The following is a 143,704-nucleotide window of genomic DNA, read 5'->3' on the forward strand; positions in this document are numbered from 1 at the left end:
GGGCGGCCCCGCTCCCCACCATCAGCAGCAGCCGGCAGCACCAGCGCCACGGGGACGTGATAGGACAGGACAGCCCCACCCCAGCAGGTCTGGCAGAGGGGCAGGTGGGCAGCGCTGGCCCCGGCCCGGCCCGGGGCACCACAGGGACACCTTCGGGGCCAGGGCTGGGGCGGCCTTCACCTCACGCGGAGGCGGCGGGGGGGCAGCCACAGCCCCCCGGTCAGTGCAGAGGGAACCTGCGCGTCCCGCTTTTCTGCTCGCCCAGCGCCCAAATCACTGTTGACCCGCCCCCTTTGAGTCCCCGTCACCAGCCCTGCTTCCCCCGGCCGGGCCGCAGGGCCGGGCCGCCGCAGCGCCGCCCCGGGCTCGGGGGAGGGCGGGCGGCAGGGGCGGGGCGCTGGGCTGGTGCGGGTCCCGCCACCCGCCGCCGAGGAGACGGAGCCTGTGCGAGCGCCGCCGCCGTCGCGCGTCGGGGGGGCGGCGAGCGCGGCCCTGGGCCCTGGGCCCTGGCCGGGAGCACCATGCAGCGGCTGGCGGCGGCGGCGGCGGCGGCCCCGCGAGCTGCGGCCGGCCTGGGCGCCGGGGCCGGGCGGGGCGGCTCCTCGCCTCGCCGCCCCCCGCGCCAGGGCCCGGGCCCGGCGGGAACCGCGCGCTGGAGCAGCGCCAAGGCCTCGGCCGCGCAGCGCCCCGCGCCCGCCGCCGCGCCCGCGCGGCGGGAGCGGATCCTGACGCTGGAGTCCATGAACCCGCAGGTGAAGGCGGTGGAGTACGCCGTGCGCGGCCCCATCGTGCTCAAGGCCGGCGAGATCGAGATGCAGCTGCGCCAGGTGAGCGGCCCCGCGGCGCTCCCCCGCTGCGGCCGCAGCTGATTGGGGCCGGCGCGCACTCCCCCGCCGCGCCCCCGCCCCGCCCCGCCCCGCCGGCACCGCGCCCTGCAGCGTGCAAGCGAGGGGCGGGCGAGCGCGGGGCACCCGCCACAGCCCTTCGCTCTGGGGCCGTGCGGTACCAGCCTGGGCCCGCGCCGGGCGGCGCGCTGGAGGGGCATGACAGCTGCCACCGGCCGGGCCAGGCCTGGGTCCGCCTTGCCCAGCGGCCTGTCTGCCGGGGCCAGAGGGAACGGTCATTAGGTGATTGCCGTTCGAGGTAATGGCCTGCTAAAGGATTGTCCCGGCCTCTTTTGAAGTGAGTCAGTCATCCCCACCCGTGTCTGTTCCTAGCCCCGCTGCTCCAGCCACCTTGGCACTCCCTCCAGAGCTCGGATAATCCGCCTCCTGCTGGCGCAGTCAGACAGACGATCGCTTTTGGGTTGTACTGATTTCTTCTCATGGAAGGGGAGATGCTACTGACATGAATGCCACATGCCCCCGGAGGCTGCAGCGGCACGGCAAGCTCCCGCAGGCAGCCACAGCACTGGTGGTGGCAGTGGGGTGGGAGTAAGCGCTGACGGGTGGTCAGCGGCGATCGCAGACTGCCTGCAGATGCTGCCAGCAGTGTTGGCAGCAGGCAGTGGGGAGCAGCAAGCAGTGACTACCCGCAAGCACTGGCAGCAGTGTTGATGGCGCCTTTTCGCAGGGGGTGCACCACCACGCTCAGGGTGCACGGGCACCCACATATACCCCCTATGCATCACCAGTGCTGGCAGGGAAAACACCATGTATCTGGGTCCATGAAGGCAGTTTTGCTTAAGTGTTCCTGGGGTCACTGTGCTGGCATGGTTTAGTACCTGCCAAGGTGTTGGGGCTTAAAGCCCACTTTATGGAAATGAGAGGTTCCTCCCTAGCTTGTTCCTGTGGCCATATGGCTGAGGGCAGGCGAAACCTGGGGGCATCTGAACCCCAAGTCTCTGGGCTTGGGCCTGCACATAGGATGCCCACCAAAAGACTTTGGAAATATCTGAAACCTCTAGTAGGGATGGAGGATGTTTGCCAGTTGTAGGGCCACTTATGGTTCTGGACTGACTCATGGATTTGGACTTGATTTGGCTGATTTGGCTTGGAACACACAAAATTTCTTTTAAAAAAACGATTTCTTTTCATCACACTGTTCTGGTTACTGGGGCTTGCTGGGCAGGGCCCTGGACTTATATACCAGGAGAGCACCTAGGTGCAGGTTGCCATGATCCAGACACAGTTTGGCACTAGGCCCAGAGGAAACAACAATAGTAATCTTTTTTCCCCCTTTATTTATTGTTTTAAACTTAGTGATAGATTTTGCCCTTTAAAATCCAAACCCAAGAGACCTTTACATGCAAGTTCTCTACCACCAAGTGTCCTGTGTCCTTGGACCAACACAACTGCAACCTCTACCCCTGTACTACTGATAGTTTTAATACAACTAGTTCCCTGTCAGCCAGGCAAGCCCATCTCCCCCTGCCATAGTTGCTCTCCTGTCACAGATTACTGAGTCAGCTTCAGCATAAGCTGCCTAAAGTAGTGTTTGGATTTTTCTGCTGTTATCTGCTGGTTGTGTTATGCAGTGGGGTGACTGATCAGTTTTCCTTTTGCTGTGAGTATATTTAAAATATTTGCTGGTGGCTGTTTGAAATGTAGGAATGATCCCTGGACTCAAAGGAACTTGCATGCTTACTCATTTTATCTGTCATAGTTTTTAAGACTTTGGTCATGTCCAAACTAATTCTTCTCTCTAAAGAAGTTCAGACCGATGTCTTCTAAAGAAGCTGCTGATACTTTATGTATTGACTTTTCTTGGTCTTGGTTTTCAAACTAAGTACCTACACATGAGAATGATTAGCACTTCTGAAAGCTAGGTCCAAAGGCCCAGATAGCCATGCCTTTGAAGGTCTGAGACAAACTGTGTCAAGTGAGACACTAAATTGTCACCACTTCTGAAAATAATGCCTCAGATTCCCTACCCACACAATCAACATGAATATTTAAAAACAAATTCTAGCAGTTCAGATGTGGTTATTCCTAGCAGTTCCTATGAGACAGCAAACCTTACATCTATGGACAGAACTTGTTATATTTTTCATTTTATTAATGAAGTATAACATGGTGGTTGATGTGCATTTGAAAAAATGCACAACCCTGTTTTTTGCAAGTACAACTTTGGTTTTGCTGAGGGGAGGATCAAAGACTGATATTATAATTAAAGAATTTTATACACAAGTGCTAAATGCATTAAATGATCCCATCCTTTTCTTTGGTACATCATTTGGTTTTCTTTTATAATGATGAATGGTTTGAAGTCAAAGAGTTTTACACAGACTTTTCTGTGTAATACAGACTTCAACACTTTAAAACATAAATGCTTGCTGATGCATCTCTCAAACTATTTATGTATATATATTTCTGTGAAACTCGCTTCTAAAGTTGTTGCCACCATTTTTTTCATACAACCTAATTCTCCTAGGAACAAAGGATAAATGTTAGCTTTTTTCCAGTTATATACGCTAAGCAAGGAGACAACACTGCTAGGCAAAAAAAAGATTTTCATTCCCCCTCCGCCCCAAAACCCTCACCTTCTGATTGCAAACACATGTGCCCTTGGTAGATAGGTTGTTTCGCTGGCTAGGGAAGAGTTTTATTAAAGATATTGGAGCAACTCACTTATAATGGTTTTTATTAAATGTAACTTTTTCCTTCAATTTTTTTGTTTGTATTCCATTTATGTGGCAGATTTTTGTCCAGTTAAATTAATTTGTTCTTAAAATGGTCCAGTGGAATATTATCAATGGCCATCCACATTTAGGGCCATGTATGACTGAGGACTGGGCATGAGTAGAGCAAATACAGTTTACTAAGCCTGAGTGCCAGTGGATATGAAGGGGGAGGAGGAGTTTATGTGAGAAAGCTGCATAAGCGTATCTGTAGCGAACTCCAGTCAACCAAACTATGAGAAAACATTTTGTCTCTTGCTCATGTTTGTTCCTTATTCCTTGATTGTTTAACAACTTTTTCAGAAGAATTTGCAATTCTGCCTATTATGTCAGGAAAATCCAAGCTAACACTGGGATGCTGTTTTATAAAGTATGCAAACATTGGGTAGAATTTCAGAAACAGAACTGTAAAACTTGAAAGCCATAATTCACAGTTGAAATAACTTATGTCACCCTAGTGCCTAGGTCTATATTCGTCTGCAGTGTCCATGATTTTCAGACAACTCTCTTCTTCATTTACTTTTCACTAAAACTGGACTGTACACCCCTTTTTACCTTTCCTAGGTTCAGAAGAGATGGCTAAGGTCTTAGAACTCTCTAATCCTTATTGTGCTATAACTGGTTTAGAGATGGTAAAAACTGAGTTGGTATCCAGGTTGTAGCTGCATTGGTCTAGAGGCAAAAGGAATCAGGACTCATGGTAGAGGTGATATCTTTTATTAGACCACCTAAATTTTTGCCAAAAAAAAAAAAAAATTCTTTAATTGCAAGCTTTTGGGCACAAACACCTTTCTTCAGGCTAGGAGAAAAGACTGTAAACGTTCTCCTGGGTAGAAATGAAAGTTTATATTTCAAAGGAGAGTTGACGGTGTGGTAAAATACCTTTTTGGAACAGTTCATGTTATATGCAGATTAGGCTCAGAGAAAAATTGGAATCGTCTGTTTACCTCAAAGTTGTTTGGTGGTAAGCAGGATGTAGTCGTCTTTCCTTCTGGTCACGGTGTTTCATATTTCACCGAGGAGTGAAGTATACGTATATAGATATCTTTTAAAAATAGTTCAAGAGATGCAACAGTAAGAGTTTACATTTAAAAGTTTGGAAGTTTCTATTACACAAAAAAGTCTGGTAAAACTTGTCCTTTTTGAATTCAAATCATTCATCATAAAAGAGAACCACATGATGTAACAAAGGAAAGGATGGGACAATTTGGTGCATTTAGCACTTGTGTATAAAGTTCTTTAAATATAATATCAGTCTTTGACCCTTCCCTCAGCAAAACCAAAGCTGTGCTTGCAAAAGACAGTGTTGTGTATTTTTTCAAATATACATCAACCACCCTAAAAGAACTTCCATTTCTACCCAGGAGAACTTTGACAGTCTTTTCTCCTATGCCTGAAGAAGGGTGTTTGTGCCCGAAAGCTGGCAATTAAAGAACTTTTTGCAACAATCTAGTTGCTCTAATAAAAGATATCACCTGTATACCATGAGTCATGATTATTAATTGGGCTTCATTCAATTTAGTTAGGATTCATAGCAGCATGTCAAGGTGTTAAATACAAATACACCAGCCAAGTAATTTGCACACTTTAGGCCTCCACCTTGAATTTGTTTGTTGTTTTTTGTTTTTGCTTGTTTTTCTTTCATAGGTGGCTTTTTGTCAATTAGGAGTATAGTGGCAAAGTGGTTAAAGCATCTCACTGCAGTTTTGTGGGTCCTAGTTCAAGGCTTACCTTGGATGTATGCCAAAGGCTGCCCTGGCAGTTGGCATAGCTGTAAATGGGGACCTGGTCATTTGGACTGGAAAGCTAAAAAAGCCAGACATGATGCTAATTCCTTTGTGTACTGTTGGCTACAGAAACTGTTGTGCCTTAGAGTAATTCAGTGGTTCATTAGATGATCTCTGACTTGACTTTATTGTATTTAGCTATTTCTGATACAGAATAGAAATACACCTGTTATCTTTTGCACTGTCATTCCTTCTTTCTGGGTGACCAATAACTTTTCTATCCAGAAGTGGAGGAAAATTCATTGCTCATTTTAGATAATTAGCATTCCGGCATTCAGGAAAAGAAGTCTATTTTGGTCTCTCTGGTAATGTGATCTAGATCTGTCTCATGAACGACGCATGCCCCTGGGGGGGACGCAGCAGCAGCAGAGGCAGTGCAGCTGTGGTAAGCAGAGGAGCTCCCACAGATGCCACTGGCAGCATCCGTGGCAGCCAGCAAGGATCACAGACCACCCGCAGATACCGCCGGCATTGTCAGCGGTGGGGTGGTGAGCGGCCATCACCCGCAGGTGCCAACACCTTGTAGGGGGTGCACCACCACACTCGGGGTGCACGTGCACTTGCATGCACCCCCTACATGTCACCCTGATCTGTTTAATTGTAAAGACCATTCGAGTCTCTGCTAGGATAGAGAGGCTGTTGTTCAGTAGTGTGGATAGAGTTTATTGAACTAAACTTTCATAAATTTCACCAGCTTCCAGTTTATTTCCTAGTGAAAATCAAGGTTTTGATATATTTAACAAATGTGGTTGGAAGCCAGGTTTTTGGCTTATGTGGGTTTGAGTGGGTTTGAAGGGGGAAAAAAGGACATGATTTCTGCTTCTACTGAAGAAACGAAAGCTCAAAATTTTCAGCTGAAAACAAACAAACCATCCAAAATGATGTGGTTACTGACCCACCATGGTGCACTTGTTCCTGTCCTCTAAGCCTGTGGGCCAGGCTGTCCAGCTGGGCACATCTCCCCAGCAGCTCAAAAAAAGAACTGTGGTGCATTATGAGAGAGAGTTGGCTGGGGAGCATGGACCAGGAGGTACTGCAGTAATATTGGTTTGTTGTTGTTTTTTTGGTGTCCAGAACTTTTCACAGGAGAGAGATCTCACTTTTTAGCTAGCTCCAAATCCAAGCTGTTGGGAGTGTACATAGAGGTCAACCCTGCTGCTTCTACCCTCAATCCCTGTGTGAGGGTTAAGTTCCAGAAAATTAGAGGATTCTGTTTTCAGAGATTTCCACAGTTGTGTCAATTGCCACAATTGGGTCCAATTATCTTTTCTTAAGGATCTGAACATTGCTGACTTGGGAGGAATGATGCAAAACTATTCCTCTTCCTAAGCAATCTGTGATGGCATAGAAATGGTAGGAAGGAAGGGTGAAGGTACTGAATTTTTAAACTTAAAATATAGTCATCCTTACCTAGCCATTTAAGAAGTCTCCAAAACAGCAGGAAAGCATCAACAAGAACAATTAAATAGATATATTAAAGAATCACATAGCTGTAGAAAATCATGCTCATTTCTGCCTCTCCTAGGTTTCAGATGCAGCTTTCAGTATAGTTTTGGGGTCGATTTTTTTTTGGTCCCATTGTTAGAGTTGATTGAATACAAGCCCCTATTGTATTCTGTTGATCTGAAGCTCAAGTATTCAAAATGCCAACATAGTTTTGCCAGCACCCTGGAGTTATTCTCTGCAATAGGAAGATGGTTAAGATTTCATGGAAACATCTGTTGTCGTTTTTTACAATCCAGATTTAAGGCTATGTTTCAGCTGCCTGTGTCTCTTTGGTGATACTGGAGCTGGTTGGTTGTACTTTTCCAGAATATAAACACAGACATAGAGGAGCATTATTTGACATGCAAGAAAACAACATTATGAGATGATAAATTAGGCTGAACAGTGTTCACCATAACCTGAATAAGTGTGAGAGAATGTACAGTAGAAAAGCTTCTCTAAAGAAGGCTTATGACCTCATTAAAATTGTCAGAATTATTGTTCCTCACTTGTCTGCACACGTTAAGTAAAAAGAAGATTCTTTAGTCAGTGCACCCTTGCTTTCTGGAACATAGGTGAAAGCTGCTGCAAATTAAAATGATGAAAAAAAATCAATTTGATAAAATCCGGCAAATATGACTTTTGTTCTATTCTTTCTCCCCAACCGCTTCCTCAGGTAAAGTATTTACACAGGTGTAGAATATTATGTAGCTTGGAATAAATGCCTTCTGTGCAAATTTTAGTTTCTTCTGGATTGATAGTGTAATTAGAAAGTGTCTACAGAATCAAATACAATTAAAAACAAACAAAAAAGAACAAAAATAAAATGTATTTAGAGCGCTAAATGCTGCTCTGAAACACGGACCAGTATGTTCAACCCAGTAACATTTCAGTCTTCTTTTGTGAAATGCAGTAGAAAAATCCATTCCAAATTAGTCCATTATGAATTAGGCCTCCCATTTAAAGAAGCTTCTAATGTGCATTTGCAACCCAATAACCACTATATAATTCTTCATTTAAAATCATGCAATAGGACTATATCTTGTTTTTTTACCTGCATGGGGTGTGCATTCAGAGGACTGGTATACTTAAATGAAAATGATAATTTACAAATGTTATGTATCTGGCATTTGTATTTATAAATGGGGCATTGGGAGACTGGTATAGCACCAACTGCAGGCTCCACCAATTACTCAATCTTTATTAGGGAGCAATGAGACTCAGCTGCCATCTATAGTCAAAACCCAGACTCATTCCTACTCCTCCTGAACCACAGTTCTTGTCAGTTTGAATTCATACATCTATAAAACAAAACTCAGAACAAAACTGTGATAAGCAGGTCAGGATTTTTTTTTCCTACTAAGGTCTCAAAGTTCCTATTATTAAATTAGGTCTTGAAGTCCCTATTAATTAGGTGCAGAAGGGTAGCATTGTTAAGGATTTTATTATAATTGATTTTGGGGTTTTTGGATACTCACTGGAGTATCCAATTCAATTGTACTGAAACTTGTTTTCTCTTGGACTGAAAGACCGCCTGTGGGAATGCCAATTAACTAATTAATCCAGAGGATCATTAATCCCCTGTCACCCACAGGTAGTCAGTTTCGGGGCATTAAAATAAGTTAATTTCCCTGAGCATTGATCTACTGCCCGACCCTACTCAGAAAGAGTAGCTACGCACTACAACACAGGTAGGTTGAGCAATACAAGCTGTATTACACAACAAAACCTGTGCAACAAATACCTGATGCAATATTCCTGTAACACCCAAGGCATAACACAATAAAATACACCCTGCAGAGCAATAATCTGACGCAAATCCCAAACCCAATGTCCTTGGTCACACAACCAATTAACTACACATTGCAATGAGCTTTGATCACTACACAGTCAACTACCATGTAGCTTCACAAACAACCCAGAAACCACAGATGACAGCAAGAACACCCTACACCTAGTGAGTAGGGCTGTGTGAAGCTTTGGTCCCTGATTCGATTTGGCAGAGATTCGGCCCAATTCGGTGGCTGAATCTCTGAATCCAAACTGACTCAGAGGGCCCTTTAAGCTCTCTGAATTGAATCGGAACACTCTGAATCGATTCAGACAGATTTGGTGATTTGGACATAGATACAGCTTTAAATGTTTGTTCTACATACCTCTAGGTAGCAGGGGCTCTGCACACTGCAGTGCTGGGGCAGATGCGGTGTCCCACAGAAGCGTGAAGGGCTCCCTTGGCAGCAGACCCAGAAGTGGACCAGAAGCACTTCCGGGTCCACCAGCGAGCGTGCTGGGGAGGCCCCCCGTCCGCCCCCAGCTCAGTGCCTGGTGCCTCCTGGGTCTGGGGAGTCACCTGGTTTCCCCCTGTGGCCAAGTGCTGGGCTGGGGGGGCACGGGGAGCGGGGCCCAGGCGCTCTCTTGGCAGCAGATCACTTCCGAATTTGCTGACAAGCACGCTGGAAAGGCCCCGCGCTGCTGTGGGACACTCCACACATCCCAGCACCGCAGCAATCATGAGCCATGCTGCTACCTCAAGTATGTAGAAAAAACTTTTAAAGCTGTGCCTGTGTCTGAATCTCTGATTCACCAAATCAGCACTGAATCGTCAGATTCGGATTCGGCTGAATCAAATTGGGGACAGTGATCGGAATCAACGGATCGAATCACCGTCCCTGATTCGGGCTGAATTTGAATCTGAATCAAATAGGGCCCATTTCACATACTTCTACTAGTCAGCAGGAGAAACCCTCTGATAATCCCTGAGGATTTCTAGCTTTTCCCTGCTTAGGTACTCAGCACCTCAAATAGGGAAAGGTTGATACTTTAGCCAACTGCAGCTTCCACAGCCAAAGCCCAAAGGAGAGAGCATAAGACAGGTAAGCCTCAGCGAGCTCAGTCGCAACAACCAGGCCACAGTAAGGAACCTGCATTCAACAAACTCCCACACCCCAAGAGCCCAGAGTCAGGACTGTCCAGCCTGAGTAAGAGCAAGGCCAAGTCCAAGCCTGAGCCCCCAGAACTCCTACTGGCTTCTGTGAACAGGATTTATGGCCTTCTAAACACTCCACCTGTCATTCACCCAATGGTCCAATCATCACTTTTTGCACAATACCCAATCAAATTCAAACCTGGGCAGTACTTAAAAGGACCAATCTATTCAAACTATTTCAACTCAGTACAAGCAGTACCCTTATACACTGCACATGCCCAGACCTTAAAAGTAGGTCATGACTTCATCAAGGTTGAGAGTTCAAACCCTCTAGAAACTTCTCACCTCTAGTCATATGGCGTATGTGTGGACTTTCACTGTTCTACAGGACTAGGCGCAGAAGTTACACACAAACTGGTTTAAGTGATCAGAAACTGGTTTAAACCTGTAACAGAACATACATTCAGCACACATAAACCAGTTTCAAAATGGCCAAAACTGGTTTAAGATAGACCTGGTTGAATGTAGTATCAGATTTAACTGATTTGGGTCAAACTGATTTATGGAACTTCTGTCTTGGATCTCTTCCTGGTTTACATTAAACCAGAGTCCCCCAGCATGCTTTGCAGCCTTGGGCTAGGCTGTCTGCTGCAGACATTAGGGCTGTCCCTGCCGCTCAGCTCTCCAGTCAGAGCAGAGATGGGGTGTGGCCAGACACCTGCCTGGCCCCCTAAGGCTAAGGGGGCAGAGAGGGGGTTTGTTCTCTCATGCCTCCCCTCTACCCCCTTCCGGGAACTGCAGCTGGGGTCTGCCTGTTAGGGTACCCTCCCCCTTGCTGCTACAGTAGCAAGGGCAGGGGCATAGCCAGAGCCAGCTGGCATGGCCCTGCCATCTACCTGCCTTGCCAGTGGCTGGGGCTGCAGGCAGTGCTGAGGGCAGATGTGGAGGGGCCATGGCTTTTCCCAGTGGGCTGTGGCTGAGGCTGGGTCTACAGGAGCTGTGCAGCCATATTGCTCCCAGCTCCCCACGCCCTGGCTGGGTGGGGCTGCCATGGAGCCACAGCTGGCTGGAAAGGGCTCTGTGGGGCTGGTCTGGGCTAGGCCATAGGGGCAGGGCCTTTTTTAGCCAGCTTTGGGTCCATGACACCCCCATCCAGCCTGGGTGTGGGAAGTCGAGAGCAATGCAGCTGCACAGCTCCTGTCACCCCAGCCCAAGCTGTAGCCCACTGGGAAGGGCCCCTCTGCATCCACTGCCAGCAGCACTGCAGGCCAGCCTGGCTTAGCTCTGCAGCCAGGGCCATGCCAGGTAGTTCTGGCCAGGTCCCCCACCACGTGAGTGGCCAACGGGGGGGAAAGCCAGGCAGACCCCGGTGGGTCCTCATGCCCATGCCTAACAAGGGAGACAGGGGAATTTAATCCTCCTTCATTCCCCACTTTGTCTGAGGCAGTGCCTGGCCCTCACTCCTTGAGGACAAGCCTGTCAAGGACTGCTTCCCCTCTCCCCCTCCAGGCACACCTTGGCTGGGGTCCTTGTAGGCCAGGTGGGGGGTTAAACACCTCCCCAATTTTACTTAGCAGCCAGGGTGGGGGGTGCTGGCCAGGCCCCCCAGCTGAGCTTCACTCCAACCTTGTGGCTGTTGCAGAAAGGAAGGGAGTGCCCCCCTGCTTCTAGCCTGAGCCACTGCAGGCATATGCCTGCATTTCTGGAATCAACAGTGAATGTCTGTTCACTTGCAAATTGGTTCAAGCTATGCAGGTTAGACTAACTTGCAAAGATTGAATCAGTTCAGGCTTCGGCTTTTTGAATTTCTGTCCCTAGCCTTGTTGCTTATTACATGGCCTCCTCTTATTAGTATAAGTCACAACAGAGACAGACCACCTTTATACTAAGGCGGAGGTTTTTAACCTGTTTGCATTTGTGGACCCCTAAAACTTTGAATGTAAATGTGAACTCCCAGTTCTATTAACCTACTCCATTCCAAAGGAAATTTGAATACTATCATTCATCTTCCACATTGGTCCTGTGTTCAGCCAGTGTCTGAACACAGGATTTAAATAGCATCATCTGGTATAACAAATCAGCCATATCACGTAGCCATGAGTCTCTTGCACTTCAAAGATCTTTAGGATTTCTGTTCATGGTGACCATGTTATCTGATGATATCCAGTCTCCTGGTTGGCTCTTGTCCAATGAGTTCTTTTACATTCATTTAAAAACAGTTTGTAACCCTGGATAGGAGACCAAAAGCAGATAGGATTACCTCCTGGTTAATATTCTAGTGGGCGAAGCAACACACTTTTTTACATCGAGATAAAATAACTTGCTCTACATACTGGTAAGTTGTGGGGAAAGGTAGCCACCTATTTGAAGGAGATGGGAAGGGGAACGGCCATCACTCTCGAAAATGTTCTCTATGGGTTAACAGAGGGATGGATGGGTCATGGGGAGTGAGGGTCTTCATCACATGTACCAAGGTAGCACTATGGAAAGTGCGTTCCCTGTTGGCACTAAAGGGGTCGTGCTTTTCCACAATGGAGCGTTTGCAGTCAGGAATGCACGAGCTGCAATTCTGTAGAGGTAGAGAAAAGAATGGGACACAAGGAGGGGATACAAAGTTCTGGCAAGGGCTGGACTTCAGGGGGTTGTTTCAGCCCCGTATAGGTATAGGATAAGCTAAGGGACAGCATTTGTTGTCAGGAAGGGTGGGTGAAGGCTTTGGTAAGCACTTTTTGTGTTATGTATCAAATGCATGAACCTGTATTCATATAAGAAGCAAGGGTAAGGTGTTCGCTGGATAAAACTGTAGTTTAAGCAAAGTGAATTTGACGTCAGTTATGTGAGTATTATGTAATTTCTTGAAATTGTATTTGTATTCCCTTTGTGAGGCCTCAGTTGGGGTCATTTTTTAAATCTGTTTGATATTATCTGTTTTCTAATAAAATTAAAAAAAAAAATGCTCTACATACTGGTACATAGGACTTTGAAGAGGCCTTTTGGGACATCCAGAGCAGGAAAGCATGTTCGTATAATCATTTTCATAAAATAACTAAGCTCCATCTTAAAAGCAGCTGGCTCTCTGGCCACTCTTCTCCTGCTGGAAAGCCATTCCAGAATCTCTCTTATATGACTAGAAAACTTCTGATTCACAATCTAAATGAATTCTTGGCCAGTTTCTCTCCATATGGTCTTGTGCCAACATTGTCCTTTTAGTTTAATTAACTCTTCCATCTATATGCCAGTTACCTTTGCCTCTTCTTTTACAGACCAGTCCATTTAAAGCTTTATTTCTGTTCTACAGTATTTTTTTCCTTTTTAAAAGAGAGTTCTGATTACAATTAGCATTCTTCCAGTGCTTTCTCTTTTTTTCTTGGGAGAAATTCAGTTTCTCATAGGAAAAGTATGGCTAGAAAAATAGCCAGCTGTTTAGACTGCAGAGATCAAGAAATATCTTTTGTTTTCTTTATTATGTAACACTTTAATTATAGTAGCACCTAGAGACCCCTATCTGGACCCCGCTGTATGTGGCTCTGTACCAACTCTTAATATGTTAAAGCACAGCTGGTACATGCAGAGGTAGCAATCTAAATAGTTAAGAAAACCAACCAACATCAGACAGCAAATACATTGTCAGAATAACTAATATTTTGTTTTTCAGTTGGTTTTGGTACGTGTGTTGTCTCCTTATTTTGTCTTCCAACTATCTGCTTTGCTGCCTCTCCCAACAACCACCCTTTCCTGCTTCCTGCTCTTTTCATCCTTTCTACTTCACAGATACAGCTTTCAGACACAGTCTGGAGGGGCAGTTAGCCAGAAACATATATAAAGGGCTTGTCATGGAAGGAAGGCCCAGAAGGTAGAGAGGACTAGGAGGCACCTTTTTGCATCAATCCCCTATAGCTTCTGAATATTCTTTCTTTCTATGGGTCCCTGGACAGGATTGTTAACCATTTCAATAGTGATCTCTTCCAGAGAAAGGATGAGAGGCTTTGCATACAGTTTCTAAAATATTTTGGAAGGATGATTATGTGCAGTAATCAAATAAAACTGTTTCTGGTGTAGTGGATAAAAATAGGGCCTACTTCTGGCCCTTCACAATATTCCTATCCAAACAAAGTGATTAGCTGCATTAGAATAAGAGTCTCTAAACTCAGATGCTTGGATGATGCTGGGACTTCCCCCTGAGTTGCAAATGGTGCTTATGAGAACTGCATTTGATAGTCTCAGCCAAGCTGATTCTTGCTGTATGACCTGACTTCACTGCTTCCTCATGCAAAATCTATTGGAGTAACGTGAGGTTGGTTTTGTGGCTGAACTGGCTGTTGCAAAACAAGACCCAAATGGGTGTAAAAGCTGATGTCACCTTTTAAACCTTACTGGAATCCATTTTTTTTACTTAGCTGAGCTACAATAGACTAGAAATCACAGTGCAACTTTGATTGTTTCATAGTGCAGAACAGGGTCTTTTTATTTCTAGGCACTGTTGGCAGCACATCTGTCTAGGGCTTAGGTGAAAGCCTATATAAATAAGGCCTGAAAGCACTCCTGAAACCTTTCTAAGCTCTTTCTACAGCTGGCATGTTACTTCAAATATGTGCTAAAAGATTTTTTTTAAAATTTCTCATGCAAGTTAAGCACATCTTTTCTTAAGTAAACAAATCTATTATTTACTGTGTTTTTAATGAAGAAAATGCAAATTCTTAAGGGGCTTAAACTCTGGTTGCTGCCCCCATCCCCCACTCACCTTTGAATCCATTTACTAGAACAGCATGTACATGCATATCTACCATATACCCACACATTGACAGTCCAGTGAGTCTCTGCATTAAAAATGAGTTGTAATGTCTTCTTCCTTCTTTGTAAAGGGCTCTAAGGTTCTTAAAAAAGAAAAAAGAAACTATTTCTGTATAAGAATCATCTCAGAACACTACAACTATGACTCTTTTAATGATAGACTATTTTAAGCTGGTTTTTTTGTACTACTTAATTATATAAAGAAGATCTCTTTATTTTCTACTTTAAAACAAACCATATGGTATAAATTGTTTGTCTTCAGGGTATCAAAAAGCCTTTTACTGAGGTCATTAAGGCTAACATTGGTGACGCCCATGCAATGGGACAGAGGCCCATCACCTTCCTTCGTCAGGTAAGACCCTTTAAAATGTGAAATAATATTATTTCTAAATCTGTCTCTTCTATATAAAGTATTACAGTTTCAGAGACTCTGATTTGCTAGAGTAATTTGTGGTTATGACACATGCTTCTCCCAGCTTGATCATAATACACGACTCAGTTATTTTAATCATATTATGAGGATTGCTTTGTAATTTATGTGCTAGGGTAAAATACAGAATATTTGCATTTACTTAAAGTTTAAATAGTCATCCTTATGCAAGGACTACAATAAAAAGACACCTGTTTGGCTCAGACATCAAAACTTCATAGCCGGCTTGCTGAGTCTCTGCAGCCATTTTTTTGTGCTTGTCCCTCCATAGTATTTTCTCTCTTTTTCTTTTTTTATACACGTGAAATGTTCTGTTTGCCCTCCCCATGTCTCCTGTTATTTCGCTTGTATCATTGACTAGCTAATAATTAATAAAGGAAAATCAAGATCTCTTGCGAAAAACAGATATTTAGATTTTGGTCTGTTGGTATACCTTTAGGGCTTGACTGTCTTTTAATCTGCTGTTGTCCTTTACTTTCAACGAATCTAGTTTTCTTGGGGATTAGAGAGGAGTCAGTAAAACTGACAGTGATATTAACTTAAAGAAAAAGTAACCTTGAACAACAAATAAAGTTGTGGCCTATTTACATCACTTTTACTATTGCAGGTGGTGGCGCTATGCACATACCCAGATCTGTTGGACAGCCCAAGTTTCCCAGAAGATGCTAAAAACAGGGCCAGACGGATCTTGCAGGGATGTGGAGGAAATAGTTTAGGTAAGCGTTTAGCTTTACGTGTCCTTAGCTGCTTGTCACTGCTGTCATTATTGGTCTTGTTATTCTCTGCTGTAATCCCATCCATTTACGTGGCTTGAAAATGAGCGATAATGAAATTTTTTAAGGGGGTGTGCTTTTGGTATGTCTTAGAATGGGGAAGTGCTCAAAAATGATCTATTAAAGTGATTAACAATGAATATATTTGACAATGACCAAATACTGTTGGCAGGAAAAAATGATATAGACCTCTTGGCAAAATGATTATTACATATCTCAGACGATCCCGTCATCACTGGTATCTGAGCACTCAAAAATCAGTATTCTGTTATTTGTATAGGGTGTGTATAAATGTTATGTGCTGTTATTGTACATGGTTATAAGATATATTCTGACCCTGTCTGCGCATTCTTCCTCGCAACATTCATCAGTCAATTGTTCTCAAAGGCAAAGTAGCCCTGAAAGAACAAGTGTAGATACGAAGGGGATATGTTTGTGTCTAGTATTCCTTCCCAAGGATGTATGTGTGTGTTTTATAAATAAAAAACAGCCATTATCTACTTGTATGTGGGAAATGAATCTCCTCCCTCCAAGTTAGAGGCAGTGAGTAGGGCAGTTGCTGGAGGGCCAGAAATGGTTTTGGAGTTACTATTCTAACAAGTCTAAAGAAAGTGTTCCAGCCATGGGGCACTGCTCAGAATCTGGCAGGTCACATTTCATACCTGAAAGGAAGTAAAGAGACTAAAAGTGACATTTCAAAGTGCATGTTAAAGTAACTGATGTGTGTCTTATTTTTTCTGATTGCACTGCCTAGTTGCTATGGTGTTAAGTGCTGTAAAATAAATCGGATAACTAGTAACTATATTCCAAGTCTTACATCCTTGGAACACTTTTAACAGTTCATCCAGTGTCAGCCTATACTTTGGTGTTACATGATCTTTTGAAGTGCTCTCCTAGGCTGGCAGATTGTTGTTGCTTGTGTGGCTCTCTTAACTTGAGTATTACCTTGTTTATCAGCTCAGAGATTCCAAGAGCATGTACTTGGAGAAAAGTTTGGGTGGATCATGCCGGTTCTTGCTTCCAGCTGCAATGTTGTATTAAAGGATAACAATATTTTTCTCATGAAAGTTTTTAGGATGGTGTTTCTAGGACTCTGTTGCAGTATGAGCCATTCTGAGAAAAATTTGGAGAGCCTGTAGACCAAGCTGACTTTTTTGGACTTAGAGAAGCATGCAGACTTCAAGCTGGGTTAGGAATTCTTCACAAGACAGTGCAGCTGCTCTTGGATAGTACAAAATGATTACTCAACAATATAGTACTGCACATGTTTAAGGAGGGTTGTAAACAGTATTCATTCTTCATGACACTTGATTTCTGCCTTGACCTCCATCTTTTTCTTTTTGTAGAATAACTGCCCAAATTCATGTCAGTGGAAGAGTCAGGATTAGAATTAATTTGCTACTGGGTATCCCACTGAATGTGAGGCTGTTTGTCCATGGTTCTTGAATATTGTCTTTCTGGTGTTTCACAAAGTGTGGATGACTAAACAAATGCTGAATGTGCAGAAATCCTTCTCCAACAAAGAAGAAGCATATTTTAAATAACTCGCAGCAATTCAGTGTAAACAAGGTTCTGAGTGCTTTCAGTAGGCACTCAGGCCTCCTGCGAAATGATCATTATGAACACAAACACGTCAAAAAAGATCAGTGGTGAAACAGACATGCAGTCCAGACTCCAATCACTGAAGAGCAGCAGGGGCCAAACTTTTTGGCAGGTACACCACAAATTAACTCCACATCTTCCCCAAGTGCCATTCTGATTCCCCTCCCCTGTCCAATCTGCTGCTCTGTGTTTAGTTAACAGCGCTGCCTAGCCTCTCCCCAGTCTGCCGTGTGCCAAGCAGCGGCTGCCCATACCACACGTGGTACGCATGCTGCAGGTTGGCCACCCTGTTGAAGAGCAGTTATTCTGTTATGACTTGCACTGAAAAACAAAAATAAATGTTAAATATTCAACTTTTAAAAAAAAAGAACAGATGAAAATGTCTAACTTTAATCTGCATGTTTTCAGCACTGTGTAAGCTGTTATTCTTTACCTCAATTGCTGCTTAAACACTCACTCCTCAGCATGGACATGTGTGTTGAGGTGGAAGCTATGACTTTATTTTTTTTTTTTGACTGGGAGTTTCACCTGCCAGAGTGTTTGATCATTTTAATGTTCCACTTACAGCCACTTACTCTTGAAGTGGCCTTTTTGGCAGGAGAGTAAGCATGGCCCTTGCACCACTGCACCTTCCTCCCTGATGCACACAAACTCCCTTGCATATAAGAATTTGTGTTTTGTATTATAGACCTGATAAACCGGTTTCTAAAAAGGCTTGGCAGTCTAAGATGGAAGGGATGAAAGTTTGCAATTCTGTTGGAAATGCAGCAGCTCTAGATGTTCTTTTTAATCTAAGGTTATATCTTTATTGCACAGTTAACTGGAGTGACTGGTTCCTGGGTCTGAGCGCCAGGGTTAGTCTGAGCTGACTGCAAGGCTAGGGACAGACATTCAAAAAATTGGAACCTGAATTGATTCAACCTTTGCAGGTTAGTCTAACCTGCAGAGAGTGAGCCGGTTTGTAACAACAGACGTGCGGGCACATGCCTGCAGTTGCTCAGGCCAGGAGCCAGGGGAGCTAGAGCCTGGAGCCAGCGTGGGGTCAGGGCTGTGCCTGCTGGTCCCTCCCTGTACCACAGGGCTGGGGCCAGCGGCGGCAGCAAAGGAGCTGCTGTGGTCGGGCTGCTGAGAATGGCAGTCCTGCCACAGATCAAGCCCAGCCCCGCTGCGTTCTCAGGGAGCGGCACCTCAGCCCGGCAGTGCTGAGGGACCTGCCACGAGCCAGACAAAACCCCTCCCTGGCCAGACCGCTGCCCCTGGGGAGCAGAGGGGCTGAGCCATCCTGGCTGGGCTGGAGCAGAGAGCATGCCCCGATGCTGGGGGTGTCTGGTTTAACTTAAACCAGAAGGGGGTCTGGGACAGATGATGCATAAACCGGAGCCAAATCAGTTAAGTCTGATACTACATTCAACCACGTTTATCTTAAACTGGTTTTGGCCATTTTGAAACTGGTTTATGTGCACTGAATGTCTGTTTTGTTACAGGTTTAAACCAATTTCAGATCACTTAAACTGGTTTGTGTGTAATGTGTGCCCCTAGCCCAAGTGTTTCAAAAGCTGAAACCCTACTTGTATAACTATGTCCTCTCGTCCCCACATGCTGTGTCTGGAGGCGGATCCCATAGTTCTTGTGCTGAGATGCTCCAAGACTCTTTTTTAAGGCAGTTGTAACTTGTGAGAAACTTGCCTGCCCTTTTAGTGAGGAATTGAAGGGAAATACGTTGTTGACTAGCAGTTCTCAAGTGATTCCTCTCCTCTCCCGTTGCATGCATCTCTCACCACAGATTCCGTGGGTTCCAGCCCGGCTGTAGGCTGACTCCATGTTTTACTCCATACCTCCAGCTGTGTAAGCAAGCCTGGATTTAATGCCAAACTTGGGTCAGGTTTCTCTTTGTGAATGGTTGGAGAGACATTGAGGTAGAACCCAAGTAAGAGTCTGGATTAATTAACGGTGTAGTGAAAACCTGTCCTGACATTCCCCACTGTTACAGCTAGTGAAACAATTTAGGATTTCTGGTACTACATTAACAGTAATGTTGACTGACCCTACTTAGAACAAATGTTACTAGCATAGAGTTATCTTGCCTACACTAGCAGTTCTAACCTTTATAACATCCTTACCTGATGTGTAAGGGACTAGGTCTGAGGGGCTAGGATTTTCCTCCGTGGAAAGCCAAAGGAGTATAGACGTGCCTCCGGCCGCTGTGCCCTGGGAAGCAAGAAGTAAATTACTTCTTTCTGGAAGTCTTCCCAGGACTGCTTCCTCAGACTGCCTGTGTTTTGGAGCTGACCTCCCTAAAAGTGCATGTAACTGGCCCTTCAGAGTCCAACAGCAATCCTGGGCCTTGGCCCAAAATAATTTTCAGTCTCTGTAAGGCATTCTTTCTTGATGGCAGCAGTTTCAATTGTTTCCTGCATTTCTTTGTAAAGTTACCACGGCACAGCTCTTGGAAATAAAACCCCCTGCCATCAGATCAACTACTAGCATATAACTGAGGAATGAGAGTTAAGTTGGGTATAATCATGCCACTCCATCTGACAATCTACTTAGAGCCAAGAAGATCCTTTTGTTTCATGGCAGTGCTAAATTACATGAATGCTTATCATATCAAGCTCAGTCTGTCCTTGGCTTTCTAACTTGAATTTATTTTTCAGGCTGCTGGAAGTTTTTTGCACATATTCAGCCCTGGAGGACTTGGGAACAAACACTTGTTGTTTCTATCTTTAAGACCATTATAGTTATTATGAATTTAATCTGAATATTTTAATGAGAACTTTACACAGTATTTCTTGTTACCCACTCTGCTTTTGCTATAAATGATAGAAGTTATTTATACTGGAAAAGTGATACAGTTCTACGTTGTCACAGTGATATTAAAGGACTTGAGTTTTGGTATTTATTTTAATTTTAATTCATCTCATGCTCCTTCTGTTTCTTGCTGCTGCTGTCTGAACAGAAGACATTTCTAAAGTAAATTGGTTGATTTCTTTGGTGATTTTTGATAAAAGTGCAAGCGGCTCCTCTAACTTTGAAATTTCACTGACCAACCTGAGAATTTGCCTACATTTGAATGCCTGATCATATTTTCATTTTGTACAGGGTCTTATAGTGCTAGTCAAGGTGTAAATTGCATCCGTGAGGATGTTGCAGCATATATTGAAAGAAGAGATGGAGGAGTTCCTGCAGATCCAGATAATATATATCTTACAACAGGGGCTAGTGATGGAATTGCTGTAAGTGTTGCATTTCTGTCCATACACACATTCTGTGCCTAAACTGTATCGTGCATTAGACTTGCATACAATAGTCATTCTGATCTAATTTTATTGAAGTTGAAGTCTGTTAAGTTAGATATAAGGTGTGAGGACAAAAACAGGTTGACTGTTACTAAAGACATAGGTACACCATCAAAATACTATGTTAGGAAGTACAAATAACCATACCCTGCAGCGTGAGTTTATTGGTATATGTCCAGCATCTCACTAAGGTGGCTACATGACATGTGTTTTGAGTTGTAGTGCTCAGAGCCGAAGTGGCGTATTTCCCTACGGTGCTCCCTAGCATGATTCTTGAACAGTGTTGACATTCCCTAAGGATTTTTAGCAAAAGTTTCCTCTGAGCACTTTAATCTATTTAAGGGATTAAACATGGTTTTAGGAGGAAATAGATGTAAGCTAGAAAATTTGCTGTTTATAACGCATTCGTAGACACTGAAGTTCAGAGAACATTATTCATTGAAGAAACCAAACCTCACAGAATAGGAACTTTTTAGAGAGCCACTGATCTCACTGAATCCTCTAAACCAATGGTTCTCAGCCTTTCTAGACTCAAGGCACCCCCGCCATAACTTTTCTGAGTTTAGTAACACCCCATTTCCAAAATTTAATTGTACTCATTTTTTGACTACAGGTAAATAATAGACCAATTCTTCTGTTTCAGAAAACTCAGAGAGACCATGGTGGGTGAGAATGTTCTGGACACTGTGGATTCCTATTTGAAATCTCTGGGTTTCTCTTATGAATTACATGTAGGTGTTAGCACATATTGCATGACACCCCACATCATCCTTCAAAGGATCTCACAACATCTTGGTTGAGAGTCACTGTTTTGAACACAAACACTTGTACTGTCAGTGGAAATTGGCAGTAGAAATTACCTTCAATAGCAAGCTCCTTTTGTTTTAAGCCACCATTTTAAAGTATCCCCAAAGTTTCCAATACAGTTGTGGTGTGTGGGTTTGGGCTTGAGTTTGGGTTTGGTTTGCTGAAGACAGTCATTCCTTGGCATCCTGTCTGAAATGGGGTTCATGTTCTGTTACTATAGGGGTGTGTATAGAACTGTTCCATGTACATTTTACAGCGCTATAATTTAGAGCACTTTTTATAGCACTATAAAGTTACAGCACTCATGACATGACAGAAGTGCAGTGTTAGGGGGGGAAGGGGGAGCTCTGAGCCTCCCTGCACTCTCCAGGCTAGGATGTAGGGGACACTCTTCTTGGGGCTGTTCCACTGGTCAGAAATTTAACCAGAGTACAAGAAGTTATTTAAAGTACCAGAAGTTACTTAAAGTGCGGTAGGTTGCCTAAGTGCTGTAAAATACAGCACTTCAAATTTAATACTTAATTTAACAAGGATTTATTTAAAGTGCTGTACCTATTTTTAAAGTGCTTTAAAGCCATGTACTTCTGTTAAGTCACAGCAATAAACCACTTTAAATAGCGAAAAAGCAACTTCTGTACATACCCTAAAGCAATTTTTTTTTCAGCAAGCTTTTTCCATTAGTGGGCAAAAATTATTTAAAATAACATCTTGTGGCATAGTTTGATATTACAGTACTCTTTGATTTGCAAGATGTTTGATTAATGCAATGTAATGGATTGATGATCCCTAGCACATATGATCTAAAGGCTGCATTGGCATCTTGACAGGAACGTGAAAATTTTCAGATATCGTGCATCTAAAGGTGGCACATGATTATCCACATATGGTTGTTAGCTGATGATCAACACAATTTGTACAAATTTGCCAATGGTAATAGTGTACAGTTAAAGAATTTCAGCCTCAGCTGTTGTTTGAAGTTGTTTTTGGTGTTAAAAGGACATTCTATGTTGCATTTAGTCTTTGTTACATGTTTTAGAAAATCTTTAGAGAAAATATGTCAGCATTTTAAATATAATGAGTATGAAATATTACTGGTGGGTCATATACATCCATATACATCACTGTTTATATATGGTAAGCTAGCCAGGGGTGAGAGGCATGGAAGTGCAGGCTCTGTTCCTGAAGCTGTAGCAAATTTACAGGATACTGCTACAGAACCCAATTTTATTGAGTTGTCTAAGCTGCTGCTATTCTCTTTATTACTAGTTTCATATCAACATTTCCTTGAGAGTACCTATTTGGTACTGAAGACAGAAAAATTCTCAACTCATAGCATGAAATGGACATTATTTAGATCAGTGGTTCTCAACTTTTTTAGCCTTAAGGCTCTTCTCCATACCTTTTCTGAATTTTGTGGCACCCCAGTTGAGAATCACTGAGCTAGAATGAAATTCAGAAAAGATATGGAGGGCTGCTTTGAGGCTAAAATTGTTGAAAATCCCAGATCAAGCCAGTGCCAGGTCATAGTGACAGGGACAGGGTTTAACTTTCCCACGCCCTGTTCTTTCCCTGAAACTTTGGAATGGATTAAATGCAATCTTCAAAAATTACATGGAAGAAAGAAAAATGTAATTGAGTTGTATGTTATGCCTCACTCACTCAGCCAGTAATTTCACTTGCATGGTGTATGTCCTTCAGATCTAACAGTGTAACTGATAAGCGTTTCTGGCTATTTCAAAGACCTCTGTAATTGAAATTCAGCAGAAAGTAAAGGACAGAGAGTAAAAGAGGATAAATTATAACTTCTGGAACAAATAATTAATTCTGATTTCATTTTCCCCTCTTCTCTTCTTAATTCCCTCATTTTTTCCAGGCTATTCTAAAACTCCTGGTCTCAGGAGGAGGGAAAACCCGAACTGGAGTGATGATCCCCATCCCACAGTATCCTTTGTATTCAGCAGCCATATCTGAACTAGATGCCATCCAAGTGAACTATTACCTGGATGAAGAGAATTGCTGGGCACTAGATGTGAATGAACTTGGTCGTTCCTTGAATGAAGCTAAAACATACTGCAATCCAAAGGTTCTTTGCATCATCAATCCAGGAAATCCTACTGGTCTGTAACTCCTTCGTGCATGTCAAAAACTTTGTTTGCTCTCTCCTCACTGTGTATGTTCAGACTATGCTTGTGATTTACAGAATGCTTGTAGCTGAATTGTAGTGGTAAATGCAAAGGTTCCCTTCATGTGACACATCTTTCAGGTGGAAACTTGCACAGGCATAATCTGGCCAAGCCTGTTTTAGTATACAATTCATAAATGTACTTAAGCTCAGTGGGGGCAGGAGGGGGGAAGCTTCTTGCTTATAGAACTAAGTTTGATCTTGAATGTTTGCCAGGTTACTTGTAGAGAATGTTTTTGACTGAAGATGACAAATTAGTGTGGATGTCAATATAAAAATACAAGTATAAACCTTCTTAAAAATGCTGCATTCCATAGTGTATCAAATGGTTCATAAATATTAAGGCTTCAAATAGACCTCCATAAAACTTGCTTTTGATCCCTGTCTGTAATAAAATTGGCAGTTGGAGGGGAGAAATCCAAATATGCCACAAGTCCCTAAATAAATCACACATCGCTCTTAGGACATTGACCTATTTCCTCTCATTCTGCTTGTTTGAGTAGAAACCAGTTTCTTCAAGTCACTGGCACCCATTGCTTGGGAAAGTTGTACCAAAATCTATTATACTGCTATTTAATTTTCCTTATTTCCTTGTTGTGAGGGTCTTTTAAGGAAAATCCAAATTTTCATTACTTTTGTAAAGAAAAGTAACATCTTATCCAGAAGCTAGCAAGCAGTCTTAATATTCTGGAGCAAAAGACTGTTCATTTTTGTCTACTAATGTTTTTTTCTTTTTTTTTTTTTCTTTTCCTTTACCGTTATAGGTCAGGTGCAAAGCAGACAGTGCATTGAAGATGTTATACATTTTGCTTGGGAGGAGAAACTCTTTCTTTTGGCTGATGAGGTAGTAAAGTAAAAAACTACACATTTCTGTTCTGAGCATTCCTGATTTTAGAATAGGGACACAGGTGCTTGTTGTTTTTACTTGTAGTCAACGTGATTCTTGGTTTGCAAGACAGAAAATGGATGATCACATTTAAGTTTAAAATAAAAAATCCAAGCCTGTCAGCCTTCAAGGAGTAATATGAAAAATGTGTGCACAATACCCATTTTTTCTGAGGTTATTTTATTTTATTTTTTTGATCAAGAATGGATGTTAGTGATATCAACTGTCTGTTCAGAATCTGCCCATGTGGCCACAGGAGTAATGTGGGGTCAGTCTGTGGGCCATATCCTGTGAAAAGTCCTGCTGGGCAGATGAGCAACCTTATTTCAAATAATTTTTTAAAAAGTATTTGTGGAGAAATTTTTTAAAAGATATAAAAGACCAAAGCTCACTCTTCTTACACAGGCTAATCTATTGAGTATAGTGCAAAATATCAAATTTTGATCATTGTGATTTATGTTATAGGAGATATAGTTCTGTCTCCTAAAATGTATTGTTTCAACCTGTAGAACGTTTCAGACTTTCCGAGTGATTTGCACTCTGTGCAATGTGCTAGCTATTTATTCTGTTGGAGAGAGACTATATTGTGTCTTCTTGTGTAGGTTTATCAGGATAACGTGTACTCCGAGGGATGTCAGTTCCATTCCTTCAAAAAGATTCTGTATGAGATGGGACCAGAGTATTACAACAATGTAGAACTAGCCTCCTTCCATTCCACCTCAAAGGGATACATGGGCGAGTATGTCTGTCTTAGATTTCCTTTTCCTTTCCCGTGGCAACTGGTGACTATTGATAGTGAGGAGCCACAATCAGTAGCATAGTGACAGGGGGAGGGAGTAAGAGGGGAACAGGGGAGGCATGCCCCTGGATGCTGGCTGGGGGCTGCGCCGGCTAGGCCTTCTAGGGGTACTTAGTCACTTCTGGTTGCCACTGGTGTTTCTGCCGCCACCCCCCCCCGCAATGTGGCGATCAGCCACAGACGGTAGGATGCTAGTGGAAGTATTGGCCCCCGGGTGCTGGACACCCATGCTACACCACTGGGCACAATTTAAAGGCTCTGGTGGTATGCAGTGGGGTTCAGGGCAGGTACTCTGCCCTGTCTCAGAGACAAAGGAGTTTTTATTTGTATTCTAGAGCTACTTTTAATGCCATGCTTTACAATACTATGTAGTAGCAGATGGAGACGGTTCTAAAAGAGAGCTACACATGAAGAAAACTGTGGCAGAGGGTGTATGGGTCTTTCCAGAGTTTGGCCTCTGTCCCAATGGTGCAGGGCTTGTCTGGACTCACCAGAGCTTGGCCCAATGGCCTGAACTGGCCCTGCACCATCAGGGCTGTGCACTATCCCAGACTGCCCCTGTGCCATTGGGCTCACCAGAGCTCAGCCCCAACCCCAGTGGCGCAGGGATGGCCCCCAAGGCCTGGCCCTCCAACCTGTCCCCCCCCAACCACCCTGGGTCCCATAGACTTACCTGTATTCAGCTGCCGGAGCTGCTCCCATTACCCTGCTCGGCTGTACTGCCAGCCACGTGCATGAATGTGCACACACATGCATGGCACCTGCAGCCCTGGATTTTTTCCCTTTTACCTGCCTGTTCCCTTTCTATAACAAAACTGATGGACATTAAATCTGGGAGGTGGGGGTGGCGAGTGCCTCCCCATGCCCTCCCAAAACATCACCAATGTTTCTTTTAATATATCTCCTTTAATAGTATGGCTAGAAGATGAGGAGGCTGTTTTATACTTCAGGATGGTTTTAGCACAGAAGTGAGCTGAAGGGGATCTTTTGTCTGCTATTACTGCAATGCAGCAACTATTAAGGCAGTTACATGCTTTGTGTCTGTGTGCACATGCAAGGGAGAGAGGGAGTGTTTCATTATTTGCAGGCTAGCCCAGTGATTCTTCAGCTTCTCTTAGTGAACTGTTTTTTAAGAGACAGCACACTTTTACAGACCCCTAGTCCCCCACCAGTCACTCAATGACAGGTTCCCAAAAATATTTAAGTTTGACCTCCCAAGGACAACCCTATGGTCCTCTGCTTCTGCAGAAAGGGCAGGGATGGAAATGACAACATTTTGCTCAAAAGGACTCTACTACTGCTGTATGTTTCTGTCATGAGGTGTGTAATAGCTGAATTATCTCGAGTTACAGATATATATATAGGATTCTACTTAAATTGTGGTTTCACAGATTTCACAGGAACTGTGAGATTTGGGGTTGCCCACAAAATCATCAACCCAAAAATGCTTAAAAACTGGTTCTCCAATGGAAGCCAGTGGTCCTCACTGCTGCTGTGGCCCAGCCTTGCAGCCTGCTCAGGAGGGGAAGGCACCAGCTGGTGGGGCAGCATGAAGGGCAGCAGAAAAGATGGCAGCTGCTCCCTCACCTCTTGTCCCTCCTCCCTACCCCTCTGCCCCCCAGGGCCTCTCCATCAGCTGGTACTGAGGGGCAGGGCCGCACAAAGGGCAACCAGCAGTCAAGATGGCAGCTGCCTCCCCGCACCTCCCCCCATCCGGGGCCTCCCCACCAATCAGTGGCAAGGGGCAGGGCTGCTAGGTCATGCCCATGAAATTGGCTCTTCGTGCCATGACGCCACAAAAACTGCTTCGTCTTATCACAAGTTAAGCAGACCCCAGTTATATATACGAATGTCCAGAAGGTTAATGGAGGTTAAACTTGGGTATTTGATTGCCCTTTTAGAGCCTTGTCCAATATGGAAGATGTTTAAATGTGTATGTTAATTGTATTGGCATAAAGCAGAGTGTTCATGATCTAGTGTTCAGCTGAATACTTGCTCTCCCTCTACTTTGGGGGGTTATTTTCATAGCTTTTTCAAAAATAATACCTTCAAGAGTATTCACTTTTTTTTTTCCATACGTTCACTCTATTCTCAGGTGCGGCTACCGAGGAGGTTATATGGAAGTGATTAACTTGCATCCAGAGATCAAAGGACAGCTTGTTAAGCTTCTCTCCGTTCGTCTCTGTCCTCCAGTATCTGGACAGGCAGCTATGGATATTGTAGTGAATCCTCCAGTACCTGAAGAAGAATCTTACGTACAGTTCATCAAGGTCAGCTATAGTGTATTTGTTCTCGTGCATTTTCTAACCCTCTGCCAACTCACATCCTTCAAAGGATGCCGCCACCTTTCTTTGTACAGTTCTGTAGTAACGCTTGCCCACAGAACTTACAAGTTTAATTTAAACTACTGTTAATGTTAGTACAATTATATATTCTAGATTTTTGTTTGAAGCCCTAGCACCTCTATCACGCTTGCCTACCTTGAGTTCAGCTGCTACATATAATATATAATTTTTCTCCTACAGTTTTGCATAGTAGGTAAGAACACCTACTTAATGAGACTAGGTTCTGCTAAAAAATGCTATAGGAAAAATAAACTACCAAATGATGTTGTAGCTTTTACAAATGAATATACATATGATAAATTAATATACATATGGTGACTCTATGTAGTGAATTACAAAATGCATATTGTAAGAAATCCTAGTTACTTTTTTATTTGTAGAAATACCCTGCCACATACAACTCTGCTGGAACTTTGTTGACTCAGTGGTGTGACAAGGGATAGATGTGGCCCATTATTTATAAAGCAGTGTTCTCGTCTTAAATGCAAAATTGTATCTATTGTAAGAGACGGGAATTGCTCTTCAGAAAGAATTTTTTTTTTCTTTTTTTAAAGATAGCTTCCTATCTCATAACTAGATCTTGATAGGAACACTAGCTCGTTCAAATTCTGGTAATTAGACATGAGAAATTTTGCCTGAAGGTCACCAGCCCAGATTAATGGTGACCAGAGTCACTGTCAGCTAAAGATTGCTGTTCTGTGACTGTTGGTGAAAGAATTGCTTGCAGCCCTGCTCAGCTGGGACAAATGTTCACATTGCAAAAGCCTTGGTTACCATGCTTGCTGTTAGCCCTTATGTCTTTGGCTTCTCTGCTGGGGCTACAGAGGCTGGAGTAGAATTTGTCCTCTCAGATCAGACTGGACATGTATTGAAAATACAGTGCAGAAAGGCTCACCTGCTGCTTGAGCTATATGCACTTTGTGGATAAACAGAGGAACTTCAAGACTGATGGTACACTGAAATCTGCATTTTCTTTAAAATTATACTTTCTCCCTGTAAACTCCTGTTTTCCCTCTTTTGCTCAGTGGGAGCCCCCACTTTGAATTCTAGGCTTTTCAAGGCTATTGTCCTCAAACTCAAAGATGATTGCACTTGCAGAACTCCCTTTTGACCACAGAATCCCAGATACCTTGTTTTATAGACTTGGATCACTTGATCATATAACACGTATCTGCAGAAAAGGCCCTAAAATTACCTTTGTAAAGGTAATTTAATCACTTCTGTGATTAAAAACAAAAGACAGGTCACAAAACTCATTCGTCCCAATATAATTTTAAACCTTTGGGTTTGTTGTGTTTGGTGTGGTTTGGTGTGGCACCCTAGCTGCGAGAACAGTATGGATCTGATATTTAAGAGGACATTTAGGTTGACCAATGTAGGACTGTTCAATATGATTGATGTCACTTAGGAACACACAATGTGAAAGGATGTCCCAGGTATGAATTCCAGTTTTCTGTTATTACAGTTAATCATGTCCAACTCCATCCTAAAACCAGTTTAGGTTTTTTGGTCCTTTGAAGTTTATTATTTTCATTGCTAATTTTGACTATGTTTTGCTTGACTTCCAGTTAGTAGGAAAGAATGGTTTTTGTTTTACCAACTGTAAAATTACTGAACCAGCCTAACAGCCTATTTTTTCATTTATTTTTTAATTTCACTATTTTTTTCCATTTAATGAGCAGTTCAGCTTTTCTCTATCCTTATTCCCTCCTATTCCTTTTTCCAGGAAAAGGAGTCTGTATTAAATGATCTTGCCAAAAAAGCTAAGCTAACAGAAGACTTGTTTAATCAAGTACCAGGAATTCACTGCAATCCTCTTCAGGGAGCTATGTATGCTTTCCCAAGGATCTTTATTCCTTCCAAAGCTATTGAGGCAGCAAAGGTCAGTCATTTGTTCTTCATTCTAATCTAACTTACCCAGATTTGTTGCTGCTTTTCTCATTGATGGATTTTTATATGAAGGAGGAGAAGAGGACTGTGCAGCTATAAAGGCAGTGTATTGCTAATAAACAAGAGAACTGGTCTGTAACTGGGGCCCATTTATCCTCTGTTACACAAATGCAGTTTTTATTACTTTCAGTGAGTTATGTCTGTGTAACTGAGAGAAAAAATGGGATGCTTGGTTTGTTTTTTTTATTGAAGTAATGCCTTTTGACCATGCATATAGCATGGGCATGATGATTTGATTAAAATAGAAGAATTCTTTTGGTGGTTATTCAGGTGACTTTCTAATCAACATATATGATTTAGGAAAATCCAGTTCAAACGTTTGTCTGAGAAGTATTAAAAGGGATGCAGCAATTACTCAAGGACTCTTTATACCTTCTTTAATCTGACAATTTTTAGTGAAACGTGATTTTTGAGTGCCAATAAAAGTCTGTGCCAGAAAATACGAAGTCACAGCTAAGCAAGAAATGTGGGTAGAAATGGGGAGAACTGGGTTTTTTGAAGTGGCTGTTCTGTTCATTCTGTTCCATTGGGCAGGCACAACTGAGAGCTTGCATGCATTTCACCAACAGTGAGAGTTGCTCTCCTTCCATTCGGTACAGAAAATATGAGAGGTCAGAAAATAAGAGAGCTTCAAAAAGAAAGAGAAAAACATAAAATTCCATGTTTTGTGCATTTTGATTTGTCATCTGGAGAAGAAAAACTAACTCCAGTCTATTCCTTAGGGTAATAAAATGGCTCCTGACATGTTCTACTGCATGAAACTTCTGGAAGAAACTGGTATCTGTGTCGTACCAGGTAGTGGGTTTGGCCAAAGAGAAGGAAGTTACCATTTCAGGTGCAGTATCTTTTTTTTTGTAACATATTGTATGTTATAAAGATTTTGTGATTAAAATCATGGATTTCTCTTTCCTAACAAAATAAAACCGTGAGGGCTGTTAAAGGCAAGCCATGGAAACAAATTTAGCCTAATTAACACTGCTCTTAAACCTGCTGTCTTTCCCCTGACCAATTCAGACCTGCTTTCTCTTTCCCCTGGACATTCTGTGTGTAGGTAATTATAGCTGTAGCAGTAGGACTAGTTTGTTACTTGCTATTCAGGTCTGGAAAGTTTTTCTTCAATTCAGTCATATTTACAACATTTACAGAACAGTCATTCTTCTGTTTTGTGCACTTGAGTTCACCTAAGAAACTCATAGATTCACAGATGCTAGGGTCAGAAGGGACCTCCACAGATCATTGAGTCCAACCCCCTGCCTAGGCAGGAAAGAGTGCTGGGGTCAGATGACCCCCAACCAGATGCCTATCCAACTGTTAGGTTGCAAAGAAATCAGAAAATACTGATTGTGTAGAATTGTGGTCTTGTAAAAGAAATTCTATTGAAGCTTTGGTCTACTTTAAAGCAGTGAGTCAGCGTAGCTGCATCCTGAAAAGTGACTATGAAGATTGCACCACCTTTTCCAGAAGATTTGGTGCCTACGTAGATTGAATAATATCCTCTCACTGAACTGAAATGAATTGGGGGTGAGGGAAGAATTGTTCCACCCTTCACATTGAGCACCTAAATCCACATGTAGCCCTGCTGGCCATCTAAATGCATTTGGTTTGAACATCTTGTGCAATTAACCTCTTAACATGAGGGAGCACTGCAAAATCCGGCTCTTTTGTTAGCAATTCAGAGACAATACAACCACTGAGGACAAGCTGGATTATATTTTGGCTCATGCAACTTCAAAACAAACTGTTAACTAAATCTAATTTCATATCTTAATTCTCCTATCAGTTCACCTCTCAGTAGTGCAAGTCTTTTGTAAAGGGAAATCTGTTTTGCCAATAGATTTGGATTTTCAAAAATGTTTTACAAAGTCCGTCACCAAGGGCTGTTAGAAGAAACACAGTTACTGTGGGATTGGAGAGAAGATCCATTTATGACTCGAAAGCTGATTAAAAGATGAGAAATAGGGTAAGGCTAAATGGTGTTCTCAGAATGAAGAAAGAACAATAGTAGGGTCCCTTAGGGATCTATACTGGGACTGGCTTTGATCAACGTTTTCATAGAGGGTGTGAAGATACTAAATCATTCTTTGTAGTCATATTGCAGAAAGATTTATCAAAACTGAGTGGGCAAAAAAGGTGGCAGAAGAACTTCAGTGCTGACAAGTAAAAAGTAATGCCCATATAGGGGGTGGAAATGACCTTAACTATATATATATATATATATATATATATATATATATATACAGTGCTGGACTGAATTAGTTGTTATGACTCAGGAAAGAGATCTTGGCGTCATTGTAGATAGTTCTCTACAATCCTTTGTTCAGTATTTAGCAGCAACCAAACACCCAGTAAAATGTCTTACTAATAGTGAGGATGCATGAGGTAGAAAAAAATTCAGCTTGATTTTCTGGATTGTTGGACTGGATTCCTCTGAAAGCTTTCAGAGTTGGCAGTTAAAAAATATGCATAAAGTTACATGTGAGTTAACACAGCTTGATATAGAACAGTATCCAACAATGCAATTATATATCATCTCTTTTCAGAACATGAGGTCACGGGATATAAGAATTAGAAACAGGTGACTTGCTGAGGATTTGCTACATCATTTCTAAAAACAAAGTCTGGTAGCTAGTACATTAGCCACACAAAAGCAGTAAACTAAATACAGCAACTCTGACTATAATATGCATGCAGAGCGTAAGAAAATGTCTTAAAAACAGGTTGCAAGAAGGTACTATACCCTCCCACTCTCTAAGAAAGGCTCTTTAAGTGAATGTGTAGGCATTTGGCTTGGTTTTTTTTTTTTTGAGTGTTGTGTTGGAGTTTGTTTGTTTGTTTTATATTGTAGAGTGAATGACAGTGTTTCTCCTCTTTTCCAGAATGACTATTCTCCCTCCCGTAGAGAAACTGAAGATTCTATTGGAGAAAGTGAAAGACTTTCATATAAAGTTTCTGGAAGAATATGCATGAAAGACATTCTGATTTCCCCGCCACCACCCCCCAAAAACCAAATACAGAAAATGAACAAAGATGTGCTGAAAATGAGCTATTCATCTAAACTGAGTTCACAATAGCTAGAGCCCATCTATGGGATAAAACTACTACTGTTTCCTGAACAATTAAATGTAATACCTGGTGTGGAACATACTGTCACACTAACACTTAAGTTTCTTGGTGGTAGGCATAGGGAGGGAGGGAATGTAAAAAGGGGAGGAGAAGAGTCTAGTAAGTAATATTGTGCCTTGTTTGGAAGTTGTGTTGATGGAAACTTCTGGCCCATTTGGTTGGGGAAGGAAGTATGAAAACAGCTTCTTCAAAGCTGAAGTGCAGATATAGCAATTATCTGGTCACTGATATCCATTTCAAACTTAATCAAAAAAAAATACTAAAATTTAGTTACAGGTGTGGCTGGAGATTTTTTTTTTTTTGTCATTCATTCAGTATGATGCATTACCCAAATCTGATTGAGCTCACAACTGTTAAGAGTGCTCATTTAAAAAAAAAAAGTTGTGACAGATCTTGTGTGACTAAATTCTACTACATTTGAACTGTACATAATTGAATAAAAACTGCCGTGACAACCTAATTTGAGTAGAACATAGGCAGAGGGAAGACTCCATAGTTCATGAGATATGAAACAAATTATTCTACATACTATTCAGGTTAGAGTAGTGTATCATAGGAGAATGATTGCATCCAGTAATTTTACTCAGAAAATAATTTCCTGTTATATACACAAATGGGGTATGTGGAATACTGTAAGCAAACGACTTCAAAGCAAATCTGAAGATTTTTAGGCCATTTAAGATAATAGGGTCTAGTGCAGAAACCTTACTGTCATAATATGTGTCCCCACATCACCTTTGGAAGAATACCTGCTTGGATCTTGAAGATTAGGGGATGATTTTTGGGGGAGAGAACTTCCTGATGTTGTTCCTGGCTTGAATCCAAACCAGCTCCATGAGAACTGAAAGATAGTGCCATCAGACAAATGTTGGCAACCTAAAAGAAACTAAATTGGAGAGATGTCAAATACTAGTATGTCTTCCTTGGCAGTAAAAGTGAAAGTTGGTTGAATGGGCATGAAGACTTGGACAGTGTCAGCTCACGAGATGGTTCCTTTAGGGCAGACAGTCTGATGGAGAAATATTGCACCTCTGCTGCCATTCTCATTCTTTTTAAGAATAAAACATTCTGCCCTTCAGGGAGAGTTGTAAATTTTTGGCCCCTTAGATTAGCCCACATAAAAAATTCCATAGCTTGATAAAAAGTGTTACTTGAATGCAGCTTGCATCATCAGCCTTGGAAATACTAAATAATTTTGTCAGTTTTGGTCAGGGTATTTTATAAAGAGCCTTCATTAGCAACAGCATCTTTTTTACTTAATTGGAATCATATTCTTAAAGAGTCAGTTGGAATTCTTACGTTTACTGACCTTACTTTGTTAGAGTTTACACCAGGATCAGCATATTATAATATTGAAGTCACCCATGTCCTTGAGCTGACTTAGATTTCTTAGACCAGTGGCTAATGAACATACACATAGGCACATGCTTTATCCTTAAAATACTAAACTGGATAAAGATGAGTACAGGCCACATCTCTCTTGCAGGAGGAATTCATCTATTAGTATAGTATTAGCATACACTGCAGTTGGGGACTATACAAAGATCAGAAGTATGCATGTAGAATTAATTGGCAGCTTCATTAATCACCAGTGGTTGCACCTACACGAGTTGCTACTGCGCAGTAGTTACTACACATTTATTTAGGATTTGTATAAACAAGTACTAACAAGTAAGCTGTGTTACTGTGCGGTGGGGCCGACAAATGCCTTTTTTGTGGTGCTACTGCTTAGTAGCCTAATACTACTGCAGAGTAGTATCAGATTGTGGTTTTTACTATGCAGTGCTACTGCAGAGTAGTATCAGGCTACTGTGTGGTCAGCATCTCGTATAGATGTGGCCACACTCAATTTGGCATCTTCCATTTGCACTACTTTACTCAAAAGAAACTCAAAAGTAAAAATAATTTATTAAGGGGTCAAAATGTGGGAGTTAAATAATTAAAGAAATAGCTCTTGGTGTAGTAATTTGTCCCCAAGTCAAACCTGGCTCTGGGCTCATTGCTTGGAAGTGGCTGCTATAATGAACATGTAGTATGAGATGTCTAAGGTCTAATAATGAAGCTAGTATATTTTTTATATTTTTCTAACTACAGCTTTTTCATGGGGTAGCATTTGTATTCTAACAAGTCTGTAGGTTTTTATACTTGCCTTGTGTTTACACCCAATACTCCTGGAAATAATCCAAGGTTTACATGTTTCTAAAGATACTTTGCAGGTGTTTAAATAGGTTGGGGTTTGTTTTTTTAAGTTAAGAGAGCAATTGTCCTAGTTTACTTTAAAATAAAGATACTGACATAATTTGAGTTTTCTGAACATCCTCTTATGGTGCCTTTTACATTTCTGGCATTGCAAAAGAGGGTTATTTTTTGCAGGGGGTGCGAGAGAGGTTTCTACTGTTCGTCATACATTATTTATACATATGGCCACACAAACTCTTAAATGTAGATGATTATGGACAAAAATAATAAGCAAGGGGTCTCATTTTTATTATTTTTAATATTTCATTAATAAGACAACCTACTTTTTAATGCATGCTTCTAGGTTTGGTTTTCCTCCAGGTGCTCCTTAACACTGTATTAAATTACTTTAGATGTATCAGGCTTCAGAACAATAAAATAGATGTCAAAAGTTGTACTGCCATTCAGTCTGCTGGGTAACTTAAAACCAGATGCCCTGAATTGTATGGTAAAATATTCAACTTTATATTTAAACAATGATAATCCATCATATAAACATAAGACATTTATTTCTTCTTTTACTGGAGATATCATTCAATTCACAGACGTGAAATTTTTAAGTTATAGTAAATCCTGGATTTTTTGTACTGGTATGTTCTACATCCCATTTTGCTTGCATCAAGTTGCCAAATTAAGAATAAGCCACTTTTCTGATCAGCTGGAGCACTGCTGTGGTCATTCACGGCTGATCAAAAATGCAGTACACTTTGAAGTAAAAGCTGCAGCAAGCAGCTGATCTACCTCTGCAGTCCTATACAGCTGCTGTTCTACAACTATATGTACCTTGGCTAGTTTGCAAACCTTTATCTTGCAATCACCTCTCTGCCTATAGGTGAAGGAAGGAAGGGCTAATGGGACTCAGCGCCCACCCCCAAACACAGTAGGGCTGCAAGACAGCCTGGCCACAGGCTTCCGGTGGCTGCAACAAGGGGGGGATGTATGGAGAAGTGGGCAAGCTAGAAGGGAGGAATAGGCTGCAATCAGACCTAGACAGGTTACAGAGGTGGGCGGATGAGAACAGGATGGATTTCAACACTGACAAGTGCAAGGTGCTGCACCTGGGGAGAAAGAACCAGCACCATACCTACAGGCTGGGGAACTCCCTTCTTATCAGTGCAGAGGCAGAAAAGGATCTTGGAGTCATCACTGATGCCAAAATGAACATGGGCTGACTGTGGGGACGCGGTCAGGAAGGCCAACCGTACCTTGTCATGCATCCACAGATGCATCTCGAGCAGGTCCAAGGAGGTGATACTCCCCCTCTATGCGACACTGGTCGGGCCGCAGTTGGAGTATTGCATCCAGTTCTGGGAGCCGCATTTCAGGAGGGATGTGGACAACATGGAGAGGGTCCAGAGGAGAGCCACTCGCATGATCAGGGGGCAGCAGGGCAGGCCCTATGAGGAGAGGCTACGGGACCCGAACCTGTTCAGCCTCCACAAGAGAAGGCTGAGGGGGGATCTAGTGGCCTGTTACAAACTAGTTGGAACCAGCAGGCATTGTGGGAGTCTCTGTTCCCCCGAGCACTATCAGGAGTAACAAGAAATAATGGTCACAAGCTGGCAGAGGGTAGATTCAGGCTAGATATGAGGGAGTGCTATTTCGCTGTCAGGGCGGCTAGGATCTGGAACCAACTTGCAAGCAAAGTGCTGCTGGCTCCTACCCTGGGGGTCTTTAAAAGGAGGCTAGATGAACACCTTGCTGGGGTTGTTTGACCCCAGTACTCTTTCCTGCCCTGGCAGGCGGTCGGACTTGATGATCTGCTCAGGTCTCTTCCTACCCTACCAACTATGAAGCATGGCCCAGCCTCCCGCTGGGAAGTGCCTGGCATGGCCCACAGCTGGCCCCACCCCACACAGATCCGGGCACGTGCCTCCCATGCCTCCTGGTGTGCGTGCAGCAGCAGGAGTTGCCGCCTCCTCCCCATGCTGGGCAACCCCCAGATGAGTCACTCGGTTCCATCCCGCACCCTGCCCTGACTGTGCAAGGCCTGCCCCCCACATGGCCCTTTCCCCTTCCTCTGCCCTTTCCCCCACAGACTTCCCACTGGGGGGGTGCATGCACATGTGTGCATGTGTTCAGTCCCCCCAAATAATTTTTTCTCCCTCTGCCTATTTCTCTACCCCCTGATTTGTGGAGGTGTGTATTAGTGTGGAGAATATGGTTTCCACTGTAGCAAGAATTCTCTCGTATCAGAGCACAGAAAACAATTTCTCTAAGAATGATAGGTAGGTAAGAATTAAACGTGTTCGATAGAACTGTCTTCAACAAGAGACTGAAGTGAGAAATTAGAGAAGCCAACTGGTATCTTGGAGCATTGGACAAATGGATTAGTGGGGAGAATTCCATTTTAAAAATGTAATAAAAATAATCTTTAGATCAGTACCCTGGACTGCATAGTCATGCATACAGTCTACTGCTGGAGCTAGAAAAGCAAACGGCTTAGTTCAGGTATTGTCAATGTGTACTGCACTTAACTAGCCTTTGGTTCCTTAGGGAAACTAGAGCAAGTTTTATGTCTCAGTGGGTGAATCTACACATGAAAGTAATCTGATACAATAAACTCTGGAGCAGTTTGAGCCAGAGTAAACTGTCCCCAGGCGCTGTATCTACATGAGCACCTGAGACAGCAGCAATTTGAGCTGGGGTGGAGCAGGTCGCTAGCTGGCTGGGCTGACTGGGCACAATTTATGACCCTGGTCACTGTCTACACGTGTTTCAGTGCAGTCAAGTACTCCACCATAAGACCGTACTGTCCCCAAGACATCTATCTTACGGCAGAGTTAGTTTACTATGCCCTAATACCACCACACATGTAGATGGTGACACTTTATTGTGAGGTTAATTAGCATACTCCACAGTAACCCGCACACTTAGATGCATCTAGTATGTACATATAAGTCAGACCACTTAGAAGGGGGGGAAAAATGTATTTGTCACCTGTGCCTTTATGCTATGGTAGGCTACCTATGGAAACCCTTCAGGGAAATATTTTTTGAGTTAGGAGCTATGGATGACCATCTTTTGCCTACTACTGAGAAACCACTTCATTGTTATGAAGGAAATGCTTTTAACTTTTTCTATTGTTAAGAGTTTAAAAATGTCTAAGACTACCTACCAATTATCAAATGCTTGTCCTGGAACAGAAATGTCCCAGGATTTTTGTGTACACACTTCATCATTCTACTCAGGGTTTAGTGAGTGGCTGAACATGCTCCTACTTTTATGCTACTTATTCAATGATACAGTATCAGGATAACCATTCAGGTGCACTTTGCAATGTCCTGGGATAAACTGTTAGTACTACTTAACCCATACACCTTTTTAGGATTTATGCCGGGACAACACACATGGATGTCTGAATGATTACAGTTTATCCAAAGAGAAAATGATTTATCCCAGAATAAATCCAATGTTTGCTTCTAGCCTCTCTTTGAAATGTTATATGGTTTTCTTTCTATCAAGCTCCCTGTTTCAAAGAACTAAGAATCATATCTTCTGTGAAGAACCTCCTATGCTCAAGCATGCTCAAATGAAACAACTATTTCCTAATCTACTTTCCTGTTTTGCCTCTTTTGCTCATGTATTATGAAATTACCATGAATCATGAAGTTCTTGATCATGTTAAATCTGACATCTGTCAAAGGAAGCTAGGGAAAAATCAATCTGACAAATGTGTTGGACTTAAGGACCTTATTGCCCAGGTCTATTATTATTATAATAGACAATTGTCCAATCAAACATATTTTGAGGGGAGGGCACCTAGCTAAGGTTTTGGATGCCCCTGCTTTGTTATAAAACCACACCACTTTTGGAAGACCCACTGCTTTCCCTGGCCACACATCTGATTGCTTCCTCAAAAGCAAGTCCTTCCAAATATGCCTGAATCTCAGCATTCCTCTAGTCAGTAAATATCAGTGAAATGCACAGCAATGTTTTTGTCTCATCCTTCTGGTGCTGCTCCATACAGAGGTCAGTGAAGACACCCAAGTTACAAATTGGCCTGGGTGGGTTTTACTGTTACAGCTACACTTTTATCAGTGCTTGAGTTAGCTCTCTTAAAACTGGCTTGAATATATTTAAATAAGGTGGAGTCATACCTTGGAACTGCAGCGAAGATACATAAAGAAAACTCCACAGGTGGTCACAAATTGTGTCTTGCTCAGTGCCAATCTCCAGGTGACATTTTGGAGTCTGATTTGCAGCTGTTTTGCGCAGCCTCACCTGCAATTAAGTTGTGCTTTAAATATATAAAGGACTATATAATGAAAAAACAGTACCTTGCTGCCCCAAATTTGGCACCCAATTTAAAGAATGTGTTTGAACTGTTATCTTTCCATGACAAACCTGTAAAATGGGGATACTATTACCCCCTCAAAAGTGTAGTGAAAATAAATTACCTTTTGTGAAGCACTCAAATATAATACTGATAAGGGCCACAGAAGAAATAAATAATTGTCTTGTGCACTAAATTAGACACGGGGCCCTATACTTAACAGACTAGAAACAAAATACCAAACAGCTGTTGGTGAAATGAGCAAAATTCATGTTCTACGCTGGATAAGGCAGGGGTTTTTGCAGACAACATAGTACTGATGATGTAACGGAAGACTTTCATATCACTCAGCAAAATCCGAGGGTTGCAAAGCTTCCTCTCGTGCGTGGATGACCTCTACCTGACTCAAGAAGTCTATGGGCCAACAAGAGGCAAAGTGCTGCTTGACTTGGCACTGCCTACTGGGGATGACCTAATTGGCGACCTAGTGATTGATGGGAAGTTGGGTGACAGCGATCATGAGCTGATCACCTTCGCCATCTGCCGTAAAGCTGGCAAGTCAGTCAACAACACGGAAGCCCTTGAATTCAGGAAAGCCGACTTTGACAAGCTCAGGAGGATTGTCAGTCAGGGCCTAAGGGACCATGACCCCAGGGAGGGGGGAGTTCAAGAAGAGTGGTTGCTCCTCAAGGGAGCGATCCTCAATGCACAAGCTAATTCGATTCCATCTCAGAGGAAAGGCAGCAAGACGGCACAGCAGCCCCCCCCCCCCCCCGGCTCTCCAGGGATCTCGCAGACCTCCTGAGGCTAAAAAGAAAGGCCTACAAAGGATGGAGGACAGGATTCACCTCCAAGGAGGATTATTCTGCACTGGTCCGGTCCTGCAGGGAGCAAACCAGGAAAGCCAAGGCTGCAACTGAACTCCAACTAGCTTCAAGCATCAAGGACAACAAAAAGTCCTTTTTTAGATATGTGGGGAGCCGGAGGAAAAGCAAGGGCAATGTTGGACCCCTGCTAAACCAGATGGGGCAACTGACAACTGACGCCCAGGAAAAAGCCAACCTATTAAATAGGTACTTTGTGTCAGTCTTTCATCAGTCCCATGGCACGCCCATTCCTGCTATGGGACAGGGAGATCCGGGTGATGGGGATCCCCTACCCTCCATCAATGCTGACCTCGTGAAGGAACACCTTGAGAAGCTGGATACCTTCAAGTCAGCCGGCCCTGACAATCTGTACCCCAGGATACTCAAGGAGCTGGCGAGCATCATAGCCCAGCCCCTGGCACAGATCTTTGAGAACTCCTGGCGCTCTGGTGTAGTGTCTGAAGACTGGAAGAAGGCCAATGTGGTGCCTATCTTCAAGAAAGGGAGGAAAGTGGATCTGGCTAACTATAGGCCCATCAGCGTGACCTCTATCCTGGGGAAGATCTTAGAAAAGTTTATTAAAGAGGCCATCCTTAATGGACTGGCTAACGCCAACATCCTGAGGGACGGCCAGCATGGGTTTGTTGTGGGTAGGTCTTGCTTGACCAATCTCATTTCCTTCTATGACCAGGTGACCTATCACCTGGACAAGGGAGAAGAGATTGATGTCATACATCTTGACTTCAAAAAAGCCTTTGATCTGTTATTCCATGATCACCTCTTGGTGAAACTGGCCAATTGTGGCCTTAGGTCCACCACGATCCGCTGGCTGGGAAATTGGCTCCATGGTCGGACCCAGAGGATTGTAATTGAAGGCAGTCACTCATCATGGTGCCCTGTGACCAGTGGGGTCCCCCAAGGCTCTGTCCTTGGACCCATATTGTTCAACATCTTCATTAATGATATGGACATTGCAGTCAGGAACAGACTGGCCAAGTTCGCCAATGACACCAAACTTTGGGGCAAAGCATCCACACCTGAAGACAGGCAGGTGATCCAGGCTGACATGGACAGGCTCAGCAAATGGGCAGATGAGAACCTGATGGTGTTTAACACTGAAAAATGCAAGGTTCTCCATCTTGGGAAGAAAAACCTGCAGCATCCTTATAGGCTCAGCAGTGCTACGCTGGCTAGCCCTACGGAAGAAAGAGACTTGGGGATCATCATTGACCACAAGATGAACATGAGCCTGCAATGCGATGCTGCGGCTAGTAAAGCAACCAAAATGCTGGCTTGCATCCATCGATGCTTCTCAAGCAAATCCCGGGACGTCATTCTCCCCTTGTACTCGGCCTTGGTGAGGCCGCAGCTGGAGTACTGCGTCCAGTTTTGGGCTTCACAATTCAAAGAGGACGTGGAGAAGATTGAGAGAGTCCAAAGAAGAGCCATGCGCATGATCAAAGGTCAGGAAAACAGACCTTATGACAACAGGCTGACAGCCATGGGGCTCTTTAGCCTGGAAAAGCGCAGGCTCCGGGGTGATCTGATGGCCACCTATAAGTTTATTAGGGGTGACCACCAGGATCCGGGGGAACGTTTGTTCACCAGAGCCCCCCAAGGGATGACTAGGTCAAATGGTCACAAACTCCTGCAAGACCGTTTCAGGCTGGACATAAGGAAGAATTTCTTTACTGTCCGAGCCCCCAAGGTCTGGAACAGTCTGCCAGCGGAGGTGGTTCAAGCACCTACATTGAACACCTTCAAGAGTAAATTGGATGCTCATCTTGCTGGGATCCTATGACCCCAGCTGACTTCCTGCGCTTTGGTTGAGGGGCTGGACTCAGTGGTCTTCCGAGGTCCCTTCCAGCCCTAATGTCTATGAAATCTATGAATATTGCATGTGTACAAGGGACAGGCATTAGGGTTGCATGGGGAAATTTAGTTCTAACATTTAATTACTTTTCAAGCTTAATAAAAATAATGTCACTTAGGGCTCTGGTGCACATTAGGAGCATGGTCTATCGGAGTCGTTCTCAACCTTTCTGGACTCAAGGCCTCACTCACTCCCAACTTGTGCCAGTGCCCCTCACTCCTGACCTGCAGCGCCCACCCCCAGTGGGCACCCCGTCTCCCCTCTGGCGGTGGGAGGTGAGGGCAGTGCAGCCCCTCAGTCCGTTACTCATCGTACCGGTGGTGTGGAGGCCCTGGCGCAGCGGTGGCAACAAGCCTCGCTGCCCTGCTCCCCCTGCCACGCCGCGCCCCCCCCGCACGAGAAGGGGCCCTGGACGAGCCGGCCGGGCAGCTCTGCAGGCCGAGGCACAACCCCACGGCGTCCCGTCAGCGCCGGACCCGAGCGCTCCCGCGCAGGCGGCCGCTTCCCGCGCAGGGCGGCAGCAACGGCTGCGAAGCCTTCCCCGTGTCCGTCCCGGGCGCGTGGCTGCTCCGCGCTGGTGGCAGCTGGCGCGACGCTGGCGCGATCCTGACTCGCCCGTCTAAATTCACGGCAGGCAAGACTCGCGCCAGAAGCGAGCTCTTTTGTTAGGACACCAGCGGAGTGGTAGCAAAACGAAACAAGTGAGCAAAACCCCAACCCGGCAGCACTGGGGCTTGTCTGGCCCGAAGCTCCCGGCGGCGCTCACTGCGCCCCCCGGGGTCAGCGCAAGGGCGGGCTGGGGGACGCCCCGCCCCGCCCGGGCCCCGCGCTACAAAAGGCAGCGGCGGGCGGGAGCCGAGCCGCGCCGCCCAGACCATGCCGCCCAAGAAGCGCAGCGGGGACTCGGGGGTGGAGGCCGGCCGGGGCGCCCCGAGCCAGGCGCGCAAGAACCAGCGCATCGGCCTCTTCCTCCGGGGCCTGGAGCAGCAGGGTGAGGCACCTCGGCCAGGGCGCTCGCGGCACGCTCCGACGGCTTGATGCCGTCATCCGCGAGCCTGTGACGTGAGCCCTGCTCTGGGAAGGCCGCGCGCGGGCCGGCCTGGGGAGGGCGCTGGAAAGCGGCGGCTTTCAGAAACGGGCTGCGCGTTGAATGCTGACATCTAGCTTCCAGCACCTCCCTCCGGCCGCTGAGCTGTCTTCGGCTGGAAGTGGAGGGAAGAAACCAGACTCTTCCCCCCTTTCTTCTTCTGTCCGCGTGCTAATGGCGCCGAGCTTTGCCGTTTGGTTTAAAATCGGTTGCCCTGCGTTTGGCTTTGCACGTGCGCTCGCACCACTTGTTCTGGGCTCAGAAAGACCAGGCTTCAATGCCAGGCTTCCTCTGGAACCTGGAACAGCCGCATCCCTCTGCACAAACTAGGACGCTGAGGAGAGAGCCCACTAAGGAGGCCCCTAGATGGTTGGTTGTTAAAGGGTCTAATCGCAATAGCAAGTCTCGGGTCTAGATGCTTGGAAAACTGTGAGACGATACTGGTCTAGAGTTGGTTTCTCTTCAAGGCAAATGGGCCACTAATTGCAGCCTTAACTCTTACTTTGCATATTTGTCGGTCTCACAAACTGAATGCAGCTGCAAAGCGTAATGGGTGACTCTTGGCTTGTTTGTTAGTTTTTTTTTTTCTTTTTTGTTTGTTTTTTTTTTTTTCTGTAAAGCCAAGGAAAATATTCAGGAAATGAAGAAAGAACTTGATTCACTGATGGAAACAGCTGAAAAAGCTTTTAAAGTGGAGCTACTGAAGATCCCAGTTGCTATCAGAAAAATGAAGAGGAAAGACTTGCTTAGTATGTAATTTTTTTTCTCTGGCTGATAAGCTTTTGATTTAGTATAAATAGCATTGTATCTGCTTTAATGTCTCAAGTGTAGTCTTAAACTTCCCTGTGGGTTTACTTGTCTTTCCCTTTGGTTTGTTTTTTGTTTTTTTGATTGAACTGGTTTATTAATCTCAAATGAAGTGTGATGCAATCAAGGTAACACCAGAAATTACTGTTTTGAGTTAACTAAACTGATTTATGTAGTAATGCGGGCTGTAAAAGTTCACCAAGTAAGCTTTTGTCAAGACCAAAACCTCCAGGGGAGTTGGTTCCCCGCTAAAATGTTCACCCCCCCCCATCTCTTTTTTTAATTTTCTTTCCCAAGATTCCAAGTAATCAACCTGTTTAACAACCTATGCTCAAGTTGCTCCAATATCTCTAATTAGCCTAACTTTTTTAGATCCTTGTGTTCTTAATCTAGAAACTGAAATTACATAGTCATTGGATTCTCTCTCTCTCTCTCTCTCTCTCTGTGTCTCATAATTTAGAGTCCTTTTACTATACAGTCTTCTCATGTGGGTATTTAATAGGTCAGAAACAAAAAAGCAACTGTGTGGCCAGCCTGTATTTTTATGAAATGATAGCAGCAAATCAAGCTGTAATAGATAGTTGATATTTGCTAGTATTGGCACTGATATTCCAGGAGCTCTTTTACAATAAACCTACATATGACACAAGATGAAGGTCTAGAACTCTTTAAAGTATTCCCAGTTTCCTTAAGCCCCTCAGTTTAGTGCATTTGGATGCTTATGCTGTCAAATCCCAGTCTGTGACCAGTACCTTAAATGTAAACTTCCCTTCTCCCTGCTAATTTCAAGCTGTCTTGTGGGACTAACTTGGTTTCTCTAGAGATCCAATATGCTATTCAGGACAGCTGGTATTTAAGCTGTTGGTCTTGATTATTCAAGGCATTGTGAAACTGAAAACTCCTGTGAAACTTGCAAATACCATGCAGATCCTGTTAACAATATCATCTTGTTAAAATCCGTCCCCCAGCTGTTCCTCGGTCTAACTCATTCTCTTCCACGTGTATAGAATTGTATGCACCATAGTTAAGCAAGTAGTAGACTATATAACAAGCAAGCTGTACCTTTCTGTAACAGACCTGCAAGGGAAGGAGGAAACTGCTGCCGCTGCTGTTGTTGTAGGGGTAAGTGCCTGTAAGTTCTAACCCAGTTATTCACGTTGTCTTTTTAGACTCAAGCCACTGCATTTCAAAGAGCCTGAGCCTGCCTGTATCTGCTCATCTCCTATTACTTCCTGTGGTGATCTTGTGGCACTCCAAGTCGACAGAGCTTCCATGTATCTGTGATCAGTACCTTTTAGATATACTCTTCTCTGTTCCTTCCCCAACTTCAAGCCATGTGTTGTGGGACTAACTTATTCTCTCTAGAGATGCTGGTTGAGAATCACTGTTCTAGCACAGCTTGAAGGGGATGAGCAGAGATCTTAAATCATTATAGGCAGATGAAGGAATTCTTAAAAATAGCACTATTGCTGTATTGGAGACGGGGGCAGGGAGGGTGCTTCTTGAAACAGACACCTAATAAAAACCATATGGCAGACCTTGCATATCATACCTGAAGGTTTTAAGATGACCTGTGAAAGTAGTCACTTTACTTGACAAACTTTCAGGTCACTGTCTCTAGTATAACAAAATTTCTTGGGGTGGAGGAGATGAGGAAGAAAAGTGATCTATTGATTGTTCAGATCTTCCCTTTTTTTTATTTTCTGAACATCCTATAGAATGATTGCCTTGTAGAGGATTTGCCGAGATCCAAAGTAGTGAGGACTGGAAGCAGAAAGGGTAAGCTAATGACCTCATAGCTTGGTTTTGCAATTCTTGTTCTTGTCTTCAATGGTGTCAATCTTGTGACTGCAAAGGGATTTTTATGCTCATTACAACTCCTTAAAAGATATAACATGATTACAGTAGTGTCTGAAAGCCCCAACAGATTGGGGGTGGGGACTAGGATTTGTATTATCCAGTTATACAAAAGTATAAAAATGCTAGGCCTGAAATAAAGGGTGATTGGGATAACATGTATTCCACTCTAGCTCTGCTGCTGGCCCAAATTGTCTTGGGAGTCCCAGGTTAGCCCTATATCTGCTGAACTGTTCTAAGAGAAGCATTTATCTTAATCAGAACTGACGAGTACTTTCTCGAATAGGAGGGTGGCCCAGTCTTGTTGCCATGAGGAATAACAAAGAAAAGGGTCATGGCTTATCCCCATTAGCTGTGCTAGTGAACAAGGCATTAAATTGAGTGTTGCATGTCCAACTAATGGAATTGAGCACCAGCTGCTAGGTGGCAGGAAATGTACCCTGCTCCCCTCACACCACCACAAAAAGGGGCTTGTTTTTCATACCTATTCCACATCCTTCTAAAACACTATTAATTTTTACCTTTTAGTAAAGGTAACTACAATTGTTGAGTATGAAGATGAGAAGAAAGTGTCAACAAACATGCCCCAAAAGGTAAATACGGGGGAGGAAAAAACAACAAGACCAGGACTTAGTCCTTCCTGATACGACTTTAGCTGTGGTTCTAGTATGGCATGCGTAAGACTAATGATCTGTGCTTGTCCTTTTAAAATTGAGTGCAACCATCCAGGATTAACTGTAACCTCCTTGGAAACAACATGATTGTATATATTTCAGTTCGTTCATAGTGCAATGCTATGGGCTTTAAATTCCAGTTTTACTATGTTCTTCTGAACTTGAACAAAGTTGGTAATAGGACTTTACCAAAAATAAATAAATTTTATTTTTACTTTAATAGACTTGAAATTAAACCAATACTTATTTTCTATTGAAACGTGATTGTTTGGTGCTTATACTTGCTTTTAGTTGGTGTCTGTCCATGGTGGATGGTTTATTGAAAAATGAATTGTGTAGACCTGGAGAGGCAAGCACTTATTGTGGCATCAGTTTACTCATATTGGGTCTTTACAGCTCAGTGTCTCTGCATTGAAAAAGTCTGTACTGAGTCTTAAGACACAAGTCCTCTTTTTGCCTTGCTTCTCAACTGTAAAGCCTCTATATTCAGTGGTGCAAGCATGGCTGTAAAGGTGCTGTGAAGAGAGATGCTGAGAAGACTTTTTTTTTTTTAAAAAAAACAGTGCGATAGAGACATGCTTTTTAGGGATGCCTGTGTTTTACACTGTACTGCATGTAAAGTGGATTCAATGAGGGTATTGGGATGCTCTGCTTTAGAAGTGTGAAATGTATCTGTTAGCTGAATGTCGTCATTCATATTTCACTTTATTCTGATGCTTTTTTTTTTTAAGGCATCTAAAACAAAATCATTGGTGACAGTTTCTGGCCTAAGCAGCAAACAAAACAATTCTCTTCCAAGGTAAGGCCATGAACTTTGATACCTTATGCAACTTACTTGAAAGAGTCAATTCACTGGTTCAAAAGATTTAGGTTCTCTAGTGTTGGTTTAATGAAGATTAAATCCCACAAGCTCAATCAAATTCTTAATTGATGTACTATAGTGAAGTAAAGCTCAAGTAGAGGAATTGCATCTAAAATGAGATGGCAGTTGATTTTTGTAGTCCTATCTATTTACTCTCAGTTTTGCATCCAAGGTGTAGAGTTTGAAGTCCTAATGTTACTACCTGGTGGAGGAGAGATGCCTCTAGATCAGGGTGGGCAAAATGTGGCCCAGGGGCCAGATGCGGCCCACCAGGTCATTCTATCCAGCCTGCAGAGCCCCTAGAAAAAATTCAGAAAATTAATATTAATCTGCCCCTGGCTGCCTATCGTGCAGCCCTTGATGGCTTGCCAAAACTCCAGTAAGTGGCCCGTCGCCCAAAAATAATTGCCTGCCCCTGCTCTGGGTAACTGAAGTGTTTTTGTAAACAAGAATAACAAACTGTAGAATAGTTGTGGTGCCAACATGAACAGCAGAAATTGTATAAGAGCACACTTGAGCTATTTAAAGACCAGATGATCCAAATTCAATTCATGACTTGAGAGTCACTCTGTCAACCTAATATAGGGGTGGGCAAAATACAGTCCTCTGGCCAGATCTGGCCCATGGGGCATGCCTGCCAGCTGACTGGATCTGGCCCATGGGGCATGCCTGCCAGCTGACTGGATCTGGCCCACAGCTGCCCCCATGACCCTCCAGGTGAGGGCTGAGCCAAGCGCTGCACTCCTGCCTTTGCCTGCTGTCCCTGGCCCCAGCCAGTGTGTGTGTGTGTGTGTGTGTGTGTGTGTGTCTTCCAGCAGGACTGTTCCTGGTGTGGCTGCAGCCCCACAGATGCTACTCGGCTTCCCTCCCATCCAACAGTGGCTTCTCCTGCTGCACCGCTCCAGGCCAGCTCCAGAAGGAGCTTCAGCCAGGAGGCTCCTGCCCCAGTGCGCTAGGCTCTGCCTTCCCAGCATGATGAGCAGCCACCTGCAGATGAGTGGAGCAGGTGGAAGGTGGTTGGGAGCTGGAGTCCAGCATGCTGGGGCAGGAGCTATCTGGCTGAAGTGCTACCCCTGTCTTACACCTGAAGCAGTGCAACAGGAGGAGGAGCCACCAAGGTGAGGGAAGCTGCCACACTGGGAGCAACCCAGCCAGTAAGCTGTGCAGGGTGGAGTCAGGGGGTGCACCCCAGGCAGGAGCAGAGTCCAGAGCACAGCATGGGCTGCCCCTGGGCAGGAGCCAGTGGGGCTTGGCCCCATGTGGAGCGTTGTAGGCCACACCACCCAGGCAAGCTCTGCTGCACATGTTGTCTCCTCTCTCTTATCCCTCTGCCTGGTGGGGTGGGCTGCAGCGGGGAGTAGATTTGCCTGACCTGTTCTTGAACGCCACTCTCTGCCTGCCCATGGCTAAATCCCATGGAGGGAGTTCTTTGGTGAGTTGAGCATCTTGGGTGGTGCGGAACCAGCCCACAACAGCTCATCAAAATTTCTTAAGTGGCCCCTGGGCCCAAGTAATTGCCCACTCCTCATCTAATGGTATTTGTTCCACCTACTCTAATGCATGCTGTTCATACTCCTCTCAAATGAACAGAAAACGTTGCATCTTCTCCTAGCGTGCACAGGAGAAGGCTTAGAAAATTGAACTAGATTGAGTTGTATGGTCATCTCTAGCCTGGGTTAGAAATTTTTGAACTCCAATAAAATCTACCTGCAGGATGTTTAGTGTCTCAGCTCGGGCAAAGCCTACCTTGTAAATCTGATGCAAGGATTTTTTGCCATGTACTGTATCTTTGTGCTTGGATCAGGCCCTGAAACTATGTATGTATGCAGTGTTGTGTAGTTTTGTGTTTTGTTTTGTGTGTTTGTTTTTTTTTGTTGTGTGGTGGTGTGTGGTTTTTTTTTTTAAGAGAACTTCATTTTAGGCTTAGTTTTTTTTTTGTGTTGTTTTTAATTAAGAACATTATAGATTATCAAAGTTTCTAAGGCGCTAGTCCCTTCTTACTGAACGTAAAATGTCTGCATCATAACCAGAACTAAAAAAAAAAAAGCCACTTTCATTCTAAAATTCTTTCTTGTTTTGTCAGGTCTATGTGTTCTACTTCAAATATGAGGCATGCTGTTAAGACTTTTACTTCTGATGCCACACCTAGAAACTACCGAACCAATGCACGGGTTGCTAGAAGGTAAGCCATTAATATCATGGCACAACTGATCTGTAATATCATACATAGCTGGGTCTTTCTACAAAACTGACTGTAATAAGACCTGAATCCTTATCTATCTTTGAGTGTACCTGAAAACTGTATTTAAACACAATAGCTTAAAGTACATTTCAAGACAGTTTGTTAGCCCAACTTCAGCCTATTAAGTGTGGAAGATACTCTGAAGCAAGAGTATAGGTTTAGAAACATTTCATTTCTGCTAGTGTCTTCTGCCAGGAGCAAATGCCAAGTCTAGTACTTCTTGAATTGTGTAGTTGGAAAGGATATTAAGTGTCAAGAAATCTGCATTTATTTTATCTTTCTAGTAAGACGGCTAAATAGGTCTCAAAGCCAGAAACTGGTTTATAGCCTCACTCTGGTCCTTTCATAAATGTTTGCTTGACACAGCCATTTAGGTCTCCTTAGTCTCAAAAATTGGCTCTTAAAAGTTCATCTTCCTTTCTCAAATTGAAGTCTACCCCAAAATAAGTCTTCAAAAGTAGTATAGGAACGTTCTTGGGCCATGCAAATGTCTAGCTAGTCTAGTATTCTGCTTCTGGCAGTTGCCAGCTTTAGAGAGATGCAAAAATCTTGCGGTAGGTAGGTTTGGGACAGTCTGCTGCCAGTGAGTAGTCTGAAGACCTGCAGTGTGAGAGTCTTTTTTTCCCCATATTTCCATAACGGAGCATACAGTATTCTATGGGTGTGCATATGGGTAACAAGAATATCTAAACTTGAGTTCTGTGCCAATGGTCACCCTCAAGGTTTGTAGATTACTTGTGCTTTAGTAGTCTCTGCAGATTACTCTTGGAGATGGGTGTTTTAAAATGGCTTTTCTATTGGAGAAGGCCAAAAGAAAAAATTAGACAATGAGATATTCAAACATTTGCCTAATGCAGAATGTTTCTTGGATGGCATTTTGTTTAACCTCTGTGGAGGGAGTTAAATGTTCTTTGTATTCTAGTTCTGGACTACCACAGACGGCTCACTTGAGGACTGCACCATCCAGTGGAAGACTCCACGGCATGTTGTTAAGAAGCAACTCGGTGCCTCGGAAAAAAGCTGTTCCATTTGTTAACATACCTCTGTCAGATGGACAGGTATTAAATAGTAACTTTTTTTTTTTTTTAATCTTTGTTTGGATACCTAAAATAGAAAGTGTACTAGGAAAATGAATGTTGGAGTTGGTCTGATTTTTTTCTTCTTCTTTTTTTTATTAGTAATAGCCCATATCACAAATGAGCAGCTTGTAAACAAAATAGTATTTTAAAATGTCCACTTTCTGAAGTAGAACAGTTCAAAGAGGTGTTCTACCATGTACTAGTGTCACTTTTAAGTGAATAAATTGTATTGTAACAGACTGTTTTTCAACTATCTAATCACTTTTTGTTATACTCAGACACTCTCAACTGCTGGTGAAGGCCTCCATAACATTAATATGGACTTACTTAATGATGATACAGTTCAGCATATTCATAATCTAGTGGTAAGGTAATTTGGGCATATAATTCTCTAATGATTATTACAAAGGACTGACACTTGAGCATTTAAATTTTCATTTTTTGGGGGGGGGATCTGGGTTTAGCTCCAGTTGAAACCACATTTTTTAAAAAAACAAAAAATGGCTTATTTCAGCAGGAACGAGGTGCCTAAATACTTGTCTGTTTTGGGTTTTTTAAAGACCTGGACACTTGATCTTTAAATTGCCTGCACAAACCTGAAGCACTTTCCAGTAAAGGAAAAGTTTCTACAAGCTTATAGTTTTTCTCTAAATCTGCTTGTACTTGCTACTTATCTCTGGATAAAGGACACAGGCTTTTCTTTCTATATTATCCCACATTCAGAATGTGCATATAGAAACATGACTCCTGAACCTTCATTTAAATGTGTGCTTAGCTCTTCAGTGGAGTTAACTGTATTTTTTTTGCTTTAGAGTATTGCAGTGCAGCTTTATACTGTTTGGGTATCTTCTAAGGCCCATGGCACACAACAGTACAATGGGGTCTGTCCCTTGATACCCAACCTCCTGCTATGACAGGAATATATGGCAGGATGCACAATTTTGTCATTTTAAGAGACCAGATCCCAACTGTGCCATTACAACTTGTCAGTGCAGGCAGAAAGGTGAGTGCCTGGTGAAACAACATTGTAGTTTCAAGGCTGGGACTGACAGTCAGGTGATGGCTATATGGCAGGGACCCTTCCAAATATTCAATTTTTAAGACCTGATGGAAGCTAGCTACAAAAGCTATTTTATTGGATTATTAATCACATGACTGTGGCTAGATTATTATTTTTACTGGTTTATTGCATCTCAAATGTAGTGTTTGCCATGCACATGTGCCTAAGACTAGTAGGGACTTTCAGACAGGTTTAATATGCAATAATAGAACTAGGCACTGAGCATTATATGGAAATAAAACTTTTACCAATTTACTTATTCTGAAAATAAAATGCCTCTCCTTTTTTTTTCCCTTTTCCCCCACCCTTCAGAGCCAGTTGACTGTATTATGTGGAAAGGCAACAGTTAAACCAAGTTAAGAGACTTCTGTGAAGATTCCATTGTCTCTTGATTGAAGGAATATTTATAGTGACTTTTTTTTTCCTTTTGTCTAGTCTAATGTTTAGAGAATGTATTTAACACTTTTTTTTAAATAAAGCTTTATATCAAATAAATCCTTTGGCCATATTTAATCCTAAAGCTGCAGGATCCTTAAATATTTCACGCACAAACTATTACTTTTTCCAGCTCTTCTCAGAAAGGTTAGACTTTACCATTTACTGTCCTCTAAACTGGGGTGGGCCTACTATGGCAGCAGGTAACCTACACGTACTGAACTGGCAGCCTGTAGGCTCCCACCCCTTGTATCCTGGGCTCTCTACACTTTCCCCATAGGTCTGGGTGTGCCATTTGCCATCACCACACCTGCCCCTACCTTCTCCCTCCTGTTCTGTTACCTGGACAGTGCCTTCATCCTCCATCTTCTGCTTCCTGGGGGAGAAAACAAGGCAGCAGTGTGGCCTGTACCTGCTTGAAATCTGAACAGCCCTTATCTAAACTGTTCCTTTACCAGTTTCTTCTCTAATACAGTTCACTGAGCATATCTGATATAGATGTTTACAAACTATGTAGGAAGATAATGGTATAAAACTAGAACCTGGATGTTTTCTAACAGATGTTTGAAATACTGGCTGATACGCACATCTCCACAGTTATGGGAAATTGTCCTAATCGGTACTAAGCATCAATTCAATATTGATGTCAAAGTAGGCTTAACTTGCTCTTGTAGACAGTACTTTATGCGAGCTTAATTTTGTTACACCTCCTACCCACTGCCCAGCCTGTTTTTTGTCCCCCCCCACCCCTTATGAGGGACTGACCTAGCCCCTAAGAACTGGGAGACTTAGATTTGATTCACTCTGCAACTTGAATGGCAGGAGTAGTGTTCAAATCTGTATCTTGTTCCAGGAGTTTCCCAATAGCCCAGATGGCTTCCCATATGCTTGCTTGAAATTGTAGCAGAGAAAGCAAGTTAGAGCTGTTTTGCAGAAATCAACAATTCTCAACCTCTTTAGGCCTGATGCACCCCTTAGGACAAGAGGCAGGCAAAATGCAGCCTGCCAGGCCATTCTCTCCAGCCTGCAGGGCCCCTAAACAACTTAGAAAATTAATATTTATCTGCCCCTCAATGGCTTACCAAAACTCAGTAAGCAGCCCTCTGCCCAAAATAATTGCCCACCCCTGCCTCAGAAAGTGCCAGCCCCTAGTTTTTACTTCTTTTACTATGGCAAAGCAGCAGAATAACTGTTCTGCAAAACATTTTTAACACTACAGATTCCTGTTTGAGACCATGGGCTCACCTTGTGAATGACTTTTTCATACTTAAATGTTGATAGTGTATGGCACACTACAGCACCCTTGCAAGGCCCTGAAGAAAGCTGCTTGACAATCATTGCTGCTTCAAAGCTTGGTAGCTTTATAAGCTAGGTTTGTAACTTCATTATTGTGGTTCTCATATATTATGAGATATATACATTTAATAAAACAGAGCTGGGATTTTTCTTTTATTTGGTATTCAAGATCTGCTTTTATTCTTTTTCCCCTTTGAGTTTGAAAGCAGTTTTAAAAAAAAAAAAATCAATTAAATATTTTACCATCGTTATACACCACAAAATTCCTTGCTTTTATTTAAAAAAGTTTCCTATTTACCAAAAGTCTTAATTTTGAGACTATGAATTTATATGACCAGTAGTTAGAAGAGGCTGGAGGGAAGATAAGTTACCTACAGAAAACACTTCCCCATAGTGTTAAGAGTATCACATACTGTTCCCCTCTACAGAAGTGGAGATTGCAGATCATCTTTTCCAGACAAATAGCAGTAATGGGAAATGTTACCATCTTACATGCCCTTCTTTCTAGTGAGCCTGCATAACATTGCTAGAACAAAAGCACCAAGATCATCTACAGTACCAGAAGAGGGAAGATAGGAACTACAAGTCAGTGATTCCACTATAAATATAATCAAAGTATAAGGATTCTGTGCAGTTAACAGAGCCAAAACTGAATTGTAGAAATCCTTAGTTTTAACTTTGACAAGCTTAAAAAGAAGTACATATCCAAAGTAGCCCACAACCCTGTTTTTTCCTTTCACCTACTGGAAATCATTCTACAATAGTATGTATTAGGAAGCAAGTGTTTGAGAGAATTAAATTCAGAGCTGTTTACAAATCATGCTTTTCTCATCTTATGAAAATTGCTTAAGAATTAAAAAGTGACATAAACAACAATAAGGTCGTGTTAAACTTACGAGAGAGAACTTATTCTGATGTCTGAAGCTGTCCTTTTCTGAATTGCTTAGTTATGCTATCCACAAAAGGTATGAATTTCTCATTTTTTCAGAAGCCTCTTCAAAGTTTGGAACAGACTCAAGTGGGACTAACACTGGGGAAATAAATGTTCACCTTCATTTTGTTTCTTAATTCTATAAGTGGAAGTTGGAATGAGAAGTTACCTATGAGGGTAAAAATTTGCTTAAATCAAGCTATTGGTACTTGACATTGTTGGGAAGGGGAAAAAAGATATCAATAAGTCCTTTCAATTTAGTGAATAAATGAAAGTGGATGCAATAACTAGAAGGCACAGTAAAAAATGTGAAACAAAACATTTTTAGGCAATTATTGGAAAAAGCTTACAAAAAGAGTCATTCTACTTCAACTATACTTCCTGGACTCAGTATTGTTAGCAGAGGAATCTACACTTACAGGGGCAGGGGGAAAAAAGTGAAGGAATATTTTTCTGCAGATGATCAGGCTAAGTGACCATACAGAGTCTCTGCAGGCAGCCACTCATCTTTGATTCTGGAAGAATAATCAAAACCTTACTGCTAATCTGAGGACCATGGTGAAAAGAGCTCTTATGAGTTCCCATGCAGCAGGAGGAATGGAATAGATTGCAGAGGGCTATGCCTCAAGATATTCCTTAAGAAACAGCGCAGTCATTTTCAAAATATAGATTTGCTTTCACATGAAAACGTGTATTACTGCCCTATTGTTATTGTTGTAGGGCCTTCATATAAATAGCAAATCCTTTCTACAGCTCTGAATTCTTGGTTCCATTTTTGGAAAACCAAAATCTTGTTAATTTAGATTCAGGATACCAGTAAAAAGTGGAATTAACTACTAAAGCAGTTTACCTTGCCACTGCTTTACTTTGTTTCACTAAAGATAACAACTTGAAAACACTGCTCTTAACACAACAGGCAGCAATAATAATTCTTTGAGTCAGAAGGTCTTGTATAGTATCTGACACAGCCTCGGTCCATCTCAAGGACTCAGATTGGGGTTAAAAAAAACTTTTAAAAAAATAGAAAAGCAAAAAAATGATGGGCTTTTGTCTTTGCAGAGTGGAGGAGGGGTGGACTAACCAAAAAGACAACCTTCCAACCCATACATGCAACAAGGATAAGGAAATATTATACACCAACTGTTTTTATTTAGTTTCAGAACTGTTCACAAGATGGTAAAAAAAACCAAAAAAAAAAAAAACCCAAACAAACTTACAACCACTTCTAATTTAGTCTTCCATTGTTCCCAGTCAGCTCTAAACCCATTATGTGCAAAGCCCATTTACCATGCATCTAAATGATAGATACAGGCTATGAAATTCTTTATTCTACTTGTAGCAGCTTATGCAGGTGCAGCCAAATACCAAGCCTCAGGACAACTTGTACACAAACTTTACAATGGTGAATTTGAATTTAAAATAAGAAACTTAAAAATCTACACAAAACTGGTAAAAATCAAGCACAGATACAAGGACAAACTTAAAACCCATGTGAAAAGGAGTCTTGTCTTCCTTTCAAGTGCTTTATTCTGCTACCCAGTCAAAATGAAGATGTAAGTGTTGTGGTTAGTTTAAATTACACTCTGTAGATACTATAGACCAATTTAAAAGTTACACATACAGCAAGAGATGTCCATTGGTTCATCTGGATTACTTATACAATCTGTCTGGATTGCTGAAAGCAAGTCAGGCAAAATTTGAAAGAAAATCCTTGTGCAACTTTTTAGACAAACGTTTACTGGTGGGCACACTGTACCCCAGGTCCATGATGGCTGCTTTCTTCATCAGAACTATCATTGTATGCTTCACGTCTCTGGCCACCACCTGACCCACGAGTGGTATCAAATTCCTGAAGATCTACTTCTTCCGTGTCTCCAATTACATTAGGAAATTCTGGTCTAGCTGGCAGAAGATCTTCAAGTTCCTGCCAAAGAGGGGCATAGTTAATACTGCACCAGAAAACAAAGGTGTTATTCCTTTACACAAGTTACTCCATCTTGGACCTTCTCTATGTGAAGAAGCAACAGCAGTTTAAAGTCTTTAAGGTAATGAAATCATCTACTCTTTATTAACTGCACATGAAGGGATTGCAGGTAAAGCATACAGAAATATTCCAGTACTTGAAACTTTAAGAGTAGAAATGGAGCACCTTTATATTAGTGCAATTTTCATGGCCTAGGACATAACTGGCCAGAAGGCTGCATCATAAAAATCACTGTGCCACCTTATTACATCCATCATTATGGTAGATGCGAGAGGAGGCTTTTAATTTAAGATTACAAATTAATAGAGGCTTTTCAGTCACTTGTGCATTGTGAAGGATGTTAAAAAGAATGAACACAGCTGAGCTGCTCAAATTCAAGTTTAACTACTAGAGAGGAAGTTAAAACTAGTCCCTTATACACAAATCACAAGAGAAGTAAAACACAGCTACATTCAGACTTAAGGGCTACTTACTGAAAGCTTTTCTGGGCTTATCCAGTTATTTTCAGGAAATTGCACATCAAATTTTATGTAAAGATCTCCTTTTTCAAAAGGATTGCGATATTGTGGCATTCCTTCACCTCTAACTACCCGAACACACCCTAGAATTTGGAAAAAGGATATAAAAGGTAACAGTTAGTTTACATAGGAGACCTGTATTGTAACAGTTTTTCCTTTGCAGTCACTCTTCTGAATCTCTCTGACCTGGGCTTAAGTATCATGTTATTTCCCTCCCCCTTTCCCACTGGGAACCCAGCCAAGATGTGCGCAGCAGGGGCAGAGCAATGCGTCAGGCATTTTCCACCCCCCATGCCCAAGTTTTTATATCAAATCAAAGTTTACCTGGTTCAATTACTTTTCCAGGAGGATATTTTACCACAATCTGACGTCCATCAAGGTGCTTAAACGTGAACTGAAATCCACATAGCGCTTCAACAAGTCCTATCTTGTGGGTCATATGCAAGTCATTGCCATCTCTCTGGAACACCTATGAATGAAAACAACATTGCTTTTAATACCACTGCCACAGCTCCACTCTCTACCCCTCAATTTATTACTCCATATGCCTACTCCAAAACTCCACCAAAAATCAAAGAGCACTAATCAGTGCTACTTACAGGATTTTTTTTTTTTTTTTTATACAATGAAGTGCACAAATCAACACTAATATAATCGTGGTAATTAAATCCAAAGGGCTGAATGCTGCTTTCTTGCAAATGTTACTACTTAATGTCAGAATAAAACTCCAAAAATATTTTAGTCACATCTTTTCACACTTAGAAAAGAAAAACATATACCGACTTAAATGCATTCAAAATAAATTAAGCCCTTATAGTCAGCATTTTACTGACTGAATTCTGCCTGTTCCAAGATCTTCTACACAGAGACAAGAGCAAAAAGACAGGATTTGTAGGCCTTCAGGTTCTGGATCTTTAGATGATACTTTGCTTAGTCTCAAGTTTGCAGATGAAAGCCATCTATCCAAAGCACTTATGTTCACTATTTTTGTCCTTTTTCCAGTTTAAAACCAAGAAGTCAACATGAAACTGAAGGCTCAGACACACTTAATTCTAGCAGCAACTCCTAAGTACTTCTCCAATGGAGCAATGCAGATTTGGCATACAAAATTAACTACAGCACAAGATCCACAAGAAATAATTCCAAAACTAGACAAGTAGGAATTATCCTTCTCTTGTATATATTAAATTAACATTGCTCTCAGCCTTTAAGACATAGCAGTTGAAGAAATAGTCCACAACAGGTTATCTATTGAACAACCAGCTGCCTTAAATGATCCTTAAGTGCAAGTCAAACTATTTAAATGCGTCTCTTTCCACTCCTCACCACTTCCCACGAGGAGGATTTCAAACATACTAAAAAAATAGTACATATGCTGCAAGATAGTTATTCTTGCTTAGAAGAAACCAAGGGCTGAACTATAAGAATTATTAGTAGAACAGGCTGTAACAAAGCAACAGACAACTAGGTTTATATGGTATAGCACCAAACAACTCAAGGCACCAAGACTGAGAAATTCTCCACCCTGAAGTACAGCTGTCAACTACATATTGAGGCAGAAGTAGCACTAGTTATACTGCTTATTATTTTTAGCCTTTTCCCTTCACCTAGTTACATCCAAAAGGTTAGGGGTGCACCGATACAGATTTTTTGGGCTGATACCAATGGCCGATTTTTAATGAGCCATATTGGCCAATATGGATATGATTGCCAATATGCGGCCTGGCAGCTTGGAGAGCAGCATCTGGCTGCTAAGTCTGCTGTGGCGGAAGGAGTGGGGGCACATTGAGGCTACTGCAGTGAGGGAAGGAGTGAGGCTGGGGCAATGGCACAGGTACAGGCAGGCACTGCCCAGCTGGGGCAGGGGACAAAGCTGCAGCTTGTCCAAAGAGTGCAGCTTCCCCAGCTACGTGCACCCCAGGAAGGCATGGGGGGGGGCGGGTTGTGTGCCCCCCCCATATGTGTGCAGGGTAAGGGCAGGCTGCCATTGCAGGCTGAGGCTGGGACTGGTACTGGCTCTGGCTCTTCCCGGTAGGTGAGCTGGGACAGGCTGCACTCAGGGTGGGTGGCAGTGACACTGCTATGGGGTGGGATTTAATCTTCCTGCCCAGGATTTAATCTTCCCCTCCTTCCTATGCCAGTGGCATGGACCCCAGCTGGGGTCTGCCTGTCTGGATGCAAGTGGCAGAGGTGGCAGCTGGGGCTGGCAGACACCAGCTGCAGTCCCCCAGTGGGGCAGGGTCAATCTTTCCCATGCTTGCCAGCATCTGGTCATGCCCCTGCCCCTGGAGCAGCAGGGATGGAAGGGTGTGGGGGGGCGGGGGTGGGGAATTAAATCCCCCTCCCTCTCAGCATACAGACAGGGCTGGCCAGCACTGCCCTTCCCCCTCAAGAGGCAAGGGCATGGGGGGGCGGGGAAAGGGAGAAATACCTGACAGGTTGCTCTGCCCCAGCCATGCATACCCTGGCTGGGGTCCCAGTGGGAAAGGGGGGAAAATAACCTCCCTCCATGCACCCTTCACCTTAAAGGGCCATGTCAGGCTAGGGTCTGGCCATGCCCCTGCCACCCCCCAGCCTGGCAAGGGCTGCTTTACCCCTACCCTTCCAAGCACACCCTGGCTGGGGTCCCTGCAGGCCAGGGCAGGGGTTTAAATCCTTCCACAATCATACTCAGGCCTGCTGGGGCCTGACCATGCCTCCTCCCTCAGCTCAGCCTCTCCCCGCTGGGCCACTAAGGAAGGGAAGGAAGGACTTATTCTATCACACCCAGGCGTATGGCCTGAGCCATTGCAGGCACGTGCTTGCATTTCCAGAATCAAAAGTGAATGCTACCTACATCAACAGAAGCAGAAACCTAGGTAGGTACACAATAAGTCCCTTGCCCCGCCCTCAATCTAGACAAGCAGTGGCAAGGCTACTGTCAGGGCAGCCATGGGAGCTGCTTCCAAGCATGAATCAGCCTCACCGTGACTCTTCTGGGTTTGATGTATACACATGGGGATGTGACAGGACATTCCCAGAACACAGTGTAAATACACCACAAGGCAGGATTATGAAGAGATGTTTCCCAATCTTTCAACTAACATACTGTCAAATACTGGCTTTATACACAGTTGTATATGCTAATGCCAAGCTGAAGCAGATCCATACATATATTAAAGGCATTTCTGCAGTCTGTGTAAGGTAACCTTGCTACAGTTTAAAAAGTTATTTTCATGACCATACTAAAACAAAGAAGCTGCACATCAACAGCCTATGTATGTATTACAAACAAGACAGCTTTCCCCGTCTATTTAAAGTGCCCCTTTCTCCTCCCAGTTGTACAACATCTTCAGGCAACAAAATCAGTACCTCTGTTAGATATCTGAGGAGGTTTCAATTCCAGTCAAAAAACAAATTCCAGTACCAAATGACAAGTTACCTCATTCTCCTTTTCTTGGAGCAGGAGAACAATGTCTCCTGGTTCTACACCTGGGGCCTGATCTGCTTCTCCACTAAATGTAATTCTCTGTCCATGTTTCATGCCTTTATCTACATGAACTTCAAGTATCTTTACTTCTTTGATCACCTTCTTTCCTTCACATTTTTTACAACGATCTTTTTCATTAATCACTTCACCTAGAGAAAGAAGAATTATATTATTTTTTCCTTTCTTTTTTAAAATCTTCTTGAGAATATAGGCTTGTACATTAAAATAAATGGTACTAAAAGAACCAGTTTTAGAGACCCTTAAGAGTTTTGTTTTGTGTTACTGTTGTCCTCCTGTGGGATGTGACAGTATCTTATTAGGAGAAGGATGCAAGAAGCTCTAGGCATACAGGAAGGGGCAGGAAGATATCAGATCACATTACAACCTAGGCCCCTCCCACACATTACACCCAAGACATGATTAACCAGTTACTCATGTCTTAAGCTGTAATTTGGCTGCATGCTAAAGCAATTAATGGCATCACAAAACACAGAACAAGCCACAAAAGTTATTCCACAAAAAAAAAGTATAATAAATTTTGCAGCTTGTTCCTACCATGACCTTAACTGAACACATGGCTAGGTCTGACCCCACAGCTGAGACCTGGTCAGCTGACAGGGCTCCCAGTTAAAGGAGTTTGCTACTAACTGGTATAAGGGGAGTCAGGATTGGGATCCTGGGCTCCCCCTGCATCAGCAATACAGTGTGATAGAATCTGATGCTCAATCCTAATCATACCTCCTGTGATGCACCTGTGGCATGGCAAGAAGCAAAACTGTGTGGATCACGTATCAGGTCCCAACATGCCTTCACCTGCATACCTGGCAGGGGTTCTGGTGTGAAAGCACCACTGACATTCTTCAAAAAGACCAGATATTCAAAGTGTAGGTGGTCTTAATTCAAAGTATTTTGCACTTTGAAGATCAAAGAACTTTTGCTCTGCTTTTCATAGGAGACACTCTAGAAATGGGCTTTTGTTTTTTAATCCATTTGGTCTTGCTTTTCAGCTGAATTGCCTGCATTGTATTAGACCAGAATAACCAGAAAGTACTAGGCAAAATGGACTGTATGACCTAAGCATTCTGGTGTTCAGTATAGTATGTATTGCTACTTTTATTGAAGTACTACAAGCAGAAGCAAATGTTTTAAGTAATTAACAAGTCACAACTTAGAGCCATGTATCTATGAAACAAAATCTGATGCAACATTTGGATACAACTGTACCTAAATTTTTTACATTAAAATCAAGACTGTAATGATAATGGGAGAAATAAGAAAATATTTTTTCTTGTTTGCCAAGAAGTTTGCCTAGTCATGTTAAAAAATAAGCATGCACCCTGCCAAAACCCCCCCCACAAAAAACCTGTCATTACTCAATATTCAGGTAGGTCAAAAAACATAGTAAAAGGCACAAAAGCAGAGAGTCCTAAGCTTACTCCCCAAACACGACCAGCACAAATAATTGTTTTCCCCTCTTTCAGGAAGCTTCGGAACTGTTTCAGCTGTAACTATTTTAAAATATTTCTTTTCCGAACAAGAATGATTGATAATTCAGCTTGCAAAGATACAGTAAAGCTGCTATCATAGCTGCATGGCTAATTGCTTTTACAATGCTCATCAAGGAGTGATAGCACCAAAACAGCAGAACTGTGCATGCATCTGCACATTTTTTCAAGCAGTAGCACCTGTTATTCAAGGCCAAAGCTTTCCCTAAGCACACCAGATTTGCCAAGTTATGCTGATGTGTGGCTACACACACACAAAAAAAAAGTCCTTTAGAAAGCAGAGCACAATCAAATTCATTACTCACAAATGAAATCTAACCTAGCATCTCTCCAAATAAGATGCAATTTAACACATGCCAAAATCTAGATTCTAATCAGTTTAAACATTTAAGAGAACACAGAACAATTGGCCTACCTTCTCCATTGCAATCAGAGCACACAGATTGCATCTGCTGAACCATTCCAGGAGCCAGTTGTCTGATCATGATACGTACACCTCTACCCCGACAAGCACTACATTTCTGAACAGCTCCAGACTTTCCACCCTGGCTAAATTAGAAGGTACCAATTAGAATTATTTCAAAAACACATAGCAAATACATGCAACCCCCACTTAGTGCTCTTAATTGGTTCCTGAAAAAACGAACATTAAGCAAAATGAGTGTTAAGTGAAGCCAAGAGCATCTGATGACCCAAGATGGCGACCACAATGGTTTTTAATGACCCAAGATGGCGACCATGAGAGTTAAGAAAACTTGCTGAGCACTAAGTGAAAGCAGGTATCAATTTCAAATGAGCGTTATAGTGAAACAGCGCTAAGTGGGGGTTGTCTGTAGGTATTATACAAAATCTGATTTTAGTGGTGTCACCAGAAACCAATTTTTTTGGTTAAAACACAACTTACAGTAGAGGCATATTTTATGCCAACTTATTAAATGTAATGCTGCTTAAAATAAGAAGCAAGCAACAAAAAATTCTAAAACTTAAAAAATATAGTTTTTTATTTACATAGATATGAAAAAAGTCAAACAAGAACAAACATTAAAGACAACTTACCCATTACATGCACTACAAAGGACATTCTTGCTAAGTTGTAGTTTAGTTGTCTTTCCATTATATAGATCTTCTAAAGATACTCTAAAACATAAAACATGTTTTCCAGTGTTAGCAATGAATGATGATTATGGGCATGTCATTTTTAACAGGGTAAGACAAAGAAACAAACACCTTAGATAACACCCATCTGTATATGTAGGCACAGAATAGATAGTCTTTAGAGAAGTACAAGGTGACAGGGTAACAGCAAAAGCTATTAAAAAGCCACTATTAGAACGTAACGATGCTGAGGGGTTTTTAAAATGGATGTCAGACGCATCTAGAAGTCAGTTTTGAGTCTGGCAAAAACCTCAATAGAAACTATACTCCTCAAGATGTACCCATGAGAAGGACGTTTTATTTAGGCAGCAGAAGTTAGAACTAAGGCTAGCTGTTAGTGACCAACAGAAATCAGATCAGTAATATCTTCTGAAGAGAGAAAAATTAAGTGTCAGGTGGCCCCAACACAAGAAATACTGGTTTCAAGGCATTCCTATGCTTTTCTCGAGAGTCCACGCTGCCTACTGATTTAGAACACTTTGGGCATGCCTACATGTCGCCCTATGGCAACTTCGTTACTGCACCATGCTTTCAAAATGAAATATGGAAGACAGCGCAGTAACCGCCCATATTGAGCCATGCATGCAGTTAATTTTCACTGCTCCTTTGCTGTAACAGCCCACTAAAATGGGAGCATTTGCCACTACAGCAAAGTAGCTGCCAGTCACATAGACTCATGTGATCGCTATGTCGCCATAGCAAGCTGTAAGGTGATGCAGTGCATTGCTATGGTGGAACAGAGCTGCAACTAAGCGTATGGGTTAAAAAAAACAGTTGTATAAGAGGTGAGAATGCCCAAGACAGCTGCTGCTGCTTTTTAAAAAAAAAAAAAAAAAAAGCTGTGCCCTGCCCCCCTCCCGCTTTCTACTCTAGCAGTCAATGTTTTTTCCAGTATTTGGATTAAGTCATCTCTAGGTTACCTCAAAAATTAACAACTTTGTTATTTGTACACTGAAGCTACCAAAAAGTAGTCTAACAGCTGTAGTCTAGAATTTTCTGAAAACTTTTTGGGGAAATTAAGTCAGTTAACAGTAAATTCAACTCAATGCATCTTACTTTGCACTAGAAAACATTGCTTAGTGCCAATGTTCAGGAATAACTAAGCAAATATGTTCTCATTAACACTTTACTGAACACAAACCCCTCCAAAATTAGAAGTGTCCTGAAAGGGTAGTGTATGTGGGTTAACATTTCAAATTTACAGGTTGGTCTTTGATGTCCAGGGCTTAAATTTCAAAATGTTATTAGGTCTTGTGTACTGATTGACCTAAATAACAGAAATTCATTTGATTATAAACAAGCCTGAACTTGTTCAATGGGAGGCAACAACCTTCAACCCTAATAGTAACCTAGCAGCATGTAATCATTGCCTAACCTGAATGTTTTATATGAACCCAGACATTTTGTCTAAGAAGAATAACCCTCTTACATGTGAAAATTACCCTTTTCCCCTGTCCCCCCCATCGATGTATGCACTGATCTGTATTTGGATGTGCAGTACAAATTTCTAGACAAGGCAGGTAAACAACCAACAGCAAAAATGCATCCCAGACTTTGCTAAGTTCTCCCGCACTCTTGGCAAGAAGAAGTGGCTCAGCCTGAAGAGTAGCTAAGGGGAGGTCAGAGAAAGCTACTGCTCAGGCTGCAGAAGTCAGCTGTTTACACAAAATGGTGATAAAAGGTTGCTGAAACTAATGTGCAATTTGTATCTTCTACCCTGTGTAATTAGTAATCTTTTCACATAGGTCCAAAACAAAAGGCATAAATGCCTAATGAAAGTGCTCCATGCATGCCTCTGCTTTTCAAAAAAGATTCAACTAGTAGAAAATACTAAACTAAATTTCATACATTTTGAGGGTCTGAACATCCAAGTAATGTAAATAACTAAAGAAAAATAAATTAACAGTGAACATGAGACTAGAACTCTGATGAAAAAGTAGGTCAAGTTCACTGCCTTCTGGGCAATGTATGACTAGCATGTCACAATATTAAAATGCTCAGAAGCTGCAGAATCACCAATCTAAGGATTAACCAAGAAAATAAAAATCTATATGTTCCTGACAGAAGTTGAGGCAAAGTGGAAGGGGAGCAGGGGAGGGGAAGCAATTTTTCACATTTCTCTTCATAGACAATTTCTAGGTTCAAATATGCTATTACTACTGTTACCAATAGGGTTACCCTCCCACTGACCAAATTCAGTCATGTTTAGAATCAAATCACTTTCTACTAAAATCAATAATTCACAAGATTTACACTTTATTATTATTTTTAAATGAAATTTAAATACCAGAAAAATCAAATATTAATCTTTAAACTTGAAATGTCAGCCATATACACTGCCCTTTCAGGAAATTACTGAAGACAACTCCCTTCAAAACAATTCAAGCAAATCTGTTTCTGTGAACATTTACCAAGATCTAGAAGGGAATATTCAAAGCCAGAAGTGAGTCTATGTATTTATTACACTCACACAATAAACAGCAATGCTTTTTATGAAAGCCAAGTGTCTCCAATTATCAAAGCAGCTCCTCCTTCAGCCTTTTAGAGACTGAAGCAAGCATCACAGTAGCAGGATACTCACTTAAGCGGATGCATCATATCTTCTCCTCTTCTTCTGCCATTGCGACTTCTACTCTGACCACCCATGAAATTGAACAATCCACCACCAAAAATGTGGGAGAAAATATCGTCCATTCCACCACTTCCGCCACTACCTTCTCGAAGGCCCTGTTCTCCATATCGGTCATATAACTCGCGTTTCTCTGGATTTGATAAAACTTCATAGGCAAAGCTTATTTCTTTGAACTAAAAAAGGAACAGTGAGAATGTGCCATGTTACTTTTATATTCATAGATAGATCTTTTCCCAAAACCTTTACCAAGCCAGTGCTAGTACACAATTCAGAGTTTTAGGCTCTGAGCAAGGGCGTGGACACATATCCCAAAACGTTTGGTCACCATGCCATTTCAGAGCTTGTATTCTGAGTTCTAAAACACGTAGACTTACTATGTATTTGCTTACAACATCACACTTAAATTTATTTCAATACATCTATCAAAGCTAAAATTATTTTACTTTGATTACACTGGCTGAATTGTCCACAAAATCCCCACACTTAACATCTTCAATGAAATGATATAATCCTGGAAAGGCAACCATTTTGCAGATTTTACCACCACCCTTCAAATCTCTCCCACCTTCAAGTATTGCAAGCTGATGTCACCTCAACAAGCAGTGAGCAGAGGCCGTTTTCATACTGTACAGTAACTCTGCTTCACTATTATCTTGTCTTACCTCCTTTGTCTCCATTTTGTCACAACTAAAACAGGTATCTCTATGGAACAGACTTTAAAAAAATTCTATAAAGCTTCTAAAGTAGCAGGCCTCAGAAACCCTTGTACTTCCATTACATCTAGAAGTGTCAAGAAAACTTAGTTTTAAACATCATCATCTTACTTTGTCCCCCGCATTTGGATTCTTGTCAGGATGATATTCCTTGGCCAGTTTTCTGTAGGCCTAATTGGGGTGGAAAAATGACACAAGTTATTAGTGTGCCCATTTCTCATTTCAAACTTATTTAGGTCAACAAATCTCTACTCTTCAAAGATGGATTTAAATATTGCTTCCTGGAAGTAGGTAAACACTTCCCACAGGAACTGACAGTGGTTCTCAAACTTTTTTGTACTGGAACCCATTTGTAAACATCAATGGCCAGTCCTGACCCAGTGCCCCTCACTCCTGACCCACTGCTCCCCTGCCCTCTAGCAAATGGGGCAGGAATGGGTATGTGTGGGACATGGTAGATGTTTGGGCCCCTCCTCACAGGCTGGAACCTTGCCAGCTTGCAAGGGAAAAGCCATGCCTCCCATGTTTTTCTCCATTTTTAAAAGTTTGTTCACAACCCTTTCAAATATTCTTGTGACCCACTTTGAGAAATGCTGGATTAAAACAAACAGAAGTTTAGCTTGTTTATACAACCAAAGTTATATATGAGAATTTGATGCTTCATTTTACTGTATGCAGGATTAACTACGGTTTAAAATTGGCTCCCAGATCAAGTACGCTATGCATTACTGGGGGTCTACCCAATTCATGGTTTTTGTGGAATCCACTGTTCAAGATCAGCAGGAAATTCTGCATTGGCCACAATTTCTCATTAAATCAACCTAAAATGCCCCACTATTGTTTATATATACACTGTTTTAGAATGTCCCAATGCCTTTCCCAATACAAAGAAAAAGACAACGCAACAATCACTGCAGCCATAAATTAGTGACAGAGTTACTGTCTGCTACTGACATACACTAAGTAAAGACACCAATCAGTGAAGTGAATATGCCTCTGTCAATCTGCTGTGAGAGGTGGGGCTGCTAGGAAATGCCCACGAAAATGGCCTTTGTGCTACAACCAAGCCATGAAAACTGCTTTGTCTCACCGCGAATTAAGTAGACTCCTATGCATTAGAATTTAAATCACCATCCTTGTTGATTCTAGTTTGTGTATTACACTGAAATTAAACTCAGTCAACAATATTCAGTACTGACATGCAACTGTGTAATTGTTTCTGAATATGAACAGCTCATAAGCATCATTAGTTAGAGGTTACAGATTCACATTTTTATCACTTATTAAATGCTGCAAGTTATGTCCCAATTTGTCACTGCCTTCAGGAGTCCATCAATGTTTACAAAATGGCTGCTTCAGTTTCCCAATCAACACCATCTTCTGTTTTTCCTTGCCTCCCTCACCACATAACACCCACAGAAGATTTAGCCTCACTCTGAATTAAGCATACATTAAATGTACAGAAGTATGTGGGCCTTCCCATCTTGATCAATTCCTATGTTTGGAAACAGTAGTAGCAGGAGGAAATCATGTCAAAAATATGAAATTTTCAAATGGCTTCTTTCCTTTTGAACCAAATTCTGAGTGGTATTATTTTCTCTACACTATTTAGTCCTCACTTCGCATGCCCTACTACTACCATTTTAGGGGAGCAAGGTAAAGTTTTGTTAAGAAAGTTTTCAATCAATTATTACAGTTACTTGAAAAAGCCCTTCACCATAAACTACAAGTTAAATGCTTGGAGGGTACAGACAAGGCTCAGAAATTCCAGCATCCTTGACTTTTTCAGCATATTTTAAACTCTTCCCCCCCGCCGCCAAAAAAAAGGCAAGAAAAAGCAAGGCATTTCAAGGGGGTTTACATACTGTTGAATATATAATCAACTTGAACGGTACTTCCCATCATCTAAGAGCTGTTATGATCAAATGTGCGCTATATATTATGGGGTCAACTGATTTTCCATTTTACAGGACTGCATTTAAGTCTCTAGAGTTTAGAGCATTTAGATGAAACTTTCTCTAGACTACTACCTCTCAATTGTATTAATTTCTATTTAAGAAAGAAAAACCATAGCTCCTTAGAGCTTCCATCTTCCTCCATTTTATGTAGAGTCACCCTATTACTCTACAGTTTTATAGTTCCATTTTTATTGGTTTGCTATACTACTGGGGATTTGTGTGTGCAAACAGGGAAAAATAAAGCGCGGATAAAATTAAAGAGAAGTATAACGTAACAAACAAGACAGAGAGCTGGATTTATAGAACAAGCATTTCAGAATCCTCTGCAGAAACCAGCAATGGCAGAATCCTGGAGCCTTGGGGATGTTACATAGCGAAGTTAACAGATATACTAGCAACCCTCCTCCCCGCCCCAGAATGGACACACTTACTGTGGTGTTAAGCACAAGAGTCTCCCCCCCCCAACTTCATTTAAATAAACAGAGTTACTTAAGTGCCATTTCTCACTTCTAGGACCAATGCCTGCATTAGTATTTTATTAGGAGATAAGAGTGAATAAGCTGGATCAGCGCAATTGTCAGAGTTTGCGTCGTCCCATCAGCATCACGATAAATCCGCAGCGAGTCCATTTTCTTTCACTTGTCTCTGTGCTGCTGTACAAAGCTGGCACCAGAACAGCACATGAAGGAACAACTGCATTTAAAAACAAACTTGCAGGCATGTTTCTAAGCACCACACGCAGCCCCAAGTCTAAGTGACCCCTAAGCAAACGGGTGCAGGGAGCTAGCAACTTCACCCCGAGTTGGGTGAAAGCTAAGCCAGGCTTGGAGCCAGCCCCAGTCACTGGTCAAAGAAGAGCTGCACCTTCACGGCGGGGAGGGGCCTCCGGCCGCCCTTTCCCTGCCTGTCGCTCCCGGTTATGACCGACTTCCGCTGACCTCCTAACCCCCACCCCACCCCACCCATGGCGAGATCCAAAGTCCTGAATCCGTACGTTGCTCGCGCAGGCAGCGACCACGACCTGAGCCAGCCTCGGCGCCGCGGGTGCTGGAGGGGGCCGCCGGGCTCCCCGTGGTCTCTTTGTTCCCCGCCCCCCCACAGCCGCACGAGGCGGGGGCGGCGCCGGGACAGGCCCCAGCACCGGCCGGGCCTGGCGCCGCCACCCAAGCGCGCAGTTACAGCGCCCGGCCCCGCACCGAGGGACAGGCCCGAAACCACCGCGTCGCGCCGCCCCTCCCCCCGCGGCCGGGCCCAACCGGCGCGGCCTTCCCGGCCTGCCCCGCGCGCCCGCGGCCTCGCCGCCCGCCTGGGCCAAGTGGGCCGCGGCGCCCTCCCCCGCCTGGCCCCCGCGCTACCTTCTTGAGCTCGTTGTCGGAGGCGCCGGGCGGGACGCCCAGGATGTCGTAGAGCTTCGTGTCGGCCACATTCGCCATCGCGGGCACGAGCCGGGGCAGGCCGAGGGGCGGCGAGGGCAGCACCGGGATCAGACGCAAGCCGCCGCAACGTCACCCGCCGACGCACCGCGTCACCGCGCCGCGACGCCGGAGCCGCGCCCCCCGCCCTCCAGGCCCCGCCCCCTCCCGAGGCCCTGATCTGAGGGGGCGTTGCGGCGGGTGGCTGTGGGGGAGGGGTTGCGTAGCGCGGCGTCCCGCGTGGGCCCGTCTTTTCGCCTCAAAGGGGCTTTCCAGCGCCTGTGAGTGGGGGCTTTTCTGATTCTTCTTTGCAGTTTTATTTCGTTTCATGTTTAGGTGTCTACCCCCTGCAGTTCCCCCTTTTGCAGGACAAGGCCTGGCCATTTCATAGCTTTTCTGTTTCCCTTTGGGGTTTTCTCAAGGGTGCTATGGGCCTGGTTCGTTTTGATATGTCAGGTATCCAGGTTGTAGCAGTATGGGTGTACAGGCAAAAGTGATCAGGACTCGTGGTACAGGTGATCCTTTTTATTAGACCAACTAGTTTTTGTAAAAATCCAGTTGGTCTAGTAAAAGGTATCACCTCTACCACAGTTATGATTTGGTTCCTTTTAAGATGGTCTCAGGTTTCTGTCTGGCCCTGGCTGCTGACAAAACGCTGAATCATGGAGCAGAATTTCTGGAAAAGTTTCCCCCTGGCTAAAGACATACATCCCATGCGGTGTCAGGCCTTTCTTTATCTTTAGTGCTCTGTGGTTGTTTCTCTCCTTTGTGCCGATTGCATATTTTAAAAGGGAAGGATCCAGCTTGGGTTTCAGCAAGCGAAGAGCAAGCTAGTTTCTGTGATGTGAGAATAACCTGGCAACAAGGCCTGGCTTTACTCCAGGGAGGTTTTTTTTGGCTGGCTTGCTTGCCCCTGATGCCTGTGAAGCACTGGGATGGGGTCTTCATCGTGACATTTGAAACCAGACTTATGTTTCTTCAGAGTAAAAGAGAGCTTGAATTTGTTTCAGCGCCTTGTGCAAGCACGATGCATGATGCCAGGATTGCACTGGCCTACCTGAGTAAAGAGCAATTAATCTCACATGAAGGCCTGGCCCCATTAAGAGCAATCTTAAAAGGAAAAAAAACAAACTGGTTGTGCAAGGCTGGTTTCTCTAAATCTTCCAACCCCAGGCTCCTCTCGTCAGGGGGGTTCTTAGTTGTCTCTTGCTAGTAGTTTGGCAGCACCACCAGGCTGTTTCTTTTAACCTGCCGTGTTCTAACACGCTCTGGAAAAAGGAAGTAGAGGCAGTCCTCAACTTACGGCGTTTTGAATTACAACATTTTGCACTTACAATGTTTATAAATTGACACCCTGTTGACACCTTTATGACATCATTTTTCAACTTTAGAGTGCTTGATCCGATGTGACTCCATGCCAGCGAACAAGTTAACTGCGTCGCTCATCTCCCTGGAGAACATCTGTCCAAAGTTCCTTGGACACTTTCTTTAAGAAAGCAGACAAGACTTCTAAGAAGACTCCAGCCAAGAACCCTTCAAAAAGTCCAACCAAGAGCCTTTCAAAAAGTCCGTCAAAGTCATCTCACAGAAGTCCTTCCAAATCAATATGTTGGCTATTTACAATATAAATACATTATTGTAGCTACGTTATTCATCTATAATTGGTTGAGTAAAAAATTCTGGGGTATTTTTTAGTGAAAATAGGGTATCAGGCCTTGTTTCAGGAACCAATCTCCCATTTATAACATTGTTTCTTATGAGAAAACTGGTTCTGAATTACATTTCGACTTAAGACAGGGTTTTCAGGAATCAATTGTGTCGTAAGTCCGAGCACTGTCTGTAGCTTGCTTGCTGGGTCCAGTATAGAGTGGATTCTCCCAGCACCTTTGTCCCAAGCATGAATGTCTCCAGGTCTTGCAGAGAAGGGTGAAGAATTACCCAGCAGCATAAATGCCCTTGTCTGAGCTACCTGGGGGAAGGGTTCAGAATCTTTTAGGCTCCCACCAACATCAGGCCTGAGTTTGAAATACTGTCAGTGATGCTTTGCTAGTGAGGAAGTGTAGAGAGACCAAGATCTCAGAAGACTCAGCAGCAGTCTACCTGCATTTGGCCTGGAAAAGAAGATTATGAAGAGGTACTGGGGACTGATTCATTGTTCTAAAGTAGGGGATTTGGTTGACCTTGGGAGTGTTCATTTGAATTGGTTCAGGGATATAGGTTGTAGCCGTGTTGGTCTAAGGACATAGGCAGACAAGGCTCATCCAATATCTTTTATTAGACCAACTCAAATAGTTGGAAACCGTCTTCTTAGCAAGCTTTTCAGCACAAACACCCTTCATCGGGCTGAGGAAGCATCTGCAGAATTGAATTGGTATGATTTGGAGGTTCTTCCATGAAGGAGTGTCTTGCCCCTTTCTACTGCTTAGCTGGGGAGTGGGACTTTTTCCTGGGCCTTGGGTAGTGCAGTTGGCTGGTGGTTCCCCTACCTTCCTGGGTTGGTGGCAGGCTTATGTCATGTAGGCTATGTGTTCTGTTACTTCTGCAAAATGTTAGTGTCACAAGCATAATGAGAGCCAGGTTCACCACCTAGGGTGCACTTGGAGTGTGTTTTAGTTGTTCTTCAATTAAGACAGCAGCTTTAAAACACTTGATTTCAGAGAGAAAGAGGCAGCTCTTTGGGGGTAGGGTGAGACCAAAACAGAAAATACCCAAACCCTTTGTGTGCATATGGGTGTGACCCAGCCCATTAACCCATAATATGTTTGGAGCTTCTCTTCCTTCCTTCCTTTCTCAAGAGGCCCTTTTTACCTCAGTGCAAGCATTCTGTGCTGTATATAACCAAATACCAAGTGGCCACATTATTCTTAGGCAAATGCATTCTTTTCCCCACTCCTTAGTCCATGTAACTGAGAGAGAGAGAGAGGTTTTGAAATGGAGTTAGAGAACCAGCAGTTTGCAGGAATAGAAGTGCTTCACCAAATGAGTAAAATAAGCAAAAGTGAGATACTAAGGAATGGTAAGGAATAATTTATTTCTGCTGGGTATTGTTTCCAGCATTTGTCTATGAGTTATTTGGGCAAAATGTAAACCATGTGATAAATTAAAACAAAACATTTACACCTTGCATGTGCAATTGTGTGTATTCTGGTCTGTGGCTCTCCCCATTCATTCTGTCACTCCCTAGGTCCCCAACCAGTCTTTCCATCCTTCCTCCAAAAAATTGATGTATTATGAATAACATATTAAAGTAAAACAATAGCATAATCAACTTTATCATATAATTGAGGAGTATTGCTACAATTGTTTTTAAAATACAGGCAAGTTTAGATGGTCTTTAGCATTACCAAACTGGGTAGCAGGCTTCAGACTTAAAATAAATGGTATAATCTTCAACTTGTTTCAGGCTGTCTGCAGATGCAAGCTGGCATCAGTTACACTCGGTTCATATTTTCTTTTTATCCATGAGGCTTAGAGAATTTTTACAAGTGAAAGTAGAGATTCTGGTCTCACTCTGTGACTCAGGCTGTGGCAAGTTGCTTGTCCTCACAAGGCGTTATGCTTATCTGTTGATCCAGCCTTGGCTTGTGCCCAAACAATCCTCTTTCCAGATTTTATATTAATCTTACTGCAAGCCAGGACAGAACTTTGTGAGTTTAGAGAGCGCTATGTGAATAATTAAGCTTAGATGATGTGATCATCAATATGAATCATGCTCAGAAAATATATCTCATTACTTAGTCTCGGCAGTTTAATTGAAGGAACTTGCTGTAATCATGGACCGTGACAGACAGCAAGAGTCATTCAGCTTCTTAGACAATCTTTGAGGGGTAGCAGGATGAGCATGCGAAAAAGGTGATAGGCAATTCCTAGGTATATCTAAAGTTTCATAGATCCTGCTTTTTTAGATATTTATATGGGTGCTTGCTTTTAAGTATGGGATACAGGTAGGATTTCAGTAACAGTGACTGAATCCTGCATTCTTTACAAACTTAAACCATTTGACTTGAGTCATGAGTGACTGGTGCCTCCTGAATCTGATGGGGGTAGGGGGGCATCCGCAGAAGCCGCCCCCTGTTGGGGGGGCATCAGCCCTACTGACAGTATCAGTGTTGGCCGTTGGAGGGGGCACCACCCCGTAAGGGGGGGCATGTGCACCCCATACCAGTCGCCTATCACTTGAGTGAATTTTGGCTGAGAGGAATTAAAGCTTCATACCTTTTTTTCTATCTTGCAAAATAGAGAAGAAAGTGCCAAGTTGCATACTAAATCCATGACGACTTAAAATGGTTTTATAAACTTCTTTGACACTTTGCCTAAGAATAAGATTTATTTATTTTTCAAGTTGAAGCATTCTGCTGCAATGCTGGAAATCCAAACACAATGGTTCATCAATGTTGTTTTACTGTTCAAGACAATACAAACACGCCAAGTCAACTGTATCAGTTGTCAAAGGAAAACTATTTTAAACATTCTGTAATAGTCACATGAAAACGTGAGTCAAGTTGAACTGATGTCTACATGATCTTACCAGTTCACAATGATACTAATAACCAGGAATCCTGGTCTCCTCTGATTTAAAAAAAATCCCCAATTTTTGGTTTAAATATACATACACGCACACACACACACACATTTTTATATATATGTACATATACATACATACATATGTATGTATGTATGTGGTGTTTCATTTAAATCATGGAAAAATGTGGATTTGGGGTTACTTTTTTTAAAACCAAAAATGGGATTTTTTTTAAATCAGAGAAAACCAGGATTCCTGCTAATAACACACAGATTGTGGCCTTTCAAGTGATCACTTGTGACTCCTTACTGAACATGTTTAAATTGGTTGTATGTGTGCATTGGATATACTTTTCCTGGAGCCAGAAATAGTGTAACTACCCTAATGCAACACATGCAGCCAAATGATGTGGGGGGGAGGGGTGTCTAAAAACAGCATATTTGCTGACTTCAGTTAGGGCAAGGGTGTCAAACATAATGCTTGTTGGCTAAATCTCCTCAGGGGAGGAGGGGCAAACACACTTAACACCCTGATTTAGTTTAATACAGGCTGCTTATGTGGCCCCAGAACCATTCACAACTGGGTGTTGCTAGCTGAAATGCTCTAGAACAAAGGTTCCCAAACTCATATCGCGTACCCGCTTCCAGATTTACCAGTTGCCTGCATACCCCATACCAGAATACATTTTATATTTTAACATCTTAAATGCCTATTATTATTACTATGAAAATTAAATCCACCATTATGCAATTTCTCCCTCATACATGCAGAGATGTCTTGCATACCCCCAGGAGTATGTATACTACAGTTTGAGAGCCCCTGCTCTAGAAAACAAAATGTTGATTCACTTTATAAAATGGCAATACATTAATGGTCCAGTTGAGCCTTGCCTTGCATCTCGTAATCTCAGTGCAAAGTGGATATAGCATGCTACCAAATTAGAAGTTTAACATTTTGTCGACTAATTTTGTAGTCTCATTGCATCAAACAATTGAATTCACTATATGGCATGGGGTGGGTAAGATAACTAGACGGATGAAAGTGCTTAAATTCAGGAAGGCTAACTTCAGTGTGCTCAGGAGCCCAGTCGATTCACTGCAGGATAAGAGTTTTGGCAAGATGGGAGTCGAGGAAGGGTAGTTGTTTCTAAAGGAAGCAATCCTTTGGGCACAGAGGGAGACTATCCCAGTATGAGGGAAAAGGGGGAAAGGAGCCAAAAAACTTTCTTGGCTAAACAGGGAAATCCAGGGGAGTCTAAGGGCAAAAAAGAAGGCATGTAGGTGGTAGAAGCAGGGGGAAGCTACTAAGGAGGAGTATACCTAGTTGGCTTGCACTTGCAGGAGGCAGTTAGATAAACCAAAGCAATTACACAGCTGAGGCTGGCAACACAAATTGAAGACAACAAAAGTCTTTTGTTTAGGTATGTAGGAAGTAAAAGGAAGGTGCAGAGCAGCATAGGACTCCTACTGAACAAGAAGGAGCAATTAGGGACAGACGGGGGACAAAGTTGAGCTATTCAATGAGTTTTTTTCCCTCAGTGTTCCTGAACAGGGGTCAAGATAAGTCTCCTAATGGGTTCTTAGATGGGCATCAGAGGGATACCAGCCTACCAACTGTCGAAGGTGACTTCGTGCAGCGTCACTTGGATGGACTGGACATGTTCAAGTCAGTAGGCCCAGATGAGCTGCATGCGAGGGTACTTAAGGAATTGGCCAGTGTCATAGTAGAACCACTGGCATGGCTGTTTGAGTGCTCGTGGTGCTCGGGTCAGGTCCCAGAGGACTGGAAAAGAGCCAGTGTGGTCCCTATTTTCAAGAGGGGGAGGAAGGAGGATCTGAGTAATTACAGGCCAGTCAGTCTCACCTCCATCCTTGGAGAAGTCTTTGAAAAGATTATGAAGGATCATATTTAGATAGATAGATAGATGCTAGGGTCGGAAGGGACCTCAATAGATCATCGAGTCCGACCCCCTGCATAAGCAGGAAAGAGTGCTGGGCCTACATTACCCCAGCTAGATACACATCTAGCCTTCGCTTGAAGACCCCCAGGGTAGGGGAGAGCACCACCTCCCTTGGGAGCCCGTTCCAGACCTTGGCCACTCGAACTGTGAAGAAGTTCCTCCTAATATCCAATCTAAATCTGCTCTCTTCTAGCTTGTGGCCATTATTTCTTGTAACCCCCGGGGGGGCCTTGGTGAATAAATACTCACCAATTGTGGAAGTCCAGTGGGAAAAATAATGCATCAGGGAAACCAGCATGGATTTGTAGCAGGTAGATCATGCCTGATCAATCTGGTTTCGTTTTATGACAGGGTTACAAAATGCTTAGCTGCAGGAGTGTAGGTGGATGTCATTTTCTTGGATTTTAGCAAGGCCTTTGATACAGTATCTCATCCCATTCTCATAAATAAATTAAGAGGCTGTGACATAGATGTTTACACAGTCCAGTGAGTGGCAAATTGGCTTAGCAGTCACACCAAGAGTGGTAGTAGACAGGTTGGTATTGACCTGGAAGGATGTGGGTAATGGGGTCCCACAGGGTTTGGTTCTTGGGCCTGTACTCTTCAATATCTTCATCAGTGACTTGGATGTGGGTGTGAAGCATACTCTGTCCAAGTTTGCAAACAATACTAAATTGTGGGGTGAAGTGCACACTCTGGAGGGTAGGGAGTGGTTGCAGGCAGACCTGGACAAGTTAGAAAAGTGGGCATTACACAATAGGATGCAGTACAACAAGTGCAGAGTGCTGCACCTAGGGTGCAAAAATATCCAGCATACCTACTGGCTGGGTGTCACAGGCCAGCTGGGCACTGTGAGTATATCAGTTTAGCCACTAGGCTGTTTGGTTTGGGATTGAGGAGGCAGAGTTGGGAGTAAAGCAAGGGCATGTTTATTATAATGCACACAAACAGTTAACAGAAAGATAAATGTGATAAGCAGATAATGCAATATTAAAGAGCTAATAGTAAATAATAACAACAGATAAATAGATCAATCTGTCACAGGCCAGCTGAGCACTGCGAGGGTATCAGCCACTGGCTGTTGAAAACAACAAATAGACAGACATGGGTTGTTAACTTATCGGCAGTCCCTCAATGCCAGGTGCACGCCAGGTGCTTCCAGCAAAGTCAGGTGTCCCCAGTTGATGCTGTCCGAGGGATTACCAGGGAAGTTCCCTTGATCAGGATCCAATCCTCACTCACTCTGGGAGTCCAGAGTCTGGGCTTGGAACAGCAATTACCATCCTGTTCCCTCCTTCCTACTGGTCACCTGATGCATGTGCTTTTTATACCTAGTCTCATGCTAATCTGTTGGCTTTAGAGCCACTCACAGTGTTCTATAGCTATTACCCTATGGAATTAAAAGGTGTTAAAAATTATTATAAAAGGTTACTACCCAGACTTGAGTTTATCCAATAAGCAGATTGCAACTCAGCATCTTCAGGTTTGAAATTAACATTACTCCGCCTAAATCCAGCCCCTTTAGAACTCTTTGACTATGTTTTTTTGAGATGTGCTTTCCTGGAATGTGCTGGGTAGGCCAGGCAGTTGAATCTAGTTTTTATCATCATCAGAGCTAAATTCTGAGCAAGAAAGAATCATTGGGTCAGCTAATTTCACAGCTATAGCTTTGTCTTTGAGGCCTAGTCAGTTCCACAAACAGTTACAAGTTACATTTGCGGGTTACAAAAATACAAGCTTTATATTAGACAAAAATTCCAAATGCTTCTAAGAAGCACATATTTATTGCTTATTAATTTCTTTCATTCTGGCCGTCACAGCTGGGAAGTAACAATCTCAGCAGCATAGAAGCGGAAAGGGATCTGGGAGTCCTAGTGGACTCCAAGATGAACATGAATCGTCAGTGTGATGAAATCATCAGCAAAGCTAATTGCATTTTATCATGCACATATAGAACCAAGGAGGTGATACTTCCCCTTTATGTGACACGGGTCAGGCCACACTTGGACTACTGCATCCAGTTCTGGGCGCTGTACTTCAAGAAGGATATTAATAGACTCGAAAGGGTTCAGAGGAGGGCCACTTGTATGGTTAGGACAAGCCCTATGAGGAGATACTGAGGGACCTGAACCTCTCCAGCCTCCGCAAGAGAAGGCTGAGAGGTGATCTTGTGGCTGCCTTCAAATTCATTAGGGAGGGCGCAGCAAGGGATCAGAGATGATCTGTTTACCAGGGCATCTCTTGGAGTAACAAGGAACAGTGGTCACAAAGTGACAGAAAGCAGATTTGGGCTGGATATCAGGAAAAAATTCTTCACAGTAGGGGTGGCCAACATTTGGAATGGGCTTCCAAGGGAGGTGGTTCTCTCTCTTACCTTGGGGGTCTTTAAGAGAAGGCTGGATAGGCATCTGGCTGGGGTCATCTGATCCCAGCACTTTTTCCTCCCTAGGCAGGGAGTCAGACTCAATGATCTGTTGAGGTCCCTTCCAACCCTAGCATCTGTGAATCAGTGTAGAAGTTTGCATAAGGTGTAGTAAGTGCTAAATCGTGCACTTTTCAACAAACCCTGTGTTTGCTGACAAAAGAGTTTTGTTTGGCTGTGCAATACTATTTCAAATAGTAAGTCTTTTGAGCAGATTTTCAAGGTACCTAAATAACTCTGATAGATTAGTGCCTGAAAGAAACTGAACAAATAAAGGAAAGAGACTTTACTTTTACAAGTATAAAGAGGTCAAAGGGAACTCTGACAGAAGAAGAAAAAATGAATTTGTAGAAAGTTCATGAAAAGAAAAACCACGTTTTCACTTGAGGATATTTCGTTCTTTATGTTTTATAACAGAGAGTATGCAACAATCATATATTGTTTTAGTTGACAAAAGAAAATACGCATGCATCATCAGAATCATGCCCTATACCCTTATGTGCAAATGGGGGAAGAAGGCTCAAAGACTTTCTTCTTTCTTGCCCATGAGGGAGATTTTAATGGTGTACCATTTCTGCTTTAGCACCCAGATAGGCCCTGCCAGATTTTCTCTCTGCAAAACTGCATGGCAAAACTTTTCAAATGACTTCTGACAGGGTTTGTTGCAACTTGTGCAGCATCTTCCAGTGTATATATCTGCACATATATAGAGGGGGGTGTGTGTGTTTGTGTCTGTGGAGTCAGCAGTGGCAATAGGAGCTTGTAGCAGGAACCATGCCATTACCAGGTGGAAAAGTATCAATAAGAGGGATTAGTGTGTTTCTTCTACCTGACAGAAGAATTAAAAGGAAACTCAGTTCTCATATGTTACTTTTGTAACCCATATTCAAGAGCCCTATAGATGGATTACTTTCATAGTGGGAAAAATCGGGAAGTCTACAGTGAAAATTCAACAATGTCAGCATTTCTAACACAAGCTCCATGAAGTACTTGTTGCAGTTCAAAGTGGGTTTTTAAACTTAGTGCAGTTAAGGATTGACATGATCTCGTTTGATTAATAGCAGAAAGGCTTTAATAACAATACCACAAACAAGCTATAAAACTAAATGGCAGCAGAAGACTCCTTCCCAATATAAAATGAGCTACCACAGAAAGTCCTAGTACATATTTAGCTGCAGCACTGTTTTTCTTACCAATGCAGGCAAGAAGCTGTTTCAGTCTTTTTGCAGCCTTCACCAAGTGGGTTCCTTTGCCTTAGTGGTAGCTGAGTGCAGAAATGATTTCTCTGTCTCTCTTCTGGACTGTGTATCTTGGTGGCAAATCTGTTCCTGGTTGAAATTAAACCAGACTCCTCCAGCATCCCGGCATGCTGTCTGGGCTGGGCGGAGCTCTGCTTTGTGCTCAGTGAGCTGGGCTGGCATCTCCCCTCTGCTCTCTAGCCCGAGCAGGGGCAGGGTGTGGCCAGATGCTGGCCTGCCATGGCCCCTAAGGCAAATTCCCCCCTCCATCCCCTTCCCCCCCCAGCCCCATTCCAATGGCAAACCCTGGGGACTGCAGCTGGGGTTTGCCAGCCCCTGCTGCACCTCCATGGCTTGCCAGCAGCCAGGCAGAGATGGAATTAATACCTTCCTCTGTCCCCTCTCTCCCCCCAGACCCCCCTGGGGGTTTGGCTGCAGTCTCTGCAGCTTGCCTGCAACCAAGCAGGGAGGGGATTCATTCCACAGCATGTTCCGCCCGGAGTGAGGGGAGAGAATCAAGTTAGTCCCCTTTGTGCAGATCTAAGCCCTGCACCTTTGAGCCCAGACCTAGGACCTGCAGGACCAGACTGAGAGGTGGGAAATGTTGGCAAAGACCTGACAATCATCACACATGCTAGAGATGTAGTTAAGGGAAGTTGCAGACAGCTTCACCAAAGAATGCAGAGAGCTACATTTACATTATAAAGCAGAATGTGTCAAAGGTGTGAATACCTAAACAAAGCCTTTCTGAATGCTTGGTTGTAAGGAGACGCTCTGCCCTCAAGCTTAGTAAAACTAATTCTTGTCTTCCTGGTTTACTAAGTTAGACTAAGTTGTATATGCTGTGTTTTACTGAGCTGTATCTTAGCTTTGGCAAAGATCTTTGGTAGTTCCTTGTTGTATGCTCTGCAAATGGCTGTGTTTAATACATGCTGGCTTCAGAGAAAATACATTTTCCACATCCCCACTTCTCAGTCTAGCAGCAGCTGCCTCCCCTCTCCCCCCAGGCTGGTGGCTGGCATCCCATGTGTTGTGCTAGCCCTGGTTGGTATCATGCCCCCTCTGCTCCAGCGGGGAGGGGTGAGAGCCTTGGAGGGCATTCCCTCCCTTTTGGCAGTGGCAGGCAGGCATCCTCTAGCACCCCCCAGCTGCTGGCTTGAGTCATTGCAGGCATGGGTCTGCATTTCCTGATTTAACAGAGAATGTGTGTCCAGTTATTAATCAGGTTAAGATGCACAGTTTAGACTAACCTGCAAAGAGTGAATTGATTCAGGCTTGGGCTTTTTGAATGGCTGTCCCTACCTATCCTTTTTAATTGTATAGCTTCAAAGCATTTTTTCTTGATGGTTGCTTGATTAAAGTCTGAACAAAACAGGAAGGAAGGGGGGACTATTACTGTATATTACACTAGTTAACTATTTGAATCCTGTTTTTTTTGGATTGTCTAGGTGTGAGACTTATTTTTTGCATTTTCTGACCAGTCTAGAAGTTGTAAGTCAATCAAATGTGATGTGACGTGATTGGCTAGATGGGATACCTAGGGGCATTGGTTACAGGACCTGTCTCTGGGTATTTGTTTAACAATGGGACAAATTTGCAATAGCCTGCACCGGTGATGGTCTCTTTACATAACCCCAGACAGACATTGAATGATTGAGACAGTTGTAAAACCTCAGACAGCCATTAAATGCCTGTTTTGAGAAATATGAGGATGAGTTAACAAGGCACATATAACATCCATGCCTGTGCATTCTTCATGTGCAGGACATTTTTCCTGTATTCAGTGCTCCTCTTACAGGTTCTGCTTTGAAATGTTATTTAGTTTTCTTTAGTTACTAGTTCAATTGAAATGTATATGTAGTTTCCTGCTTTCTCTGGTTACACCAGCTTAGTTTGGGCCCTTCTCTTGCTCTTTTAGCTTTGATATACACATGCATAGGGTTACCATACATCTGGGTTGTCCAGACATATCCTCTTTGGGTCTTCCCATCACCAGCCAGGCAGTTTTTTAAATTATCAGCAAACATGCTGGATTTTGTTATTCCTCTACTTTTCCTGTACTTCTTGTTTTGCCCCAGCAAGGAGCTGCTGGGGGCAGCGGGGAAGGTAATTGGAGGCTGGGGCATCATGTGATCTGTGCACAGGCCTCAACAGCCGGGGGCAGGTAAGTCTGTGTGTGTGCATGGTGGCAGACACTGGGGCTGCAGCAGGGTGGGGAGGCGGGGGAAGCATGTGGAGGGGCTCTTCTGGGGCAGCAGGGCCAGGGGGGCAAGCAGGGGGCTGCAGGTCAGGATTGAGAGGTATCAGCAGGAACAGGGAAGGGCTGCAGGTTGGGAGTGAGGGGCACCAGCATGGTCGGAGGCAGGGTACTGTGTGTTGGGAGTGAGAGGCAGCAGCAGGGCTGGGGGAGGGCTGTGGCTTGGGATTGAAGGGGCAGGGGCAGGGCATGGGCATGGGCATGGGCATGGGCATATCACTGCCCTGCCCGACAATCACCCTCACAGGTGTTCTCTTTTTTTTTTTAATTAGAACTATGGTAACCCTACACATGTGATGAGTGTGTCAGGTCTCTGTCAAGAAAGTTTCTTTTAGAGGGACCATCACTTCTATTTTTAGGCTCCGGTGTGGTAGAAGGTTGAGGCCTATCTCACTCAGTGCCTAGTGGGTGGCAGTCACTAGTGGAGCAACTGTTTGTTCTTCTTGATAGCACCCTCACTGTCCTCATCCACTCTTGCCCTGGCCTTCATTATGACTACCATCATCTTATGGCATAGGTCTGTTACTGGGTGCTGCAAGGTCCACTTTCTCTAAGCCTAATAGGTTGCAACCATTAGTCAAGATGGATCTTCTTTGTGGGAGTCTTATCTCCACAATCCAGTTTTGCACCAGCCACTGTTTTTGTGCAGGAGGGTTTCTTTCCTAGCTATTAAAACTTTCAGGTCATTACAAACACTGTGATAATTTGGCATAATCCAGCACAGAAAACTAAATCAATTGGGACTGCTTTATTTTGCATGGTCACAGCCATGATCTTGCATTCTTGTGCAAGATGTACTGTTGTTTCAATTTGGTCATTTAGATTTTATGTGTAGGTCTAGCCAAGCTTTCACAGTTATCAGTAGCTCTTCTTTGATTCAGAGCTAGATACGTTAAAGATGTTTGAACTACTGCTTGGCATGTAGTTTCTGGTCTAAAGTAATGAAGTGCTGGTTTAGATTCCAAAGCTCAATTTGTAACAGTTCTTTAGCAAGATAGAAAACTCTTACACTGATCTCTGGAAAAAACTCTGAAGGATGATTATTCTCTCTTGTAGCAACAGCTAGCTGAATACAGAAAAATTAGAAGAAAAAGCACATATTTTAGTGTAAAAAGCCTTCTTCCAGTTTGACTTGTTGGTATTTGCAACCCATTTTCTAGATTTATTTTGCAAATCTGTTATTGAGCTGAGCAAGCTCTTCATAAAAATAAAATACATGTCTTCATTAATGCCTATGAAGCTGTGAACAATGGTAGGCACGTGGTGTGCTAAAATTGGTATGCATTCCTTATTATGCTAATAAACATCATCATTTCACTGTGACCTTGTTCTTCCTATCCTATTTTGTTTGCTTTCTTCATCTGTTGTCTCATTATCTGCTAGAATCACATGCTCTTTATGGCAGGAACTATCTTCTTAACATGTCCCTATGATGATTAGAACAGAGTGCTAAGCCCTCATTGAAACCTCTTTGAGTCACTGCAGTATAAATAAATAACATTATGAATTTTGATAGAAAGCAAAGGTGTTGGTAATATTAGCTTGATTAAGCATCACTTGGAGTGTTTGTAGTGGAAGGGCTTGCTTACTTGTTTGGAAAAGGGCTCTCTTATTTTCAGAATAGATTAATCAAATAATTACGAATATTTTGGGGTAATGTGCAATCAGAAAAAGCAACTCCTGTTTTTTTTTTAACGCCCAGGTTATCCAATCAGCCAAAAAATGCCACTACCTGACTTAACTGACAAAAAAATGAAGTGTTCCTAGAAAATATTTAGAGGAATCAATTCACAAACATAACATGTACTTCAAAAGTATCACAAAACTATTTGCTGAACAGTGCAGACAGATAGAGTTGCAGAAAGCATGACTTGTCCACACATCATTTTGAGCAAAAAATAAAATCTGTACTCATCAGTATTTGTAATGAAAAATCCGTCCTGCTTTCTGGAGTTTTGGAAACTCTCTTCACCCTGGGAAGAGCAGAACAAGCCCAAGTTGTTGCCTGCCTTCTCCTAATGTACTACTGGGAGATTACATTGGACAAAGGACCTTAAATAGCATTATAATAAAATCATATTTCAATTAATTATGATTTGCAGTGAGTGTGCTAGTATTACATGTAGATAGTTAACATTAGCCATGATACTGGTGTGAAGCAGTAATGAAAAATCCTAAAGTTTATTTTTTTTAATTGCCACCTTTACTGATAAAATAAGTGGATTATCCTTAATAACTTGTCTGCATAAACTGTATTCTGTTATCCTTTTCAGAGTTGGCAGCAATCATTTCTTTTCCTCATTAAGAAGATTCTGAAGCATTCAGTGGCATTTGAGTTGTAAGTATCAGTCTTTTAATATTTTCAGTGTTTTGTGATGGTAATTTTCTGCCTCCTTTTCCATTTTATTTTTTAATCTCAAGTCCTCTGATCCTGTCACTTGTCACGTGCAGTTCTTTGTAGGGCAGGCCGTAAAAAAAGTATGTGCACAAAGGCACAGAATCTGCAGATTCATGTGTGCATGTCAGAGACTGCCTATGTATTTAGTTCTGCACTCGCAAGTGAGATGTATGCAAAAATATTTGCATACTTTTGCAGTATATGCTTCTGAAACTCTGTCCCAATAGGTTTTGTGCTTTGCAGACCATACCAACTGATTAATTCACACAGGGAATTTAGCTGAATTCATATTCGAAACAAAAAATTAACTCTGTTTCAGAGAACTACAATGAAAATATTTTCCCAAGAGACAAGGGATTGTTATAGCAATAATAAAACCTCTCTTTTATTTAGTAGTTTTCTTTTCAGAGTATTTCACAGCTATCATAAGCTACTATATATTCTGTCCATAGAACATTAGTGAACAACTACCACTTCTAGGGTAAAGAGTGATGGCATACCGGTGCCCAACATACTACATGACAGTGGGCACAGGAGTGAAAGGAAATTTTAAACAAGAATCCAGGGGCAAAAAGCACTTGTCCTGTCTCTGCCAAATAGACATTAATAATGTATTAAAGTGTTGTCTATGCAAAAGTCCCTCAAAATCAGCTGTATACACTTGAGATGAAATAGAACTGGGAGAGAGCAGAAAATAGCAGTAGAACATTCAAGCAAAAAAAAAAAAATTCTTTGAGTTTCAGATTTGGGTAGCTTGGAAACCTCCCAGATCGTTAGGTTTCAAGGACTTATCTTTCTTGTGGTAAAGGCCAACTTGAATTGTGCTATTTTATTTTGGGGGTGCACAGGGCATTGTGTTTATATCAGATGGATTGGGTTGAGGATAGGAAAGGAAGAGAAGCCAGACTCCACTAATTAAAATGTTAAAAGGGAACAGGCACCCCTCTGAGGCGCCTTTCTAAAATTATTTTGTTTCGTAACAGGTTTTCTCAAAAAGTTTTCCCTAGTTGTATCTAACTAAAAAGGAATTTTGTTGTTGTTGTTGGGGAAGAAGTGCCTCCTAGTTTTCCCTTAAATTTAAGGCAAATACAAAATGTCACATTTTTGGAAAACAGTTTTGTTAAGTTCCTCACTTAACAAAGAATACCGAGACTTACTTTTCTCCGGCCCAAAACAAATACTGAGACTTACTTTTCTTCGGGCCCAAAACAATTAGCTTTTTTATTCAGGAACAAACAACACCTAACTGGGAAGATGAAAGTCACTCTGGAACAACCGAGGGTGGAGTTCTAGGGCTTAAGCTGCATCCCATAATAATGACTAACATTTTAACCCTATAATTGCCTAATTACTACATTCATTTCCTCTTAATTTACAACCCGGACATAATCTTTCAAATAACTAGGAGCTCTCTCTTCTCTGGCTGGATAACGCCCATCCTCAGGACCAGGCTTCTCCTCTGGCCGGGGGAGTACACATCTGTCTCCAGCATCTCTGACCTCCGGACCAGGAGAGTTTGTGGGTAGTTCCAAATTACTGGGCTTAGAATTCTCAGTCATTCTACCCGGTTGTGGGTCCTCCGAAAACCCTTCCTTTTTGGGCAGTGGCTCCGGTTTTTCAGATAGGTTGGCGTGTAAGCAGATGTGGTCCTGATGTCGTCTCACCATTTGGCCATTACTGACTCAAATTTTAAAAGATAAGGGTCCCATTTGTTTTTGGGTCCTGCCTGGAATCCAAGTAGATTGGCGGGTACTGACATATTTTGTGTAGACAGGATCACGCTCCCCCAAAACTCTCTCTTTAGCATGATAATCATGGTTGTGTTTTTTGAAGGGTCTGTTTTTACTGCACTTCTTCCTCCATATTCACATACAGTAAATCCAAACGAGTCCTGATCCTCCTTCCCATTAATAGCTGAGCAGGGCTCATTCCTGTGGTGCTTTGAGGTGTGACTCGATATTTTAAAAGGAATCAAGCCAGTTTTGTTTCCAAACTTCCTCTGGTCATTTTTCTTATCCCTTCTTTGAAGGTCCTCATGGCTCTGTCTGCAAGACCATTCAAAGCTGGGTGGTATGGTGATGTTTGAATGTGTTTAATTCCATTCTTACTAAGGAACTCCTTAAATCCGTGACTAGTGACAATTGGGGCATTATCTGTGACCAATACTGCGGGCAATCCATGTGTGGCAAAAGTCTGTTGAAGTTTATCACAGGTTGCTTCTGAGGTTGTTGAGTTCATGAGGTACACTTCCAGCCATTTTGAATGAGCATCTATTATGATCAAGAACATGTTCCCTAAATAGGGACCAGAATAGTTTATATGTAGACGAAACCAAGGTTGTCCTGGCCATTCCCAAGAATGCAAGTGTGCCTCTGCTGGAGGCTGTTGATATACTTAACATTGGGGCAGTGCTTGACCACCTTTTCCAGGCCTTTATATAGGTGTGGCCACCACACATAGCTGCAAGCTCAGAAAATTCCAGGATGTAGTTCTGCCAGCACTTTCTGTTGTCCTTGAGGGGGGAACTACCATTTGCATGCCCCACAAAATACAGCCATCCTCTATGCTCAGTTCGGTACTTCTGGTCCAAATGGGCCGAAGCTCTCCACCCAGATTCTGTTTTGGCCAGCCCTGTAAGGTGTATCGTATTGCCCTAGACAGGATAGGATCCTGCCTAGTCCACATTTTCATCTGAGAAATCTTCACTGGTGTCTGTTCCAAATGTTCCAACAGCAAGACTACTTCCTGGGGCACTCTTTAGGGGCTGAGTCCAGTAGTGATAGTCTGCTCAGGGAGTCAGCATTCCCATGCTCATCACTTGCCTTGTAAAGAATCTTGTACTCATACACAGCTAGGGTCAAAGCCCACTGCTGTAGTCATGCTGCTTTATTTTCCTTCAGTAATCCTACCAAAGGTTTGTGGTGAAAGCCTTCCCATAAAGATACTGGTGAAACTTCTTTAGGCCAAATATAATAGCTAAACTTTCCTTTTCCAACTGAGAATAACCCCATTCGGCTTTGTTTAGTGTCCTTGAGGCATATCCAATAGGCCGTTCTTCCTGATTGTTCTGTTTATGGGACAACACAGCCCCTACTCCATAGAATGAAGCATCGCAGGATAGGATTAATTCCTTGCTGGGATCAAAATGAACCCAAAGCTCTGATGATTTAAGTAGCCTCTTAAATTCTTGGAAGACTTCTTCTCTACCTCCCCAGTGCCATGAAATTCCTTTCCTTAAGAGGTGATGTAAAGGTTCTAAGACAACTGAAAGGTTTGGAAGGAACAGATGATAATAATTCAACACTCCCAGATATGCCGAAGTTCTGACGTGTTTTGTGGGGCCTTTTCAATAGCTGTGACTATCTGCCATGGGGTGAACTCCCTCCTTGTCGATTTGATATCCTAAGTACTGCCTTTGAAATACTCTCTTGGGTGTTGCCAGGTGTAACTTATCACTTTTTCCTGTGATGAGGATATCATCACTCCTTACCATTACCCCTGGAATCTCCTGTAAGAGGGTTTCCATGACCCTTTGGAATATGCCAGGGGCTGATGGAACAAGGCAATCTATTATATTGTTACAATCTCTTGTGGGTATTTATTGTGGTGAATTTCTTACAGTTTCCTCAAGTTCCATCTGTTGATAAGTGTCACTGGTAGGTGCTGTAAGGCTTTGGCCCCTTTCTGGTCGGTGTCTTCCTCCCTAGCAACATCAGAGTGAGACTGTACTTTAGGGCCACCTAGATGTTTCTGAGTGCTGCCCCTACTTGTCTGCCACGACTTGGATGTTGATAGATGGGGAGGCAGTTCCCTGTCGGTGGTCCCAGAGGGGTCATGACCCTGGTCTTTCTTTGTGGGGCTCTAAACCTCCCCTTTACCCCACCTTTACCACATCCACAGCTTGGGATGTCCCAGCTCCCTGTAATCCTCCCCAGGATGATGATATCTTCTCACCCAAGAGGACTTCCACGATTGGGGTCCGGTCTGTTCGGCTGTCAATCTCTTCTGAACTGGTCCCTTGTCTTCGGACCAACCTTTGGACAACTAAACATGCCCCAGTCTGGGGTTAACGATAACTTAGGAAAAAAGCTTAACTCAAAGAGATGTTCAGCATCCACCAATGGAATGCCTGGGATTCTGGCCCCCAGGACCCTTCTGCCTCCCTGGGATGAGAGAAGGAGTTTTGCCCGTTTCTCTGGATACTCTTCCCAGGTACCGGCAGGCTAGGAGTTAATCACTCTTTATCCTACCACCTGGCAGGACTCGCCTCTCCCCTGCCAGGCTCTGGGCCAGTCACTGCTTGGTCTTCCTTCTTCACCAGGCTGCCCGCACGGTTTTGCCGTTCCTTGCCACCCTTCCCCGTCAGAGTACCTGGGCTCTCCGGAGCAGCCTGGTCTTTGCCCGTGATGGTGAGGATGCTCTTCTCCTCCCTGAGGTGACCCTCCAGCAGGCTTCAGGTCCCTGAGCCTGGACCTGGGGTTTTCTCCACCGAGTTTGCTTGGCTGCCGTTGGGGCTTCTCACCCTGTGCCCCACTCCACTGCTTCTAACAGGCTGTGTCGCCTGTGTCTCCCTGCCGGTAGCTGGTCTTCCCCTGCCGGCGTTCTCTTCTCCACCGGTGTTCCACTCTCCTCTGCCCGGCTCCACCGTCCGCCTCTCCCCGCCGGCAGCCAGTTCTTCCTCTCTTTGTCCAGGTGGCTGGGTCTCTCCCCAGCTGCCTTTTGAACTGGCCTGGCTTTGAAATACTTTGGCTGGCTACCCTCTTGGATATAAATCCTAGCCTTTAATCCCTTCAATGTACCTAACCTAGGGGAGGGCAAAATGCGGCCCATGGGGCAGATCATTCTATCTGGCCTGCGGGGCCCCTAAAAAATTTAGAAAATTAGTATTTATCTGCCCTTGGCTGCCTGTCATGTGTTCCTCGATGGCTTGTCAAAACTCAGTAAGTGGCCCTCTGCCCAAAATAATTGCCTGCCCCTGAAACCCATCTTGGAATACTGCAGGGTAGGCTCCCAGAATTTCTTTTAGGGCAGGCATTTCCTGTAAATATAACTTAGTATTTCTTCCCAATGTAGTCTGAGTCTTTTCAGCCATGTTTAACAAGTTTGGCCTTTCTCCTTTTATTACTAAGGCCTTTAATGTTTTCTGTTCATTATGTAACAGGGATCCTTACCGATCCTATTACTAGGATGTTTTCCCTAGCGTGAGTCTGTAGTTTTACTCTTGTCTTTTCCATTGTCCTGCTTTACACTGTTGATAAGTCTCTTCATTAACCACTGTGACAGAAGCCCCTGTATCTATTTCCATGCATACAAGTTGATTATTTAACTGTACAGTTACTCTGTAAGGTTCCACTTTATCCTCCATTACACAGTATACAGTGTGTACCTCTTCATCTGCCTCCTCTCCCTCTTTCTTCTGTATGTGATAATCTTTTTGCTTTCTTCCCTTTTCTTTGGCCTGACCTTGTTGTGCAGCCAGATAGGTCCCTTTCCATTTTTTGCTAAGCGTCCCATCTTTCTGCATTTATGGCACTAGGACATTTCGTGTCTGCAAACTGAGGCTGAATGCATACCTCCACAGTGAAAACATCTCTCCAAGTCTTTAAACTTTTGTTGAGAGCTTTGCACTTGGTTTAAAGGCTCATGTTGAGTTTCTTTATTGTCTAGATATAAATCCTGTACATTTTTCACTGCTGCTTCCACGGCAGTTGCCACCTTTACAGCTTTGTTCCAGGTCAGGTTCCCATCTTCAAGTAATTGTTTTTGGATTTTTACATCACCAACTCCACAAACAAATCTGTCTCAACATATCCTCTAGGACATTTCCAAAAGAGCAGTGTTCAGTTAGCTTTTTGAGCTCAGCAATATACTCTAAGATAGATTTCCCTTCCTTCCTCATTCTGTTATGGAGTTTGAAATGTTCTACAATAGCGTGAACATTGATAGTGTTTGGCTTTGGCGTATACTGTTCCAATCTCAATATGTTGTTGCCAATTCTCAGTGTCTTGATTAAATTCTTCAATTTTCCCATAGGAATGATGCAAAAATTTGCGGTTTGTTTCTTTTGGAGGCTCGCGAATAATAATTCCTCAGGCACACATTATTAGCAACACAAAAGGTATATTTGCAAATAGGGTTGGAGTGAAGACAAAAGACCACTCCACCCCCGAAGAAACCTCTCAGCCGGCTCTATATACTCTCCCTCCTGGGCACGTGTGCAGAAACAAGAACTCGTACAACTTATTTCCGGTTCATACAAACATATATGTAAATACGTCACTTCATACGTTGCATGTTAATTATAATTAACTACTTAAGTATGCGGGGCGGATAGGCATATATGCATTAGCTAATTACGCATGCTTAGAAAGCTCTCCAGGTTACCAAAAGTTCAAATCCCTCTTTCCTCCAAGGACACAGCCAATTAAATTACAGCTTCTGTAATCTACATGAGAAAAGCAGAGGAGTGTGATTTAGTATAGGAAAAAGATAGTAAATTAGCCAAGAGGGGAGGGATGTCTTTGGTGGTGTTTCTTTTTATCAGGTACGAGATACAAACTGTGCAGTTCTAACAACACTCTATTCATTATACATTTTTAATAATATTTCTAACAGGAAGACATAGTTAGATTTTCTCCTCACCACTGTTAAGCTGCTTACTTAACAAAGAATACTGAGACTTACTTTTCTCCAGGCCCAAAACAACAGGCTATTTTATTCAGGGACAAACAACTAACTGGGAAAATGAAAGTCACTCTGGAACAACAGAGGGTGGAGTTCTAGCTTTCCCATAATAACCACTAACAATTTATCCTTGCTTTCACCTGCAGAATGCCTTCTGCTTTCTCTTCCTTGTAACTTTTCAGCCTGGGTGCAAGCAGTTTGTCACCAATTTCTTAGAAGTGTAGGGCATCATTTAACACATACTGATCACTTGGATCTTTGTCATAGAAATTTCTGAGAAATATTTTCTATCAATACTGCTAGAGATCCAGGCTCTCTCTGGTAATCATTCTCTAAGATTGACTTAAAATAATGAATTCAGTGAATTCAAACAGTGTCTGATCATTATCAGCAAATATTGTTTCTCTGGATTGTAAAAATGAGCAGAGGAGCCTTTTTTTATTCTTCATGTGCACAAGCAAAGATTTTGACTTCTAGAGTTACATGTTTTTTGTAGTGACATGATCTGATCAGTCTGGTATAAGATGCAGAGCTCCTATGTGCTTGAATGAATGTTGTGTTTAGTATGTTGAAGTTTTCTGTGTTGGCATTTGCAAGCCACAGGCTGTATTTTGCAGTCATTTACAAAGTGTTGTTGATGGCTATATGCAAAAGGACAAGTCTAGACTAACACATGGCTTTGCTTTCCTTTTTTTCTTTAATGAGCTTATTTAGTTATGTACTCTGCACCCTTGGCTTTATTTGATTTAACTCTAAAGGTTACCTTGTGACTTTGGATGCAGTCTGTGTCTTGTTGAAATCAGTCAATTTGCCATTGATTTCAACAGGGACAGGATCCTGGTATTTAACAGAGGTCTTTCCTAGCTTTGTAGAATTTTAAAACTACATTTTAGTAACTACCATTAGAACTGAAGTTGGAATAAAATAGATATTACCCTCAGCTTATTTAATAATATGAACAATGTGTCTAAAGAGTTAGGTCTTCCTCTTTCTCTCAGCTGTTACTTAGCCTTTGCTTAATAGTAACAAATGTAAAAATAACTCCAGTATAAAATAAAACAACCCTGCAACTGTTCTTTAGCATTTCAAACCAGATTGCTGGTTCACACATCTATTCCCTTTGTATCTCCTGAGAAAATATGAACAGTAATGGTGTTAACTTGTCTATATATCCTCACACTTCTACTTAAACTATGAGGCATTTCTTGAACTATTGTGTTTAAAAAAAAAAAAAGAAAGAAGCCTACTTTAATGACCTTCTCTGCAGTTCCAGAGAGGAAAAGGCCTGTTGTAGACATAAAATACAGTTATCTTTTCCCACCAGTACAGAACACAGTAGTGTTAATAAGAACAGTAAGATAGTGACAATCATAGCTTTCAAACCGATATTTTGTTAGTTTTTATATAAATGGATGGTGAAAGATGAAAGATGCGGTTAGTAGGGGTGTGCAAAGTGGGGCAGTATTTGATTCAGATTCGGCCCAGTTCAAGGGACAGTGATTCGATTCACTGATTCGGATCACTGTCCCAATTCAATTCGGCTGAATCTGAAGATTCAAGTCTGATTTGGAGAATCAACGATTTGGCCGTAGACACAGTTTTGTATATTTTTTCTGCATACCTCAAGGTACCAGGTGCAGCTCATGGACTCTAAGATGGCGGGGCATATGGAGCATCCCAGGGAAGCATGGGGGTGGGGGTGTCCCCCATGCACTCGGTGGCAGACCTGGAAGTGGACTGGAAGTATTTCTGGTCCGCTTCTGGGTCCACCACCGAGTTCACGGGGGATACCCCTGCGCTCTCGTGGGATGCTCCTTCTGCTCCACCACCTCAGCATTCACAAGCCGCGCCTAGTATCTCAAGGTACATAGAAAAAACATATAAAGCTGTGTTTATGGCCGAATTGTCAAAATCTCTCCAAATCGAATCGGAGGTTTCCGATTCGATTCGGAGAGATTAATGTGTCTCCTGATCCACTTCAGATTCAGAGTCAGCTGTTGAATTGAGCTAAATCTCCTCCAATCAGCTACTGAAGCTTTGCACTGCCCTAGTGCTTAGCTGATTCTTTGAAAAGGTCAGGGACTTAAAAGAATATTTAAGAGAATCTAAGGCAGGGGTGGGCACTTATTTGGAACTGTGGGCCGCAAAGGGAATTTTGGGGAGTAGTTACAGACTGGGTGAAACCCCCACCACAACAGCTCACCAGAACGCCGTAAAGCTGGCAAGTCAGTCAGCAACACAGAAGTCCTTGACTTCAGAAAAGCCGACTTTGATAAGCTCAAGAGGCTAGTCGGTCAGGCCCTCAGGGACCATGACCCCAGGGAGATGGGAGTTCAAGAAGAGTGGTTGCTTCTCAAGGAAGCGATCCTCAGTGCACAAGCTAAATCTATTCCAACACGGAGGAAAGGCAGCAAGAAGGCACAGCAGCCCCCCTGGCTCTCCAGAGACCTAGCGGACCTACTGTGGCTAAAAAGGAAAGCCTACAAAGGATGGAGGACGGGATTCACCTCCAAGGAGGATTACTCCGTGGTGGTCCGGTCCTGCAGGGACCAAACCAGGAAAGCCAAGGCTGCAGCTGAACTCCAACTAGCTTCAGGCATCAAGGACAACAAAAAGTCCTTTTTCAGATATGTAGGGAGCCGGAGGAAAAGCAAGGGCAATGTTGGACCCCTGCTAAACCAGATGGGGCAACTGACAACTGACGCCCAGGAAAAAGCCAACCTATTAAATAGGTACTTTGCGTCAGTCTTTCATCAGTCACACGGGATGCCCATGCCTGCTATGGGACAGGGAAATCTGGGTGAGGGGGATCCCCTATCCTCCATCAATGCTGACCTCGTGAAGAAACACCTTGAGAAGCTGGATACCTTCAAGTCAGCTGGCCCTGACAATCTGCACCCCAGGGTACTCAAGGAGCTGGCGAGCGTCATATCCCAGCCCCTGGCACGGATCTTTGAAAACTCCTGGCGCTCTGGTGTAGTGCCCGAAGACTGGAAGAAGGCCAATGTGGTGCCGATCTTCAAGAAAGGGAGGAGAGTGGATCCGGCTAACTACAGGCCCATTAGCCTGACTTCTATCCTGGGGAAGATCCTAGAAAACTTTATTCCCCTTGATGGCCTGGCCCAGGCTAACATTCCAAGGGACAGCCAGCACGGGTTTGTTGCGGGTAGGTCTTGTTTGACCAATCTCATTTCCTTCTATGACCAGGTGACCTATTACCTGGACAAGGGAGAAGAGATTGATGTCATATATCTTGACTTCAAAAAAGCTTTTGATCTGGTATCCCATGATCACCTCTTGGCCAAACTGGCCAGTTGTGGCCTTGGCTCCACCATGATCCGCTGGCTGGGAAATTGGTTTCGTGGTCAGAACCAGAGGGTTGTGATTGATGGCAGTCACTCATCATGGTGCCCTGTGACCAGTGGGGTCTCTCAAGGCTCTGTCCTTGGACCCATACTGTTCAACATCTTCGTTAACATGTGGACGTTGGAGTCAGGAGTGGACTGGCCAAGTTCGCCGATGACACCAAACTTTGGGGCAAAGCATCCACGCCAGAAGATAGGCGGGTGATCCAGGCTGACCTGGACAAGCTCAGCAAATGGGCAGACGAGAACCTCATGGTGTTTAACACCGATAAATGCAAGGTTCTCCACCTTGGGAGAAAAACCTGCAGCACCCTTATAGGCTTGGCAGTGCTACGTTGGTTAGCACTACAGAAGAAAGAGACTTGGGGGTCATCATTGACCACAAGGTGAACATGAGCCTGCAATGCGATGCTGCGGCTAGTAAAGCGACCAAAATGCTGGCGTGCATCCATAGATGCTTCTCGAGCAAATCCCGGGACGTCATTCTCCCCTTGTACTCGGCCTTGGTGAGGCCGCAGCTGGGGTACTGCGTCCAGTTTTGGGCTCCACAATTCAAAAAGGATGTGGAGAAGCTTGACAGAGTCCAGAGGAGAGCCACGCGCATGGTCAGAGGTCAGGAAAACAGATCTTACAATGACAGGCTGAGAGCCACGGGACTCTTTAGCCTGGAAGAGCGCAGGCTCAGGGGTGATCTGATGGCCACCTATAAGTTTATCAGGGGTGAACACCAGGATCTGGGGGAACGTCTGTTCACCAGAGCTCCCCAAGGGATGACGAGGTCGAACGGTCACAAACTCCTGCAAGACCGTTTCAGGCTGGACATAAGGAAGAATTTCTTTACTGTCCGAGCCCCCATGGTCTGGAACAGTCTTCCAGCAGAGGTGGTTCAAGCACCTACATTGAACACCTTCAAGAGTAAATTGGATGCTTATCTTGCTGGGATCCTATGACCCCAGCTGACTTCCTGCCCTTTGGGCAGGAGGCTGGACTCGATGATTTCCCAAGGTCCCTTCCAGCCCTAATGTCTATGAAATCTATGAAGTAGCCCCATACCATCTGCCTGGCCAGGCACCCTGCCAGTGCATGCCCCAGCCAGTCTTCAGGGAGGCCCCAGGATTACAGGACAGGAGCCCAGCAAAAATCAGCTGCATTTGTGGAGCTGCTGCTCCCAATCACTCCTACTGTGTGGCATTTCCAGCTTGGCCTCCATTGTGCAGCTTCTGCACAGTATTTGCCACCCAATGTGCCCTGTGCAGCTCTGCTTGGCCTGTGCTTTCCCTCCCCACAGCCCAGAACATCCCACTTCCACTCAACCCTTTGTTGTCATCCCTTGCTACTTCCAGCTATGCGTGGGGCAGCAGTGGTGTCTGCTTAAGTCTCTCTTCCAGTGCTGTTAAGGCTCAGTTAATGCGGTGTCGTTAGTCAGGGCATCTGCAGAAAGGACTAAGGCCCTGCTGGGACTGCAGAGCTGGTGGGAGCCCCCTGCATTCCACTTGCTGTGGGGGCCCATCAGCTCCCAACACCTGATCCCATCAGTAGGGCTGTCTCACAGTTTTTTGGGGCCCCTTGCAAGGTATAGTTTTGGGGCCCCCTGATGTGAAGAAGCTGGTGTTGGTGGCAGGGTGGGGGCTGGCGAGCAGGATGGTAACAGGGTGTTGAGTGGAAGTGAGAGCTTTGAATTGGGCCAGGGCTACGGAGGCAGCAGGGCCACTGCCAAGGTAGGGAGCAGCAGATGGCCTGGGTGTGAGGAGAAAGAGAGCATGGAGTGGGTAGGGCTGCACAGGACATGTTGGGGTGCAAGTGCCAGGCAGAAGCTGCACAGTAGGGCCTGTGCTGGGGACACTGCACAGTAGGGGCAATTAGGAGCAGCAGCTCCACAAATGCAGCCAGTCACTGCTGGGCTCCTGTCTTGAGGTGCCTGGTGTGGGGTCCCACCTTGTAGCCCATGTTGGGCACTGATGCTCCCCCTGAACACAGGCAGGCAGGTGGGAGCAGCTGCCTTGGTGCCGGGGCTCTGGCTTAGAAGCCAGCAGCTGCCTCCGCTATCTTGGCGGGTGTGTGTAGTGCCATCGTGCATCCCAGCCTGGGCTGGATGGAACCAAGGGGCCTGCCATGGGCCAAACAGAGTCCCTTGGTGGGCTAGATTTTGCCCTCTCCTGATTTAAGAAAATTGCTTTGCAGTGAAAGGTGTTCTTACTTGAATTCAAAGGTTCCTATGGGCCTTTGCTTTTGACGTTTCTAGGGCCATTGGGTTGTCAGTGCTCTGGAGAATTTGCCTCAGTCACTGCCTCTTTCCTAGTGTTGGAAATATTAATTGTGAACATTAGTTGCAGAATTACGTACATTCTTCCCCCAACCACAACACAGGGGAAAGCAAGCACCGAGTGGACATACCTAAAAGGATACAGAAGTGCCCTGGGCACATTGGCTGCCACTGGTATGGCCATTTGTCCTATTTTATACCGGGGACCATCCTATTTTTAAGCCCTTTGTCCCATGTCCCTTTCTAAATGAGGAACAGACAGCAAAAAGTCCTGTTTTTCAGTTCATTGGTGGAAATGCATGTCAGTTATTTGTCCTTGCAATTCTCTTGGTTATGCCTAGAGGTAGGGCAGTGTACAGCCAGGAGGAGCAGGGTTCAGAGCCAGGGAGGCAGGTGGCCTTGCCCTTTGCTGCTGATTGGCCAAGGGGCCCAGTGGCCCCATCCTTAGCTTCTGTTTGGCTGAGGGAGGTGGTGGCCCTGTCCCTCACTGCTGATTGGCCAAGGGGGCTGGTGGTTCCACCCTCCCCACACCAAGGAGGATGTCCTGTATTCTGAGGATGCATCAGTGGCCACCCTAGCAGCCACTGTTTCTAAAAGTAGGCTTTGTCTGCTGCCTTAGCTTCTATTATTGTCTGACAGGCCAAGGGATGTTTACTCAAAATGAAGCTGAGATTCCTTGCAGATGGTGGACTATTCCTGCCCATGTTTGGGCCTACCCCTTAATAAGCAGCCCACTTGAACAGGGCTTGCTGCAGTTTCAGTCGGTTTCTCCAGCTGTGCCTTAAAGCCTGCTAAATTGGAGACTGGTGCTTTCATGGTTCTCTCAAATGCCCACTGCCCCTGGAGGCCTGAGAATGGGGGACCTGTTCTTTTTCCCTTGTGGGTTAGAGCCCTAATCCACATTGTCCTGTTACAGCCGTCAGGACAATAGGGATTAGTGTGAAGGAGGGGAACAGCTTGAAAAATTTGCAGTCCATATCATGTTCTCAGACAAATTCCTAAACTCTTAATGTTTTTTTTTTCTACTTTGGCAAGAAAAGTGATACCCTAGAGGCAAGACAAAGAGAGTTAAAAATACTAGCCCTCTTAAACGGAGTTGAGTATTGCCCTGTCTCTGCCTCTAAAGAAATAGAAAGTTTTCCCTGCCATTGCTGCCAATCCCCTGCCACTTCGGAAATGTTCCACATAGGAAGCAGGGGAAGGGGCAGGTGGGGTCTGTAGTTGGGGTTTCTGAAGTAGGTGACATATTACTTCAAAAGGTGATTAGCTAAATTAAACCATATCTGTATTGTGTCAGTTCAGAATATTTCTTCTCCATAACTTCCTTAAAGCCTCATACATAGATAGACCTTCCGTATGTCTGTAGCCTTGGAATTTATGCAGGAGAGGGTGAAATGAATAATAAAATGTTTTGATGGCCTTTCTCTGCTTTTGCCACCAGAGGGAGCTTTTGTTTGTTAAATAATTTTACCTCTTTCATGTTAGAAAAGACAGAAAGCCCATCAGTATTGGATAAATGTAACAAAAATACACTTTGCAAAATAAAGCAGTTTTCATTAAAATAATTGATCTGTCAATTCCCCCGCCCCTTCCCAACATTCTGGTATTTGTCTCATAGCTGATAAGTGGTCTCCATAGCAATTAAAAAAAATGCCTAGGAACAGAATCTGCTGTGTAATAAAGTCTGGAGTATTTGCACTGAAATCACTGGGATTTCTCCTGATTTTAATAACGAATATCTTTGAACAATATTTGGCCCATTTGTGCCTGGCCAAGAAGCTCTGGCAGTACATTACATTATACTAGGTGCATCTACACAAGACATTTATTGACTAGTTGACTAATTAACTGCTCAGTAAATGTCTCAGCATCTACATGTACGTCCCTATTAGGGCACATGGAACTAATAAACTCTGCAGCAGGGTACTACTTGTACATACAAGTGCTAACCTGCTGTGGAGTTTTTTGTTGCACAGCAGCACATGTGTAAATGCTGGCAGTGCTGTCTGGGGAACAAGGGTGTTTCAGTGCAGGGCTGCCTGCTAGCTAGCCCCACACTAAAGCACCCTCAGGAGTCAACCCAGCCCCTCTGCAGCACATTAAGCCTGGTCAGAGCAGCCCCGGGCTGGGAAGCTGACCCCCAGGGCAACCAGGCTTCATTTGCCGCACATGAATAAATTTGGAACTAATTGCTCCGGAGTTATTTGCTCCTAGGCACACATTCAAACAGTGCACCCAGGAACAAAAAAATTCTGGGGCCATAAGCTCCAGAGTTTATTTGTGTGCATTAATTGCACATGTAGATGCACCCACTATGCATGGAATCTATGTTTGAATGTGATCCTGCATCAAAACACTCCCACATGAGAGATAGCAAGGAAAATATCAGCAAGAAAAATAAGGTCAGACCTTCAAAGAAAGCTAAAGAATACAAGCTAGAACCCTATAGATAAAACCTGGGGGAAAAAGGCTTTCTGAACAATAAAAGATTTGAACTAGGGATCAGAGACGGACTGATCTTTGATAGTCCTTTTTGCAATAAAACACAAATTCAGAAAAATGTGGTAGCATGCAGACAAGGGAGCCCAGGCTGTGTGTGTGCCAATGTTGCTGCTTTATTTTGTTTCCTTTAATGTAAAATATAACTAGGGATGTCTCGTGAACATAAACTAGGGCAGGTACCCCCTCATCCTTAATCTTCTCTCTTAAGCCTGTGTGTACAACATCAAGGTTTCTGACTCTCCTTTCCTTCTGAGTCAGTCACTCAGGGAGCACAGGGAAGATTTCAGTCATTAGTGCAGAGGAATATTTTTAGGGCACAGGGATGATTTGTTCAGAGTCCTGTGCTACATGCAGGGCCAGAAACAGTCTACCCTATCATTCCACTATTTAGAACATGGTTAAAACAATTTCTATCTGGTCTCTCTCAACTCTTAATTCTTCCATTACCTTTTTTTCCTTTCTTGCCTTGAAAGGTGACTGAATTAGAGGAGTCTTCCAAAAGGAAGTTGTCATATGCCATGGAATGGCCAGGTGGTGTGTAGCCATGGGGGCAGAATAGGGCAATAGATTTTGAAAGGGGCAGACTATTTCAGTTTTTTTCTCCTGTTTTTTTGTGGTAGTGAACACAAACACTTCTGTGGACTTGATGCCAGTGTTAGCACATGCACCAGAAAAATCAGCTTTATAGACTTGCAGCCTCTTTCCAGCTGCTACAGATATTTTGCTGTAAGTTTAAGTTACACAGGAGGCCGTCAAGTATGATAAATGATTAGAGGTGTGTGTAAAAAGAACCACATGATTATTCTCCTTGCCGCTTGTTTTCCTGTTGAAAACCTGGGAGACGCACATTAAAATTAAAAATTGCTATTCTTAAAATGGAAGGAAGATTTGTCAGCACTCCTAGTATATGGGGAACACTAACTTGCTCACCTGTTGGTTAAATGGTGAGAGCAATTATCTTTGAACATCTCAACTCTGTGTTTCATTCTACCATCCTGAATAGTTTGTCGAAATATCTTGATAAGCCTAGTTTGGTTTAGGTAAGTGGACAAGCTAGCCGGCTGATAAATGGAAGGCTGATGAGGAAAGTTTTACATAAAGAATGCTAAAAGCTTTGTCAGTGTAAAATACATGCACGTGCACTCTCACACACACACGCACGCACACACACACACATATTCAGGCATGACCTTTGGGCAGTGGTTATCAGTCTCTTGATGCTTAAGGAGCCCCTCAGAAAATGCCAGCCCTTAATTTTAATAATTTTTTCAGAATGGAAAAAAATACACCAATCTTTATATTGCAAAGAACTCAGACTACAGCATATCAGAATTTTTTTAACACTGTGGATTCCTATTTGAAATTGGTTTTATTTTGTGAATCATGTTTACACACCTAACAGTGCTAACATTTTATAGCAGCCCTGATGGGTTCTCAAGGGACCCTGGTTGAGAACCACTGCCCTAGAACTTCTGTTGAGTCATAGAAGAGCGGATCTAGTCAGGCACAGTGCAGGAGCATTTTCTATAGCACCTTTGACTGTAAAGGGATTATGTTCTATTTTTTTGTATAGATAGTTGTACCTCTGTGAATGAGAAGAATGGAAAGAGAATGGGCCTAGCAATGGTAGAACAAAGAACCTGGGGAGAACCACATTCTGTGGAAGGCCTAATTTGGGACCACGGAACTTAAAGGTTGGCTGAGTTTTGATGCTTGAGGTGGCACGTACACGTCCCCAGCACCTTGTAATCCAGGGGCAGGCAATTATTTCAGGGAGAGGGCTGCTTACTGAGTTTCAGCAAGCCATTGAGGGCAGCATACAGGCAGCCAGGGGCAGATAACCATTAATTTTCTAAATTTTTTAGGGGCCCTGCAGGCCAGATAGAACAGCCTGGTGGGCCACATTTGGCCTACCCCTGTTGTAATCCAAAGAATCCCTTCCAAACATTAAAAGCATTTATTCATTTTTTTCCTAAGTTATTAATAATGTTACAAAGAATATGAATTAATGATCCACCAAGTGTTATCATATCAGAAGTAACAGTAATCACAGTTTGAAACATAAATGCAGAATAATAGTTCTCCCCCTCCCTTTCTCTTCATTTTCAGCTATAGGCTTTAAGAGTATTTTAAACTTCATGTATTACCTCTGCTACTGAGATTAGCAAAGAATGACATTATGATCTTTGAAACTTGAGTGCCTGAGCTATAGTGGATCTCCCTTCATAAAATGGTACATATGTTGAACATCTGGAAAGAATACAAATTACATAAGGGTGGAAGAAATGGCTATAAATGTTTCTATAGTACAACCTCATTGACATCACTGGAGCTATCCATGTCCATTTATGTCACTTGTGAGTTTGGTGTCTATCGGCTCTATGTTGTGGAGTGTGTACTAAGCCTTTACAGGATGATAATGTGCAAATGCTGATTCATACATCAGTGGGTGAGCATGGGAACAGTATGTATAAAGGTGTTTAGGTTTTATGTAGTCCATTAAAGTGAAGGTTATTCTAACTGAACTAACAGCTGAGAAAGAAGCTACTTTTTATAATTTTTTTGGAGACTACCGCAAAAATAGATAATTACGCACAATAGTCTTTTACTTCTAGTTGTCTGTGTTTAAACCCAGCTGTAATTTAAATGATGTGAGATTTGTAAGCAAGCTATAAGCTTTAATGTCTCTCTCTCTTCAGTGCCCTAAACCACAGAGGTTTGTGGTGCTTCTCTGGAAATGTCTGAAAAGAGTGTGGCGAGAAAGGTGGCAGACCAGTGCTTTAGTTGCCTTCCCAGAACTGTGGTGAAAAGAGCCTCATTAACTTGCATGCTATAGCTTAGTATGTGCATTGCTATTATTTTATTACCTTATTAAGCTTTAATAGAGGTCGGCTTTTAATGCAGAAAAAAACAGCTGAATGCTAAGGGCTTCTGATTAATTCAGTTCTATTAGTTAAAACCAGAAACAATCTCATTTAATCAAACAATCTGATTTTGCTCGGTCAATGGAATTACAGTATGTGAATTTGGCACATTGTCAAGGAACAGAGCAGTTGGCCTATATTGAGTGTATTGATAATATCTCAGAAATAAGATGCCCTGGCAGAGGTAAGGCCTCATAACAATAAATATGCTGCTTCCAGATGGTGAAATGAGTAATGAGCCCAGATGCCCTCCAGCACTGCTCAAGCCTGCAAATGCTCTTCCTTCAGTGCTGAGTTTCTGTGTCAACTATGGTAACCTATGGGTGGTATTAGCTGAATGCTCATGACAGGAAACTTCTAAACTAATGATGTATGACAAAGAGGGGTATAGATGGGCACTGCCATTACCCCCTGGGGAGAGAAGTTCATTGCCAGGTTTAAGCTAACAGTGAAAACAAAGAGCCTAACTGCAGTACAGCATCAGGATGAGGAAAATCAAATAATAGTTTCCTCCTCCTGCTGGCAAAGTATGTCAAGGAGAGTATGATATGACTAGCAGAGATTAATGGAAGAGGGAATCACCCTTGTTGAAATGATTTAGTATTGCTTTGGAAAGGAAATGTGATGTTTACGTGCAAAGAGATGATGCATAAAACAAAAACGATTACATAAATAGCAAAGGATATTTTTTTTCTCTTGTAAATAGTTGTTAGCCCTGGCACTTGTTATAAGTGACATAGCTGGCAAGGTGCTGTTTTTGGTGTACTCACATATACTAGCTGGTACTTATTTGGTTAACAGCAGTGCCCTGAGTAGGGATGACCTGTGTGGTGAAACTTTGGAGATGTGGCCAAGCATCCACTGAGAAAAATGCTGAAATTAGGTTGTACCTGTGAGCTAAACTAAATTGAACTTTGAGTTGATGTGTTAATGCATTAACTGATTCTGTCAGCTGGTACTCAGGAAAATGGAATTGAAAGTCTTTTAGAAGTAAGACTGTGAAAGGACCCTGCCTAAGCTGCTGGCTTACTGGGCAGCCAGTGGTCAGTGTGAGTCTGAAGAAGAAAAGCACATGGCCCCACTGGAGGGGACACGTGCCCAACTGTTTTGGATCAGCCCAAGCCCAGGTAGCTGAGCTGTAATTTGATTGGCTGACACTATGCCAGCTGGAAGAGATTCACTGGTTGACCTGGGGGAAGAGGGGGAAGAGATAAGCTGAAGGAAGAGGGTGGGGGACATGCCAGTACACAAGGAGGAAGCCTGTGCGTTCCCCCCTGCTGCTGGAGCAGAGGATCTGGCCACTATCGACAGTGCCAGATCACAACCCACACCAAGGACCCCTTGGTGGAGTCCTTGCCGGTCAGGCAGGAAAGGACTCAAGTGGCACAGAGGATCTGGGTGGGAGAACAGTCAGAGGAGCTGCTCAGCGACAGCAGGCCAGTGCAGCACAACTAGCAAGGAAAGCTGAGAGCCAGGAGTGCTCTGGGCAATGGTGAGCCAGAGTACAGGACCTGCACAGAGCCAGCTTGGGCCAGCGTGAGTAGTTTTGCACCCTGCGAAGGGCACAGGCATGGAGAGCCTGTGAACTGGAGGCAGCCTGCCAACAGGCAAAGAGAGTCCAGACCTGGAGAGTTGGAAGTGGTGCCCCAAGGTACCCTGGGACTAAGTACATTACCCCAGTATGGGGGGCTCAGCTAAAGTTGAGATACCAATGCCCTGCTTGGCTAACTAGCCTGAGTAATTTAGTTATCTATTTTGTTGTAGCCCTTTTTGAAGCAAAGGCATAGGTGCCATCCTGAGCTAGTTCAATACTTACATAGCATCTGAAAGGAGATGAACCAAGTGGAAAGCTGACTCACCATCAAGGTTCACTAACAGCACCTGAGTGGAAAGGGGTAGGGTTTAGGGGAGGAGGAACCCCACAGAAGCCTAAGGCAGATGTGAGCACACCAAGTCCACTGAGTGATTACAGGTACCATCTCCCCATAATTAAGTATTCATCATATAGAAACAACCAGTCATGGCAAATGAGAAGAGGAAAATGTGTCGCGACCAAGTGAGCAGGGCATGCACACTACTTTTGGTGGCTTTCTCAGGCATGAACCTGCCCCAAAGCAAAAGGGATTTCTATGTTGTGAGCAAACAGTGATTCATGGGGGCTTGAGCATGATGCAGAGAAGAAAGCACGGGGAGACTCATTCTTTATGATACCAGGATCAGATTCCAATCCTAACTTGAGCTGGTGAAAAGGGCATGAACTGTGAGCTTAGTATATCTGTTCTTATTTTTCAGAGCACTACTAAATTTGATGGAAAGTATGTACAAACTAGCTACTACCTGCACTTCATACTCACTAACTCAGGTGGCTCTGGCTGTCAGTAACAAGGACAAGATTTGTACCATCTATGCTTGTTCTCACATTGCATTGTATTTCTTTCTTGTTTACAATGAAGATAATTTTTAATGCCCATTCAAAACCCAAACATTTCTACCAAGAACAAAGTAACACTAGTCAAAGTAAAAAAAACAAAAAAACCAGGCTTCTAAGGCAAGTGTACTCTAGATTGCCTTAGCAAAGATCTGAGGAGGATTTGATGGGCTTGTAAAGCATCCTGTCTTAATTTCAAAGACTGTTGGACCAGTTCTACTGTCTGATACACATGCACAGGTCCCTTTGCTTTTGTCTTTGAGAGAAAACTTGGCATTAAATGCTCTACAAATATTAATAAATAAAGCTTTATGACACCCCTGTGGGTTAGGAAAGTATTTATTCTATTTTATGACAGAGCAATGTGAGGCTTAGAGCAGTCAAATGATTTTTCTAAGCTCATAGAAAGCCTGTATGAGAGCCAGAAACCTAAATCAGAATTCCTGCTTCTAGTTCCTGTACCTGAAACATTAGACCACACTGTGTCCCAGTCCTAGTTATTGCAAATTCTGTCCCCCCATTTGCTTACAGAGCAATCCTATGGTGGCTTCAGGATTTTAGCATGATCTAGGAAAACTCAAGAAACTCTGACAATTTTGTTAAGACAACAGAAATTCTTGAGCATGTTTACCTTGTAGTGGACAGTGCTGGGGAGCACTGTTCCCACTCCCTGAATAATGCATGCTGAAAAAATGTCATATATTGGTTTTTTTGGCATTCATGCAGCACATGCCCAGCTGTGCTCTGAGTCTCAGGTTTGCTTATAAAAGCAGTGCTGGGCATGGCTGGTGCTACTTCACAGCAGATATTTCAGTTGTTTTTCATGCAGTCCCCTTGGAGGAGCAAGTAAGCAGGAACATGTTTCCATGGCCACATTCTTTAGCACTGATGCAGTGTAGACATGGAGTTTCAAAGTAATGTTGGCCATGCTTAAAAGTAAGTCATAAGCTTTCTGGCAAGGCCAGAACTATGTCTCTTAGAGAAGACACCTTGTAGTGAGTTGATGATCAATGTGATGTACTGTCTAATCTATATCTGTTGTGCCATGCAAGCTGCATTCAGTAGACCTCCAAGGCATCTTTTTATATTCTCTGGGTGCATCTGCACATCCGCTTTACTGCAGAGTAGATTAAAGCAGTAAAGCATCACAGTCTACACATGCACCAGTATTGGGGCACAGTAGATTAATTAACTCTGGTGTAAAATAGTACTGTCAGGAACAGTAGTGTCTTACAGCGGAGTACTTAAGGGCCTATGTAGATGAAATGGGGGCCCTAAATCGAAGTGGTGTGTTTTTAAAAACACCACTTCAATTTAGATTAAACCCCCATGTCGCGCACACACCCTGATGACTTACCTGCCTCTCTGGTGGCAGGGAGGGGAGGGCGAGCTGCCGGCAGGCGGAACAGTTTCTGGGCTGCAGAGGTGGAGGTGGTAGAGGGGCTGATGCTTCCCTCTGCGGCAGTGGTGGGCCCCATCTAGAATACAGTGTCCAGCTTTGGGCCCCTCACTACGGGAAGAATGTGGACAAGTTGGAGACAGTCCAATGAAGAGCAACGAAAATGGTTTGGGGGCTGGGTCACATGACTTACAAGGAGAGGTTGAGGGAACTGAATTTATTCAGTCTTTAGAAATGAAGACTGAGGGTGGATTTGATAGCAGACTAACTACCTGAAGGGTAGTTCCAAAGAGGATGGAGCTAAGTTGTTCTCAGTGGTGACAGATGACAGAACAAGGAGCAATGGTCTCAGGTTACACCAAGGGAGGTTTAGGTTGGATATAAAGAAAAACTTTCTCACGAGGATGGTGGTGAAGCACTGGAACAGGTTACCTAGAGAGGTGGTGGAATCTCTATCCTGAGAGGTTTTTAAGGCCTGGCTTGACAAAGCCCTGCCTGGAATTATCTAGTTGGTGATGGTCCTCCTTTAAGCAGGGGGTTGGATTAGATGATCTCCTGAGGTCCCTTCCAACCCTAATTTTCTATGATTCTGTGCAGATCCACCTATTGTGTTTTTAAATATGTGCTTAAATTGCCAATCAGGTCAGCATACAAACGCCACAAAAAACAAAACAAAACACAGTAGAAATGGCCAACCTGACCTGACATGCACTAAAAAAGTCAATTTAAAATTAAATGATAAATATAAAAAGTGCTGTTGTCTTGCAATATTTATTTTCATTTCAGCAGACAAATACTTATACACCTGATCTTTCTCTAGGAAGCTCTGGTACAGCAGTCAAAAATTTTAATCAAGGGAAGTGCCAGGGATGCACTTTTTATGCACACAAATTGTGTGAGTTCGTGCCGAATTATTATTAAGCGCAGGCTCAGACCTGGATGTTCAATTTAAACTTTTATTGTTTCACAAAGTCATAAACTAAGGAGGTCTGTTGGTTCACGAGGTTCCCAAATCAGGCCCTTGCTTTCTAACCCAAAGGCTAGGTGCGGCTGCCTGATTCAGTAGTCTCAGAACTGGTCAACAGCTCATTTAAAAGGAGTCCCTTATCTTTTTTTAGACAAAAGATACAAAACTGTCCCCACTCTGACAGTGAGGCATCTAACATAACTTTACTATTACTTATATATGATAATTCATATACATATGTATTTCTAATTTTTACCTCTATTGTTTACTTAGTTAACTTATCTATATTATAATATCAGGTGATACGTTTTGTATTATAATTTTTATGCTTCTTATGCTAATTCTTAATGACCTTAAATATAACATTTTCCAGACTCTGCTTGACCTTAAATATATCATTTTCTAGACTCTGCGGTTTAGCCATGCGGTTTCTTGTTTTAACAATATAAGCTGCTTGCTTGCAATTTTTATCATTGTCAGCATTTTCATCTAAGGGTCAGAAGGTGATTACCAGAATGTCAATCGCTGACTCCTCAACCTTCTTGAAGCATTCTGGGAGTTTTAGTGCATTGTTCTTAATGCTAGGCCTTGCTTAGCATAAGCACTATCTCACACAAATGACACTGACAACTTTAACAGAAAACTATAATGAAAGCTGTGAACCAATTCAGATTACTTACCAAACAACAGAATAAGTGATAGAGTCTTCTGTATGCTGCTGCCTGAATATCCAAATTTAAATCCTATGTACCTGACATTTTTAGTTGATTTTTTCCATATAAATTATTCAACACGTACGATATTCATGGCAGAAAGGCCCTGTAAGTATAACATCACTTACTTTAAGGTGTGTGACTAGTCTGTAAATCTTCCAGCAGATCTAATTATACTTCCAGATTGTGGAAGATAGTGCAGTGCCTCTGTTTTTCCCACATATAATTTTCAACATGTTGATTTTCTTCCTTTATTTGAGTATAAAACAGCTTTGGACATCTAAGGAAGTTTAAAACCTGTTTAATTCCAGTATATTAAAGTAGATTCACATTTTGTCAACTTTTTCAAGCAACATTATAGACTTCTACCCTATGGTGCTGGAGGCCTATTGGCTTGATTTTTGCAAACCAAAAAGGGTATGACCCATAGGCTGGCAAAACTTTCTCTGCTGTAGCTGGACTCAGACAGGTGGAACTCACTTATCATATCAGCATGCAAGAATGAATTATGCACAGGTATGCACACACACATACATGGGTGTAGGTTGTAGCCATGTTCGTCTACAGACATAGGCAGACAAGGTTCTTTGGGTGAATCTGATATCTTTTATTAGACCAACTTAAATAGTTGGAAAACAATTTTTAAGTAAGCTTTCAGGTTCAAAAACCCTTCATCAGGCTAAGGAAGTTTCAGCAGTTGGTGTGTGCTCTTCCTGGATGGAATGAAAAGTAAAGAAGCCAGAGGCTGGGCTGGTATGCATACAAGACAGGTAGTCAGTGAAAATGTAGATTGAGGAGTCAATGGGTGAGAGACAGGCTGTGTGCAGGGGAGAGAAGGGGGATGAATAGTGGAGAAGCACCTGGGGAGTCAGATGTCAGGCAGGTTATAATGTGTCATAAATCTAATGTCTATATTTAGTCCATGAGTTTTAGCATCCAGGAGGTTGATGAAGTGGAGTTCATAGGCTCGTCTCTGGGAAGTGTTCTGTAAGTTTCCTTTGAGGATCAGCACTGAGAGGTTGAACAGAGAGTGGCTTTCTTGTGAGAAATGTGCCCCCACAGGTAATTGGGTATTCCTGTCTTTGACAGATTTCTGGTGTGCATTCATTCTGGTGTGCAGTTGTTGTTTGGTCTCTCCTACGTATTTTCCATCAGGGCATTTGGTGCAGTGGATGAAATATATTACATTTCTGGAGGTGCGGTTGTAAGATCCGGGAATGCTGATGGCTCTGTTGTGAGGTGTAGTAATTGTGGGGAGGGCGGTGAAGATGTGTTGTTAGGTTTTGCATTTCTTGTCATGGCATGGTCTGGGTCTGAGGAAGTTTGCTTCTGGTGATGAGGTTGGGTGCTTGTTTAAAGGTTAGGATGGGTGGCTCTGGGAAGATCCCTTTAATAATAGGGTCTGTTTTCTAGTATGGCTTGCAGTTGTTTGAGGATTTTCTGTACGGGTTCGAGGGAGGGGTGATATGTCATAACCAGTGGTGTGCGATTTGTGGGGGGTTTTATTCTGTACTGCAGCAGTTCTTCACATGGTATCCAGGTGGCTCTTTCAAATGTGCTATCTATCTCTCGGGAGGAGTGTCCTTGTTGGGTGAAAGCCTTTTTAAGATTGGTGAGGTGGCAATCCCAGGTGTTCTCTTCAGTGCAAATTTGGTGGTATCTAAGGGCTTAGCTGTATATCACAGCTTTTTTGGTGTGTTTAGGGTGTGATTGCTGGTTCTGTGCAGATCTGTATGTTGGTCTGTGGGTTTCTTATATAACCTGGTCTGTACTTTATCATTCGGGATACTGATCATTGTGTCTAAAAAGGAGATGTTGGTGCTGGAGTATTCTAGAGAAAGTCGGATGGAGGGATGGTGATTGTTGAATTTCTGATGGAACTCAATTGCAGGTTTTCGGTCCAAATGATGATGTCATCGAGGTATCTTAAGTATAGCAAGGGTTTGACGGTGCAGTTCTTGAGGAAGTCTTCTTCCAGGTGGCTCATAAAAAGGTTGGCATACTGTGGGACCATTTTGGTGCCCATAGCTGTTCCCATCACCTGGAGGAAGTGCTGGTTATTAACACTGCCTATCTTGTATGCATACCAGCCTAGCCTCTGGCTTCTTTACTTTTCATTCCATCCAGAAAGAGCACACACCAACTGCTGAAACCTCCTTAGCTTGACAAAGGGTTTTTGAACCCAAAAGCTTGCTTAAAAATTGTTTTCCAACATTTTTAGTTGGTCTAATAAAAGATATCAGATCCACCCAAAGAACCTTGTCTGCCACACGCATTCACACACCCATGTGCACACAGACACAATAAAAATAAACCTAAGCCATGATACTTTATCTTCTTTCCAGAAATAACTTAGGCACTAATGAGAATCCACATATTCAAGCATCAAGAAACTGAATAGATCAGATTTTATGTAATTTAGAGTGGGCCATTAGAAAATTGAGCCCGTTTCAATTACATTGTTGTATTGATTGATGGGTAAACATTAGAAACATCTTGTAGGTAAGAGCTGTGTATTACTAACATTCAGGGAGTCAGCTATGAAAAAAGGAAGCTCCGGCCACTACTGAGCATGATTTATCCTTTGTTCAGTTAAATAGGTACTGTATTTCTGGATGCAGTCCACACATTACATTTTTTGCTGTATGCTATTCTTTGTGCTCTTGTGCTGTAGGAAGGTTACTAAAGGGAAAAAAACAGTTATTGAGTGAAGCATTTTTTTTTTTTGGGGGGGGGGGGTTATTCTGTATGAAACCATCAACAGGGAGGGAAGTTTAACAGGTCAGAACAAGTTCAATGCTGACCTTCTGGGGTATGAATGATGGTAAGCTCTGCTTTGCTTTGTTGTGTTTAGAAATCCTTTTAGTTTTCTTACATTTTTTCAAATTTAGCTGAGTCAAATGGGACAGAAGAAAGAGTCATCAGAAACTGCAAAATATTTGGGACCTAAAAACATTCTTCAATTTCACATCCAGAAATCCTATGTAACAGTGTGCCTTCTTTGTATAAATCATCGTTGCTGCAGTTGCACATGCAAACCTGATACTTGCATACACAAATTTTCAATCAGCCATGCTATTAATTTCTAACTTTAAAAATATTTTAAGCAAATAAAAATAAGTGAAGAGAAGATGGTGATATTTAGTTTCCCCTGAATGCCACATTTTGTCTTCAAATATTACCCAATAGGCATTTTTTCATAGTGGTTTGTTTTATATATTAAAGTGACAGCTCCCCCAGAGCAGAAAGTTGGCACAAGATTTGTGCCACATAAATCCTGCCCAAGATATGTGGTGCATGATCCTTTTACTGACAGTCTGTAGAGATGGGGATTTCACTTCATGGATATGACTGCTACCCACAATTTGAAATCAGTGAGTCTAAGTACTACTTTTAATCAACATAAAGTGGCAGCATCCTTTTATTCCCAGCCTCTCCAGCTACTACTGCTCCCCACTGGGCACAAAGCCACAGCTACATTACCTGCACTGGATGCCCAGCTGCTCCCTACAACCATTCTGCATCTCTGGCTCACCTTCCTGTTGTGAAGTGCCAACCTCTCTTAAACAGTATGCTCAAAATAGCTTTACCCCAACCTGGGGCTTTTGGGGCCCCATCCAGTACTACAATTTTTAAACAGCAGTAATTTGGTTTAAAAAGTAATAATAGTAATAATAATGTTCACTTTCTCCATGACCTCCCAGGAAACAGGTGCCAGCAAAGATAAGTTGCCTTTACCAACATCAAAGATGAGCTATGCTGAGAGGAATTAGAGTATGCACTGTTTTCAGCCAGTTGGCTTTGAAGCAGGTTGTCATGAATATGATCTTTTTCATCACATCGGAGACCATCAGCAAATGTCATGCAAATCTTTGTTTAAAAAGCATCCACAATTTGAGCATACATTAGTTATACAAACACCAAACCTAAAAGGTGTGTGCTGGTCAGAAAGAGATGCATGCAATCTTTAAAATGTCCACAAACAACAATTTGTAGACTTCTATCTTATATGAAACAGAAGCAGAGATGTGATCAACAAAAGAAAAGCGATATCTTTATTTCTGCGCAGTCTGGGGCCCTATTTTGCAGTTTTATGTACAGCAGGATTGAAGGACAACCCTATGTGAATCTGTATCAAAATTCTTTTATTGATTTATTTGGCAACACTGGACAGTTCAACTGTGAAACACGTTGCCATGAAGATGCTGCTGAAGCTGATAACTCAGCAAGATTCAAAGAGGGGTGGGACAGCTATAAGGAATCAAGTACAGCCCATGGTATAATAGATAATACGTGAAATATCTTGTAAGATTTAAACCAATCTAACTATTTGAATTAGAACAAGACTTTGTGGGGACAGATTATCTTCTATCTGTATCCTGGGGGCATCTGAAACACCTAATGTTCTCCACTGTTAGACAGGATACTGAGCTAAACAGACAACTGTGTAAGTCTGGTTATTAACCAAGGATGTATGGGTAATTTTAACTTAATAGAAAGAAACAGGTATAACTCATTTTTAAAAGGTTCTTTAGCCTTTCAAAATTAATGTAGGAAGAAAGTTCTAGATTTTGAGAACCGAAATCTTTTCTTACAACAAACAGGCAAAAATATTTATGTGCATCTATTTGGTTTTGTACAAGTCTAGTTTGAACTGTGGGCTAGAGATCAGTAACCTGTGGCTATGAACACATTTGTGCAGGGGAAAAATGTTATACAACAAAAGTTGTGTTAACCGGCACTTTATTAGCTGGAAAACTCTACTAACTGGCATCCCAGGGATGCAGCAAAAGTGAAACTGGAAGTACCACTTTGGGGGGACTTCCAGTTTCACTGCTGTGAGCCAAGTTTTTCTTTGTCACTTCTTCGGCCCACGGCCTGGCACAAAGCAACCTGCGTGGGGCAAAGCAGCCTGCATGGGGCCCCCCTTCCTGTCCCCTGGCACATTGATACCGGGGGAGTGCACCAGACGGTGCACATTTGATTAACCAGGATGCTTGATTAACCGGCATCCCCCATTCCTGGAGGAAGCCGGATAACAGAGCTTTTACTGTATATAGATATTGTTTTGTTGAACACTTCTAATAAACCTAATGTTTCATAGTTTCATAGTAGGTAGGGTCGGAAGGGACCTGAGCAGATTATCAAGTCTGACCCCCCGCCATGGCAGGAAAGAGTGCTGGGGTCAAACGACCCCAGCAAGGTGTACATCTAGCCTCCTCTTAAAGACCCCCAGGGTAGGAGCCAGCACCACTTCTCTTGGAAGTTGGTTCCAGATCCTACCGGCCTGACTGTGAAATAGCGCCTCCTGATGTCTAGTCTGAATCTACCCTCTGCCAGCTTGTGACCATTATTTCTGGTCACTCCTGGTAGTGCTTGGGGGAACAGGAACTCCCCCAATGCCTGCTGATCCCCTCTGACTAGTTTGTAACAGGCCACTAGATCCCCCCCCTCAGCCTCCTCTTGTAGAGGCTGAACAGGTTCAGGTCCCTTAGCCTTTCCTCGTAGGGTCTGCCCTGCTGCCCCCTGATCATGTGAGTGGCCCTCCTCTGGACCCTTTCCATGTTGTCCACATCCCTCCTGAAGTGCGGTGCCCAGAACTGGATGCAGTACTCCAACTGCAGCCTGACCAATATCGCATATCCTTGGACCTGCTTGAGAAGCAACTGTGGATGCATGACAAGGTGTGGTTGGCCTTCCTGACTGCATCCCCACACTGCTGGCCCACATTCATCTTGGCATCAGTGATGACTCCAAGATCCCTTTCTGCCTCTGCACTGACGAGAAGGGAGTTCCCCAGCCTGTAGGTATGGTGCTAGTTCTTCCTCAGGGTTGAAATCCATCCTGTTCTCATCTGCCCACCCCTGTAACCTGTCTAGGTCTGATTGCGGCCTATTCCTCCCATCTAGTGTGCCCACTTCTCCCCACATCTTAGTGTCGCCTATCCTCCCACTCAAAGTCCCGAGCTTGACCAGGAGTTTGCCCAGGAACTGACTGAGGCTGCTTGCTCCAGGACCTTGGTTGTCATGGGTGACTTCAATTACCTGGACAGCTCGTGGGAAGATCACTCAGTTAAATCTGAGCGGACGCAAAGCTTTCTCTCGTGCGTGGATGACCTCTACCTGACTCAAGAAGTCTATGGGCCAACGAGAGGCAAAGCGCTGCTTGACCTGGTACTGGCTACGGGGGGCGACCTAATCAGCGACCTAGTGATTGATGGGAAGTTGGGTGACAGCGACCACGAGCTGATCACCTTCACCATCCGCCGTAAAGCTGGCAAGTCAGTCAGCAACACAGAAGTCCTTGACTTCAGAAAAGCCGACTTTGACAAGCTCAAGAGGCTAGTCAGTCAGGCCCTCAGGGACCATGACCCCAGGGAGTTCCTGGGGCCTTTTACGATCAGGTCACCAAATCATTAGACGCAGGGGTTGCTGTGGATGTAGTCTTTCTGGACTTCCGGAAGGCTTTCGACACTGTCTCTCACCCTGTCCTCATCAAAAAGCTGGGAGACTGTGGTGTCGATGCCCACATGGTCAAATGGGTCGCCAACTGGTTGGAGGGCCGCACCCAGAGGGTGGTAGTGGATGGGTTCTTCTCGACCTGGAAGGATGTGGGCAGTGGGGTTCCGCAGGGCTCGGTCCTCGGGCCCGCACTGTTCAACATCTTCATCAGTGACTTGGATGACGGGGTAGAAAGCACCCTGTTCAAGTTTGCTGATGACACTAAGATGTGGGGGGATGTGGGTGCACTAGAAGGGTGCAATAGGCTACAAGCTGACCTTGACAGGTTGCAACGGTGGGCGGATGAGAATAGGATGGGGTTTAACACTGATAAGTGCAAGGTGTTGCACATGGGGAGGAAGAACCGGCACCACACTTACAGGTTGGGGAACTCCCCTCTTGCCAGCACGGAGACGGAAAAGGATCTTGGAGTCGTCATTGACTCCACGATGAACATGGGCCGGCAGTGTGGGGAGGCAGTCAAGAAGGCCAACCGTACCCTGTCATGCATCCACAGATGCATCTCGAGCAGGTCCAGGGAGGTGATCCTCCCCCTCTATGCGGCACTGGTCAGGCCGCAGCTGGAGTACTGCGTCCAGTTCTGGGCGCCACACTTCAAGAGGGACGTGGACGATATGGAAAGAGTTCAGAGGAGGGCCACTCGTATGATCAAGGGTCAGCAGGGCAGGCCTTATGAGGAGAGGCTACGGGACCTGAACCTGTTTAGCCTCCACAAGAGAAGGTTAAGGGGGGACCTTGTGGCCTGCTAAAAACTGGTCAGGGGGGATCAGCGGGTATTGGGGGAGTCCCTGTTCCCCCGTGCGCTGCCAGGAGTGACCAGGAATAACGGTCACAAGCTGGCGGAGGGTAAGTTTAGATTAGATATTAGGAGGCGCTACTTCACAGTCAGGGCGGCTAGGGCCTGGAACCGGCTTCCAGGGGAAGTGGTGCAGGCTCCTAGCCTGGGGATTTTTAAAAGGAAGTTAGATGAGCACCTTGCCGGGGTCATCTGACCCTGGTGCTCTTTCCTGCCAAGGCAGGGGGTCGGACTAGATGATCTACCTAGGTCCCTTCCGACTCTAGCTACTATGAAACTATGAAACTATGGTCCGGTCCTGCAGGGAGCAAACCAGGAAAGCCAAGGCTGCAACTGAACTCCAACTAGCTTCAGGCATCAAGGACAACAAAAAGTCCTTTTTCAGGTATGTGGGGAGCCGGAGGAAAAGCAAGGGCAATGTTGGACCCGTGCTAAACCAGATGGGGCAACTGACAACTGACGCCCAGGAAAAAGCCAACCTATTAAATAGGTACTTTGCGTCAGTCTTTCATCAGTCACACGGGATGCCCATGCCTGCTATGGGACAGGGAAATCTGGGTGAGGGGGATCCCCTACCCTCCATCAATGCTGACCTCGTGAAGGAACACCTTGAGAAGCTGGATACCTTCAAGTCAGCTGGCCCTGACAACCTGCACCCCAGGGTACTCAAGGAGCTGGCGAGCATCATAGCCCAGCCCCTGGCACGGATCTTTGAAAACTCCTGGTGGTCTGGTGTAGTGCCCGAAGACTGGAAGAAGGCCAATGTGGTGCCGATCTTCAAGAAAGGGAGGAGAGTGGATCCGGCTAACTACAGGCCCATTAGCCTGAATTCTATCCTGGGGAAGATCTTAGAAAAGTTTATTAAGGAGGCCATCCTTGAGGGACTGGCCCAGGCTAACATTCTAAGGGACAGCCAGCATGGGTTTGTTGCGGGTAGGTCTTGTTTGACCAATCTCATTTCCTTCTATGACCAGGTGACCTATCACCTGGACAAGGGAGAAGAGATTGATGTCATATATCTTGACTTCAAAAAAGCTTTTGATCTGGTATCCCATGATCACCTCTTGGCCAAACTGCCCAGTTGTGGCTTTGGCTCCACCACGATCTGCTGGCTGGGAAATTGGCTTCGTGGTCAGACCCAGAGGGTTGTGATTGATGGCAGTCACTCATCGTGGTGTCCTGTGACCAGTGGGGTCCCTCAAGGCTCTGTCCTGGGACCCATACTGTTCAACATCTTCATTAACGATGTGGACTTTGGAGTCAGGCGTGGACTGGCCAAGTTCACCGATGACACCAAACTTTGGGGCAAAGCATCCACGCCAGAAGATAGGTGGGTGATCCAGGCTGACCTAAACAAGCTCAGCAAATGGGCAGACGAGAACCTCATGGTGTTTAACACCGATAAATGCCAGGTTCTCCACCTTGGGAGGAAAAACCTGCAGCACCCTTATAGGCTTGGCAGTGCTACGTTGGTTAGCACTACAGAAGAAAAAGACTTGGGGGTCATCGTTGACCACAAGATGAACATGAGCCTCCAATGCGATGCTGCGGCTAGTAAAGCGACCAAAATGCTGGCGTGCATCCATAGATGCTTCTCAAGCAAATCCCGGGACGTCATTCTCCCCTTGTACTCGGCCTTAGTGAGGCCGCAGCTGGAGTACTGCATTCAGTTTTGGGCTCCACAATTCAAAGAGGATGTGGAGAAGATTGAGAGAGTCCAAAGAAGAGCCATGTGCATGATCAGAGTTCAGGAAAACAGACCTTACGACAACAGGCTGAGAGCCATGGGGCTGTCTAGCCTGGAAAACTGCAGGCTCCGGGGTGATCTGATGGCCACCTACAAGTTTATCAGGTGAGACCACCAGGATCTGGGGGAACGTTTGTTCACCAGAGCTCCCCAAGGGATGACGAGGTCAAACGGTCACAAACTCCTGCAAGACCATTTCAGGCTGGACATAAGGAAGAATTTCTTTACTGTCCGAGCCCCCAAGGTCTGGAACAGTCTGCCAGCGGAGGTGGTTCAAGCACCTACATTGTGAACACCTTCAAGAGTAAATTGGATGCTTATCTTGCTGGGATCCTATGACCCCAGCTGACTTCCTGCCCTTTGGGCAGGGGGCTGGACTTGATGATCTCCCGAGGTCCCTTCCAGCCCTAATGTCTATGAAATCTATGAAATTTAAACAGGGTACTTTTTACCCCCTCATCCAAGTCACCGATGAAGATGTTGAACAGTGTGGGCCCGAGGACCGAGCCCTAGGGGAATGTGATATAATCTGGAATCAAAGAGGCATTCAACTTCAAAGCTGACTGAAGGAAGGTGGTAGAATGGCCACTGCATAGCAGCTGCATGCCTCAAACTAAGGGGTTAAAAATACAGCTTGAGATAACAGGTTTGATCAAATCCTGACTGTATTTTCAAGTTGGTGTGAAAGGGCTTACTTCATTCTGGCCCAAGTGGAGAACCATGGGATGGGAATGTTTCATAAGGAAGTACTTATGAAAATGATTCAGCGCTTTGAGTCAGGTTGTCTGCCCATGGACTTCCTGCCCCACTTTAGCAGTCCTTCAGGATCTGAAGGAGAATTTGTGCCCCTGTGGTGTACCAGAAGGCTCTACTCTTCCCCTGGCAGTGCAGCTTCTGGGGAGCCACTGCATTAGGAATCTGCCCTGGATTTCTCACAGGGAAAGGACAACTACAGAAATGCCATTACAGCCTAGTTCTGTTTAACCTTGTCTTTGTATTTACCATGGAGCCAGAGAGTTGTTTCTGTCTTTGCTGTAAAGGTGATGATGCTTTTGAGGTGTCACCTTTCTGCACATTCTTCTCTGGGGACAGGATTTGGCCCTGAGACTGGAGAAATTTCCTGTAATTTTGCTAGAAAATTTTCAGTTCTTGGGCCAGGTTCTGGTAAGTGCAGGAAATAAAAGGGTCTCAAAGCAATGTTGACGTGCATTTATATTCTCATGAAGAGGAGCCTACCTGTAGGAGCTAGCAGGTTAACTTTGCTGACTTCTTTTTTTTCCAAAAGAGTCTGAATTCTGGGGTAGGTACTTGCTTTCCCTCATTGTACAGTAACTGGACAGAGTGACTTTTTCTTGTATTGGGTCTTTTTGCCATGTTCACAGCCAGCCAGAATTTGCTCCAAAAACAGTATTATTAGTTCTGGAATTTACTTCTCTAGTCCAGGTTATTTTCCATATCAAGGTCACCAGGTGACAGAATGATCTGTCCTTCTCCCACATTCTGCTTCAGTTAAAAGATCAATTTCACTTTTACTTAATTAATTCCGCCTTTGTTTCCTATGTGTTAGCATAATGCTGTCGGTTACCCAACACTACACAAAAGAAATTCTAATTTAATTAGCATTTAAAAAAATAAAAGACTCCGAAAATGTCCCTATTAGGTTTTCAAAAATGTATTAAAAATTGGAGTTGTGATAGGAAGTGGTTGAGTAGTAGAGAGCATTTTAAAGTATTTGATGAAAAGGGAACATTTACCAAATAACTTTTTTAACCAGTTTAATTTTGAGCTTAAACTTCCTTGGTGATATATGTAAATATTGAACTTACTTGAAGGGGGTCTCTTAATATTAATACCCTCAGAGAGAGATGGTAGAGACATTAGATAGTAGGGTTTTAGTTTTAAGAAAGCTATCACCTCCATGCATCACCTCCTGTTTCATTGTATATGCTATTCTGTATGGGTCCAAATCACTCCTGAATGAAGGCCAACACAAGCCCCGCACAGTTCTTCGATTCCACCTGACACCTATTTTAAAGCCAAATGTCCCAGTAGAAAAGGTATTGGGCTGAGTTGGGACATCTGGATTCTTGCCCTGATTCTGCCATTGGCTTTTTTGAGAGATTTTAGGTTCTTTGCCTTTCTGCCTGTTTTCCCATCTCTAAAGGATCTATGATGCTTACCTCCTTCATAAAGGACTTTGAGATCCATGGGGTAAAGTGCCATAGCAGGTGTTATTAAGAGGTACAGATGCCCTTGTGTTGGCCATATCCACTGGTGACTCCTATCCTGTATATCTTCCTTCTCTGTTCTCATTTATAATGCATTGACCTAAGCATGAAGTTATACAGGAACAAGACTGAGACCCTACATTCTTCACTGAAGGAGGATCCTGCCCTTTCTCTGGTGTTTGGGAGGTGCATATTGCTCCTAAGTGTACACTGCAGTTGCACAGTGATTCAGCATGGAGATAATTGAGCCTTGTGCGAGTGCTAGTTAAAGTTCAGAGTTTGGCTGCAGTAGCATGGAGCTTAGCAGAGAAACATGGTATATCAACCTGTGAGCTTTGTGCTGCTGTGGCTAGACTGCCACTGGGGCCCAGGGCAGCTGGTTAGAGAGTCCCACCACTGCACTGTACTAAACATACGCCAAGGCAGTGTTTCTCAACCCATGGGTCATTACCCAAAAGTGGGTCGCAAGAATATATGAAAGGGTCGCAAACAAACTTTAAAAATGGGTCAACAAATTTAAAAAATGGATTCTCCTTGAAAAGAGAAAAGCATGGGAAACCATGACTTTTCCCTTGCAGGTGGGCAGAGTTCCAGCTTGGAAGGGGCTGCTTGGGGCTCCTCTGCCCCGCACACTGGGGATCTGGGGGTGGGAGGGCAGTGGGTCGGGGTGAAGGGTACTGGGTGGGGACTGGCCATCAGTGTTTACAAATGGGTCCTGGTACAAAAAAAGTTGAGAACCACTGCCCTAACGGGTGGTTCTTCCTTGGCTGCAAGTTACCAAGTGAAGAACTGACAAGGAAATGCAAGAGCTGACATGTAATGTAAAACAGCAGATTATCTTTGAAAAATTCTGGGACAGAAGTTCAAATCTGGCCTTTGTTTATGATATGTGATAAGTTCCCAATCACTTATGTATGCAGGCAATGTAAATAACAGAAGCAAACCTTCTTGCATTTTGTTTATGTGCACTCTGTTTACAGAGCAAGTTTCTTTATTGCTTGGATGGAGGTGATGGCTAAGAATATTGTCCATGCATGCCCACTTGAAAATTTTGTCCTAAAAAGCATTTTATGTATACATCTGCTCATTTGCAGATGTTGTCTGTAACAAAGCTAGTTTTTAAGAGGGATATTAATAAAATATTTTGCTGCCACCATCTTCTTGTTGAAGTTAGTTACATTAGTTACTGCAGAAGGTAAATTCCCTAATCTTTGTTTCCGAGATTGTACAGATTGTCCTGTGCTTGAGGGGAAAACATAATTAACTTTATCATTCTCTTTAAAGTTTCCTTTCAAATTAGAGATAATGCTTTTTATCACAGAAAGTTCTGATGAGTAAAATAGAAATATATTCTAAAAAAATGTGACACTCTCCAATGGATTCCAACCTCCAGTAACAGGTGATTGTTTGCCTGTCATGTGACCCAGTAGGGGCGTTTCATGAAGAGGGCTTTTCCCCTTCTACCCACTGAGACAGGGAAGGAGAAAGCTTCTGTAAAATTATCTCATGGTACAAATCTGTTCTGTGAAGAACTACATATTAAGCGTGCCTCCCTGTGATGTGATTGGAGAGCACGTAGACAGATAACTACACAGGAACACTTTTATATCTGTATCCTTACACAAAACTCCCACATGTTGCCCAGACTGAGTACACTCCATCCTGGGGCTGGACAGGGCACTTTTTTTGGTAATTTCTTCACTTGATGCCAGGGATGGAGGTTTGTTTGTGCACTACAAAATAGGGCAAGGAGCTTTCTCTCGTGTCCGTGTCTGCCTCCCCCATTCCCCAATCCCAGCACTGCTTCTTGGGCCTAAGTGATTCCAATTTTCCCAAGTGGGAAAAATGGGGGAAAGATGTGAGAAATTGGGCAGGAGTTAAAATAACATGTATACACCTAGCAAAACATTTTTTTCAAATTTAGTTGCATCTGTATATGCAACTACATGTCTTCTTTGCATGCACCATTAGGTACACAGATGCCTGTAAATGATCACCAGGGATTGCAAATTCTCTCATTAAAAAAAAACCCAAATCACAAATTCTCTGATTTAAAAACTCCAAAATCCATCACTCCTAGCCACAGCTCCCCTGTCCTTACTTGTGCCCCTTACTCCCTACCCACAGCCCCTGGCCCTGCCCATGTCCCTCACTCACTGCTCACAGCTCCTCACCCACCCCCCAGTGCTGCCAGAAGGGGCCCCTAGCTACCAGGGATACAGGGCCAAAGACCCAGGTCTGCAGCCCCCTCTTCCCCACAGCAATGCTTGAGCCCCGGCTGCCACCTGTGGGTGGTGGTGGCTGCTATGGTGAAGCAGTGTGTGGAGTCTGCTCCCCCTCCCCCATGGGTGGCATGGCCAGAGTAGAGCTTGTTAGGGGGGAGGGATGGATGGACGGGTGCCTGCTGTGGGCTTGGGCTATCTGCCCTGCTGCCCTCCCCCAGGTGGGACCCACTGCAGCAGGACAGACCAGGATGGGGAGTCTTGTATTGTTGCCAGGAGCCAAGTGCTGCCATGTCAAGGCACCCTCTGCCCACCCAGCAGCAGCGGGGGTGGTGGTGTGGGGTTGTACCCTTTTACTGCTGCCAGGTGGGCAGGGAGCGCCTCACAATAACACTGCTTGGCTTGCAGTGGCGGCACAAGCCTCCCTGCCCCCCTGTGCCCTACTGCGTTGAGTCCCATCTATTGGGCCACAGAGGTCCCAGGGGGAGGGCAGCAGGGCGGGGAGCCTGAGCCTGTATCAGGCAGCCTGCTCCCATCCCGGGAGTGCATGCAGCAGCAGGGAGCCAGCCCCCCTATTCCCCAGACAAGCCACACGCGGCTCTGTTCTCCTCTGTGCCTGGGCCCTGCAGCTGTGCATTCCAGCTCTGGGCCCCAAGGATCTCCTGGGCCAGTGGTGATGTGTGTGGGGGCACCCCTCCGGTCAGTGAGATCGACTGCCGAGGCACCTTCCAATCAGTGGGATTGGCTGCTGGGGAGCCCCCACCCCATCACTGACTGGTGTCAGGGAGGCACAGGCCCCCCTACACTCGAGGCACCAGTCACCCATGACCTGGGCTGGGCAGCAGCCCCAGCTCAGCCCTGCCCAACTCTGTCCCTCCCTCCCTCAGTATGGGGGCCTCAATCCCCATGATTTACTTGTAGGAACCTGCTCTCCAGGCTGCCTGGTGACCATGTACATGTGTAGCATACATGCACATGGCACCCCCTGTCTGACCACCCTCCTTCCGCTCCACCCAACCCCTTGCAGGCTGGCAGAGTTACTACCTTTTCTGACACATTTCTCCTTTAAAGAGAGATTTTCTTTAAATGAGAAAATCTGCATTTTACTGTGTTTTTCCTTGGCGAGCAGGAAACCCAGATCCTAATAATCATTGTCAGCAAAACACTGTATCCATTTTGCAATGGCAGTAAAGGCATGTCTGATCCATGCTGTACAGTGTGCCAGTAAAATCCTAATATCTGTAATCTGCACTGTCTAATCTAGCATTGTCTAAATGGTTAACAGCAAGTGAAATAAACTGGCTGGCAATTTTTCCCACATTACATTTTTCTGAGCAACCAGGCTACTTTCCTGTCTGATCTTTACCCTCTTCCCTTAGATAGAAGATAATATCCTTTTCTTCTGGTTTCCTAAAAGACTGAATTCCAATGCATCTCTTCTTTTTAGGAATTTCTTTGGTGTTCCACACATTTTCTTATTGTTCTCTCTCTGAGCTGTCACAGTGACATGTGGACTTCAGTGCAGCTTGGTGGCTGTTTAAAAAAATAATAAAAGGGATGCTAAAGACGTTAAATCTACATCTGCTTTTACCTCATTAACATTCCATTGTCCTTCCTTGGGAATTCCAGTGCAATAATACTTCATTTAATCTTGTCCATTACCAAATGTGTGATGATAGTTCAGTGTTCCCGTGTGCTAGCTTTTCACTGTTTGGGAATATGGGCTCAGTTCCCCTTTAGGTCACAAAAGAGGGAGTATTTGGATGTTCTAAGCATTCTTCTTCCTAGCAGGGGGGGACTATGTCCACATCATAATTCACTTGGTTATGAAAAGATGGTTTTTATGTTTTGGGAGCCTCTGTTCCTAAGAGCTTCAGGAACTGATATACCACACATTTCTCCGATTCAGATTGAGATGCATGAGCAGAATTTGCAGGGAAAGCTTATGCAGCACCAGGCTGCAGTTTACCTCACTTTACAAAATGCTGCTGTTTTTCATTAACCCTTCCCATGAATCTTATCATATTTTACTTCATTTATTTGATTATGATAAAGGAAATATTCACCCTCTTGGTATCTCTTCATAAAAAAATAAATAAAGAGAAACCTGCAGTAGTGATTTACTTCTGTGTTTCTTCTAAATCTGCACTGCAGTGCAGGATAGCAGAGCTAGTCATGTAAGGAATCTTGCAGTATGTGTGTGGGTGTCGGAATAGTTTCAGGATATGAATAAAAACATCCAAACACTTATGCATACTTTATAACTCTGTATTTGTTTTCCCCCCACTAGTCTACTGTGTGTCAGGACTAGTGTTCCATATTATATTATATTATATAATTAATAGTGATGCACTGAACTATGACTAGAATTACAATTAAATGTACTGTAAGTGACTAAGGGACCAGCAATATGAGTGGATAATAGAGATTATTGATTCAATCAAGGTCAAACAAAACTATATAGGAAAGTTTGGGCACTCCATTAAAAGGCAAGACTGGGTGAAAGGTAGTTTTGGGCAAATATGTCACACGTGACTTCTGATACATTTGTTTTCTGTCAGTCCAAATCTGGGTATGCAGTCTATAGAAGGAAACAACACAGGCCAAAATAAGCTATGTGCATTATGACCTGGTACTTGAGGCCCTGGGTATGTTGGGTTTCCTAAGAAACATGAAGTGGAACTTGGTGAGCTCACCTCACAGTTTCAGTCCTTCTAACTCTGTACTTTGATTTTTATTTTTAACTCCAATTGAATTGCATGGATAATGACTCCATCTTTCTGCTTCTGTGGGGACTTTGATAGCTTAAATGATCATCTTTGTCCTTGAGTCTGTCCTACCTTTTCTTCTAAGACCCTTTTTAAAAATTACTGTTTCCAGAAATCCTATAACCTGTAGATCCGTGCTTCTTTTAAGAAAGCCAAAAATCATCCCTGATAAGCTGCTTGTAAAGTATACACTTTACATTTTTTCCACTCCCTATTTCTTGTCTCATTGGTAGGCACCATGAAACATGGATTTTGATTGTAAAGCCCCTATGCATGTCTGGTACTATATAAATAACAACTACCGTATTTTTGCGCATATAGTCCGCGGGCTATATAAGTTTTTACAAACATGACGGATGGGTGTGGGCTATACAAGGGTGCGGGCTATGCAGAGTCTTTAGAACAGCCTTTAAGTGGTGCTAATTGCTGCAGGGGAGGGGAGGGATGAGGAGCTGTGACCGGGCGGGGGCGGGTGCAGCTCCTCATCCCTCCCCTTCCCTGCAGCAATTAGCACCATTTTTAGCTGGCTCCAGCTCCAGCTCTGGCAACCGTACCCAGCAGAGCCCGCGCTTGTGGCCGTGTCTCGGGGGGCGGCTGTAGGCAGGTGGTGAGAGTCTTTAGAGCAGCCTTTAATGAAGATTAAAACTGCGCCTGTCCCTGGCTGTGGTCTGATATCATGGTGGTGGCGAGCCCCAGCGGGATTGGCTTGAGCACGGCTGGTGGCGGTAGCAGGGAGCGGGGCTGTCTCCCCCCCGCTTGCAGCTCCTCATCCCTCCCCTCCCCTGCAGCAATTAGCACCACTTTTAGCTGGCTCCAGCTCTGGCTCCAGTGGCTGTGCCCAGCAAAGCCTGTGCTTGCAGCCATGTCTCAGGGGTGGCTGCAGAAGGGCAGTGAGAGCCCGGTCCCTGCGCGCCGGCAGCAAGCACCCGCAGCCAGGGCCAGCACCTCTCAGGCTTAATAGGCTTAAAATTGCCCCCGTCACCAACACTATCAGGTGTGGGGAATACATGGGTGCAGTCTATACATGGACTATTTTCTGAAAATACAATTTTCCACGGGTTATACGTTGGTACAGGTTATATCAGTTTGCGGGCTATATGCGCAAAAATACGGTATAAGACTTATTATTCAGCTGCTTATGATAGCTGGTCTCACAATCTAAATGTGACAAGGGGTGTTATACAAAATGGAGGGCAGTCCTTCTCCACCCACACGTCTGCTGTTTAAAAAGAACATGAAACTCCTCCAGGTGTTTTATGTCTGTGCTGTCTTGAACGGTAATCCTTCAAAGTAACAGGCTCATGGAATATGATCGTCTCAAACGCTACTGTCCTAAGCTGCTGTTTAGTATAAACACACTTACATCTGGAGATGTTTCAAAAGGGTAGTAGCTGCTATATGCTAACTATTAGACCTGGACAAGCTGGGAATGATAACAGCATAGCAAGACTGCTCCGACTTTAACACTGCTCTGTCCAGGGTTAAAGCTGGAACAGTTTTGCTGTGTTTGCCCCGTTCCTGGTTTGTCCACATGTAACAATAAAAGGGCACCAGCTGTTACATTGTTAAAGTGGCTCAGAATACAGGCAGTCCTCGACTTACATTTCTAGTTACAACATTTCAGACTTACAACTTTAATAAATTGATTCCGTTTCAACTTTATGATGTCAGTTTTGCCTTTACAACACTTGATCTGATGCAACTCCACGCCAGTGAACAAGTTCACTGCTTTACTCATCTCCCTGGAGAACATCTGTTCAAACTTCTTTGGGCACTTTCTTTAAGAAAGCAGACAAGACTCCAGAAAAACTTGCAGCCAAGACTCCTGAGGAGACTCCACCCAAGAACCCGTCAAAAAGTCCAACCCAGAGCCTTTCAAAAAGTCCAGCAAAGTCACCTCAAAGAAGTCCTTCCAAATCAATATGATTGCTATTTACAATATAAATACATTAATGTAGCTATATTACTCATTTATAATTGACTGAGTACAAGATTCCGTGGCATTTTTGGTGAAAATAGGGCATCGGGCCTTGGTTCAGGAACCAATCGGGAACAATTATAACATTGTTTCTTATGAGAAAATTGGTTCCGAGTTACAACGTTTCGACTTAAGACACGGTTTTCAGGAATCAATTGTGTCATAAGTCTGAGGACTGCCTGTATACATGTGTCCATATCCTTTGGGATGGCCTTACTTTGGTTTTATGCCCTACTAACTGGGATAGGAATATGGGCCATGTGGTTTCTTTTCTTTTCTTTCTTTTCTTTTCTTTTCTTTTGAGGAAAACTACATGAACAGAACAGATGTGTAGAGTCTGATTCTTCTTTCATTTTTACTGGTTTTTGACCATTGTAATTCTATTGACTGATGGGGCTACAGATGTTTGTAGCTCTAACTCAGACATTTCAATTAAGCTATAAAAGAGCAATGCAATCATTTGGCAGTTTGATTCTTGTATTGGAGCCAAGCCTGATGAAACCTTGAGGTGCCTGGAAAAAGGACTGGTCACATTCAAAGTAACTGAATTTATTTTAAAATTATAGTCCCAAAGCAGAGCACATGGGCCTTCATCATTGTCCCTTTGCAAACTTTATTTGACCACACATGCAAGGATCCCTGGCCACCTAACAAGTGGAGTTTTTGTTTGATATAGAGCGTGCTCTGCTGATTTGGACCATCTTCCTGTCAATTTCCAAGAAAAGTGTTGCGACAATGCTGCTGCATTGGAGGTATCCTCAGTTGGCACAAAGTTTGTCCCCTGACTTGCTCTCAGTCATCAACAGTTTTGGCAGATATAAAGTCACCTTTGCCCCACACCTTCTCATCTCTTCAAGCTCAGTGTGTTGTATATATATGAGATGCATAAATGCAAACTTTACTGATTGGAGACCAGTATCTTGCCACACAGTGCTTTAAGTCCATTGGCACTCTCTCTTAAATTGTTTCTGAGACAGTTCCTCAGAAAAGTACACTGTAATTTTATTATAAATACATCTTTTGGCTTCAAAGTGCTTACTTAAACTTATAGTTCTGTCATAGCACAATAAATACAACAGTACAAGAAGGCACTCTAACCCTGGAGCAAGAACAAAAACTAAAGGTGATAATTCTCTACTCCATAAGCTTCTTCCCTCTGCCTCAATAAATATATATATCTATATATCTGCAATGAATAGTGGCTACCAGCTGTTACCAGAGTTTTATAACATTTTAGATAGCCATTAAGCAAGGAGTGCAATAGCAAGATCATCTGGAATTCTTCATTGCTAGTCGTGCCATTAGCAGTTACTATTCTGTCACATATATCAAAAGTCCTGTGAAAATTGATGGATTCCATAAACCACTAGGGAGGAGCAGACATAAAATAGGCCTACTGGCAAAGTCTTCACAAGGCAATATTCAAGCAGTGATTTATCCTGTTGCATGACACTTAATTGGGAAAAAAAGAGAAAAAACAATACTATGGGGCAGAAATGTCCTACAAATTGCCCACAAAATTTCCAACAACACTCTCTTCAGTTTTCAGACATGATAGAAGCCCTCCTTGCGTAATCACTTTTTTCTTCCTTGTCCAAGCATGCTGCCCTGTGGAAGCAACAGGCTGGGTAGGGCCTTAGAAAAGGACTCTCTTCTGTACAAATAATTTGGAGACTACAGAATTTGATGCCTGGTACATAAAGCTGATGTATTCTGCTACTAGTAGCTAGAGAAGGACTAGGGAAAATACAGCTTGCAGGCCAGATCCAGCCCACCAACTGATTGGATCGGGCCTGTGGGTGGGCACCCACCAATTGATTGCATCTGGCCCATGGCTGCCCTGCTGTGCTTTGCATAGAGCCAAGTTCTGCTGCCCCCACCCAGGGCGGCCTGCCCTGTGCTCCCACCACTGCCTGTCCATGGTCCCAGTCCCAGTTTTGGCCCTGGCCAGTGTGTGCAGCTTCCTAGTGGGGCTGTTTCCAGTGTAGCTGCAGCCACCTGGGTACTGCTCTGCTTTCCCTGCCTCCAGCAGCCCTGCTCCTGCCCCTACTGCACTGTTATGGGTAATAGGTAGTGTAGAGAAATTGTGAGGATATGTGCCAGTCACCACATGCACAGCCAGGCTGGTGCGGGGAGTTGTAGCCGGGTGGCTCTTGCCCCAGTGCATGGGGCTTCAGCTCCCAGCTGCCTTCCAGGCACTCACCTGCCCACATGTGGCTGCTCGTCATACTAGGCTGGCAGAGTGGGTGAAAGGCAGCCAAGAGCTGCCCATCATGCGTCCCCACTGCTCGCCCACGCTACCTGCTGCCTGGAGTGGCACAGCAGGGGCAGGGGGAGGAAGAGTCATCGGAGGTGAGGGGAGCTGGCCTGGAGCCAGGGCTGAGGTGATGCTGTCTGGCAGATGCAGGGTGGGTGCAGGTGGGAGTGCAGCGCAGGTAACTCTGGGTGGGAGCAGGCAGGGCTCAGCCCCATGTGGAATGCCTCAGGGGAAGCTGCAGGCTGGATTGGCAGGGGTGGGGAGGGGAGACTGAACGTGCACCAGCATCGCACCACCCAGGTGAGCTCTGCTGCAAATGTCCCTGTCCCCTTCCTCCACCCTGACCAGCTCCCAGGACCTAGCATGCAGGCAGTCCCTACACACATGCACACACCTCCCCCCCACCCCCTCTCAGTATACAAGAGTAAGACTTTATTTTGAGCTATAATGCAGTTACCTCAATATACACTACTCAAAAACCATGCATCAAGACAAAAAATATTTTAATATTTAAAATTAAAATATGTTATAGTAGTTATTTGCATTTTAGTATATGATTTGTTTTTAATCTATAATTTGTTAAAATGATATCTTCTGAAAGATGTTTATGTATGTGGCCCTCAACAGCTCACCAAAACTTAAGCAGCCCTCCAGACCTTGGATTTTGGCAGTGGGACCTACCTGCCCTTGCCCCACTCCTGAATTCCCAGCCCCTCCAGAATCCCTGTGGACCAGATGAAATGACTGCAGGTTGGATCTGGCTTGAAGGCCATTTCTTTGATACCCTGCTCTAGATCCTCTAATTAAGGATAGCCAAATGGCTTCATAATCTTCAAGTCATACCTTTTCAGGTAGTACTGGTGTCCCTGTTTCACAATGTGTAAATTAAGCAGTTTGTTCAAGGTTCCAGTGATTTTAATGTGTTGTTAGATTAGGATAAAAAGTTTTTTAACACCCCTGCTAGTGCGTTTTCAGATATTAATTGTGATAAGTTGTTTTTTAACATAATTAGTGAGACAGTTTCTGCTGTTTTCACTAGGGTTTTAAAATGTGTTAGCTAGCAGGTTTTTTTAAAAGCATTTATTGTAGCTTGGGTATATCAACAACTGAAGAGCTGAATATAGAATCCAGGGTTCCTAATCCCAGTCACTTGCTCTAAGCAGGAACCAACATTTCCTTCCAGATTTCATAGTTTTATATCCTGGACTGACAAGAGGCTGGGAATGCTATGGAGACAGTCCAATTAGACTCCCTGAAAGAGTGTAAATACAAGAGAAACTACTTTGCCTGATACAAAAATCAACTCCTTGGTTAATAAACAGAAGGGACAGAACTCCCTCCAAACCTTAATGGCCTGGGAGCTTGGTTACTGTGAAACTGAGTCTCTGGGAAAGGGCATCTAAAACCAAGTGAATCGGGAGCTTCTTCAGGCAATAAGAAGGATGCAAGATAGCCATAGGCTCCAGGGGTGGAAAAGGGACTTGCTAAAGGAATTTGCAACAGTAGATCTTGTAATTACAGAATAAATGGTTATGTATGCCTAGTAAGATGGTAGTTGTCTATTTCTGTGATTGATGAGTGACTTTGATATGCTTATATTGAGCCAAAATCAACTTTAGAATAATTCCACCAAGGTTACAATGGGGATAAATGTAGTCCATTGGCTGGAGAGAGGACTTCTGCAAACATGTACATTTGATAATGCATTTGAAAAAAAGTAAATACCTGTAAAGAATTAGCATTCCTGTCAGAAAGCCACTAGATGATATTGCTTCCTGTCACTTACTTTATTTGGAAGGTTTCACTATTACGTATGATAGATGCTGGCTCTCTGCATAAATAGCTCTGCTCCCTTTACTTTAAAGAGATATACGATGTATTTATCCCTTTTGACTGATGGATTTCTTGACAGCAGCTGTGTAGGGCTTTGATTGTGAGCACTGAAGTGATCTCTTTAGGTCTTTTTCTAACAGTGAAAAACCAACATTAATAAAACAACACTAATTAGAATAGGAGGTGAGATTATCAGGATTGAATTGTGTGTTCACTGCATCAGATGAGATACAGGTAAGCAAATGAAAGGCTAGTCTCAGAATGGCGCACACTGTGAGAAGCACTTCAAACTGAATTTCTGACCTTAGGATTCTACAATAAATAATGCATGAGAAGGACGAAAACTGGGCAGAATCCGGTTCCAACAGAGAAAAAGAACCAATTTTAACTCTTATCTGAATAGAAATATTTTACATTTTCAGAGTTGTTTACCTAAAAAATAAGCTTCATTTGGCAGGGTTCCCATAACTGTGCCTATTAACTTATGGAAATTAAGAAATAACAAGGCCAGCAAAGGGCTCTGATTACTGAGAAACTACAGGAGTTCTGTTAATTTAATTTATTTATAGGGGAACTGATTGTCTAATTGAAGTGAACTCTGTGGTACAGCAGTTTATTCCAAGAAACTCTAGTGAGAGTGAGTTCGGTGTGAGGAACGCTTAAAGGTAGCACACTGGCTACATAATGAGACTGGGGACTTGTCTAGACATACTGAGTTTTGTCAGCTGTAGCTCAGTGGATTCACAGCAGCCAGCTAATAAGCCACGAGAACATCACTGCATTTGTGCTGGGGATGCATATCCTCACTGTGAACAGCTACATCAGCTGAATGTTAAGTACACTGCAAGAAGGCATCACAGTAGTCTTGCATCCCCTTCTGATGCAATGCATTGTGGGACAAAGGAGTGCCCCATTATAGGCTATTAAGGCACCCTTTGAGATGAAGTAGTGGGTGCTTGGCATTTTTCATCCACAGGACCGTTCTCTTCAGTCCTTTGTCTCTTCTGCTCATTTGCTTTCCATTTCTGGCCATCTTTCTGAGGGATGCCAGGCTGATGCTAAAAGACTGTTTGTTGTCCATTATTTGCACATGGAAGATATAACAGAATCCTAGAAGAACAGGGCTGGAAGGGACTTCCAGAGTCCATCTAGTCCAGCACTCTGCTCAAGGCAGAATCACCCCTGTCTAAACCAGCCTAGATAAGTATTTTCTAACCTGCACTTCAGTTTCCAGTAATGGAGATTCCACAGCTTTTCTAGGCAATCTGTTCTAGTGCTTAATCTCTTCACAGAAAGTAAAGCTAACTTAAATGGTCTTTTTTGTTTGATAATTCTTATTTTATTCCTGTGGAAAAAGAACATTTGATTGCCACAGTAATCCATCTTATTTATAATAGCCCTTTTTATATTTGAAGATTCTTATCAATCTTCCTATCAAGTCTTCTCATCTTTAGAATAAATAAGCACAGTTCTTTCAACATTTCCTCATATGTTCGGTTTCTTAGACCTCCAGTGAGTTTTATTCCTCTCATTTGGACACTTTCCAATTTGTCCATATCTTTTTTGTGTAGTGCCCAATAATGACCATAGTCTTCAGGTGAGGTCCCTAACTTTTACATCTGAAGCTTCTATTAATACTATTCAGCATGGCTTTAAGAAGTTTTTGGGGTTTTTTTGGTAATAATGTTACTGAGGTAACTCATATTCAGTTCGTGATCCATTGTAACCCACAGGTCCTTTGCTGCAGTGTTACAGCCATAGCAAGTGATTCCTCATTTTGTATTTATGCTTGTGCTTTTGACTGGTATCTCAACATGCAGCATTTTTCTATCTTGTTCACTATTTGGAAGTTGCATTTTGCGGTCAGATTTCCAGAAGCCTGCATTGGTTGCAAGTGGTATCTACTTTACAACTGAAGTTATTAATATGGACTACGGACAGACATTACACATAAACTGGTTTAAGTGATCAGAAACTGGTTTAAACTTGTAACAGAACAGATCTTCAGTACATATAAACCAGTTTGAGAATGGCTGAAACTGGTTTGAGATAAACCTGGTTGAATGTAGTATCAGACTTAACTGATTCGGGTCAAACCAGTTTATGCAATGTCTGTCCCAGACCCCATGCTGATTTAAGACAAACCAGACTCCCCGCATTATCCCAGCATGCTCGCTGGGCTGGGTGGGGCTCTCTGCTCCACGACAGAGCTGGCCCCTTGCCTCTGCTCTCTTGGTGGAGCTTGGCAGAGACTGCAGGCACAGCAGGGTCTGCCTGGCTTCCTGTGACCTACCCCCTCCCCCTTGCTGCTCGCTTCTCAGCAGGAATCCCCTCTCCCTCCTTCCCATCTCCACAGCACAGACCCCAGCCCCATGGGCCCTAGGCATGTGGTATGCTAACCCTAGGCATGTGGTATGCTAGCTAATGCCAAGAGGTGTGTGTGTGTCTTCAATTCCATGGGGCAGGCAGACAGAACAGTGACCGCTTAGGGCTTTTTAGAGCTAATCAACAGGTCAGCTGATATTCTGTTTAAAAAGAGTTTGAACTAATGGAGAAAGGCTACTGCATTGCTGATGGGGTGATAAACACTGTTATCAGCCCCCTGCTGGCTTGCTTGCCTGTCAGTTTGCTGTGGACAGTATAAAGAAGCAGGCTGGAAGATTGAAAAGCTCTGTATCATCAACAGATGCATGCACTGCACACCCCCTAGCCTCAGATTGCTAGCAGGGGTCTGGGATCTGGCAACACTCCTGCCCCTTTAGCAGCCAGTGGAGAAAACCCTGGGATGATGCATGTCACAGGCCAGCTAGGCTCTGTGGGTATATCAGCCATTAGGCTGCTGGGTTTGGGATCGAGAAGGCAAGTTGGGAGTGAAGTAAAGGCAAATTTACTTATAGCTTAGCATACAACAGTTAACAGAAAGGTTAATGTGACAAACAGACAGTACAGTAATAAAGAACTAATTGTGAATAATAACAACAGATAGAATGACAAAGAGTTCCCACATGGGGTTGGCAACTTATCAGCAGTCCCTCTATGCCAGATGTGCGCTAAGTTGTTCCAGCGAAGTTAGGCGTCCCCGATCAATGCTGTCTGAGGGGTCACCGGGAAGGTCCCTTGGTCAGGATCCAGTCCTTGCTCACACTGGGAGTCTGGGGTCCAGGCTTGATACAGCAATGGTCCTTCTGCCCCGTCCTTCAAACTGGTCTCTTGACATGCACGTTCCTTTATGCCTTATTTTATGCTAATCTGTTGGCTTTAGAGCCACCACAATCTTGCCCTATAGCTGTTACCCTATGGGATCAAAAGGTGTTAGAAATTATCATGAAAGGTTACTGCCCAAACTCAGGTTTACCCAATAAGCAAATTAAACCACATTACTTTGAGGTTTAAAATTGGCATTACTCTGTCCAAACTCAACCCCTTCCTTTCTTATTCTTTGGAATGTGCTGTTTATATTAGGTGGTCAGATCTTGTTATGGATGACCTTTAAAACACCTGTTAGATCAGCTAATCTTGTAGTTTGCTTATTTTGGGGCTCAGTCAGTCCCATGATCAGTGCAGACAGTTAGATTCAACACTTTGGTTAAATTGTGACAGACAAATTCCACTTGCAGGTTGCAAACTTGCAAGCTTTGCATTAGCTAATCTTAACTGCTAAACAATTGCCTGGATGTCTCCAAGAGCATATATTTATTGCTCATGATAGTAACCCCTCTGGTTCTGGCTACCACAGATGCAGACAGATTTCCCTAATCCGAGAGTTATGGTGTCTGGCCATGCCCCCCGCCCCCGAGCTCAGCACTGTAAAAGGGAGGGAGGGTTGCTCTAACACCCCTGACCTTCTAGCCTGAGCCACTGCAGGCATGTGCCTGAATTTCTTCAGTCCAGAGAGAATGTCTGTCCAGTTACAAACCGGTTCAGCCTAGTCAGATTAGACTTACCTGCAAAGATTGAAACAATGCAGGCACTGGCTTTTTGAATGTCTGTCCCTAGTCATGGTGTCTGGCATGTCTGTAATCCAGTGGCCAGCAAGAAGTAAGTTTCTTTGTTTTTGGATTGGGTTTGAAATGCTCAGTTTCCAAATACACAAATCTATAGAAGTGAATAAATAATTGAGTTGCAAATTGAAACATACATCAAGATGTTCTAGTGTCAGGCTTATCCTTGTTGCATTAATGTTTCCAATGCTCCTTTCCTTCTCATTCTTCCTGTCTTCTTCAGTGTTCTTTTGTCCTTTGTGGGTGTTGGCAGGCAGTTTTTTTTAAAAACAAATAATTAAAACTGTTCCTTCTTTTTCAAATAATTTCTTTCCACTATACATTTTTATGGAGCTGCCTGTTGCTTCCAACATGCATTTAAAACCTCAGATTTCTGTTTGAAGCTCAGTGTCCAATTAAAATCCTGCTCAGATCTGTAATTTTACCAGCTGATGGTTGTTTATTGATGTATTGGTGTCTGAGTCAGAGGTTTCAGTGTTGTACTGTGGGCATATGTGCACATGACAAATATACTATGGAAAATTGACATTATGGCCTTGTGATGGGAGGTACTTATTCTCACATTTTCTATTGTTACTCGTGTTGGTGCAGCATTCCCGTTTCTTTTCTCCAGTTGGCCTTGCCTTACAGGAAAAGTTTAGTTTTAAATAACAGGGGTTTCTCAAAACGAAGTGTTGTATTTATTTCTGTGTACTTATGAAGAGTAAGATGAAGAATATGAAGTTGGTTCAGTCTGGTGCAGCAAATAATAGAAATCCTTGAGCAATTGTCTAACAGCTGAGTTGTGCTCTAAATGGTACTTTGTTTTAATCAGTATAGCAAACAGTATACTGTCAGAGAAAATTTTGAGTATCTGCTGCCAGCACAGAAGAGCTGGACTGACATGCGCGGTTTGATTCTGTGAGTGGAAAGTTCCAAGGCTCACCCAGCCCTTGCCCCCTGGGTGACCTGTGGACCTGTCAATCATTGTTGACCTACTTTCCCCACAGACGCATGCTCAGATTGTGTCAGCTTCTGACTGAGAGCATGCTCAGTCAGAACCTGACATGAGGTAATCTGACTAGAAATTTCTCTGCGGACAGCACTTTGATTGGCCACTAAATTCATATAAAAGTTCAGTGAGCCCCTCCCTCGGAGGGAGATCGCGCTAGCTGAGAGCAGAGGCTGCTGTTGCAGGGACTGTCTCTCAGTCAGGCTTTAGGGCCTACAGATCTCCTCCTTCGCTCTTGTCGTTGGTTCTTTCGTATCACTCGATATATTACGCTCACCTGGCTTCTGATTACTCTCGGTACTGACTAACGGCTACGATTTCGGATCACCCTTTGGACTCTGTTATAACCCGGTTCCGGATTACCGACCTCGGCCTCCTCCACTGACTACGACTCGGCTTACCCTTCTGACCTGATGTCTCAGCTACATCATCTCCTGGCTTCCGACCTCGGCTTTCTCTTCGACCACCCGATTGTCCACCACCTTGGACTGGCATCACGCGATTCATCATCTGCGTGTTACAGTTCGTTTTATCGTTGTATTACCCATTAATGAGCTGTTGACCAGCCCTGGGACTAGGTCTTTGGACTGAACCTCGTGGGCCAACAGACCCCTTTGTTGTTGTTGTTCGTACGTTTGCAACTGTAACTGAAGACTTCTCTGCCTATGCCAAAAAGTGTAAGTCAAAATAAATCTTTGCATTTCAACCCTCTCCGGTTTCGTCTCTCAGACTCCGCAGCCGCTAATTCCACCTGTCCGTGCCAATAGCCACCACCCGGCCAACCCACCGTGACCGCGACCCCGAGCTTGGCTTGCCAGCTCTGCCGGGTTCATCATGACATATACATCTCTTCTTCCTAAATCATAATAAGATTGGAAGATCTTTATAAAAGCAGATTAATAATTAGCAGATTAGAGTTAATTAAATTCATATATTTACCCTGCCAATTGATCTAAAATCTCTCCTAATCTCATTTCCTTGTTGGGTTTTATAAAAACAAAGAGTAAAATTCCAGATATGGTCTTGTGCGTCTCTTGTTCTTTTGTTGGAAAACTAATCAGTTAGTTATTGAAATAACACCCCCCATAACTTTGACTGCATTACACCTGAAAAGATAGTTTGTCCAAGTAAATAAGAACGGTGAAAATGGAGCAAGACCATTAGAATAAGGTCCCAATTTACCTGCTGTTTAAAACTAATAAAGATGCTATATCTCTTTGACTGTAATTTTTAAGTCAGTCAGGACATAGGGGTACAATAGCTAAAATAGGAACTCATTTCTCTTTTTTATAATGGAGATATTTGTATTTGTTGGCAGTGAACAGGAGAGTCCCATATTTGGTTAGTTATATTTTCCTAGTCAAAATTCCTGCATTCAAAATGTTTTTCTGCTAGGAAAACTTGGACTAATTAATGGAAAATTCCTGTGCTAATGTTAATTAAAATTGGGCTAAATGCTCCTACAGTTGTTGTCCTCATTTATATATACAAATTAAATTATAGACTTCTATGAATAACCGTTTAATTTAGCAGCTGTTTACACAAGAAAATTGTTTAAAATTGCTTAGAGCTATTTCTTTTTTGTTGAGTGTTCAGTTCCGTTAATGTTTTTATAATCATATTATGGTTTACAGAGGTAATAGTATTTTATAGACTAGCTTTGTATATAAATGTAATGATATGCAACTTTTATATCTCAGTAAATGAATTATTTGGGAGACTGGCTTTGAGATGTTCAAAACCCTGGACGTGTCTCTTTCAAGATTTTTGATTTTGCAGGAAAGGCAGTTTTATAATTTTCCAACATTGAAAAAATATGAAGGAAAAACTGGTTGAATAGTTTTAAATAGGACTGTGAAGTGATTAAAAATTTGATTCTAATTAGTTGCACAATTAAACAGATTAGTCACAATCACGATTTTAATTACACGATTTTTATGCACAAAAAACTCCAAATTATGCAGGTTCTCTGTATGGTTGGGTGTGGGTTATGTGTGGGGGGAGGGATTTGTGAAGGTGTGGGGGGTTGTGGGTGTGTATGTGGGATTTGGAGCATGGGAAGGGGCAGTCCCTGCAGGGGGGGTCTGGAGCCTGGGGAGGAGGGACCCCCTTACATCCTGGCAGGGTGCGGGGTACTGTGGGTCAGGAGTGAAGGGCAGCAGCAGGGCTGGGGGATGGTGGCCTTGAGAGTACTGGAAATATGGTAACCCTACAGGAATGCAGCCCAGCAACATGCAGAGCAGTGCCTAGCAGGTAAGTCTCTGGAGGGAGAGGGAAGGGAATGGGGGACAGATTGAGGCCCCCATGGTGGGCAGGAGATGCAGCTCTCAGGGCAAAGACAGCAGGGTGCAGAGCCCCAGCCTGCAGCGGGCAGCCTGCCTCTGCCCCGTGCACAAATCCAGGGGGTCATGAATGGTGTGTGTCCTAGGCGGCTGGGGGGGCACAGCTGCGCTGGCAGCAGCGGGAACGTGGCAGTGGTGGTGGTAAGTGTGGAGCTCCCACAGATGCCAACAGCACTGTCGGCAGTGGGGGGGAGGCGGGGGGGCAGCAAGCACCTGCAGACACCACTGGCAGCTTCGGCAGTGGCCAGGGGCAATCATGGACTGCCTGCAGACGCCACCGGTGGGGTGGTGAGCAGCGACCACCCACAGGCGCTGCCAACAGTGTCGGTAGTACCTTTTTGTAGGTGGTGCATTGACATGCTCAGGGGGTGCATGTGCACCCGCATGCACCCCCTACGCATCTTCCCTGCAAGGGGGTACTTGCCTCCCATGCTTCCCCCAGGGGTGCATGTGGCGGTGGGGAACCGCACCCCCTCATGTCTCTGGACGAGCCTCCTGCAGCTCTGTCTCACAATCTGCCTGGCCCTGGGACCCCATTGAACCCCAGCCCCTGTCCCTGCCTCACTCCCTCCCTCACCATGGGGTCAGTCTGCTACCACACCCCTTCCTCTCCACGGAGTTACCAGCAGGGCACTGCTCTACACACTGCCAGGCTGCATTCCTGGCCATGAAAATGCTGCAACTGCGTGTAGGTGTGTGTGTGTGTCTGGGCAGACAAAAACACAAGACCCAGTTAACACACTAATCGTGCATATTAGCGGTGATTAATTGATAGCCCTATTTTTTTAGTATGGTTAGTATTCCCAGCCCAGTGGCATAAGAAGTAGAATTGTCTTTTTTTAATGTTGAGGGTCTCATCATCAATGTAAACATCTAATTCTTTCTGGAATCCTAGTTAATTTTTTATTTTCATATGCTTTCTACAGCTAATGTAAACAATATATAATTCCTTATATGATTTATTTCTGTTACTTTTTAATTGTAACATCAGAGACAACTACTTTGAATGCCTTCAAGAGACATTTGGATGCTTATCTTGCTGGGATCCTATTATCCCTGCTGAATTCCTGCCCCTGGGGCAGGGGGCTGGACTCGATGATCTGCCAAGGACCCTTCCAGCCCTAGTGTCTATGAATCTATGTGCCCCAAAAAAGAACGTACCCATATTGATGTGCTGCTTGGTTTTAGTCATTAGACTAATGGCACTTTCTGAGTCTTTCATAAGCAGCTCTTGACCAACCACTTATCTTTGTTTGGACCACAGTATCCTGTACTCATCAAACAGTTTTATTCATGTGAACTACCTCCTGATACAAGACATATGTTCTGAATATTAGTAGCATTACTGTTCTAGTGGTACACTAAAAATGAGCTTATCATAAATTAAATACCTTCTTGGATAATGGTTCTAAATTTAGCTTAAATACAGATGTTTGAGGAAGATAAAGCATTGCTTCATATCTGATTCATACGCTGTCACTAAGTTTTATGTATCAATGTTAATAAAGAGCTTTGAAATCTTTAAATAGAAAGGACTAAGTGCAGTGTATTTATGATTACCAGTTTTTGTAAATATCTGTAGGAAAGCATCCAATTTGCTCTTGAAGGTGTTCAGTGTAGGTGCTTGAACCGCCTCTAATGGCAGGCTGTTCCTTATGTCCAGCCTGAAACGATCTTGCAGTAGTTTATGACCATTTAACCTCGTCATCCCTTGGGGTGCTCTGGTGAACAAACATTCCCCCAGATCCTGGTGGTCACCCCTGATAAACTTATAGGTGGCCATCAGATTACCCCTGAGCCTGTGCTTTTCCAGGCTAAAGAGCCCCATGGCTCTCAGCCTGTCGTCGTAAGGTCTATTTTCCTGACCTCTTATCATGCGCGTGGCTCTTCTCTGGACTTTCTGAAGCTTCTCCACATCCTTTTTGAATTGTGGAGCCCAAAACTGCAGTACTCCACCTGCAGCCTCACCAAGGCCGAGTTCAGGGGGAGAATGACATCCTGGGATTTGCCTGAGAAGCATCTATGGATGCAAGCCAGCGTTTTGGTCGCTTTACTAGCCACAGCATCGCAGATTCCAGTCTCAAGATGAACGATATTATAGGTGAACCCCTGTCACTATATGCAAACACTTATCCTTAGGGACCTAGTTAAATCACAGCAAGACAAAGTGTTTTTCATGACATACTCGCTGCGCAGAGCTGATTTTGCATGCATTTCATGACAGTCCTGCCCCTTGCTGCTGATTGGTAGAGGGGCCTCAGCAGTCCTGCCCCTTGCTGCTGATTGGCTGAGATCAGCTGTGTGCCATCCCTTCCCCCCTCCACCCCGCTCAGTGTCCAGCCGCAGCACCCCCCCCGCTGCTCCACGTCTGGCCGTGTGCCACCCATCGACCCTCCATTCCACATCCAGCTGTGCACCACCCTGCCCCCCCATGCTCGGTGGCTGGACATGGAGTGGTGGCAGCCGCTGCGTGTGAGCTTCCTCCACCCCCCACATCCAGCCGGGCAGGTGGTGCCTGTACAGCAGTGTGGGATTGTGTGGGGCGGTGCTCCTCCCCTGCCCACCCACACGTACCCCCTAGGGCCTTCTCAATTACCCCCAAGGGTATGTGTACCCCTGGTTGACAACCCCTGGTTTATATCACTAGCTCAGCCTCTCCATTGTGCTCACCCAAATCTCGTGTTCTTTGGCTGAAGTGATTGCCTTGCTTTCTTTGTATTCCAGCAAGCATTTTGGGGTGGTATATTAGGTGGCAAATTGTGGCCAATGCCATTTTTTGCAGTGATTATGGAGATCACCATTTAATGTGGGTTTCGCAAAAGTTGCAAAACCACAATTTAAGTAGGTCTCTACTTATCCTGGATCAGCTTGTTCCCTCAGAGTGTTTTTCTTCTTTTTTTAAAAAACAGGATCTTATATTGTGTTTCAAAGTGGTGACAGAACCATCATTTAAAAAAAAACAACACTCAAGAATATCCAGTTAAAATCCAGTTAAGAATCCAATTAAACTGGCTTTTTAAACAGAGGTTATTGTGAGGGTATAGTATGGCTGTCAGACCTACTTTTCCCCAATTACTGATTTCACAGATTCCAGCTTGGTGACAGTTTGGCTCATGCAATGAAAGCTGGATTTGTATAGGTCTTCTGTGTCATTTGTGTGGTCCATCATTTAGGTTTACATTTCTCCATTATTCTTTTCAGATTTCTCTGTTTCATGTGACATCCAGCCAGGAATTTTTATGGTAGTACATCAGAATATGTGTAGGAGGTTTTTCTTTGCTTTGGTGTGGTTTGGTTTTTTGGCTACTGTATTTGCATTAATTCATTCTTATCTTTTTCAATATATTCACTTTCTGGGGTACTTTTAAAACTAGCACTTATGTTCTCTCTGGCAACATAACTGTATCTACTGTCACATATATGCAAATGACATCAGAAAGATGTATTAGCTGCTGCAGACTCTGTAAGGGCTCACCTTGTGTTCTGTGACCGCATGTCTAAAAAGATAGCATATTGACTCATTTTCCAAGCTTAAGGCTCTCTTGCTCTCTGAGGGGAGCTTGTTCTGTTTCCTGGTTACTTTGTTTTCTAGTGTCATTGTTCTCCATAATTTTAAAGTGTGTTTTAAAGCTTTGTTCCTTCCTTCTCAGGGACTACTTTTTCACTTGAAAAAATGCAACCTTTTTATATGCACTCACCATACACTTGTCAGACTTCTATAATTCTTTTCCTCAGGCGTTCACAGTTTGTGCAAAATTCCCTTGCCAGAATGCTTGCTGGGGTCAGTGAGCACATTACTCTTTTGTTGAGAGAACTCCAGAAGCAATGGTAAAGCAGCACATCATGTGTCTTAAGATTATACATACAATACAGAGGGCTGAACAGTTTCACTCCAGCACTTTACGGGGTAAATCCTCAGTTGTTAGGGCCTTCATAATATTTATTTGGGCAATGAGTCAGTTGTGAACGTAGAACATCTGAAATGGTGAAAGATTGTTCCAAAATCAGTTATGTCTTGTACATAAGTAGGCAGTGATAGCATTATATAAGAACATACTCTATACAAGCCTAAAGTAGGAGAGAGTGTAATGGGTAATCACATTTCAAACATCTTCAGTGTAGACCTGGATTCATCTTGTTGAAAATTAAAGGAAGATAGTGCAGTATGTGCAGCACAGATGACTTCATTTGGAAGTGTTACAAATGCAGGTTTCAAAAGGGGTATTCAAGCACTTTCTGCTATTGATCATCCTTAATAGGAATTTTACAATCTCAAGTCCAGCAAAACTATATATCTGTAAGTGTTTCTATACAAAGAAACTGTACTACAGATATAAAAGCTTCGTAGGGTTGGCCACTCTTGGTGCGTCCAGACAAGCCCTCATGTGCATCTTGCCGTACATCTTAAAGCAGTTTGAGATGTGGCAAGAGGCATGCTGGGAACAAAAAAATGTTCCCCACACTGCATATTTGCAGCGGGGGCTCAAAATTGATACCTGGATATCCAGAGATCAAAATAAAGAAAACCTGGGGAAAAAAAGGGGGGCAGGGCACAATCCAGGACTGTGCCCTGAGGCAACCAGAGGCTTGGGTCCTCCAAAGAGATGCTTTGGTAGCTGGCCAGAGCATCTCTATGGCTGCCCCTTGCCCCAGTGCTGAAGCATGCTGCCTCCATGTGCGGGGCAGCTTGGAGCAATGCAGGCTGCAGCCTGATGGGACCCAGGCTCCATCCCAGGTAAGTGAAGGGGGGGGCTGAAGGTGAGGGGGGGGAGACTGCTTGGGAGGAGTGGATCCCCTGCCTGCCCCCTGCATGGCCCACAGCCCCCCCCAAGCAGCAGCTCATCAGGGCACTCCTGGCAAAGCCCCCCTACATGGCACAGGGCAGTGTGGCTTGGTCCCCTGGCACCTGCTCTGCCAGCACATGTGCAGTCTTCACAGGCACATGCTTTCAGGCCACTCCACTTGGGCTGTCACCCAGGGGCCCTGCACTGCTTGTGGGGACTGCCTGTCATGCCAGGCCAGGTTCTGCATGCATGGGCACCACTCAGGCCAGTTTTGTGCATGCAGGACTGGGCACAATGGTCAACATACAGTCCTCGCGAGCCAGAGTTGCCCAAAAATACATGGCACTGTGCTGGCTGGTCCCGCGCAATATGGCAGAGGCAGCGCTGTGCTAGGTGGCTGGAGCTGTAGCTGTGCTGCCACACCACTGGGGGGATGTGCCAGGAGGCCCTGAGTGCCATGTTGACCAGTGCTGCTGTTGCCTGTGAGCTGCAGGGGGGGCTGGCCCTGGAGACTGTAGCTCTGTGGTGGGGCTGTAGCCCATGTATGGGCTCTCGGCCCTGCAGGGAGACTGTAGCCCCTGTGTGGGGGGGCAGTCCATGAGCTGTGCATGGGGGCCTGCACTCTGCGGGGGGGGCAAGGGACCCACCCGTCCTTGAACAGCCCCCCACATTCCCCACACCCCCACCTATCCCTATAAATCCCTCACTACATACCTGGGTCAGGAGTGAGGGGACTGGGGTGGGGGGCAGGCTGTGGGTTGGAAGTGAGGGGCAAGGGCAGGGCATATCTGTGCATATCAGTGCTGCACATCCTGGTGAGCGAAGGGGATAGGGGCAGCTCTGATTTTTCTATGACAAAAAAGCCAAAAATAAATGCCAAAGTGTATAGATATTTAGAATTTATTTTATTATGATGATAGAGGCACTGGTAGGCTTCCAAATTGCTTTAAACTTGTAAATATATCAATAAAACTTTGCCCAACTGATCTCTCTATATATAGTGGAATTTCATTTTAATAGCAAAAGAACACTATTTTGGGTATTTTAATGAGATAATTTGGGTTTCTTATCAGAGAATTTGCAATTTTTAAACAGGAAACACCAGGATCTCTGCTGGTGAGACAAGTGGCAAGACCCAGGCAGAGGAGCCTGTCCAGGGCCAGCAGTGGGGACCCAGCTGGAGGCAGATGATGTGGCTGACCTGTTGACCATTTGGGGCCAAGAGGACACGCTTTGACAGTTCAGAGTGGGCCACCACAAGGAGCACAACTTCTGGGCATAGCTGCCCAGACAGGCAGAGTGGGGGCACATCCATCCAGGTCTGGCAGGCATGTAGCCATGGGGGCCGCAGGTCCAAGGGTGGATGCTGTCGCAGGTGGCAGCAGGTCACAGCCAGGCAGCAGCCCCCACTGCCAGACTGCTGCAGTGGGTAGAGGAGGCAGGGGCCACTCTAGGTCAGGGCTG

General features: G+C 43.7%; 3 protein-coding genes and 1 long non-coding RNA gene across 6 annotated transcripts; 3 read left to right on the top strand and 1 right to left on the bottom strand.

The window, feature by feature from the left end:
• Positions 1-395: 395 nt before the first annotated feature.
• GPT2 (glutamic--pyruvic transaminase 2) lies at positions 396-35,433 on the top strand. Its single transcript, XM_090062931.1, has 11 exons — positions 396-827; positions 14,871-14,960; positions 15,646-15,754; positions 20,513-20,646; positions 23,390-23,633; positions 24,463-24,542; positions 25,187-25,323; positions 27,479-27,653; positions 29,455-29,610; positions 30,401-30,513; positions 32,555-35,433. Exons 1-11 carry the CDS (start codon positions 522-524, stop codon positions 32,643-32,645), a joined length of 1,635 nt encoding a protein of 544 aa, XP_089919057.1. The 5' UTR covers positions 396-521; the 3' UTR covers positions 32,646-35,433.
• A 7,371-nt stretch (positions 35,434-42,804) lies between these two features.
• On the top strand, positions 42,805-52,217 carry LOC149857209 (borealin-2-like). Of its 3 annotated transcripts, none has more exons than XM_090063446.1 (10): positions 42,805-43,045; positions 43,762-43,890; positions 45,024-45,070; positions 45,667-45,727; positions 46,334-46,398; positions 47,211-47,278; positions 49,425-49,523; positions 50,506-50,641; positions 50,941-51,032; positions 52,035-52,136. In XM_090063446.1, the coding sequence occupies exons 1-10, from the start codon at positions 42,931-42,933 to the stop codon at positions 52,042-52,044; spliced, it is 822 nt and encodes a 273-aa protein (XP_089919572.1). In that variant the 5' UTR covers positions 42,805-42,930; the 3' UTR covers positions 52,045-52,136. The 3 variants fall into 3 exon arrangements, with proteins under 3 accessions (XP_089919572.1, XP_089919575.1, XP_089919573.1); XM_090063449.1 differs by having other exon boundaries at positions 42,853-43,045; positions 50,941-51,027; positions 52,035-52,217; XM_090063447.1 differs by lacking the exon at positions 42,805-43,045 and adding an exon at positions 43,080-43,510 and having other exon boundaries at positions 50,941-51,027; positions 52,035-52,217.
• A 1,484-nt stretch (positions 52,218-53,701) lies between these two features.
• Positions 53,702-69,807, bottom strand: DNAJA2 (DnaJ heat shock protein family (Hsp40) member A2). The gene is made up of 9 exons (XM_090062756.1): positions 69,674-69,807; positions 66,472-66,531; positions 65,597-65,820; positions 62,917-62,997; positions 62,276-62,409; positions 60,308-60,504; positions 57,211-57,355; positions 56,842-56,969; positions 53,702-56,308 (listed from the first exon to the last, which is right to left on the bottom strand). The coding sequence occupies exons 1-9, from the start codon at positions 69,749-69,751 to the stop codon at positions 56,120-56,122; spliced, it is 1,236 nt and encodes a 411-aa protein (XP_089918882.1). The 5' UTR covers positions 69,752-69,807; the 3' UTR covers positions 53,702-56,119.
• Positions 69,808-69,871: 64 nt separating this feature from the next.
• On the top strand, positions 69,872-72,854 carry LOC149857211 (uncharacterized). Its single transcript, XR_016444172.1, has 2 exons — positions 69,872-70,011; positions 71,122-72,854. It is a non-coding gene; the product is annotated as an uncharacterized LOC149857211 (long non-coding RNA).
• Positions 72,855-143,704: the final 70,850 nt, after the last annotated feature.

This window comes from Crocodylus siamensis, chromosome 9 (assembly GCF_052110815.1).
Source record: "Crocodylus siamensis isolate JL-2025a chromosome 9, ASM5211081v1, whole genome shotgun sequence".
Lineage (NCBI taxonomy): Eukaryota > Metazoa > Chordata > Crocodylia > Crocodylidae > Crocodylus > Crocodylus siamensis.

What these genes read in the sequence shown, in the direction of transcription:
- GPT2 (XM_090062931.1), top strand. Translation starts at nt 522, where the DNA reads ATGCAGCGGCTGGCGGCGGCGGCGGCGGCGGCCCCGCGAGCTGCGGCC. An exon ending in CAATCCAGGAAATCCTACTG is followed by an intron (nt 23,634 to 24,462) that starts GTCTGTAACTCC and finishes TTACCGTTATAG; the next exon opens with GTCAGGTGCAAAGCAGACAG. An exon ending in GAAGGAAGTTACCATTTCAG is followed by an intron (nt 30,514 to 32,554) that starts GTGCAGTATCTT and finishes CCTCTTTTCCAG; the next exon opens with AATGACTATTCTCCCTCCCG.
- LOC149857209 (XM_090063449.1), top strand. Translation starts at nt 42,931, where the DNA reads ATGCCGCCCAAGAAGCGCAGCGGGGACTCGGGGGTGGAGGCCGGCCGG. An exon ending in GAAGAGGAAAGACTTGCTTA is followed by an intron (nt 43,891 to 45,023) that starts GTATGTAATTTT and finishes TTTCTGTAACAG; the next exon opens with ACCTGCAAGGGAAGGAGGAA. An exon ending in CAAAACAATTCTCTTCCAAG is followed by an intron (nt 47,279 to 49,424) that starts GTAAGGCCATGA and finishes TTGTTTTGTCAG; the next exon opens with GTCTATGTGTTCTACTTCAA.
- DNAJA2 (XM_090062756.1), bottom strand. Translation starts at nt 69,751, where the DNA reads ATGGCGAATGTGGCCGACACGAAGCTCTACGACATCCTGGGCGTCCCG. An exon ending in CCGACAACGAGCTCAAGAAG is followed by an intron (nt 66,532 to 69,673) that starts GTAGCGCGGGGG and finishes CACCCCAATTAG; the next exon opens with GCCTACAGAAAACTGGCCAA. An exon ending in ATCCAAATGCGGGGGACAAA is followed by an intron (nt 65,821 to 66,471) that starts GTAAGATGATGA and finishes TTCCTTTTTTAG; the next exon opens with TTCAAAGAAATAAGCTTTGC.